Here is a 144,179-nt window from a genome sequence, read left to right on the forward strand (position 1 = left end):
GACTAAAACTGTAGGAGGACTAGGGTTTCGAAAGATTTTCACAAAAAAGTTCGTAACTATGGCAATAAATTTCATCAAAATCAAAACCGATAATCAGAATTATATATCTAAGTGTAGTCTTCTTGTGTACCAAGATATATTGAAATCGGTCTAAAACTCTAGAAGGAGTAGAGTTTTGAAAGAATTTCACAAAAGTTCTATTTTTTGTAATCCTGACAGCACCGATCATCGAAATCAAGAACCAAGTATGCAGTACTATGTATCTTAGTGTTGTCTACTAATATGCAAATTAAAGATATATTGAAATTAGTCCTAAACTGTGGGAGTAGTAGCATTTTGAAGGATTGTTTACAAACAGACGGACGGACAGACGGCGGACACCTTCCTCTGGAAACGATCAAATGTTTGATAAGATCATATCTTCGGATACTAATATTTTCAACAGAAGTGAGAAAAGCCACAATGTCTCATATGGATAGCAATCTTTTTAAAAGATGAATTTCAGTTTATCAGATTTAATTAATTTAATTAATTACACAGGTGCGTTAAGGCTAGGTATAGGCATTTCTATGCAAATAATCTGATTAAAATGCCTAAGGACTATATCTATTATACGGAGAAAGTTGAAACTTATTGTCTAATACATACTTGGTACCCACGACATGAGATAGCCAGTACACATTATGACGTCATATTATGACGTCATTGTTCTTTACTACATAAGATTATAATGGATATCAACAAAAATGCTTCGGCGCAAGGGCATGCTCTATTTTATCTAGCTGAAACAGGGTATATTTAGAAGCAAAATATTCCAAAGTTTGCTGGTATTGCTGCACAAATATCAACAGCTCAGTTGCTTAATTTCTATTTGCAAAGTTTAAAGTTCAATAGAGGTAAAAATGTACAATCCGGTATGTTTCCTCAAATTCTGGTGGAACGAGAAAATGCCTAGGATTTGTGTAGCAGTTTTAATTATCTATAGAATATTCTTCTTAGCATTATACAATTTTTATGTAAAAATAAATAGGGTAATCCCTTGCACCGAAGCTGTTTTGTTGATGTGTTTTATTACCTCCAGTAGGTAAGATCTGTGACTTCATAACATGACGTCAAAATGTGTACTAGCCATAACATATCGTGGGTAGTAAGTATGCATAAGAAAATAAATCAACACTTTCTCTGAATAATAAATATACCTATAATGTGTTGTTATTAGCTCATTTGCATAGAAACGCCTATACCTTGCCTTAACTCACATGCATTGAGGGATTAATTCTGCCTGAAATCTTTTCATATCTAAATAGAATAAAGTTTGTGATCAAAGAGCATACTTCACTTTTATCCTTTCTTATTTTATTTTTAAAAAATAAAGCTTAGTTTAAGAAACACCTATTAGTGAAACAGGAAAGATATTTTAAAAATATATAGAATATAATAGTAGAAACTGTGACAGATACTGAATATACATTGACTTTGATTTAAAATAATAGAAATTTTCAGCCTTAAACATGTAATTATCTTTATTCATAACTAGGATTCTTATATTTTATGATGATGAAAATGTTTTAATTATATTCACTATATAACTTATAAAATGAAACTTCATTGAAAATGCTAAAAGATATCAGTAGAGTTGAAAATTAAGTTCTTGGTTGAACTAACAGAGTCAGTATGTCAAGTGTGCTAACTTGTTATTCGTAAGAATGTGAACTGTATACATGTATGAAATCCCTAAGGCATATATTTGAAATGACAGTTTCAGTACAGTTTGACAAATTAAAAAAGATAAAATATGTCATAGCCTTTAGATTTAATATATGATGGATAAAAAAAAATATCTCAAAGCTATTAAATGTATCAAATTTCTCATCTTCTAGATCAATTGCCATTTTTGAACAGATAAAATATACGAAATTGTGCTCATTGCATCGAAAATACTGTATGTGTAACCAAAGTTCTCTAAGTATTGAATTTGAAAATAACGAACAACTATCATGCTCAAATGTCTATTGAAACAATACAGATTTGGAACAGAGCAAACGCGAACCTATAGAAAACATCAGAAGGGGGATCAGGTTCCAAGGAGAATTAAACATCCCCTGTCTACCGGTTACACCCACCTTGTGTTCCTTGTCATGATCAGGCAAACGGAAAATTCCGTACACAATTCAGTTTGAAAATAATGGCCTAATATTTTCTATGAAAAAAGTCAGTACATACTCGCCTTAAAGCTGAACACGATTCGTAAAAGGAATTTGTCCGCCCTATTCTTTTATTCAGTCGTAACCTTACAACAAAACTTTATGGGAAACGTGATGAATTTTGGAGTAATATATCCTAATCACCTGCATATGGGGTTTATGTCTCCTAGTTGATTCGATAAAAAATAATCGTCTCTAAACATACTAGGGGCAGATCCTGAGTAAAAAAAAACCCAGGGAGATATAAAGGGGATGGAATAACATTCTAAAGTTGTTTCTTACACAGAGTAGAATAAATATAATATAGTAAAACACGCTTATAACGAAGTGCCAGAGACGGACGATTTTGCTTCGTTATACACGTCATTTATGACGAAATATAAGTTAAGAATATATTTTTAAGCTACGAGGAATGAAAATCACTTTGCTGTAAACTTCACTTCATTATAAGTGTGTTTTACTGTAGTCTCTTGACTCTCCTTCTTGAAACTTTGGTGAGAATTTTTACTCACTTAATAAAATATGGAGATAAAGCACAGTATTCAAGCTCAAAGTCCATTTAAACAATACAAATCGGGAGCAAAGCAAACACGGACTTCCAAAAAATCAGAGGTTGGATCAGATACCATGGAGAAGTGAGCATACCCTGCCGACCGCTCACACCCGCCGTGCGCTCCTTGTCATAATCGGGGAATAACGGAAAAATCCGTCGACAATTCAGTGTGTAAATAATGAATAATAACAATTAGTATGAAAAACGTCAGTCAGCATTTGACTTATTGATAAATTGTATTTGCTGACAAGGTCATTGTATCGACTATAGAGCTTACGAAATGACGACTTTATACGAGACTGCTGATATTCTTGTTTCATCAACTTGTTTGTCAATTACTTACCTCGGTTTAGAAATTGTTCATACGGTCAGCATGTTCTTGCTTATCAAATCAACTGAGAGATATAAACCACGTATGAAGGTGATGAAGGTATATTGCTGCATAAGTAAAGTCATCACGTTTATCATACAGCTTGGTTGTTAGATGTTAACATGGGAGTTGTGCTCTCAATATGTTCTATTCATATCGAAAAGTTTCCATAAAAATAGAAAGGTGATCAATTGAAAATGATTTCTTTTTCTTATCGACCTGTCTGTCTACAGAGATATAAATTCCTTCTTACATTAGCCTTTGAACTTTGAAAAATAGAACATTTTATGAAAACTAGCCAGTATTCTTGTCTGATTATTTTTTTTTTCAATTTTACGCCCATTTCATACATTAATTTCATTACCAATGTCGGTCTCATATTGACAGTGGTAACTCAGGTATTAAGATTTTGTATATATCAATTTAAGGAACAACTTATTTCTATCATTTACTTTAAGATGCTGGAGCACGTGTCATATCCTGATTTGTACAATCCTTCTTTCACATTTATTTATCGATCGATTTGATCTCCTTTTAAACCGCAGTTAGCAGTCAGAATTACCAGTGGTACTTTGAGCGTTTAGCTGCTAACATGGTGAATTCAACATTTTTGTGTGACAACTGCACTGTTGGGGACGCTACAAACAATCCTGGTGATGTATATCTCTGGGTAGGCTTTGTTGTCGTTTTGGCAGCTTTTGTCAGCAACTTGATACCATTGATAGTATTGGTCAGAAATTCAAAACTTAGAAAGCATCGCTTTTTTAGATTCTTAATTAGTCTTAGTATAAATGCCATATTGACAAGCCCTTTTCTTCTCACGGCTACAATCTTAAGGAAAATTACACCAGTGGACGATTTTTCTAAAATAAGAGTTTACTATGATTGCTTGCTGTTACAGTCATATTTGCATCAAGGAATAATTGCCACAGAACGATTCATTGCAACCGGACGAAACTTTGATACTTATAGAAGATGTTTTACGACACAGAGACAGATTGTTTACTTAATTCTAAGTTATTTCATAGTTGGTGCCTTTGCATCAATTGTTGTGGGAGTAAATTACGAATTTGATGCAAGATATCCACAATATTTGTATGGAAAAAGGCACAGTTACATACTTTTTATATACGGCTGTACAGTTCTGTTGCTGTTGACAATTATAATATTTCTGTCTTCTGTCTCCACCTACCGTGTGATAAAATCTTACTTAAATAAAAGACGGACTGTCGAGACGACGAATGTAGGGGATCCACAATTACCAACACTGAAAGTGCAAACTTTGAAAACTTGGAGCTACCAACGACGCAATCAGGTTGCGCCTGCAAAAGAACCATGCTCATCAACCTCGACTGTCCCTCTTTCAACATTGAATACCGCAGTATGGACAACTCATAATTTAGCATCGAATTCAAACGAGACTGTGCAAGTTGATCCACTTCCACAACAAACTGGTCAGCAATTAAGAAATAAGCATTCATCTCTTTCGACAAAGAAAACGATCTCAGTTTCGTTAATAAGGTCGAAGTGCAAGCGTGAAATTGAAGTTATTAAGACATTTTTACTGATACTCCTTGTTGTTTTGTGTTTTAACGTTCCCTATTGGTTAATTAGAGTTCTGATGTATATAGACAGAAGCATTGTTCCGCTATCTATGAAGCATGTGTGTTTTATTATTTCCGGTGCACAGTATGTAGCGAATCCTATCATATACTTTTTTAGAATAGAAATCTTTCGAAAAGCTCTTTCATGTGCCAATCATTGATAACTGAAACATTTTTATTGGAAACATCTCAGTGTGAAATGTAGGCCGTGGAAGGAAAGCCACCTGTACATGTACTGAAGCAAAATCTTAAAGTTGTACTTATTTTTTGTAAGGTTGAAGTCTTTTATAATTTTCATAAACAATTTTTTAATTAATCTCTTTAATAAAGAAATCACTGTGGAATTGTATGTTGTTTTTAAAAGATTATCAAGCAACAAGAACTGTATTGAACAGTAGGTATAAAATTGTTGTTTTTTTCAATTCTGGTTCAATTTTTCTGTCTTATTTCAGAATTGTTTCCGATGTTTTTTTTTTTTTTTTTTTTTTTTTTTTTTTGCATACATTTGGAAATTCAAATAGGAATATGGAGCCATGTCCATTTGAAGTCAAATTACGAACCCGAATTAATCTTATACACTGCGCAGTATACGTTTCGCCCAAAATTAACTATAGTTTCCAAAGTATTTTTAAACTTGAATGAAATATTCCGTAATTGACTGAAAAAGACTGCTTTTAAAATATGGGTGAAAAATGACTCTGTGTTTTAGACGCATAAAACTGATAAAGAGGTTTCAATCTGTGTAAAAGTAATGTCCTTGGCAAGCCTTCATTTTGTTAAGAAAGTTGACAAATGATTTTGAAATTCATTATTTTAAAAAATTAATTCTATTTTTATGCTTTGATACGGAGATTCTTTCAAACATTGACTCTTATTGCAAAAAGACCAAAGTTCTATAATTTAGATGTCAAAAGACACATACCTTTAAAATCAATACGATTTCATGGTTTTTTTGTTTTGTTTTTTTTTTTTTTTTTTTTGTAATTTGAAATAAAGATAAAATTTAATACCATATTTTGCCAACTTGAATTTTCTGAGAGATTTATTCAAATATTTTAAATTAAACATTGAAATGTTAATGAAGTGCATATGACTCGCATATTTTTTTTTTCTATTTTCTTTTCAAAGAAAAAAAAAACTCATTTGTGCAAATACATCATTTGAATAATATCAATACTACACTATCCTTCTTTTCTTTATTTTATATATATATATATATATATATATATATATATATATATATATATATATATATATATATATATATATATATATATATATATATATATATATATATATATATATATATATATACCGGAGGAAGCAGGGAATATGTCAAAAGTGAGTCGTATAGGTGTGCAAATTGCACTGGCGTTATATGAATGATAGAAACTCTGTATCAGATGAGTACGATCTTTGAGGACACAGATTATCTGTAGAAATCTGATCAAAATCTTTAAAATATTAGTAAGACATGAAAAGAGATAGCAGCTTCACAATTGCTGATCTTGTGAAAGCACATTTACGCAATGAAAATATACAACATTGTCAAACAAAATTATGATACTGGAACAATTGTTAGTAAATAAATTTTAAGCAATAGAGAAACGTTTTAATGAGTAATTATTGGGCCATATTATATGAAATGTATAGGGGAGGGTTTTTGTAAACCTTATGTTTTTGACGTTACAACGTTGTTGAGGTTGTTCCTTGGTTACAAAACATGTTGATTTTAAAGTTTAGTAAGTTGATTTCTATTAAATCACACGGATTGAAATTTCACACATCAACAAACTAAATATTTTTACATATATTAATGTGCTCATTTTAAATTTCTTCAAAAAACAGTGTAACGAAGATTGACATGGTCCATAAACGTTCCGAACAACCCTCGTATATTGACTACAGTAATAACTTTTTGGACTTATTTGGCTTTTCAACTCTTTCGGCTCTGTAGGCTAATAACAAATTATCCGCTTTTACAAGAAATAAATAGACTTGCAAGGGGGAAAAATATTTGCAAAAATACAGAGGTTAAGTTTCACGTCATGCGTACGGGTGATTCATCAATTACTATGTTATTACGCGTGCTATACTTGTAGCTACACATCGGGATTTGACACCATGTGTTCTTTGACAACATGACGTCAAATCCCGACATGTAGCTACAAGTATTGAACGCGTAATATGCTGTCTACACGTACGGCATTTACGAATAAGGATATCGATAAAATTTTCTATTTTTGTTTTAATTGATCGATTTTATAAAGTGATAAAACAAGAGAACAATCCCAACTTGCTGGTGAATAATGATTCCAACAAAGTCCATGTAGTTTTAGCAATGAGAACTGATAGGAAGAAGTATGTTTATTTCGCCCGAAAGATTCGTTTGAGCGAGACCCAACCCATGCACCTTACAGACACCCTTGGTGCCTATGAATGTTAATTTTTTATAATTATTTTAAATATCATTCTTACACCTCAATATTCTTTAATTTTTTTTCCAAATATCGTCTATGAAATATTTAAAGGTACATTTTTTTCTCTAAATAAATGCTAGAAACAGTAAAAGACCATCAATCACACAGGCATCCACCATTTTTTTTTTTTTAAAGAATTTAACATTTAATATTCCAAACTACATGTATATCTACATCATATCATCAACCCACCTAAAGAACACAGTGTTTCCGTTTCAGCTGATTCCTTATACATGTAGTTTGGCGAAGTCCTTTTACACACTTTACGTCTCCGCATTTCAGGAAGAAAAAAGCGATACTTCCTCCTCACTTACTCACTTCCTATCATTTAGGGCTGTATAATCGAGCCCTCCCATTTGATTGTACTCTTAATGTTTTCTGCTGGGAATACCCCCCCCCCTTTTGAGGAATTTTGTGAAATGCTCTTTTTGTGGTATTAGTTGATCTTTTTTTTATTTTACGAATTATTTTCATGGCTGTCTCCACCTTTTAAAGCGATGCTGAAATGCTTGTACTGTAAAGAAACAAAATATCTAAAGCCGCTTCAATGCAATGTGAAATTACAATGTATGTAATATTGATTTATTGTACATGATATATCTGGTATTTGGAACGAATTTCCATTAAGCTTCGATTTTTCTTCAGAAATTATAATAAAATGCCGTACCATGGATCTGCCGAACTCACTTCTAACGAAAATTTGCATACGTACTTGCGTGTAACTAAACCATAATATTTCCGTTTACGTCAAATATTACGTATACACGACAAATATTACGTATACACGAAAGTAACGCGTACCCGTTGTTACCTCACTTGTAACTTAACCTCTCTTGTGTCGTCACAACGTGTACGCGCAATTTTGACCTACATGTAACAAATGACGTCAACGTAAGTATTATATTTTAGTTACACGTACGCACATGATTATGCAAATTATCGCTAAAAGTGAGTATAGTAGATTCATGGTAAAGCGTTTTATGTCTAATTTCTCGTGAAAAATAGAACGTTAATGTAAATTTTAAAACACCAAATACTCAGTACTAGAGATGCTCAGTACAATAAATTATTTTTATTCATTAATCGACTTTATTTCAGAAAACATTTATTTAAAAAAAAATCAATGTATACGAAGTGAAAGTCTTAGAAAGAGTTTGAAAAAAAAAATATAATGAAAAATAAACATTCAGTGCACAAAAGATGTTTATAGGTGGCATGCAAAGGGGTCTCTCTTTCGCAGGAACCCTGTAGGCAGAATTAACATGATGCTTGATATCAGGTTAAATTGTTGAAAGTACATAGATTTTGTCGGAATCATCATTCATTAGCAAGTTAAGATAGTTTTATCACTTTTAAATAAAATCGATCATTTGAAACAAGAAAAAAAGAATTTTTATCGATTACTTAACCCGTATATGTTGTACGTGTAGCCAACATATTACACGTTTCTACACTTGTAGCTACTTCAGGATTTGACGTTATGATGTCAGAAAACACAATAATTGTGAAAATATTTGAAGATGTCAAAGCAAAAAATGCCTTGGGTTTACACTGGGGAACGTTCAAGATGACATGAGAGATTTATTTGGTCTAATTTTAATGTGGGTTGCCATTATTAAGTTTTTTTAGTATTATTTAGAGAACGAGACAGGTACTGTATCATAGATACAAATTTGGGGGTGGACGAGTGCGTAGCACGAGTCTCCACCCCCAAATTTGTATCTACGATACAGAACCTGTCGAGTTCTCTAAATGATTTGTGACACGATCAATAAAAATAAAAGCACCGCCCACTTCATACCTGAGCAGCATCCAAATTTCCGCCAGAGTTCGTTTGTTCTTTCTGTAGATGAGGCCTCGACGGGTAATATTCATCCGCAGTATATATATTTCCACGAAGAGTGGAAAATGGGGGGGGGGGGACTGCGAATTTCACGTAATGTATGCTGCATCCGCGAACCCATTGGCTTTACTATTTTGAAGGGGACACAAAAAGCAGGGAAAGCAAACAGGTTTTCAGGAATTTCTCCAACATTGGATGTTTTCCATAATTGCGAATTTTCCTTTTCGTTTGGATCGAAATAACGTGTAGATTCTGTGTGGAATAATTTTTTTAAAAGTGCTTGAGAAATTTTGACATTTTACATTCCTAAGGAAATATTTCTTCTAATTTATAATAGGAAAAAAATCAGCATTTACTATTTTACGTGCTTTTGATAAATTGAATCAGATTTATTTTTAGACCGTGCTGTATTTTAGATACAGAACACGTTGGCTAATACAAGACAGTATACAGGGCTAATACAGAGCGGAAAGTAGCTCCGCCCACTGTATTTCCGTTCTGTATTGCTAATAAAGAACAGCAAACTTCAAAGAAAAACACCGCAATCGTGTCACAATATTATTCCATGTGACCACCTTACAGATCTAGATTTCTGACTGAAATAATTCGAAAATAACTTTAATTTTGCATCTACAGTTTTATTTGGAACCTCGAACAAAGCTTGGCGAAGAGCTAGATAAGAGGAATATTGGCAGAGAAACATTCTTCACCTTCCGTCATGGTTTGGTGCACACAGTCGGACAAGATATGCCTGAACATATCTAACCATGTCTTTCAGCATTAAATTAACCATGATCTACAATCCCACACCATAAATCTTCTTCATCTTTTCACCAACCTTTTGCTTTTTAATATGTAAAGATAATAATGAGAATGAAATTTCATTTCTTATTAATTATCACTTATTTATATCTTACATATGACCTGTATATTAGTAGTATTACAGAGTTTGTTGTTTTATTTTGACATTTTTTTTTTATGAATTAATGCTGTTTCATAGTGTCTTTAAAATATATGTGTCCACACTTTTCAGGATGAATAATTTTCTACTATTTAGATAGTTTTATTTGGGGTTTATTCCTTTTCATTACATAAGAAAAATAGTTATCCTATTATTGAGGAAACCAAAAGGGAAACACTTAACAAATTCCATTCAAATTATAATGACAATTATGAATATCCAAAAATAGTATGTAATTTCAGTGTTTTGTATTATATCAAGTAGAACTTTACATCATGATATGAATTTATTGGATATATATATCAGAGAGAGAGAGAGAGAGAGAGAGAGAGAGTTTGAGAGAGAGTTTTCAACAAAGGTAACACATTGAATGTTTGATACCAAAGATTTAATCTTCATACATATCAATTAATGTTATGGTTGCAGGAACAATGTTGTAATAAGTCCTTTATAAAGAAATATGGAGATAACGAACAGTTTTCAAGCTCAAAGTCCATTTAAAAATACAAACTGGGAGCAGAGCATACACAGACCTCCAAAACATCAGAGGCGGGATCAGATGCCATGGAGGAATGAGCATCCCATGCCAACCGGTCACACCCGCCGTGTGCTCCTTGTTATGATCGAGAAAAAGGGAAAACAGAAAAATCCGTAGACAATTCAGTGTGTAAATAATGGCCTAACGATTTGATGGCCAAACGTCATTTGACTTAATGATAAGTTGTAAACATTTATTTCATCTTTAAAGCACTCTGACAACTTTAAAAGTAATTTTTCTGTAAATCAACAGTACTGAGAACCCGATGTGCTCTGTCACAAATAAAAACTCAAGTCCGAAATTTGAATGCTTAATTATTTATAAATGACGAAACAATAAAAATATGCCAACACATAGTATGATTGACAATACCTTACGATCATACATCTTAGGTTTAAAATATAATGCAAATGAGCTCACGCACAAAAAATGCATCGTAAAGAGAATGCGTATTTCAAATCTAAACAGTGTCATAAATGGTGTAAACATGGTATTAATTATATTGTCTGTCTTTACAAGAGTTTCCTGACAAGATTGTTTTAGTAGAATTAAATTGTTAGTTGTGCACTCATAAAAGACCTCACAGTGTAAATAGGTGTTTCTCCATAAACAGTATACCCATCAAAACTGAGTAGGATGTCAAAACAAGATTTTCATGTTATTAGGATATTTACTTCGAATTTTTGTCACGGTAGCTCAGTCGGTAGAGCGCTCGCTCCGTGATCGGAAGTTCGTGAATTCGAATCTCGGCCGCGACTGACCTAAATCGATAAAAATAGGTAGCAACTGTTCCTTCGCCAAGCGCTCGGCACTTTGAAGTGAAAGTTGCGACCTTAAAAACCGAGGCCCATGTCACGACAGGCGTTGGCACGATAAAGATCCCTCACTGCTCAATGGTCCTGAGTGTCGATTAAAGGTCTAAGTTTGAAGCCCAGTATATGGTGACGTCTCTATATTAGTGAAACAACATACAACATACAATCAAATCAATCAATCCAATCTTTGTTCATTTCTTTAGAAAACTCTCTTTTTAGTAGAACCGAGATGCCAAGTGTTACTGAAAATGATACAAAACAAGTTCTACAATTACATTGCTTGAGGATATTTTTGTGTTTTTTAAAAAAGTAATTCAGAACCCATATTACATATATATGAGAACCGTTTTGTTTTGTTAAAATAGTCTAAGTAAAAAGAATTAAGTATGTAAAGCCCTGTGTAGATTCTGCAACACATAAGAATTTTGAATTTGTAATCATAATCATGCAAAATTGAGATTAAAGATTTTTCACAGATATATTCTACAATTTTTATGGCCTCAACCCAGCCTCCAGGGATCAGGATGGATAAAAACCCTTGAATGTAAATTACACGAATATGATTGCAGGCAAATTTGCTTTAATGAAAAAGGTGAGAAAACTAACAGCGGTTGATCTCAAATAATCTACAAGCAATTCAAATCTGTGAATAGGGCAAACAGGGAAATCAAGAGGTGGGATCAGGTGTCTAAGAGGAGTAAACGTCCTCTGTTCTATGTATTAATTAGGTAGACGGAATATTAAATTCCCATTTAAAAATTTTTCCACATATTTTCCACAAAACTTTACTTTCATGTGGACCTTTTTTTGCCCAAGTGTCCATGAACGTAAATTATACAAAGATGCTATAATATAAATCTGATAGCTTGTATCTTTATAGTTTTCTATGGAAGTATGAAAACATTTAACTTTTAAATATTTAACTTTGATGTTCCGTTGTTACCCTTCACTCCAGGGGACATGGTTTGAAAAACGTTCACTATATGAGGATGTTGCATACTGTGGAATCATTTAAATTCGTGGGGGCCAATTTTCGTGGATTGCTAAAATATTACAGGTTTGTGGGGACGTAATTTCGTGTTTTCTCTTATACCTACAAGAGGAAATATGACTTTGTAACCCTAATTTATTAATTCGTGGAGAATGTCAATTCGTTAATGTAAGGTATTCCAATTGAGCCACCATGAAATCTAATGATTCCACAGTATGTGTTGGCCAAGTTGAGACCTAGTAGCTCTTGAAAGGAATTGTTTGAATCAAAATCTTACACCTATTATTTTGAAACAATTAGTATCACATTTTTGCCACAGTTAAGCCTCCGGGTCCATGCTTTATTAGATGAAATATCTTTGACGTAAAACCTACGATGTCCTTAAATTGACCTTGATTACAAAAGTAAAAGTTTTCTTTGTGAAAATATAAATTAACATATTTCCCGGTGGTTTAGAAAAGATGTCGAAAATATATATTAAAAAAAATACTTTTATGCATGGGTACTGATGAAAATTGATAGCAATACACCACCTCATAGACTACAGTGATCAAATAATACAAGTTAATAAGCATAGGGGTATATACATTATGATATTAATCCCTTATTACAATCGAACATTGATTATTTTACCACAGTGGAAAAATTTATGCATGTAAATATTGAGGAAAAAACCCTCTCCAATATTTCCAAATCAATATGTAAGAAAGATCGATTTATTTCATTCATCATTGAAATTAACAATGGGTATCCACAAGAGATAGTACTTCAGGTATGCTTATAAGATTAACAAGGTGAAGATAATGAACAGGAACAGTGGGCAATCTCAGAAGTCATTTAAAGAATTCCAATTTGTGAAAAGGAAATTAACACAATCTGAAGATTTCATGCCTAGGAGGATTTAACATTTCTTTTGAACATCACATCCGCCGTGAGCACTGTGTATTGATCAAGTAGACGAAATACATGTAATCTGTAGTCAAAACAAGTATAAATTCAAAACAATGGCCTAAATTAATGTGAAACATTTCCGTTAAAATACGACTCAATGATAGGTTGTATTTCTAAACAAGGTCATTTTAACGACCTAAGAGTTGTTGACTTTAAACGTGGTTATTGAAATTCACGTAATATCAACTTATTTTTCAGTAGACTGTCTCGGTTTAAAATCTTATATATGAGCATGTTTTTGCGTATCGAATAAGCTGGTAAGCATAAACACCATATGCATATAGAATTATTTCTGCTGATATACTCGTAATTTGCAAGGTTTATTCTGTTTGCTCCTCTTCAAGTCTGTATTCTTTCAATGGATTTTTGAGCTTCATAACAGTTCTTGATATTCATATTTTTTCATATTTCAATACAAACAAATTGTAAAAATAACATAATTTTGATTCTTTTTTATAATGTTTAAATAAATTCTTTAGAAAAATTAAAGTCCAGTACTGTTGCCATGAAATATGAAGATAACGATAACTAATTATGCTCAAAAGTCCAATTAAACAATACAAATCAGGAGCAGAGAAAACACAGACCTCTAAAAGCTTAAGATCTGGTACCATGGAGAAGTAAGTATCCCCTGTTGTCCGGTTACACCCGCCGTGTGCTCCTTGTCATGATCGGGAAAAAACAGAAAAACAATTAACAGCTGCTTTTTCCATAAAATTAACCTTGTCTTTGGTCATTTGCAAAAATATTTTGTAAAACAACATTCTGTTTGTACACACAAGTACTCCAGAGTTAATATTTGAAAGAGAGATGCTTGAGTTTCTGATTGATAATATCTTTGTAGTTTTTTGGAGATCAAGTCTTCCAACAATTTTTTGGAATTTCCGTGGGTACCAATTACCCCCCCCCCCCCCTCTTTTTAGCAGACCAATTTTTGTAATCATATGAAACAGATTTATTCAACACCTTATACATAAAAAAAGAAGTACCTTGCTGTGGCTTTCAATCCAACATTTAGATATATCGACGACGTTTTATCAATTATCAAGATTCATGTTCATTCCTACATTGATTCGTTATATCCATTTGATCTCAAAATAAAAGATACCACAGAGTCTGTTTCATTTTTTGGGTATTGTACTAGGAAAAACGTTAATGGTAACCTAACAACAAAGCTTTAAGATAAATATGATGACTCCTACTTTTCTTCTTTCAGCTCCCCTTATTTATGTACCAGTATAACCTTATAAGCTCCCTGTGGAGTTCATGTCTCCCAGTTGATTCGATACACAAGAGCATGCTCTACGTATGAAGAATTTCTAAAACGAGGCAAGCTTAGACAAACAAGTTGATGAAACAAAAATATCAACAGTCTCGTTAACCATCAACATTTAGCAAATTCTATGGTCAATACAATGGCATTGACTGCAAATATAATCTATCATAAAGTCGAATGTGAATGATATTTTTCATATGAATTGTTAGGCCATTATTTACACACTGAATTGCCTACAGATTTTTCCGATCATGAAAAGGAGCACAGGGCGTGAGTGTCGATATGGGTGCTTACTCCTCTATGACACCTGATCTTACCTCTGATGATTAAAGTGTCGTATTTGCTCTGCTCCCGGATTGTATTCTTTCAATGGACTTTTGAGCTTGATTAATGTTCGTTTACTTCATTTTATTTTTTTTTACCATTCTATTCCTGTTGTTTTTTATCAATCATCGTTTAATTAAAACAAGTTTTTTTTAATAAAACTGAGACAATATGGTCACTATGTTACGCAAGACATGATGTCAGATTCCTAAAGAGTCCCTATTTAAGTTATCTTCATAATCTTAAAAGCACTACCTCTCCAATTAAACGAACGGAAATTCAGATACCCTTATGATCAAGGTATAACCCACTCTTGACCATTATTCAAATAAAGAAGACAACAAAACAAGAAATCTTCAAAGATTATTGAAATATGTGCACTTTTTCTTGCTTTACAATGGAAAGCTACCTTTCATTTTTGTGATTCATGTAATTTTTTTCATTTATTCGTTTAAAATAGAAGTTTACTATTAGTTGCCTTATTTTAATTAATTAAGTGTATGAACTTGATGCTTGTGATAAACCTCATTACAGTCCCATAAAAATCATCTTGATTAATTTGAAATAAAACTTATCTGCATCTCAAATCAAATGCTGGAATACAATAAAAACTTATAAATCCAATCTTTGATCAAACCCATGTCATCATTTAAATTTTCCTTGTATATTGTTCTGAAAATTTTAAAAATAATTATGCCGCATTCCATTTTCTTTACCATGATGAGCAGTCTATTCTTAAATCTTTGGTTACTGAATGAAAAAGGGTAAAAAACGAAAAGAGATCGATCTCAAAAAATCTGCAAACAATATACATCTGTAAACAGGGCATAAAGTATGGATTCCCGGAAATACCAGAGGTAGGATCAGGTGTCTAGGAGAAGTAAGCATCCTCTTTTGATCTCTAACACCCCCTTGAGCCCTATGTTTTGATCAGGTAGACGGAACATATACATAGTCAAATTTAGTATAAAAGCAAAGTCCTAACATTTGTTTTGAAACACGTCTGCAGCCAAAACAAGCCTTAATTATAAGCTGAAGGCAAAATGAAATCAACAGTCCAATACACACTTTGCAAAAGTAATTACCCTTTGCAGCGTCAACAAAGACGTCACAAAAGGGAAAAACAACGTTTTTCTTCTAAATAATACATTACCATAGTAATGAGCTTGCTGTGAGAAATTCACCGTGCATGCTTAATTTCTTTTTTTTAATGTATTGCTTGCTTCATCCTAGAGCAATAAAAGTGTAAGATTCAATGATCATTTATATGTCAAATGACAAAGTTACAAAATTTAAAGTTTCAAAGGCCATTGAGAGAATTCTTCGGTTTTTCTCCAAAAGATGGTGGCTAAAAGATAAAACCTTTGAAAAGTGTGGTATAACAATTGGTGATCTATACCAATGTTGTATGGAGTTCTGATTGTCTTAATGACCGTGTCACCATAAAAGTACTATCATGAAATCTGATTTCACAATCCTTTGTATATCATCAAAACAACCCTGATAACCTGCTTTGTCAAAAAATAGTACAACTGTCCTGAGTTTCTCATAAGAGTCTCTCGATAAGATCACCTTAGTAAAGTTCGTTCTTACAACAAAAATGTAAGTAACTTTTTCGTAAGGAAATAATTCTTAGTAATGTACAAAGCCGTAGCAAATAGCTAACAAACATCGCCGATATAAATTGTTAAGTTAATACTGTTGCTGGTAACATCATTTATCTTAATTCATGTCCTCAAAGGTGCTTTTTGAGTGGATAAATATGAGACACACTTCTATTTTCAAATCCGATGAATTTTCTTCTGTCCCCGGATCTTAGACTAATGGTGGCATATTTATGCCGAAATAGTAATTAGTGTATCTCGACAAAACCAGTAAGTTGTCTTGACTTGACAAAATAGTTATCTTGATTTGACGCGATATCTTAGGTTGACAAAAAAATTCTGTGGATGGCATAGATATAACACCATAGGGACTTAATTTTAAAAAGTAAAAATGCAAAAAAAAAAAAGTTAATGTAAATAAGACTCATTGTTGAGATTGGCTAACTTGAGCACATTGGCTAGGAAAAAGCAGAAAGAAATCAGTTGAGTATTGAAGAATTTATGGGGGGGGGGGGGACTTAAATTTACACTACCTCAGGATGGTTCCATATCAATTTTACTAATCATGGCTCTGCTGTTCTTCAGCAGAAGAATATTTAAAGATTTTTTCCATACCCACCCAAAATTTGAATAAATCTGATTCTAAACTACCTGAGGATGTTTTTATAATAATATGACTAATCACGGTTTTACTATTCTTGAGCAGAAGATTTTTCCTATATATTATTATGTAAAACTTTGACCCTCTGTTGTGCCCCCAAACCCTGGGGGTCATAATTTGAAGAAACTTGATTTTACAATACCTAAGATTCCTTCTGTATAAATATAACAAGTAATGGCTTAGTTGTTCTTGATAAGAAGATTTTTCAAAGATATTTCCTATGTAACTTGTATGATCAAGTTCTTACAAGGGATATATAGGTTTTCCTTTTACTCTTTCTAAGTTAATGATTGGAATGATTATTAAGACTGCTCTGTCTGGGGGTAAATCACACAGTACTAAAATTGTTCTCTTATCTAGAGACGGAGAGTTGGTAACGTACAACTTGCACAGTGTTTCTCCTCCAGATTTCTATTGATAGATAAGAACCGGGTGTCTCAATCTTCTTCAGATTTACTACTTCAAGAACTAAACATCAATTCCCTAGGATACTTGCCACTGGTGCTCATAACTTTTATTTTGCTCTTACCCTTAACTTCTTTATTGCTGATTTAACTTCTTTTCCTAGCTTCTGAATACCTGGCTTTCCCGAAGCTTTGCCTTTTATAGCCTTTGAATAGTCCATTCCAAGGGTCGTCAGGTCATTCCAATATTTGAAGTCTTCAATGTGTTTTACTCAAATGCCCCTTAACTATTACACCTATATATTTCTATGCAAAACTTTGATGCACTGTTGTAGTCCTGCCCTATGCTTGGGGGTCATGATTTTAATAATCTTGAATCTACACTACCTGAGGATACATCTGTATTAATATTACTAATAAAGGCTTAGCAGTTCTTGAGAAAAAATTCTAAAGTATATTTCCTATATGTTCCTAAGTAAAACATTGCCCCCATGTTGTGTCTGTGCCGAACCCCCAGGGTCATGGTTTGACCAACTTGAACAAACTTGAATCTACATTACCTGAGGATACTTCTATATTAATATGTCTAATAATGGCTTAGCAGTTCTTGAGAAGAAGATTTTTAAAGATATTTACTATATATTCCTATGGTAAACTTTGACTCCCTGTTGTGGCCCTGCCCTACCCCTAGGGGTCATGATTGGAACAAATTTGAATCTACACTACCTAAGGATATTTCTCTGATAATAAGACTAACCATGGCTTTGCTGTTCTCGAGGAAATGATTTTTAAAGACATTTTTTATATATTTCTATGTAAAACTTTGACCCCCTCTTAAGGCCCCGCCTTATCCCCGGGGATTATGATGTCAACAAACTTGAATCTAGAATATGTAATGAAGCTTTCACATAGATTTTATTCTATTTTGCCCAGTGGTTCTTGAGAAGAAGATTTTTAAGTGATGCCACCAAATTTTCATTTATTCTTAATATTATCTCTCCCTGAAAGAGGGCGTAGCACTTCCTGTGAACAAATTTAAATTCCCTTCACCCAAGAATACTTTGTGGCAAGTTTGGTTGAAATTGGCCTTGTGGTTCTTGAGAAGAAGTCGAAAATGTGAAAAGTTTACAGACGACAGGCGACGAACGACAGACGACATACGGACTCATGCATATGACACTCTTTGATCAGAAAAGCTCACTTGAGCCTTCGATTCAGGAAAGTTTAAAACGATTCACGTAGGAGGATCAAAAAACGATTCATTAGCGATTAATTATTGTTAAGTTTATAAATTATTTCAGAGCCTTCTTTCCATGTTTGATCACTATATTACCATGCATTCTCTGAATGAGCCAAGATCACATGACATTAATATAAAAATAAAGTTGGAAGGGGTCTTGATGCTATATATACTGAAATTGGTTGAAAATTGCTCGGTCATTTCAACGGAAAAGCCGAAAATTTTCAAAATGTTATAGTCAAAGACATATAAAAAATAATCCGGATAGTAATATTCACTTGATTGGCTCAAGTAACCTGTAAATGCAAAAGTCTCTGAACTCGTGACCCCAAGATAATCAGTCTTTTCAGAAAATTTCTTTAATTTCATTTTGTTCTTAACATGTTTGATAATTAGTTTAGTATCAAAAACTGGTATGAAATATAAAATTACTTTACATAGTAAAATCTCATAAAAATTCGATCAGCTGATCTGTGTCTTTTCAAGAAATTGCATGATTTTCATTAAATTCTAAGCCTGTTTGATAATTAGCATTTGTTTTGTCAGTAGCAAGATCTATTATAGAATATTAAATTACATGAACTCTGCATTCTAATGTGCACTTGACCTTTACATTCTGAAATCTTCTAAAAATTTGATCCACCCTGTCATTCTTGAAATAATTGAATCAGAACTTTGAAATTAAACCCGTGTATCGAAAATTTTATAAAATACTGGAATTATTGCGTGCATGAAAATGACCTTGAACAGTTTTTAAAAATCTTTCTATCTGTTCTTGAATATTCAGCACGAAAGTTGTATAAAAACTATTTGCATCTAATTTGTATCAAAATTACCCTCCACGTAAGATTGTATGAATTGTCACTTTTCACCACAAATTGAGAGTATTCCTAATAGACATTTTGGTAAATCAAAGATCATGATTCATTAATATAAAAGTTCCACTTTACCGCAAGAAAATGCAGATTTCCAAATTATCAATCATTTATCTTTCTTTTTGTAATTTTGAGACACGTTGCCATGGTAGCCATTCACCCAAGAATTCAATACCCTAGATTTCCCAAAATTATTTCTTGAAGAAAGTCTATATGATATATAATGTTTGGAGGAAGTCTCTGTTCATGCTTGTTGTCAGCTCACATAAATAAAAGTGCAAATCCTCACAGAGAATAAATCTTAAGGATGAATCTCTCTCATTTTTTTAGTATTTAAAAAATAATAATTTTTTTATTGATTCAAGAAGTGATCAATGAAATCGAAAAAAGTTTACCTTTTCTTTTTTTTAAAACTAAAACATGCATCACCTTATTGCATTTCTTTTGCTGTTTCAAAATATGTTGGATCCCAGCTAGGGTACCTAGGTATTAAGCGGATACATGACAAACTGCAGTGCAATCAAATTGTTGTAGGCGGAGCTAGTAACTGTACTTCTTCATATCGTCTATTTATAGCACATTACTATGAAATCTAAATATAGCTTTACAACTCTCTACAGCCCCTAATAAAAACAAGACACGCTCCTACCGAAATAGAAGTGCTTTTAATCGTTGTTGGTAACCTATAATAACTATAATTTTATGTCAGGGACTGTATATGTGAAATTTTCCTTTTAAAATTAATAGTACACAACTTAAAGTCTATTAATATAGCTATACGTACGAGTGTTGTCACTAAAGTTCGTGGACAATGACGTTTTTGTCAAAATGAATTGTCCTATATACATGTATACTTATTGTATACCAAAAAAATCGTACTGCGTGTTTCTATGCTTCTTTGATTTAACTTCGCCTATCAACCAATCACTTTTGAAATGGTTGTCCAATAAGCGAGGTCATTGCTTAAAGGTGCTTGGACACAGATTTGAAGTTAACATTTTCTCAAATTTTCTGCATAATTTCATATCTATATGTTGCTATAGCATTTCATACTAAAATATAATAAAAATCTTATTTCATCTCGAAGTTATTGAAACTTCAAATTTCTGGACGCGTTTGATTGACACATCCTTGCACTTTCACAAATTTTAATTTTATTCTTAATACTTAAGAAAAGTGGCAATTTTGTTGTGTATTAATGAAAAATATTAAAACTATAATCCAGAAAAATTCAGAGTAGAAATGTTCGAAAGCAAAACCCACTCACAGTATTGTCAGTCCGTGCTCAGTGGTGTGTGCAGACTTTAACAATTGAACACACCCGGTGAATCTTAAACATTAACAATAACAGAGCTCGTGCCCTGTTTACAAAAACAGTTTACGTTTCACGGATGTATTCAATTTGTTAAACTCTGTACACAACAATAAGCACGGGCTGACGATATTAGTGAGGGGGTTTGCTTTCGCACATTTCTACTCTGAATTTTCTGGATTATAGATGTAATGTTTTTCATTAATACATAAAAAAAATAGCTTCTTTTCTTAAATATTAAGGATAAAGATAAAATTTGTGAAAGTGCAAGGATGTGTTAATCAAACGCGTTCAGGAATTCGTAGTTCCAATAATTTCCAGATAAAATAATTTTTTAATTATATTTTCGTGTGAAATGCTATTGCAATATATAAGTCGTGATATTATACAGAAAATTTGAGAAAATATTAACTTCAAATCTGTGTCTGAGCACTTTTAAAGAAGATTGGAATGAAGAGCGAAAAGAAGCAGTTAACTGAAATGATTACTACAGTGTATTTCATTTTTTTCTCCGTACTTTCATATCTTTAGAAGGTTTGAGATGACTTCTATTAATCATTTAGAGTTATCGCATATGATAAGATTGTTTTTTAGAAGAAGTCAAGAAAACGGAAGACCTTCTTGTTGCCATGGCAACGAGTTTCTAGTTATATTTTTTTCAGTTGTGAGTAGGAATGATAAATATGATCTTTTAAGCGCCATTGACATCTAATAATAAAGAACGTTAAAGCAAATATACTTTGAATATTAAAGTCAGAAACCAGACATGAAACCTTCCTTATAGTGTACAGTGAATATAACGAACTTAGATTAATTTTTCAGATATACTTTACATATAAAAGTTAAGATAATCAAAATGGAACGATCTCAAAAAATTCTACAAACGATATTAATCTATGAACAGGGGATAAAAAACGGACTCCAGAAATTTCAGAGGTGGGAACAGATGCTTAGGAGAAATAAGAATCCCCTGTTTACCGTTCACATCCGCCGTGAGCCCTATGTATTGATCAGGTAGACGAAACATTTGTAAGTCGAATTTAGTATACAATAGATAAAGAAGGAAATTTGACGATGAAAAATATGAAGTCAACTTGTTCGTCTTACATTTTTTTTGTTAGTTGGCCCTTATCGTCTATGGTCAGTAAAATATTCAAATATGAAACAGCAGTGGCAAACTCTCTGGTGTCTTTTATTTTAAGTTCAATGAGATAAATCGGGTCGACATACTAATGGAAGTAACTATTGTTAATTATTAAAACGTTCTCGATATATCTGAATGTCGAGTTGAAGGCCACGGCAGGTGTTTTCTTCTTCTCATGTAAAAGTTTTTGAATTCTGCTTCATAGGAATATTTAAACAAATCGGCCTAGAAAGGAACACAATTAGTGCTCATTGTAACTCCAACAGTTTGTTGGAAGTCCTGGTCTCCGAAGACTACATAAATGTTGTCAATTTTTGCAGTATCAACTTCAGAGTACTTATGTGTAGAATCTGAGCGATTTTTAATTAAGTATTTTTTGATGATCAATTACAAGATATGAAAAGTTCCGAGTTCCATTTTTATTGAAGGAGCAGGTGACCATGATATTATGTGATATGCTTCTTATATTTGGCCCCAGTTACTCCGTTTGGAGAAACCAAAATAACTTTAAATAACTGTCATATACCACACCTCCTCCCCCGGTGACTCTTCCCCTGTCAATATACCTATTGTGTGGAAATAAACTTCATAAAAAATTGTGTTTTATTAGCAGATTCCCTTTTGAAAAACTCGAGAGAGGAAGAAGAGAAGAAGAACATGGGTATATTTTCGTCAACGATTCAATGTGATATTTCATTGTGGGGGATTGTTGTGATTTTAATACAAGGATACTTTCTGCAAGAAGTCAGGGCCGCCGACGTTGCTAGCTTACATGACACGGTACAACGTAGACTAAATACCAGTGGCGCGAACGAGTACACACCACAATTCACTGGAACACCGTACAAAGTTGAAGTGTTAGAGAACATTCCAGTAGGATCCGCAATCTTCCAGGTTTCCGCTGTAGACGGCGATAGGGGAGAAAACGGAAGAGTTAGCTACGTGCTGCTACAGGGAACCCAAAACTTTGAAGTTGATGAGAATACTGGGCTCATTAAAACACGTTCGTTCCTGGACCGCGAAATGGCAGATCATGAAATGCTTTTGGTGGAGGCTCATGACCACGGCACTCCTCATAAGTCTACTGTGGTTAAGGTGCCTGTAAGTAGAATTTTTATTTTCAATATTTTAAGATTTTTTTAGTTTGTGATTGATTGATTGTATGTTGTTTTTCGTCTTATTTGAGAATTTTTAACTCATACAGAGACGTCACCATATACCGGTGAAGGACTTCAAATTTAGACTTTTACTCGGCACTCAGGGCCATTGCACATTGAGGAACTTTATCGTGCCAACGCCTGCCGTGACAAGGGGCCTCGAATTTTAAGGTTTCATTGGAAGGACCTGCAACTTTCACTTCAAAGTGCAGTGCGCTTAGCGAAGGAACTGTTGCTAAGTATTTATTTATCGACTTAGGTCAGTCGCGGCCGAGGTTCGAACCCACGATCTTCCGATCACGGAGAGCGCTCTACACGATGCAGTAGCACGTTTAATTTTCAGAATATGTGTGATGGATTTTGCAAATCAAAAGCTTTTTAAACCGTCACCTTTTACGGAAGAAAATACTGCCCAAACAAACGGTTTGTTCTTTAAAACTTAATATGCCAACGAAGGAATTGATGCAGTTAATATACTAGTAAGTCACATCCTAGTAAGTCATATATCCTTAATCACGAAAGAATCCAGTCTTTTCTTCCACCATAGTTCAAAGTGCCGTCCTTTCCTTGTGTTTCGTAGAAATGTACATCGACTACTGCTTCTCAACTTTTTAAGTACAAAAATACTCTACAGTGCCTTGATATCGAACATTAAAAACATGATCCTCCAACGTGTTTATGTTCTTCTTCACCCTAGGCCTACAACTTTAGTCCAAAATGAGGACCTTAAATCATTAATTTATTTAAGGAACTCCCATCTTTCAACTGGCATCCTAATTTCATAAATATTATAAATTCTTACGCTGGAACATGTGCCAAACATGAGAAAGAAGACCTTGACACTTTGTCAAAAGGGATTAAAAGTATCAGATCGTTGTTGAAATCTCGCATTAAGCGATTGATATGTAATATGAAAACCGTCTGCCCTTCTGTCTTCAATAAGAGAATTAAATAGATTACACGATCAGTATGTACTTTTCCCATCTGAAGGTAATAACATTGTCTTTGTTTGTTTGTTTGTTTGTATGTTGTTTAACGTCCCTCTCGAGAATTTTTCACTCATATGCAGACGCCACCACTTGCCGGTGGAGAGCTGCAAATTTTGTCCTATACTCGACACTTACGGCCATTGAACAGTGAGAGATCTTTTTCGTGCCAGCACTTACTGCGACACGGGACCTCGGTTTATACGGTCTCATCCGAAGGACCAGTCTCCACGTCCCACAGTGGGATTCGAACCCGCGAAGTAAGGATCAACTCCTTACTCCGCGACTCTAGAGCAGACGCTCTAACCACTGCGCCACGCGGGCGACTGTCTTCGTTTGTAAGGCTCATTATTTTTATTGTATTTTAGAGAAATTTGGATTTAATCTGCAAGTGGTACTCCAATTTATATCCAAAGCACCATTTCTAAGGAGGAAATTTTTCAAAATCATATGTCGGTTTTAAATATTTTTAATTTTCCCAACAATCAAAATGAATTTGAATTACCATTCATATACTGGATTCCTTAACTTCATAAAAATCCTTACAAGCAGAGATACATAGCAGATTCCAATACATGTTCTACAAAGCCTCTTTCTTTACTCCTCACTAAAATATTAACAGCAGTGCAGGAGAAATTTCAGGAGTACTGCATAACAAAGTGGTGTAAATCAGATGTGGATACTAAAAAACTCCAAGGAACTTTTAGAAAGTTCGAAATCAGAAAATTTTACCAAAATCAATAACACTAAAACGTACTACTTTTCAACACTTTTTACAACCATTCCTTAGGATAAATTAAAAACTGGGCTTTTTGATGTCATAGGCAACTGCTTCTATAATAAAAAAGGGAACTCGGAAATTTTCACACCTTGTGATTAGTCATCAACAAAATTACTTAGTTAAAAATCACTTTGATTCTATCCACAAGTACTTTGAAATTGATATTAAAAGGATACTGGAGTTCCTCATTTTTATATTCCTGTGAAGCAGAATTTATTCAAAAGCTTCTACATGCCGTGGCCATCAACTCGACATCCATATAAATCGACGACGTTTAATTAATTAACAATAGTAACTTCCTATCATGTGTCGACTTGATATATCCCAGTGAACTGAAAATAAAATACACCACAGAGTCTACCACATTTGTTTAAATATTCTGATGTTTTACTGACTATAGACGACAAAGGCCAATTAATAATTAAATTGTATGACAAACGATCCTTCAGCTTTTTCCGTCGTCAACTTTCTTATTAATATGTAGTAATATTCCGCTATCACCTTTCTATGGTGTTTAACTTATTCGCTACTCAAGAGCATTCTCTGAATATGGTCAATTTTTAAACAGGCGCAGGCTTCTCACATATAACAACCTCGTTTAAAGTCAGCATTTCGTAAATTCTATGGTCGTTATAATGACCTTCTTGGCAAATTTAACCTATTACTGATCATATTATGGCTGACTTGTTTCATACCAATTCTTAGACCTTTGTTTTTGTACTAAATTTGACTACGGAGTGTTCCGTCTTCTTGATCAATACTTTTACAAAGAGCTCACGGCGTGCCTGAACGATCGACAGGACAGGGGATGTTTACTCCTCCAGGACACCTGATGCAACCTCTGGAATTTCCAGGGTCCGTGTTTTATGCCTTGTTTACAGATTTGTATTTTTTAAAAAAGTTTTTATGAGATTGATCACGGTTAGTTAACTTCACTTTTTTTTTATTAGTTTAGATACTGTAATTTGCAGTAATAAAACAATATTACTCATTAATTGTGGCAAGGCTTCACCGTCAGGCCATCCACCAAGTATTGCGAGATTATGAGTGGTAAGCCTCAATATTAGGCCATCCTTCAAACTAACCTTACCTCCATATTACTATTATGTCTTTATATTATGTGTTATTATATTATGTCGTTAGATTAAATGAACCCCTAGCTTAGCTGCACTCGCTTATATACCTTCATTTTAGTCCACGTGATTTTCTACTTGTAGTCTCTAGATCCCCAGAGATCGACTTGCATATTCTGAATAATTGAAGTAAATAATCGTTATATTTCTGTCAAATCGTTATTAGCTTCACTTATGAGAAGTAAACGTGGAATCCTTTCAATGTAAAGCCACAGAAAGGGTTCAAAATTTCAACAGATGATAGATATTCAGTTAAATTATCCTTTATATACATTGTATATCCTAACATTACTTTTTGCAGTTGACATGCGGCATCGGTTTATAATGTAGTGATTGAAATTGTTGAGAGGAAGATTTTTTTTCTCATTGCGGACTGGGATTTTTATGATACATGTAACCATATTGTCAGAAAGAAAATTGTAAGCCAGGTTGCCGTCTACAGCTCTCTTTTATTTATCCTGTATTTTTTGTGCTTTTCAGGTGCACATTTTGGATGTAAATGACAATGCACCTGTATTCTCAAAGGACATATACAGAAGCGGTATATGGGATGGTAGTAGAGTTGGACAGGTTGCGATGCGCCAGATCAACGCATTTGACGCTGATGTAGGGAGTAACGCTGAATTATCTTACAGCCTTGTCCACTCAAATAACCCGACCTGCCATAATTTATCCATTGATCCTAAATCGGGTGTGATCAGGGTCGCTCATCAGCTTAATGAAGAAGGGGCTTTCCACATATCGCCATGCAAAGCAAGTGTTATTGCTACTGATGGAGGTGTACCCCCATTATCGTCGACAGCAAAAGTCATAATTGAGATTGTAACCATAAATGATATTATATAGTTGAATTAAATCAATGATTATGTTGTTTGTATATGTAGTATCCTTACTGACATACCTACAACCGGGTTTTCGGGTCTTTCTGTTGTGCAAGCAAGGCATGGACACGATTACTTAAAAATGAAATCGATTAATAATCGTTTACTTAAAGGAATTTTGTGCAATCGATTATTAATCGATTACAGTCACTTTTTCTTGCAATTGATTAAATCGATTGATAATCTATTACTTCCAAGTTTTCTTTCCCTCAAATATCAATTGAAAGCAGAAAAATATTAAAATATCATGTGGAAATGTCGATGTGTGAGTGTGTTCATTTTGTTCAGTTTCAGAGATTTTCTGGTGTAATTTCATACTTTAGACCCAACATGCTCATTGAATATTTGAATGAGGGATTCTTTACCATGCAATATGGAGACAATGTTCCCGCAGTTAAACGCAGCAAGGATTTAATTATTCATTCGATTTTGGATCTGATCCTCCATGTTCATTGACTTTCGTAGCTGAAATTATTTAATATTTTGCTGTCAGAAGAATTTGGAAAGCGCGCATGTTTGCAGTTCAAATAATTACATTTTCTTTTCAAAAGTAATCAAATTAGAAATCTTAGTAATAAACATGTGAATTGAATGTGCCTTTAACTAAAACTATAATTATGTTTCTCAATCGAAGTTTGGGAACATTTTGTTTTTACTCTGTTTCTTATTCTTATTATACTCTTTTTAAGGTCTTCAGTCTTCAGCGGAAGACCTTCATGTTTCTTTTCCACTGTTTTTGTTATTTTTTCTTACCGATTTTGTGCACGCAGTTTCTCGAAAACGGCTCCCTCGACTTTCGTGAAACTTTCAGGCCTGATAGAACATCAGAAAATCTAGGCATCTAATTTTTTTTTGTTTTGATGACGTCACTTCCGGTGACGAGATTTCAGCATTTTAGTGAATTTTAGAGGGTTAGTTTGTCTGGGCGTTTTCTCAGAAACGGCTTAAGATAGAAACTCCAGATTTTCAGTGATGATAGGCAACATATGTAGATGTGACAAACGTATTTCGTTTTCATCGGAAATGTTGCGCACCGACGCTCGCTATGGCCCGGAAAAAGTCCTATCGGGAATGTCAAAATTTCTAACACTTTTTCTACAATATCTTTTTACCTGTAAATACTTTATTAAAACATATTAAATAGAAGTTGTGCAGAATGTCACGGTCTTCCAAAGGATATCAACAATAAGGGTCTGGCCCCTAAAAATTGGGGAGCTAGAGGGGCCAAAAGTGTTTTTCTGATATCTCAAAAAGTACTGACAATTTGTAAAGCATCATAACAGGAAAGTTGTTCGGAATATGTACTGGTCCCAGCTGACAAAGTAAGTAACAGCATTGTCTTGCTTTTGTTTGTAAGGCTCATTCTACTGATTGGATATATCCCCTCTGAACTCGAGATAAAAATTACCAAAGAAGTCTGACACATCTGTTTCATACGTGGATATTTACTAGAAAAGAAAGTGAATGGTAACCTACCAACAAAATTTTATGATTAACGTGATGACTTCAACTTTTCTACCGTTAACTTCCTTTTCTATGTAGCAATATACCCTTATCATCTGTATATGGAGTTTATGTCTCCCTGTTGATTCGATTCACATGCTCTAATGACGAACATGTTCTAAACCAGGGCAAGCTTTTGACAAATAAGTTGATGAAACAAGAATATGTAAAGTCTCACTTAAGGTGAAATGTACCTCTGCTCGATTTTTTTTTTAAATTTCCAACATTGATTTTCATCAACAACAATAGCATAAGATTCAAACTGAAAATAGTTTTAAATATGAAGCATTGTTTACGTTTTCAGAAATGAACATTATGTCTAGTCATAATATGAAGAAAATTTGAGACAGTGAATAGAAAGATCAATATTTTTTTTTTTATCTCAACATCAAATTAAAAAATATCAGGTATAAATATGAAAATAATATTTACTGCTATACATATATAATTCATGTAGTAGTTACCGTATAAGTTTTTATTGGTTTTCTCTAGATACCTATAGGGAGGTTAAAAGGTCACGAGAAGGCGCAGCCTTCGAGTGACCTTTTAACCTCTCTATAGGGTATCTAGAGAAAACCAATAAAAAACTTATACGGTAAGTCACATGTACCATAGCACTCTCATATTTCCTAATATGGCAGAGAAATGATGTATAAGTTGCAAAAAAATTTCCTTATATGGTTTGTCACCTGACATAATTATAATGGCACGCGCTATACACTGTACATATATATTACATTTTATTGCGCATTTTGCGCATTTGCAATCAAAAATGGATGAACAGAACGCGACGAGCATGGATCTCGATTTTCTGGAACTGGCGCAACATTTTGAATATAACAATTCTATCGATGATCAAACGCTCTCACAGATAGAACAGTTGATAGAGGATGAAGTAAACGTGTTTGATGGTATTGGGGATTTATCTCTTACTCAAATAGATTTTAATTTGACCCAGGAACCGGTTAAACCCGAGAATGTTATAAAGCAGTTGGACCATTCTGACGATCGATTTGGAAAGTTTTACGATGACGACGATATGGAAAACCTTCTAAAGTCTACCGAGAGTAAAAACACAAGAAAAAACACAAGCTGGAGTGTGAAAACTTTCAAAGAATGGCGATCTGCACGTATCTTCGGTACCGGAAGTGAAATTCCAGAGCTTGAACATTTAATCGAACCTGCACTCATTAACAAATGGCTAGGTAAATTCGTTGTCGAAGCTCGCAGGAAAGATGGCCAGCCATATCCCCCAAAATCACTCTACATGTTATGCATTGGAATACTAAGATACTTTCGGGAATGCGGCATACACGAAAATTTTCTTGACGAAAAAGACTCAAAATTTTATGAATTCCGTCGCATTCTTAGTGCGCGAATGAGTGAATTAACGGTATTAGGAGTCGGAACTCGTCCAAAACAAGCGGAACCCATAAGCAAAGAAACTGAAAATGAACTATGGGAAAAGGGATTACTCGGTGATTGGACTGGAAAAGCGCTTTTGAATACAATGTTTTTCTACATTTGTAAGCTGTTCGGCCTCCGTGGCGTCGATGAACACAGGGGGATGGAGATTGACCAAACAGAGCTAGGAGTCGACCGGTATGGACACTTTGTAAAGTTTAAAGGGAGATCAAACAAGACGTTCAAAGGTAGGACTGCAGTTTATATGTTTTGTGTTATTTATTATTCAATAGTTTTCCTATAATCATGTACAGTTAATAATGAATGAAAAATATAAATTATTCAGTATACACGATAAAGTGCGGGGGGGGGGGGGGGGTTCAATCAAGGAGTATTAAATAATAGAATTACGTTTTGTTTTGAAGGAGGACTAGCACAACGCCACGTACAAGCCAAGGAGATGGTGCATCATTTCCAAAATATGATGTTGTACAACATGTACCAAAAATACATTGAAATTATTACCAAGTGCGGGGAAAGTCGTGCGTTTTACCGCCGAGCCCTAGAAAACGGCCCAAACAATGAATTGCGGTTCAGCCAACAAGCAATCTGTGTGAATAAACTAGCTGTCATTATGAAAACAATTTTTCGGAGGCTGGAATTCCGGGTTATTTTACGAATCATTCTGGAAAGCGCACTCTAGCCACAACCCTCTACCAAGCAGGCGTCCCAGAGCAAGAGATAATGGAAAGAACTGGCCATCGCTCGGTTGAAAGTGTGAGAAAATACAAACGACCGTCCACTGTAATGTTGAAGGATATTTCAAATTTGTTGGAGCCCCAGCAGTCGGAGCAAATGGATATTGTTAACCAAGAGCCGCCCCAAAAAGTTATTAAAAGTGAGGAAAATCGGTGTGATCCTCCAGCTTCCGCCAGTCATTTTTTTTTCAGAACTGTACAGTTTATTTTAATAAACAAAAAGGAAGTTTTTAAAATGGATATCTCGTAAACCAAGATATTAACATTTCTGGTTGAAAGATATCGACCTTTTTTTTCTTGTTTTTTTTTCTTTTTGACAACATATTGTGTATATGTACGTGGAACGTTATTAAAGATTTTAAATAAATTTTAATTGATTTCGTATGCAATGCAAGGCTCCGCCTATAGGTTATGAAGGCTCCGCCCATGCATGGGTTATGGTGTAGATAACCCATAGTTAAAACAAAAGAAAACATGGCGGCCTATGGTACATAATATCATGCCACAGTTTTAGAAAAGTAGATAATTCTTTGGTTTGTTCTCCTTAGACTTAAAGAATGAAATACTTTCCATATTTCCACCAAAAAGGACAACTAGGGTAATCGTGGTAAAATTGTTTAATCTTCATTCATTTACCCTCTTTTTTCCCTTCAAAAATGTTTCTAAAGGATCACATAGTGAACTGATATTACATTTACTCAATAACCTGATGTTTTTTCTTACATAAAAGAAATGACACTTGGAAAATATTAGTTGATATTTTAATAAAATTACAAATATGGAAAAACTCAGTAAAGGTTTACAGATGAAAATAAATTTCAGAATATGTTGGTTTGGTGCTAAAAGTGTAATATAAACTTTTTAAAAATATACCAAGTGAATTTTATGAGGAAAAGCAAAATGGTAAAAATCACACTTTTCTAAAACTGTGGCATGATATTAAGTCTCCTCCAAAGAAAAAAAATTGTTTGTATCATCTGTCCTTAATATAAGTAATATGCCTAAGCACAAAAGGGTCCAGTCTTGTATTCCACCATATTTCAAGTTGAAGACTACACCTTTTATTTCCTACAAATATATACATGGACTATTGCTTAGAAACTTTTTAATTACAAGAAAACTTTACAGAGCCTGGATATTGAGCTTCTGATACATAATACTCCTTCCTGTTCATGCTCTTCTTCACCCTACAACTATAGTCCTGCTGGATACATTATTAATTTAGTTAATAATGAGGACCTTAGATTTTAAAAGGGCCAAAATTTAGGGAGCTCCGATCTTTTAACTGGCGTCAAAATTTCATAAATATGATGGATTCTGTGGAAGAGTACACCAGGCGATTTACAAGACATGAAAAAGATCTTGACACATTGTCAGAATGGATTAAATGTATCAGATGTATGTTAAAATCTCGCATTAAGCGATTGAGGGGCAAAATGAAAACCAACTATCCTTCTGTGTTCAATAAATCAGAAATGAAAAAAGAATTGAATAGATTACACAATCAATATGCACAGGTCCCTGCTGACAAAGCAGGTAATAACATTGTCTTTGTTTGTAAGGTTCATTATTTAAATTGTATTTTAGAGGAACTGGGATTTAATTCAACAAGTGGTAATCCAACTTATACCCATAGCTCCCTTTCTAAGGAGGAAATTCTTCAAAATCATACGTCAGTTCTGAATAATTTTAATATTCCCAACAACCAATATGAATTTGAATTACCATATCTATATTGGATTCCGAAACTTCATAAAAATCCTTACAAACAAAGATACATATATAGCGGGTTCCAGTAAATGTTCTACCAAGCCTCTTTCTTTACTCCTCACTAAAATATTAACAGTAGTGAAGGAGAAAGTTCAGGAGTACTGTGCAACAATATATTCGATAAGTGGTGTAAATCAGACGTGGATACTTAAATTCCAAGGAACTTTTGGAAAATTTCAAATCACAAATTTTTACCAAAACCAACAACATAAAAACTTACTACTTTTCAACGTTATATACAACCATTCCCCACGATAAATTAAAGTCCAGGCTTTTTGATATCACTGACAGCTACTTTTTGAATAAAAATGGAACTCATAAATTTACTTACCTTGTCATTGGTCATTTGCAAAATTATTTTGTTAAAAAAATTCTGATTGTACACACAAGTTCTCTAAAGTTGATATTAAAAACATGCTTGAGTTTCTGATTGACAATATCTATGTGGTTTTTGGAGAACAGGTCTTCCAACAATCTATTGGAATTTCCATGGGTACCAATTGCGTCCCGTTATTGGCATATCTATTTTTGTATTCATATGAAGCAGAATTTGTTCAAAATCTTATACGGGAAAAAAAGAAAACACTTGCTGTGTTCTTCTTGTCAACTTCAACTCGAAATTTCGATATATCGACGACGTATTAACAATTAACAATGGTTATTTCCTTTCTTATGTCGATACGATATATCCCAGTGAGCTTGAAATAAAAGATTCCGCAGAGTCTGCATGATACATCTGTTTCATATTTGGATATTTTAATAGAAAAAGACGTTAATGTTAATCTAACAACCAAACTTTATGATAAACGTGATGGCTTTAACTTTTCAATCGTCAACTTCCCTTACTTTTGCAGCAATATACCTTCATCACCTGCATATATACGGGGTTTATATCTCTCAGTTGATTCGATACGCAAGAGCATGCTCTACATATGAGCAATTTCTAAAACGAGGTAAGTTACTGACAAACAAGTTGATGAAACAAGAATATCAGCAGTCTCGTTTAAAGTTGTCATTTCGTAAGTTCTATGGTCGATACAATGACCTTGTCAGCAAATACAATTTATCATTAAGTCAAATGCTGACTGACGTTTTTCATACTAATTGTTAAGCCATTATTTACACACTGTATTGTCGACGGATTTTTCCGTTATTTCCCGATCATGACTCCTCTATGGCACCTGATCCCACCTCTGATGTTTTAGAGGTCCGTGTTTGCTCTGCTCCATAATTTGTATGTTGTTTAATGGACTTTTGAGCTTGAATACTGTTCGTTATCTCCATATATTTCATGCATCAAAATTAAGGGACATCCATTTATTTCGTATTGATTAATTAATACCTTATGCTTAAATCAGCGTACACATATGTATATAACAGATTTAAAAATTTATCATATACTTTCCAGTTAAGCTGAATTAAAATAAAATGCTCGTGTTGTAGCATTTATGGCAATTTCTTTTAAACCTTGCATTTGTAATAACAAGTTCAATAATAATATATATCGTGTCTAGTAATTTCTAAAAAGTTTAATCGTTTGTTTGTTTGTTTTGAATTTCATTTCAAACTTTTATCTTTGGTTCTTTTCTTTTTGTTCTCATTTTTTTCCCTTTGTTTTTCGTTATGTCCCTTTTTTGTCAGTTTTTCCCAATTTCTTCTTGGTTCCTTACTACTAATTCGTTTTTCTTAAATTTTATTATTATTTTTTTTTTTTTTTTTTTTAGTGTTTAACGGTACCTTAATAACTGTATATCATACAATGTTAAAATACATCTTATTATGTCTTAATTGCTGTCTATGTAAGCCATACTTCAGAGAACAAGAGAACACACTTGTTTAGTCTTTGGTTTTGACACGAGTTTTCTCCCTTTTTACGGAGTCAAAACCACGTAAGAACAATAAATGCATTTACATTTATTTGTTGTGTAAGTTGTTTTTCTGCTGTTTACTTAAAAGAAGATTTTTTTCTTCGCTTGTGTGGTAAATATTTATATATATTTGTTCTTGTTTAGACTCTCACCTGTGTACAGGTAAGAAATCAACACAATAAAAGCCTTCAAAAAATCATATCGATTTGGTGGCTGTTGTCTTTGCCTCCCTAATTGTGGGATATCCATAAATTAACTATGTTTAATAAAACGTAAGTTTATTGTAACACTTACTCTATGTTAAGTAGAGGAAATACCACGATTGGATACGACAGTTATGGCCAAGATACGTTTTTTCTACCTAAATACGTGTAGTAATCCTCTTACGAGGGAGGTGCATAGACGCGCATGTCACCCTCATTGAAATCAAAGCACTTCGCCGAAGGATAAGCGATACTTAGATTTGTCTATGTCCAGCATGTTAAGAAAATGGTAACTTAAGAATTATCGTCAGAATATCGACAAGGATGGAACACTTTTAATGTATGAGATTTTGACAGTGTGTAATGATTCGAAAATGTGTTAAATTTAGAGATTCACCTGTGTCGCATTTCTTGAATAGAATTCAAGAGAAAGAAAAATGGGTGTCGATGCGTCAGCGACCCGACCTATAATTTGGTTGTGGGGATTTTCTGTGATTATGGTGCACATTCCCGAAGTGACGAGTTTGAGTGTAAGTGTTCAATGGAATGATATTCCGCTAGGAGGAAAGGACATTTTTAATGTGTCGAGCGCCGACAGAAATTGGAATTACAAACATGATAAAATATATAATTCCAAATACAGAAGTGAAGAATCGGGTGTAGTAATAAGAAATGGTGCTGTTATTATGAAATCTAGTGTTCCTTGTGATAAAATAGAAAATCCTTCAGAAATCCAGATTTTATCCTCAAGAGACAATAACAATGCAAATATCGTGTCATTGTTTCCATTGGAAATCAGCATACAAGGCAAAAACTGTCTCATACCAAAACATAGGAAAACCCATAGAAGGAGGCAAAGGGATAAAAAATATCGTATCATTGTAAAAAGCAAAAATTTTCATTTTAATTGGTGCTTTCGAAAACATGACACTGTGCTCAATTTTGGGGCATTATTGCCAGTAACGCTGCACAAATGTGAGAAAGTTAATTTTCATCCTAAAGAACCAATATCATTGATCAGTTTTGATCAGAAAGACAGGTCATTGTATGCACTTCAAAAATTTTGTACGCCATCATCACGTTTTTCAGTATTTGGTCATTTGAGTGTTAAATGCTCTAAATTATCCCAAGTCGTAGAAATCCCAGTAAAAATAATATTCAAAAACCTGCTTGAGTTTCAACAAAAATCTTTACCATCACCCAGTCAAAATCATCATTTACGGATTCGTAGACAAGTAATAAACAATGCTCCGAAATTTCCACAACTCACCTACTCTGCCAGTGTACAGGAGAAACAAAATCCTGGATACCATGTGATAACCGTCACAGCAACAGATAGTGATAGCGGGGACAATAGTGTGATCACCTATAGCATGACTGCCCAAAATGACCAACGGAGCAAGGACATGTTTGCCATTAACCCTGTGACCGGTCTTGTCAACACCACAGTGATGCTAGATCGAGAACTGATTCCAAAGCATACATTTGCAATATATGCTACAGATAACGGATATCCTCAGTTGTCTGCTATGGCCTTGCTCACCATCACAGTTTTGGATATTAACGACAATGATCCAAAGTTTGAACAAAGTGTATATTATCAGGAAGTAGCTGAAAATCTGCCGGTTTCTTCTACTATCATGACAATAAAGGCCACTGATTCTGATGAAGGAAGAAATGCTGAGATACGGTATCGCATAATAGAAAATCAGCAATCCTCAGCTTTCATGATAGAGCCTATCACAGGTACAATAACAACTCGGGCTGTACTAGATCGAGAGAGTAACGCCTCTTACCAGATTCTAGTTCAAGCTACAGATCAAGGTGACGTAGCAAACAGGCGATCATCGACAGCCACTGTAAACATTGCTGTGTTGGACGAAAATGACAATTACCCACAATTCTCACAGAAAACTTATTTAGTGAATGTATCAGAGGACTATAACTTCAACATGAACCTTGCCATTGCCAAAGTGAGTGCCACAGACAGAGACCTAGACAAAAATGGCCAGATAACCTACAACATTTTTGGGGGTAATACTTTCGATACCTTCAGGATTGATGCTGTGACTGGTGAGATCTCGGTTCAGAAGCAGTTGGATTACGAGACGACTAAAGAATACAGGTTATCCATTCAAGCTCAGGACCAGGGTGAACCACCCAAAACCAACACCACTGATGTCATCATTAAGGTCATTGACGTAAATGACAATTCACCAATATTCCATGCAGCGCCCTATCGTGGTAATGTTCCCGAAGATGCCCCCATAAATAGCACAGCTGTAGCTGTACAGGCTCAAGACAGAGATGACGGGCTGAATTCCCTGTTAGTATATTCCATTGTTAACCCTGATGAGAATTTGCCATTTTGGATTGATTCTGCTACAGGAGATGTCAAGGTCAAATCAAAATTAGACCACGAAAAGCATGAGAGTTATAATTTTGTGGTGATGGCAAAAGATCAAGGAACACCAGTGAAGTCTGATACCACAAGTGTGTTTGTGACCGTAAGAGATATAAATGACAATGCTCCTGTATTTTCTCAGAAGATTTACAACCAGACTGTTTCAGAATCTACTGCTACAACAACTCGGATCATCAGTGTCTCTGCGTCAGACGAAGATAGCAATGATAATGCATACATCACATATTCCATCGTCAGTGGAAATGTGGGTAACACCTTTCAGATAAGCACTATAAATGGAGAGGGTATGATCTCTTTGCAAAGAAAACTGAATTATAAGGAACAAGCCCAATATCTGCTGGAGGTCAGAGGTACTGACCTTGGTGGCTTGTACGATACAGCACAGGTCAGAATATATGTCCTTGACACAAACAAATACAGACCACAGTTTCAACACACACCATATAAAATTGAGGTCAGGGAAAATGTTCCGGTTGGATCTTCAATTTACAGAGTTTTGGCCGTGGATCAGGATGTTGGAGAGAATGGAAGAGTTGCATACCGGCTTGGGCAGGGAACCAGTGGCTTTGAAATTGATGAGAATACTGGAGACATTAAAACTCGTGTGAAGTTGGACAGAGAGACAACCCCTAGTATGTCTTTTGCTGTGGAGGCCCATGACCATGGTCAACCCTCAATGTCAACTGTTGTCATGGTGCATGTAAGTTAAACTCCTAAAATTGTTTCTTTCAAAAGTTCTTTTTGATTTTTGATGTAAGGTACAAATCTTTTTATGTAATTTTATGGTAAATTATGATTGGTGACGATACCTCTTTTCTTATTCATTTTCAAATTCAAATGTTTCATAAATTTACTTTTAATGGTAAATTTCATTGAATTAAATTGACAGTGTTAGACAAATGAGTTTCATAGTACTTAATTCTTTAATTTATGCATGTGAATTGTGTGTTTATACATTTCTTGTATTTGCAGGTTATAATTTTAGACGAAAATGACAATGTCCCTCGTTTTACCCACGACAATTTCACTGGCAGTATAGTGGAGAATGCTGAAGTTGACAGAAGTGTGATGCAGATCTCCGCAACAGACGAGGACAAAGGGAACAATGCTAAAATATCCTATAGTCTAGTTCACTCTACAATTCCACCCAGTGACCACTTCTCCATTGACCCTGTGTCGGGTGTGATCAGGGTTGCCCAGAAGCTTGATCGTGAGACAGTGGCAGTGTACAACCTGAAAGCTGTCGCAACTGATGGAGGTGTTCCTCCAAGGTCATCAACTGTGGGTGTCAGGATAAATATCATAGACATCAACGACAATCCTCCAAAGTTTCCATCAAAAGAATTAGAAATCAGGGTTCCAGAGAATACTCCGGTTGGCTCTGTGTTGATGAAGGTTTCAGCTACTGATCCGGATGAAGGTGAAAATGCACAAGTGGAGTATGAAAAGATACCTGGTCTGGATGCAGATAAATTTGATCTGAGCTATAGACCGGGTGAACCCGCAATTTTGAAAAATCGTGTGGATTTTGATTATGAACAAGGACCTAGGATATTCTATGTCAAAATTTATGCAAGATCAAACCCCTTTTTTGAGGATGCGACCCTTGTGATAATGATTCAAGATGTGAATGATAACAAACCAGAGCTGAAGGACTTTTCTATTATTTTTAACAATTTTGAGGAACACTTTGTTACCGGCCCGATTGGTCGAATTCCTGCCACTGACCCTGATGAGATTGACCAAAACAAACTGAGATACGAGATTCTAGGAGGAAACGAAGCACATTTCCTTGACCTGAACACATCAACAGGGGAACTAACTCTAGACTATCGCTTAAACTCTGATGTGCCCAGAAATGGTACCCTCCAAGTCAAAGTTTCAGGTAAGAACATGAAGAGAGGCTGTTAAATTTTCCTTCATATCTTTTAATTTACTGGCATATATGTTAATTTTACTCACTGTCAATTCTTAAAATTACTGAGAAAACATGCATTTACTATTAAATCACAAGTCCTTTATACAGTGTGTGCTCATAAGAAAGCTAAATAGAATTATTCAGCAGGTAACTTTTGGATATAATTTGAGGAAATTATCCATTTGCATAAATGACATTGTAGTTGGTGCTGAATCATGTGGAGAAGTTTGTAGTTTTCAATAGAGAAAGCTGAGAAGAAGGATTTTAATTTCAGGGTACACTTCACATTCCTTATGTTGGATAATCCTTTGTATATCACGTTTAGCAGATCGTAAAATCCCGTTAAAGCAGACACCTGCACTGTCTTCTTCATTTTGCACAAGTGGAAAAATTTCTTCAGTTTTGTCACATTGTTCGGTGTTTGTTCAGGATATTCCGAAATATTACCCAAGAATGTTTACATGGGTGTATGTATCAGTTATAACTGTTGATATTTACAATAATGGTCAAATTCATAGATTTAATATGTACAATCTTGTATAGGTAATATTTCCATGTTGAAATGTTTTATAAAGTTTTGTAAATATATAAAAATGTCATTTAGCGAAAGATATTGAAAAGGTTCTTCTCTCTTTATGGTCTTATTCAGAGCTCTACTATAAATACTTTTAATGTCTTTTATCCTTCTGAATATACGTCTTTGGATATTTTTACATAATTCCACATCTTGGATTGTTATCATCATGATCATGTTTGTTTCTCGATCCAACAACATGAACAAGCTCTGTGCATGTGCAGTCATTTATACCTACATATGTACTAAAACATGCAAAATGTAGAAAAAAAGTATTTTTCCACTCATAAAAGTTATATATAGTATGTATTTCCATAGTCCAATAATTGTATATTTGAACTATGCTTGGTGCATGAGAAGCAATGTAGTACCCACTGAGAAACATTATATGGCATTGTGTGCATTACTCCAAACATATGATTCAGCCTGATCAATGTACACCCCGGCATGGATATTACCCACGTCTAGCTTTTTTAAAAAGGCCCTATATACAAAATCAATACCATGTGTAAGCCAGTTTATTGGAATGCTCGGTAAATATTTGTGCACGGCTCTATGCTGCTTTTTTAATACTATAAGGAAATTGGGTAAAGTTTACAGGGCAAATTATCCTGAAAAAGATTTTTAAAAGTGTATATTTGCCCCCAGGTAGTAATTATCCATCTGTCCATTGGTACAATCTGTTGGTTTAAAATGGTTTATATGTTTCCTTTGTTGTTGAATAATTAAACAATTAATCATTAAGTGGCTTAATGTAATTAAGGCTGTCAAAAATGTCCATGCGGTTAATTAACTCTTTAAGTATATATATGTTAAATTAAGTGCTTATAAAAATTTTAATTTCATAGCTTACTGAAAATGAAGATTATGGGGTTTTGGACTAAAATCAGTGTAGATCTGAGCAAATATTTGTTTTATCAGTTCCACATGTTCCAGTAAAAGTTATATGTCAAATATATATGTTTCATTTCATTTTGAAAAAATTAGATGGAAATATAATTTTGAAAGTACCATGCTAACTATATGATGGGTTTTGATGGTTACTTCAAAGATGTGCCCATAGTATATTATTATACTGATATATTATGAACACTACATGAAATTCATGTGAATATTGATAATTAGAAAATCCTCTCTCTAGCATTGCCTACTAAATTTAATACCAATAACCTCACTGGACATTATTGAGGATTATAGAGCTGAGCTGATCTATAAAGCTGACCAGGCCACTCTGTGTCAGTAATTGATTGTCCATCTTGTCTGTGGTCAGTGTATACTTTATTGGAAATTGACCTCCAGGATCTGGTCAGCAGAAAGTAATCAATGGGGAAAGTGTGAAGTTTTCTTAATCTCGTTATCACTCTAATTATGAGAATGCAGGTCTCCAATCAATAGTGATTCATTTCCTATATAGCCCATCATACTACCGAGTTTTAACGATGTACTCAGAATTATTTCAGGTAGATATATGTGTGTTTGCACTGTAAAATAAATTAGCATACAATCATATTGATGTATTTAACTTGGCCAGCCCTCTTTAGAAACCTGTCTCTCTGGAGTTATCTGAAACAAATCTGATTAAAATATATCTTAACACTGTACAAAACTGATTCAGACTGTGTTTCTGTATCATATGAATATAATCTGACACAATCTGGGATTATATGATCATGTTTGTGAATAATTTGAAACATCCGTTATGATGCAGAGCAATTCCGATTTCTTAATTTGCATTTTATCATTGTGAACCTGTTTGTGTCGTCAGAATACCAGTAACCTGTTCAAATTTAAACGTAATCGGTTAATCTGGATATTTTCTGTCATGGATCGAATTACTTTTTTTCTTAGGGAACTCAAATTACTTGAACAGAGATTTTTGAAGAGAATTGTCAATCAATTTACGACAATTACATGAGTGGTAAATGGCTGTGAATTAAAGCAAAAAACTAGCATAGAATACAGCAATTTTGGAATTTTAAAGGAGTCATTAACAAACTGTACAGACTGATCTATTATGCAGACCCTCTGAATGGTCCAGAGAGGAAGTTCTTTTGACAGACTTCTTTACACACCTTTCAGTAACTTTTATTGAGAAACCACATTCACAAAGCATTTTATTAGACACCATAAAAATTTTGGAAGCCATTTTTAAATCTATATATCAGAAGTTTGTACAGACTTAAGATTGGAAATAAACAGTTTCTGCCATGTTCACCAAAATGCTGCTCTACAGTTTATTAATATTGACCTGTTTTATATAGTTGAGTTTATGCAGTACATGTATATTAATAGTCCTTTGTATGATGAATTTATTTTGTTGCAAATAAGGATACAATATCTTTGTTGACATTTGTATAGATTGCTCTTGTAAGCATGCAGCATGAAATATACATGTAAATGGGGATTAAATAGTGTAAATATTTTGAAAACTTAGATCTCTTCTTATTAAATTATTTTAATGAGGTTGGGGAGTTAAAAAGTAAGAGGTCGATCAGTCTAATTGTACCATAATCCATGTGATTGACATAATGTCCATTTAGAACTTGAAGATTTGTATACGTATGTATAAGGTAAACTTCATTCACAGTTATGTCTTGATACCCTGATTTGGTAAGATTTTGTCCCTGCTTAGTGAGGATAATCTATACAACTTAATCCCCTGTTTGTTATTTTTTCTCCTACACTGAACATTACTTAGGACTTAGGGCAGGTGGTTGTAGAGGATTAAGGTGAGACCAACTGTTCCTTTATAACAGTACATACAGGTATAACTCCCAGTAATACTACGATCCTAACAGTTTATAATCATAAGTTTAGGTGTAAAGTTGGCATGTATTGGTAGGATAAGACCAATATAAAGGGATCATGCTGTGATTTGGACAAATATTTACTCTAGTACAGAGTGACATTTCATGTTCTAAGATTCTTGAAATGCCATGATAGTTTTATAATGAAAACAATTTTTTTTTTCAAAAATGTGGACATTCTCTTTAAACCATTTTTCACCAATTGTACATAATTAATTTTTTTTCTAATCAAGTAATTCTGATCATCTCTAACTTCTAATTCTCAGTACTTACTACAAGTTTATAATCTTCATTTTTAGGCTATATGTTCAAGCTGGATGCATATTTATATATATTATACAAATATTTCATGCATTCATTCTTCCAAAGAATCTGGATATCATAGAATGCTTTGTTCATCAGACCTTTTTGTTGTCAACAAATATGCTATTTATTTCATGAACCACTAATACCAATACCCTCCCCATGGTCTTGTCCTTCTCGAATAACCCCCATTATCCAGGCCTAATGCACTATTCCATGTTAAATACCCCAAAACAGCATGAAGTACCCCACAGTGCGAGCAAGGGACTTTCCAAAGACAAACAACAAAAGTCCTTAATCCAAACACAGGACATGGTGTGTCAATTCCAAGATCAACACTACCTATGATTTATTAGGTAGAGGTTAAGTCCCGTGTTTATAGGTGTATACCCCAGGTATCTGTGGTGGTTTATAGGCTTGGGTAGAAAAGTCTGGACATGGTTTGCTCTTCCTCTTTATCTCTGGAGAATTTCCACCATATTCTCCGATTATTGATTCCAGTGTGAATCATTGTTTCACATACAGCTCCTGATTTACGATCCTCTGTTTAAACTGATCAGATGTTTTTTGAGGGCTGATATTGTGAGATACTGTTTGGGGTAGTTTTAAAAATTGATGATTGAATTCTAGGCTGAAGCATATAATTTATGATTTAATATTATGTGTTTATGGATGAACACAGTACTAAATTTACAGTCAGACCTCATTACATGTATCTTGAACCCAATGGGACAGAGCAAAAAACTTTGAAATATTAATTATTGAATGATTTGAGATATCAAGGTTAGAAAAAAAAAAGTGGTTGGGACTTTTAACTCACTTGAACATATCCATGATATTCAAGATATCAAAGTTCAATATAACAGATTTTAACTGTATTTTAGTCATCATGTTTCATGTCAGAGGTTTAACAAATACCAACTTTTATTTATACCCCTTGCTAAAATGTTCATAGCTGTGTAACTTTTCAGGGGAATATGTAACTAATCTGAGGGGGATCAATTAACTGAATGATGATACACATGTACCAGGTACGTGTAGTGGTTTGGGCTACATAGACTGGACATCAGTCTGGAAAGCTCAGTGGATAGAACACCAGATTAGTAATGCTTGAGTCCCAGGTTTGATTCCTGGTCTAGCAGTGAGCAATAAATTTTCTGTTATACAGTTGAACTTCGGTATCTCGAACACTGATATCTCGAATACCATGGATAAACATGTCAAAGTGATTTGGAAGTCCCAACCCCTAATTCTTTTAAGTATTTTACCCTGGATATCTTGAATCCTCGGATATCTCAAAGTTTTTTGTTGGTTCCATTCAGTTTGAGATAACGAGGTTTGACTGTATTTGATGCCATTGACCACCCTAATGGACTTGCAGGTGAAAGTTTTGCCAGGGGCTAAAGAATCAAATTTGTGTGTCTTTGAGGCCAAAGACAGTTTAAGGAAGAAGGAGTGTAGTGGTAGGGCTATATGGACCATGGATATTGGCCTGGATAGCTCAGTGGATAGAGCAACTGACTGGAGTAATGAAGGTGTCCTGGGTTCGATATCCAGTCCAGCCATAAATTTTCTAATTTCCTTTTACAATTATTAAGGAAAACTGTAAAGTGTAGACTGGCAAGAAAAGATCTTCATATATTTTTTGTCATGTATTTTTTCTTCTGATGGCTAGAAACTCAGGTATTTAGTTAACAGAGTCTGGAATGAGAATATTCTATAACAGCAAGTAGTCCCTGTGGTGCGGTTGAAGTGAAGACCTTAACAGTAATAAAGATTACAGCACTCTATATTGTCTGGACATAAATACCTGATACCTGATTTAAATGCCCTGTATTAAGTAATGGTCAGTGATTGATATTGGCACACACCCTACCTATCTTTTACATACACTGTGTCTTGTATAACAAACAATTCTGTTAGAGGTGTCAGCTTAGTCTGTATTTGAATAGTTGTTTGGACATTGTTAAAGAGGACAAAGTGAGATCCAGTTTAGTTGATACTTGTACAAGTTCAAGCAAGCTTTACTGTGAAGTCATAAAGAGTACCCACAACTTGATTTATTGAAGAATTTATATCAACTTTCATCTTGAGAGAATCTAAGGTGACTATAAGTACCAAAGTTCTTTCCCCTGGTCAGACTATTAGATGGTCTGTTGTTTTACTGTATGTATTTTGGAATTGTCAGACTCAACTCTGGTTCCAAGATTTTCTAGCACTAATTCAGTTTGTCATTTGGACTCACTTGTAGGTAATGAGTATACATATATCTTTTACACAGATGACTGTGCTTTTGTAAAGTGGACAAGATGGTTAAACTGTATACAGAGTTCCATTCTGTTCACTTTCATGGTCCTGAGACATCACCCACAGAATTTTTAGTTCCGTAAATGTACACTAGCTGAATCAACAATCTAAATAAATATGTTTAGGTCAAATCCACAAATAGTAATTCTTCACCACACTCTAACTATACAATGGACAGACAATTAGTCTGTGTGAGAAAGTTTGTTTTAAAGTACAAGAAATGCAAGGTCCAAGCCTGGTTTCATGCATCGGCCATATTGTTCATTTCAATGAATTTTTTCTTTTCTTATTCATATTTGCTCAGTCTACATTTCTATAATGGCTAGAATTGAAATGTTTCTATGGTGTACCAATAACATCCTTCATGGAAGATTTGTCAAGAATAAGTATATTGTGGTCCTTAACAAAATAGGGAGAATTATTTAAGCTCTTATACCAATTATTCTAAACAGTATCTCTCCAAGACTTCTTTCCAGCTTTTATGTGCATCATTTGATTTTGTTTATTAATTTAAGGCATTGATATTTAAAAGACTACTAACAGAAATCAATCTGATTATACACTGAGAGAAAAGTGGATGGTTACAGCTACATGTATTTGACCCAAAACCAAATTTTAATATAGATCCCTTTTCTTACAAGGTTTTACATTTTGCAATCAAATAAAGCAGAAATTGAATATGAAGTTCAATACAACTTGTATTTTTCAAACAAATATTTTGATACACACACATTGTAAATCAATGTAGTCTATAAAATAGTTATTAGTTTGATAGGTAACTGCATTAATATCTTTATAGACAGCACAATAAGTTTTTGTAAAATCTTTGTAGATGGTATGAATGAGAAGAGAGCAACATGTCGCCTTTACGTTCGCCTTGTCACCAAAGAGATGTTGGAAAAGAGCGTCACAATTCGCCTCAACAACATTACCCAGAATACATTTCTCTCCCCTCTCTACAAGTTCTTTGTTGATGCTCTGGCTTCAGTTCTAAAGACGGAAGAGAAGAATATCTACGTCATCAACGTAGAGAATGATACAGATGTATCCACCACGGTTCTCAACGTCAGTGTCGCCGTACGGAAGGCGGACGGGTCGTTCTATGATGCAGAGGTTCTTAAAGAACAGATTTATCTCCAGAGGATCAGATTGGCTGAGCTTTCTACTCTACAGGTTTGTGTTGTGCTTGTCTTCAGCTCTAAAAAGGCAAAAAAACCATAAACCTTATTACAGTTGAACTTTGGTTTCTTGAACATTGATATCTTGAATATCATGGATATGTAGAAGTGAAGTGGAAGTCCCCAACCACTTTTTCTTTAAGTATTTTACCCTTGATGTCTTGAATTGTTGGATAACCTGAAGTTTTTTCTCAGTACCGTCAAGTTCAAGATAATGAAGTTTGAATGTAGCTAAATGGTATCAAATGGCATAGTATTATTCTTTTCTCTTACCATTTGGTTATAACTTCAAATGATTCCATTAGATGAGGTACAAATCTGCCGCGATGTACCTAGCGTTTCTCTTAATTTAAAAGTGGGTCCTTATCTAGAAGAGTTCCTATCCAATGCAAAGAAAAAAAATTTCTGTCTAGCCCTGGAGTAGATTCTGTATGTCCTGGGGACAAACAATAATTTAAATTGGCATATTACCGTGTGCAGGGGTTTAATTTGTTCACCTTGTAGAAAAAGGAATGCTGATGAATTCAATGTTCTATATCATATGTAATTTAAATCCCCAAACCTTTACAAGATAGTTGGTGATTTAATGCTTTCAATAAATTTGATAAAAATCAGGAGTGAAAACATGAGCACTAAGTGTGCCTCAGAAGTGAAAACGGATAAATCATAAAACTTAAAAGCCATGAAAGCGTGGATCAAAATATTTTGTCGCATTAATAACCTTAGATAAGAATTAAAATCAGTTTTGAGGACTGCAGTATGTTTACATTTAATTTTGTATTTAACTCTCCATTATCAAGTGAAATCTGAAAAGAATTTTTTTTTTAATTGTTAAGTTCAAATGCTTTAACATTTAAGCAAGTATTAATGGGCACTTTAAGTACAGGATGGAAATGTTTGTTTAGGCTGGTCTAAATGACGTCCAATATTTATGGATGTGAGGTTAAAAAAAGGGAATTTTTGTACACACTTTACAAAAGAGAATTTTAATTTGATAAAACCCATTGTAAAATGTTTTGTTGGTATATGACATAGATCTTTGACAGACATAATGTACCTTTATATATTATTAGCATGTAATTATATTTCCATACTTGGGCCTGGGTTTTGTGGATTTTTTCGTATGTAAATTTAATGTTTGTATTAGCATAACCCTTCATAACAGTTCTTGATTTAATATTAATTAAAGAACATTCAATATGATTACAATTTTGTTAATTAAACTGTATACATGTACACATACTAATGACTCCTTTTGAACTCCCTGCAACTGTTGTCTGAGTTTTGGGTTCCTTCTCAAGTTTTATAAAGTGCATTTAAAAGGATGCTTAAATTTTTCATGTGTGATTTTAATTCTGTATTCCAGGTTCTACCCTTTGAAGACAATATCTGTATCCGGGAATTCTGTGCAAACTTTGAGCACTGCATTTTCTATGTGAAGTTTGGTCGCCCTCGGCCTTTCATTCACTCCGACATGATGCTGTTTCGTCCCATTCACCCAGTGAACAGTTTTAGGTGTGAATGCCCCTCTGGATATGCCAGTAAGTGCACAGAAAATAATTTCACTGCTGCTAATTCTACTACAATAAATATATGCTAAATTAATTCCATAACAGTTAGAAAAGTTGAAAATTGTGTCTTCTTTCAGGAGAAAATGATACATGAAATTTTCTGTATTATCATAAGATAGGATACTCAAAATACTAACCATTTTTGTATCAAGAATCCTCACAAAATGATTTATAAATAAAGTTTTTATGAATAAAATGTGACTTGTACCAAGTTGTACAAAGCTGTCCTGTTGTGTGCCGTTGTATGATGATAATGAAGATGCTGATGATTTTACAGTGACTACTGGGGATTACTGTAACATGGAGATAGATGCCTGCTACAGCAGTCCCTGTAAAAATGGGGGACAGTGTAAACGAAAGGAGGGAGGATACACTTGTCTTTGTGCACCTAACTTTACAGGTAAAATATATTAATTTTTACCTGCAGTCAGTCATCCTGAGTAAAGTTAAAACAAGTGACTTAAAGTATTTACAAAAAGGGCTGTTATTTTCCTGATGTGGCTTAAGTGGGCACAGAAAATTGCATTTTATTTAAAGTCACCTGTATCTTTTTCTATTCTAGGTCAAATTTAATGAAGGAATACTGCACGTTTAAAACAAGATCAAATTTAATCTACCTTTTTACGCTAACTTTAATGTGTGATATGACTCTTTTCCTTAAATTAAAACCGGAGCAAATCTTGAGTTACATGAAATAGCGTGATCTTATGAAAAAATCCTGTTTTGGAGCACATTTTCCTGTAATAATATCTTAATGTGTAAGATATGTAAAAGATATGCTCAGATGTGATACAGGACTTAATCCCCCCTCCCCCCCTTTTATGTTATTAACTAGTACATGTACTACCAAGCCATTATAAGTTACAATACTAAATATCACAAAATCTGCTCTTTATCATCATGTGAACTTTTGCGGAACTATTTCTAAGCTAACACATACATATGGAATTTCTTTGTTTTCTCTGCATGAAACGAATCCTCTAAAAAACACTAATTCACGCAATCTAGTGTTTCTATAAATGCTTTCACACTATCTGAACTATAATAGCTACCATTATGTGGAGTAATTCTGGGAGTTCATCGAGACTAAAGGATTGTAGCTTGATCTATTGATTATCTGAAATCTGATACTCCATAACGATCCGCCCAACGAGGCAGAAAAAGTTCACTAGACTGCGTAATCTAGGTACGTTGGGTGAGAGGGCACAGCTATTACACAGAATCTGATCTCTTCTGGACTCACTTGAGCCCCATTATGTCGCAGAAAGCACTGGCGGTGAAACTTCTCTTTCTTGTTTGGCTAAAACTTGATCCTCGACTGAGATATCACTATGGTGAAGGGGAATCGAATGTTTTTATGACTGCTAAAAACTCAGTAGGCTTTAAAAAGTTATTAATACTCTCTCTTGTTTAAATGGCCTGAAGAAGACGTAGAGAAATTTGCTGATTGTGAAACTATTAACTGATAGCCACTTTTTGTCTGCAATACCCAGTTAGATGATGATCTATGTATTTAGTTGTTACATTTGTAATAAAATAGCTTGTCTTACATTCTCTCTATATGATTTACAATATATTGATTAGGACCTTACAAAGGCACTCATTTCATACAAAATAGGTTTTTTTGGTACAGAGAAAACGATATTTTATTGAGCATATAACAGTGAACTCTAGCTATACATGCCAATCATAAATCAATTCATTGATTTACATGAGCTAACAAATATAGCAATTTAAAAACTCACTATTGTATGTCTTCCTTCAGGAGTATAATACTGGTAATGATTATAAAAAATTGATGAACATTTGTAGAACAGTTCACTAGGGAGATACATTTATAGACATTGTCTGTGTGTTGTGACACTGAACCAGACATTTGTTATGACATAAATATTACCACTCCAGATTCAGTATAACATACACCTGGTCACTGTTTCACATGTCAGGTATACAGTTTAGAATCAGGTCATCATATGAACTCGGTGATCAGTGGTGATGAATTAAGAGTGATTTATTCATTTATGTAAACCATTTTTTTCCAAAAGAAAGCACATTACCTTATTAGTAAAACAGAGGGTAACTATAAGCTCTAGTTCATGTTATTTTATTGATTTATAAACAGAAAAGTTCCATTTATTATAATTTCATGCTTTAGTGAACTTTTGATAAGTCAGTCTGATACATAACACTGCTGCATGTCGATTGAAAATAATCTATAAGGTCATTTCAGGAGGTTCTTAATCATGTTAATAATTTGGGCATTTATATCCTTTATTGTATTTTTAGGAAAAAAAATGAAATTCAAATATTGTTTTCTATGTTTGTAGGGGAGACATGTGAAATTAACACAAGGAAGCAGTTTGACATCTTGACATGCCCCCAGAATGTATGTCAGTCTCCCTCAGAGTGTGAGGCCAATCAAAACCAGGGAGGGTTTCAGTGTAAAGGCTGTCCTGCTGAGCCTCATTATGATAAATACTGTCAGCTGACCACAAGGAGCTTTGCCATTGGCTCCTACCTCACCTTCCCAGCATTCAAGAGGAGATTCAGATTTAATATTCAGCTCAAGTATGACATTTTTATGATTATATAAATATTATAACAATCTTAAAGAAAGATTACATTGAATAGATTTATGCTATAGTTAGCATTTCCTAGATTGATTCTTGGATTGAGAAGTGCATAACAGTTCAATCAATCTATAGATGTATTTTAATTTTATAAGATATATGTTTAAACAAAAGTATGAAATATATATTTGATTAGAAAGAAAAATATACTGTAGATGTACTTTTCTCCAGAGGGTCATAATTTTGCAGAATCACAATTTCTGTTGGGTAGAAAATTAGGGGAACTTCTTAGATTGGTCTATATATGACTTACATACATGTACTCTAAGTACTCTGGGACAAATTTCTGTGAAAATTTTTTGACCGTTTACATTCTAAATTAATACAAAGTACTTCTACAGTATATGAAATACTTTCCAAAGGGTAGTAACTTGTATTAATGATTGGAATTAATTAAAATGATTGTTGTAAATACTTAATCTTGTTTCGAATTAACAAATTGACTTCCCGTAGGAAAAGTTTACAGAGAGGATTATTTTAAGGGATTAATTTGATAATCCCTGATTAGATAGGTAGGCTGTGATATCATTCAGTCAACTTAAAAGTCTTGATTTTAACCCAGTTTAATCCCATAGTCAACGTTGACTTAATAAATATCTTACGGTAGGTGAGATACGTTTATAAAAACATCAGGCTGATCTGAATAAACAGTGTTTATTTTAGAAATAGATGATGGTGGACGAAAGATATGGTGAATTAGCTTTGTCCTATTCCTTGTGTAGAGGATTGGAAAATGTAATAGAAAAGGATGTCCATTAAAGAAAACATAAAATGAAGATATTTGATGTTTTTGTGATAAAATTTTTTTCTAGCAATGGTATTTTGTTAGACGTATCACTAAATTAGTGTTTATATTTTGAACGAAAACAAACCTTTGAATATGTATATATACATGTAGATATATAGCTGTTGGCTCAGATTAAAGTAATATATGTGTAATATATACCGGTATGTGTAATTCAAAGTTTCAATTCATTTCATATAAAAATAATTTAGAAGTACTTCATTTAACTGAGGTGGGAATTTAAGTGTGTGTGTGTGTTGGGGGGGGGGGGGGGGGGTGTTAAGCATAATATTTTTCAACATCCATCTCTTTGCATGAACTTTATTGATACTTCTCTATAAATAATAATGGAAATATCCTTATTATACACATGATAAAAATGATTAAATTTCAGAGGTACAAGACATTTACTCTTAGATAGATTAACTTTTCTGTTTGTTGTTATAGATTTGCCACCCAGATGAAGGATGGCCTTCTGTTTTACAATGGCCGATTTAATGACAGAAATGATTTTATGGCTCTCGAAATCGTAGATGGTCAACTACAATTCTCCTTCAGTACAGGAACAAATAAAACATCTGTAAGGTCAAAGGTCGAGGGAGGCGTGTCCAACGGGGAGTGGCAGTTTGTACAAGTGGATTACATTAACAGGGTAAGGGGAGATAAATCAATCTTAAGGTCAGGATCGCCCATCTGAAGTATGTTACTGTAGCCCCTTGACATGAAATTTTTGTAGAGGCATGGAAAAATGCCTGATAGAAATCACATGACTTAAGTTATACCTTGCCAAGGGTTCAAAATTAAGTGGAAATATTGAATTTGACCATAAAATACATTTTAGCTAGTGTGTTATATTATAAGCAAAATTTATTGATAAGTTCCAGTTCTGGTTTTTTAATTTACAAAATAAAAAGTGTTCGAATGAATGACTGCATTTCATTGGTTTTTACAGCCATAGAGGCACTTTTCTTTTTTTTTTTTTGGTCAGTCATTTTGGATTCATACCATGATTGTTCCTGATGTAAGTTATTAGATGTTTTTGTTTGATAACGTAAAAGTGTCTAAAGTTAGGTTTAGTTTCTTTTTTTGGAAAAAAATATGTTGGATAAGCCCCACTTAAATTTGGGATTTCCACTAATGACACACCTGAGTTCCCCTTTATTCCTCCATAAACAGATGAGGGACCAATCTCACACATACGTGGGGCCATCTGAAGATTAGTATTAGTAAGTAATGGACAGTACTCCCGCTACATTCTACTAAATAGGCAATCTTTTTTTCGGCGATGTACAGTAATCATGTTAATAGAATCTTTCGCCATACTGCTAGTCCGCCAATCTGTATGTTTTGTTCTACTCTGTGACTAGATGAAAAAGCTTCGATCCACTTAAAAAATGCCCATTCTACATGTCCACTAAAGATCTAGTGATAATTTTATTAGGTCACCTGAGTCACTCAGGTGACCTATTGCTATCCGTTTTTGTCTGTCGTCGTGCGTCGTGCGTTAACATTTAAACATTTTCAGTTTCTTCTCTGAAACCGCTCAACCAATTTCAACCAATTTTGGCATATAGCATCTGTGGGTGAAGGGGGACAAAAATTGTGAATTTCATGGTCCCTGCCCCCCTGGGGCCTGAGGGGTGGGGCTAAAACCACCAAAATTAATGCAATCTTTAAAAATCTTCTTCTTTACTCCTGGACATCAAGCAGTCAAACTGTTGGCATGATTGTAATAAGCATTGGGCCCTCTACCAAAATTGTGAAATTCATGTCCCCAGGGTCAGGGGTTCTGGTGCTAGGGTGGGGCTATATAGATCATATAGTGAAAGTGCATTATTTCTTTGAAAATCTTCTTCTCTGCTCCTGGGTATTAAATAACGTAACTAAGTACATAGTTATGATAAACAAGAGTGCCTCTTCCAAAATTGTGAATTTCATGGCCCCTGGGTCAGGGGTTCTAGTATTAGGGTGGGGCTCTATTGATTATATAGTGAAAATGCATTAATTCTTTGAATATCTTCTTCTCTGCTTCTGGGTATTAAATAAAGTAACTAAGTACATAGTTATGATAAGCAAGAGTGCCTCTTCCAAAATTGTGAATTTCATGGCCCCTGGATCAGGGGTTCTGGTGTTAGGGTGGGGCTCTATTGATTGTATAGTGAAAATGCATTAAATATTTGAAAATCTTCTCTTCTGCTCCTGGGTATGAAATAAAGTAACTAAGTACATAGTTATGATAAGAAAGAGTGCCTCTTCCAAAATTGTGAATTTCATGGCCCCTGGGTCAGGGGTTCTGGTATTAGGGTGGGGCTCTATTGATTATATAGTGAAAATGCATTATATCTTTGAAAATCTTCTTCTCTACTCCTGGGTATGAAATAAAGTAACTAAGTACATAGTAATAATGAGCATGGCTGCCTCTTCCAAAATTTTGAATTTTATGGCCCCTGGGTCAGGGGTTCTAGTGTTAGGGCGGGGCTCTATTGATTATATAGTGAAAATGCATTATATCTTTGAAAATCTTCTTCTCTGTTCATGAGTAATAAATAAATTAACTAAGTACATTGTTATAATCAACATAGCTGCTTCTTCCAAAATTGTGAATTTCATGGCCCCTGGGTCAGGGGTTCTGGTGAAGGGGGGGGGGACTCTATTGATTATATAGTGAAAATTCATAATTTCTTTCAAAATATTTTTTTCTACTCCTGGTTATAAAACAAAGTGTATAGTTATGATGAGCAAGGATGCTTTTACAAAATTTTTAAAACTTGTGGTCCCAGGGGTTCTGTTGTTTCTCTGAAGGGGGGGGGGGGGTTCTTTTTGATAATATAGTGAAAATGTGTGAATTCTTCAACTAATTGCATAGTTATGATGATGAGGGTACCTCTTCCAAATTTGTAAATTTTCAACATCTTGACCATTTAGTCAAGTGTTCTGGTCCTGGCCAGGGCTCTATTAATTTGTATTCTATTGAGTGAAGTTATTCCCCTTTGCTATTCACTTTTGATAATTAATCACTGTAGATAATGTATTTGAAAGGTTAACAGAATAAGAGAATTATGCAAGAACATTTATTGTATAATATAAAAAGTACTTTTATAGTTTTTAATAATCAGGTAGACTTGGAAATAATAGATAAATAAAAATGAAACAAAAATAACTTATCTTCTTAAGTGTTCTTCAAAGGCCAAGTGAGGCCAATTTGAGGGGTAATAATATAGACATTTTGTTAAAAGTCTGCATAGTAATAGTGATAAATGGGGGACAGATAGAAAGATATCAGACCAATTATTTTGTTGATCTTAATCATACTAATTTTCTTGCTATTGGGCAACAATTAAAGCTTCATTTCAATCTCTCACCAGAGGGCGTATTACGCTTCGCTACAACACCTCTGTTAACGTCTAAATGCCAAGATTCTTGGCAAAACTTACCCTGACTTATTGCATAACAAATTATAAATTTTAAAGTTAAATATTTTAGCTTTAAAATTTAAAGAAAAGTTTATGTATGAAAATTAGAAAGAGATATATCTGTATCCCCGTATCTTACAAGGGATTATTTCTCGGCGGGATATTGCATCACTCATGTAGACAGAATATGAAGAACGTGGAAAATTTAAAACGCATTGCCGACAAATATCAACATGGTTTAGTTTTTAAAGACAAACAACTTGCAGCATTGACACATATACAGAAAAGTGAAGGTTATACGCTTGTTAATCTTCCTGTGATAGAGGCCACGCGTCTCCGCCTTCCATACTACCTTTTAGACGTTGACAGAGGTATAAGTGGAGCGTAGCGGGAACGATAACTCTGGATAGAGATTGGCTTCATTTATCAGTTTATGGATCCTCTAAATTGTTGTACTCAGGTGACCGTTAAGGCCCTTGGGCCTCTTGTATTCTTTTTATCTTCTGTTGTCATTTAAAGTCTGTAAAGGTGTCATTACTAAATCTTCATAAAACTGAACTGATTTGTGGTGCACCATAACATCATCTAATGTCGCTATTTTTTATGTTTTATGTGTACGGGCCACTTTCCATTTTCAAATGCTTGGGAAACTGCTGAAAATTAAACAAATTTGTTGAAATTTTCAAAATGATGAATGTCTTATTAGTCATGTTAGTTAGTGACTTAAAAATATGACAATTTTTATGTAAACTTTATCTATTTGATATTTTTATTTCAAAATAATACTTGACGTGTATTCTTTGATAAAACCCTGATTTTTTTTGTCGTGCGCCATAGGACCATACCCTGCATGTGCATATTCATGTATAATAAAATCCTTATTTTTGTCTATCGTTTATAAAAAAAATTAAGATGTACTTATTTATGATAAAAAACATTTGCCTAAAATTTCAGGCATCATTTTTCAATAAAATACCTTGTCCATGATTTTACTGGACAATTAACCCTTGTAGCTTTTTATATGCAGATGGTACATGCATGTATTGTGTTACGTACATACTGCAAATTCACTGGAATGTTTTTAGAAATTAAAATATCTGGTCCACTTTGCAGTTTAGATCACACCAATACCGTTATTATTAAAAATGCATGCAAAATGGAGAAAGGAGTAGAAAGACATGGATGTAAGAGAGCTATTTTATATTAGCCATTTTCACAGTATTTGTGTTTTTTCAAACTCACTTATGTTATAATGCACTCTGCATCAAAATATATGATTAAACCCTTAACAATTATGACCAAATTATGACAAAATGGTACCCCTAACAAGTTAAATGATATATAACACTCCCATGTTCTAGACAATAAAAATATTAAAGATTTACTACCTAAAATATGGGGTATATTTTGCGTTATGCTGTTGCAGCTGAAAAATGGCTTTGTTTTCCAGTTTTTGTTTCAGGAGATTTACAATAGAAACTCTTAGTTATAGATGTCAAATCATTGTGAAATTATCCCTCTTTTATATGCAATTTACTGTGTGTAAATCAACAAAATATTAGCAAAATTATGTGTAAATATGTGAAAATGCAGATACGTTATGAAATTTAATAAAATTCTACTGTTTGAACTTGCAGTTTAAAAAAAATATATGTTAATGCGTTACTCTTACTTTAGGTTCATTTTAAAATTAGAGTTAAATGATAAATGAAACAATAAAGAAAAGTTTGAGTGGATTCTTCGAAACTTTAGAAAATGACAAATTTTCTTCTTACTGGCATAAAAATGTCCCAAAATTCTGTAGTGTCCGCAACATGTGCTTATTCTGGAATGCATTATGAATTATATTTCTTTTATTTTACATGTAAGAGGCCAGTACAGCTACTAATCTATCTACCAAAAAATATCAGACTTTAGCTCAGTGTTGATTGGAATTCTGGCAAATATATTATGTTTTGTAGAGTCCGCAACACTGTAGAGTCCGCAACAGCTTTTTAAATTCACAGTTTCTTCAAAGAAATGTAACATGATTTCAATTGATCATCACTATAATTGTCCAAATATTCAATACAAATATGTAAGGTTACAAAACTTAGTGGAACTATAACTTCATACTTTGAATAACACCCATAATGACTTGTTTATACATAATATTCAAAATCTTTCAATTGTCAGTCTTATGTTATATATTGAAAGTTAATTTTCATGTGGTATTTAAAACTGAATAAGTGGAAACTAAAGAATATATCAAGATGTTAATTGTTAATTAATAAGTCTAGTTCTAATTAATACAGTTGTGTTGCGGACACTACAGTAATAACTATATACCACATTCATTTATTATTTTCACTTTTTATTTCATTACATATTTTTGAAATGTAAAACACTTCTTTGATATTTTGCTCCTTTGATAATACAATTAGTTATAAACTGGATTAAGATAACAAATGGTGATTTTTGTACAAGATAACACTTCAAACTTACTGGTATATATATGGGTTTTAATTTCCAGGCCGGATAGCCATTTTTGACTAGCCTTTTTTATTTCCCTATAATATAACACCATTTACTGTACATATAGAACTAGTTAGAGATTAAGATTTTCAGTTTACTCCATTAAAACCAAATATGGTGTCATATAGCAATATTTCAATATATTGTCGTGTCCGCAACAATTTCAATACTGAAAAAAATTGTGGATGCCTCAGTAAATTCTTTAATTCATTGAATTTATCTATAAAACTATTTGTTATAACTTCTTTAATTGTATTAAAATAAATAAAATCATAGACATTTTTTAAAAAGTGCAAAACAATTATACATCAAGAAATAATTAATGCTCCTAGTTATGTGGTTATTTTCATCTCAATAAACCACATTCTGCAGCTTTTTATATGGTACATTTTCAAGAGTTGATCCTGTGGTATATAATTCAGCCTAGAAATGAACATTTATCAACAATTATTTTTATAAAAATGACAAAAGATTATTCTTATGGTTACTTGTAGTGTCCGCAACAAAAATGCTATGCATTTTCATAGCTAGACAAGATACAAATGAAGATATCCAGGATGTTATGACAAATGTATTTGAAATTTAGAAGTATTCAATTTAATTTTCACATGATAATTATATAGGTCTTATGTGTGATTGTAAAGGTAGATAAACTTAAGGAAGGGAGATAAATTAGGCCAAAAAATTAGCAAGTCATTAATGTGAATAAAATTTTTGTTTTCAAAGAGAACCATAAGATTTTTCTTTTATTTCACTGCAATTAGGTACATAATCGAAACCCGCAAGAAGTTTGGAATGAATAAATATCTTTAATATTTTATTTTAGACATAACAGGTGTAATGTAGTGTCCGCAACACAAGGTCTCACCCAAAATTTGACTTCGCATAACTTTTTTCGTAAGAATGCTTATATAAAAAAATTTGGGACTCATTTGCATAGGTATTGTACTTTCTAGAAAACATGTCAATAATGTGCTGTTTGACTTTTTATTTTTTGGTCCAAGTGCAACACAATTAGCACAAATACTGTGAAAATGGCAATTATATCTAAGGTTTTATTGTGTGTCAGGTATGGTCTGTGTACCATTTGTGTAAAGTTTGATAATGGTAGGTCTATGTGATGATGACTGCTGTGAGGAATCAATGAGGCTTGCATACACAGAGTCATTCCATTATCTCAGACTGTCAAGCATTTTCTGTGTCTATATAAATAAAAAGATATATATATGGAGGGGGAAACATTTATTCACCTGACATTTTAGAAAGAGAGACCTGGGTTAAATGCCTTGTGGATTTTGAATTTGCTAATAATGGGTACAGAATTAGGAAATTATACATAGCATTTTTGTGTTTTAATGCATTTTGTGAATTGTACCCTCACCAGTAACTAAAGAAGTTCAAATTTGCATAATTCAAAATGTTTTTTTAGGCAAATGGAATAAAATATTGATTTATTAGGCTATTTTCACACCCTATTTACATGATATATATGCTGATTAATGAAAAATGTTAATATTTTTTATCTTTATTGTCACACAATTGCAAGAAATACCTGTATAATATAAATAGGAAATTTAAAAATAGGAAAGGAGTTGGGGTATTTGTCCTGTTGAAAAGGAAAAAGTGAATTAAAATTCACTAAGCATTCATAAGGTTCCAATAGTTTGCACTGAGAGCAATTGATTACTTGCCTAACTATTTGTAAGGTAATTAACTACAGAACAAAACTGATACCGTATCTGATGCAGTGAAGGTATTTTATTGATTTTATGACAAATTTTTCCTTGCACATTCTGTAATCTGAAAATCAGAAAATGAATTGCCAGTGCATTAGTTAACTAGATTTTTTTTTGTTGAGGCTGCCTGATATTGTGTTCAGGGTGTCACTTGAAGTAAATTTATTCAGATGCCAATTTTAACAAAAGAAATATTCAGCAATATGATTCTTGTTTGGAAAACCTAGTTATGCATGCATTCATTCCATTCTTAAAAGTTCGCATTGAAGAAGAAAATGTTTAATAACTGTACATGTTGTAGGTAGAGAGTATTAGATGAAAATAGTGCATATCAATGTCTACATTGTAAATGTAATAAAATCATACAGACTGGAATGTGGTCATTTCTTCATAAATTTGAAACTTAATTTATACGTTGTATATAGACTGTATGTTTTATTAATATCTTTCCACCAACAAGATTGAAGGATTGATTTTGTTGTTTGAATGCCACATATTAATATATATCTGGACATGTCTCTGGCCCCTTGATAGGAATGAACTTCATGTTTATGCCCATAGCCCAAATGAAAGTGCAAAATCAAGGTCATATCTCAAAGTTCAAGGTCACTGGCTAATTAGTTGTTGCAAAATTCTGTGGACTATAACTTTAGAACTCTTTATTGGAATGGTGTTAATCAAGCATGTTGTGTATGGCAAAAATAGGTGTCAGGATCTAGCTCAAGGTCAGTTCTCTGTAGTCAAGGTCAATGAATGGCTTATTAGAAGTTGAATTTATGTTTAATATCTTGTAAATTCAGTAGCTTTCAATCCTTTGCTCAACATTTCACCACAAAATCTTGGTATGTTGTGAATCTTCTTTATATTATATGAAAGGATATTTGTCCATACTTAATGTGCAGAGCAAGAAATGTCCCTCAAAGTGATATTTTAGTATTGCTGTTGGTTTGTAATGAACACAGTATGGGTACTCAGACTGTACATGTAGCACTTGGATTGCATAAAAAAAAAACCTAGAGTGTGATATATTGCATTACCAGAATAATTTAAAAGTGTTTAATTTATTGCATAGTTGCCCTATTTGAAATTGTACATTTTTATGTAATTGTTATTTGTTAGAATTTTTCTGGATTTTAAACGTTTATGCAAAGACAAGAAAAATAAAAATTGTGCCCTATTGAAATATGAATATATATCTTTTTGGCAGCAAACTTTTGAAAAATAGTTATAACTCTAGAATTTATAAATAATTTCTTGCTTTGATACTGATCCTGGTAGCTCTAGGGATTTTAATTGTATGAGGGTTTGACATAACCCATCTGTCACAGCTTCCATTGACCAATATTAACAGATTTCTGTCTTTCTTAGTCATTGGTAGAAGTTTATGGTCTTTGTTACATAACACCTGACATAGAATTTCTGTAATAGCATTCTTCAGAAGGCATTGTTCTATATGGTTTATGAGGGTGTCACAACATTAAGTTACTTTTAGGGGGTGGGGCCTAGGAAGTGATATATTGACTAAGGGTCATAAAAGAAGAGATTCCTGGGGTGCACTATGGGGGTATCTGAGGATATGAATAGTATATAGCACAGGTGTCTGTGCATAATTAAATACCTGTACAATGTATGTATTATATAATGTCACATGTATAAAATACACCTATCTGTATATGCAATAAATATTGATTTAGGATTCAATTACTTTAGTGCACATGGTACATGCTGATTTATATGTTTTGCAGTTTTGAAAAACAAATATTGATTGCATGTACAGATAATGCATTTTGCTTCTTTGTCAATCACTGGGACTTTGATACCAATATCTTTCATTAATGGCACATCTTAAAGACAACTTTTTTGCATTTTTTCAGAACCCAGTTATTTTACCTTACTTAATTTTTCAGACTGTTACATTATCTGTTGGGGAGGAATGTGATACACAGATAGGGGTTAAGTATGGACACCTGATATCAGATCATCCCTGTGCTGTGCAGACCACCTTTGAAATCCCGGACATGTAAGATTACTGGGACATAATTAATGTTGCACTGAATTGATTTTGATGACAGAAAGCTTCCATCATTGATGATTAACTATAATCTAGTGACAAAGATTAAATGATTAAACCTTGAATCTTAGACTGTTAGAATGCAAATCTTTTATTAAGGCAATTTGTGTATTGATATTTGTATGAGAGAGATAAAATATGGATATATTCTGGAATGTTTTATTGTGCACAATATGATTGAGTTTCTAATCTTAGAGATAATAAAATCAATTAAATTCAATGAATAAAATATTAAGATCTTTTGCTATGAGACTCTTTTAAATGAGATATCATCTTTAAAAATTTAATGATAAAAGCAAATATAAATCTCTCTGATTCCCCCCACATCCCTCCTCCCCCTCAATTTGAATTCATTTACCATAAGTATAATGACCAGTATTTGTCTCTTGTAGATGTTACACCAATGTGGTACCTCAAGTACAGTGTCCAAAGTTCCTAGACCTGAATGGACCCCTACAAATTGGGGGTCTCCCAAATCTTCAGACTCAGTTCCAGACAGAGAATCGTAACTATAAAGGCTGTATCAAGGACTTCTACATAGACCACAAGCTTCTGGATCTGAACAAATTTGTTCTGAACCAGGGAACTGTAGCTGGCTGTGCAGAGAAAACCAACCAGTGTATATCTGCTCCTTGTAAACATGGAGGTATGTGCACTGAAAGACTTGTTTTTGAGCAGAATATTATGGCTATTTTTTCCTTGTTTTATTTCATTTTTTAAAAGTTTTGGGATATTTTATGGAAGAATCCTATAGAATTTAGAATCACTTGTTCAAGAGTTGAGATGATACTGTATACAGGGAAAATTTGCCCCCATATTATATTCGCCCTCTTTGCCCTTGCTGTATGGGCAAATTCAAAATGAAGCATACTCAATTGAGACATAGTTTTATTCTTGCTGAGCACAAGTGTGACTGGGTGAAAGTAAAATAGAGCAAAATTGTTGTTCCGTAGGTGTGATAGTTTGAAAATAACCTGGGACAAAAATAAAATTGCAAACAGTATGAGCATCTTTTTCGGTAAGAATCATTGTACTTTCTGTCCACCTGATTGCAACCTATATTTCCTGTCTCCACAGGAACCTGTCATGACCGATGGGGGACTTACTTCTGTGAGTGCCCAGACCGAGCTGGGGGTAAGGACTGCAGCCAGGTGATTGACCAGCCAACTCGACTCGAGGGCAATGGCTTCTTGCTGTACACAGAAAACTCACTGACCAGTAAAACCATCCTTTATGCCTGGTATAATGGCATATCCTTTAGGACACGGGCCAGTTCAGGTGTACTGATGTATATAGTGATCAGTGAGGGTTACACCATCACATTAGAGGTATGATGGATCATTCTGACATGAGAAAATATGGGGCTTTAGTTTTACCTATTTTCCAAAAAATAGTAAATTATACACTTAATATAGGGAGAGGATTAAAGCTTTATAGGTAACTTGCATATACATAGTTTAAAGTATAGTCTTTATAAAAAAATTCACATCTGCTTATTTTAAGTTCCTTTGAAACTTGATTGAATGACTTTTAATCTGTCTTGTGAAGTTGAAACCCCAAATTAAAACAATACATCATGATCAATGATTAGGCCATTCCAAGTTTTTTCTATGTTTAGCGTCCACCCATCTTTCAAAAACCTACCTACCTATTCGCAAAAAACGCAAATAATAAACACAGACTATATAATCTTTAAAATGACGTCACTCAAAGCATTTGATTTCTTAAATCTATTATTCTCGTAGAAAGATCTATTCTTTAGCAAAAACAAGGTATTAAATGCTTAAAATATACCTAATATGACATATTGTAGACAGATAATTCGAGAAATTGATAGAATTTAAAGATTTTGACCAGAATAATCAATTTCAGGACTCCTGATTTTGTTTGTTTTTTCTGATATGGGGTGTTAAAAACCAAGGCGCACGCGGACGCTAAACATAGAAAAAACTTTGAATGGCCTTACCTTGAGTTGGAGATATTTTGTAACAAGGTATGTAGAGTTGTGTCCCTTTTGTTCCAGCTGGTTGAAGGATATGCTCAGTACCATGTGAGTGGAGCCAACAGAACATTTGTGTTTGATTATCTCCCTGTAAATGATGGAAAGTGGCATTATCTGGAGGTTAGATGGCCCAGAAATTGGGAGATCATTCTGGTTATGGATTATGGTCATTGGCAGGTAAACTTAATGCACAAAAATTAAACACAAATTCCCCCTCCCACCAAAAAAGTAATATTTTTTTCCTTTAAAGCATCATGTGTATCCAAAATATCCATCCAATTTTTTTTTGCCATACTCTAGTACCGGGATAATTGTCAAATTTTACCCCCTTTTAACCTAGTGTACATGTAATGTTTCTGATGTAAGTCACTGAGTTTTTTTCCTTTTCAGAAGAAGGAAAATATCACAGTCCTCCTGAGTAACAAGATTGTAGATAGAGTGTATGTAGGAGCAAAGAGGGAAAATGATGGCCCAATATCCAAAGGTTTTGTAGGATGTGTGGAGGTAAGGAGTAACCTGTTTTATCTTTGATATAAAAAAAAAAGGTCCACATATATCATGTTTGGCATTGATAAAACCTGTAGATTTATTTGCTGAAAAGAAGGATTATTACATGGTTGTGTTTTACAGAATATAATTGTTGGTAACACCAATACGGCACTTCTTTCACGGCCGTCACACAGCAACACTTACCCAGGATGCACCATTCCAAGTGCCTGTATGGATAACCCATGTTCAGCTGGGGCTACATGTGTGGACCAGTGGGGAAAACATGAATGTGTCTGCCCTAAAGGTCAGTACTACAGAATATTCAGTATTGTGTTAAGGTGGATTCCTATTAATATGATGAATGAAAAGTCAATATTCCTGAAAATTTTGTAGTATGGAAAACGCTCATGTAGCTAAGATTTACATGAGATGTATCTGAGATTCTAAAGTTAGATTACTTAAATCTGAAGAAATCTTTAGTATTTCAATGATGATAAAGACAATACTATTATGGATGGTTTGTGTAAAACTACAGGTACGCTTGGGCCGCAGTGTAAGGACATCTGTAGGAACTATAATCCCTGTCATTACGCAGCCATTTGTCATGGTCCGACCTTTAACCCCAGCTCACAGGCCGGCTATACTTGTCAGTGTGGTCAGCTCCAGAGTGGACGTTACTGTGAATACGTGTCCACTCAGCCATGTGACGATGGCTGGTATGGGTTCCCTGTCTGTGGCCCCTGTAACTGTTCTTACGAACTGGGATTTGACACAAAGTGCAACAAAACCGACGGAACATGCTTTTGTCAGGAGAACTACTATCGACCAATAGGAAGTGACCGTTGTTTCCCATGTGACTGTTATAAGTATGGGTCGACATCAATTTACTGTGACAAGGTCACTGGTCAGTGTCCTTGTAAGAAGAATGTCATCGGAAGAAAGTGTGACCAATGTGAGAACAAATATGCACATATATCATGGAATCCAAATGATGACATTGGATGTTTAGGTAAAAATACATCATGAAATTTAAATCCTCTCTTAAAATCAGTTCTTTTTATTTCTTTGAGCACTACTACTATCTTTGTTAATGATGTATTATCAGCTTGTTTAACGTTTTGAAAAAATGAAGATAAACTTTTATGAAAGAAGTTCTATGTGCTTATCTAATTGAATCTGAAAAAAGAGAAATCTAAGAAAATGCACCTAAGCCTATTACTAATATAAAAGGAAAATTTTACATTGTTTTAGATTGTTTTAGTTATACCATCTTATTCTCTCTTTCAGTCACAAACAGTATGTGTCCTCGTCAGTTCTACAAGATTATGTGGTGGGAGGCGAAGACCTTCACAGAGAGCGGCTATGTCACAGCTGTACAGGATTGTCCATTCGGAGCTGTTGGTAAGTGTCACTTCTAGTCATTGTCTTACTAGTCAAGAAGGGTATAGTGCTATGTACATGTAATTTGATTTAAGTAACACAATTTTTTTAAACATTTGTAACATTGACAAATCTTTGTTTTATGTAGGTGATGCCAAAAGAAACTGCTCTAAGACTGAGCTTTGGTCTGAGCCGGATCTCTTTAATTGTACCAACAAGGACTTTGTCAGCTTAGAAACTCAGGTATATATATAACATAATGGATAAAAAAAATCCCTCATATTGACAGATCTTATTCATTTTTTAAATTTCTGTGTAAGTTTTATTTGGCTATTTATTTGTTTAAAAAAATATATTGCTGGGATTCCATCAGCGGGATTTATATTGATGAAAGAGTTTTGGAGAACACATTTCAAAATGGATATCAGAATTTTGTAATCCTTATCTTAGGGACAGTATTGTATATTATAGAAGACATTCATACACTTTACTACAGGTTAGCCAGATGGAGAACAGAACACTGAACATAACAACATACGTGGCCAAAACTATGGCTGCAAAACTAGCCAGCGCCACGTCTTCTGTCAGGGTCTTGTTTGGGAATGACATCAACATTACATACAGAATCATCAATCAACTGCTGAAGTATGAAAACAAACAGTCTGGACTTGGCTTAACTTTAGAGCAAGACAGTAACTACCTACAGGTGATTAGCAAAAATTAATTTGATTATTGTTTATGTGGTTTCGATGCCATTAAATTTTGCAGTTTTTACAATTGGCAGCTCAATATGAGTTACTATGCAGACTGACATACCAAAGTGTTGCAATGACGCCTGATGGCTTTGTGGTCACTGGTACATGTACTTGGGATTGACAACATGTAACATGTTGGTGATCTTACATGTACATTGCCTTTGTCAACATTTTATTGCATTTTTAGTGCATTTGTGTTTGTTTGTATTGCACTGACCTGTGCAATTGATATCATATTTCTTTGATACTTTTCCTCTTGACATGGCAGAAGCATTCTGTATAATTATTTTTGTTGCTGCAAAATATATCACTTTGGCATTGTAATATATGTCTGCACAGGTTAAATCTGAAAAGCATATTACACAATCATTGAACTGTAGATAAGTGAAAAACATATTTTAGGGGATTTAGAAATAAAGTCGGATGGAGAGAAATATGGCAGACAAAGATAATTCTCTTCCTTTTAGGAGTCGTGTTCAGCTTTAACTGTTATTTGTACATGGCAGTTAAATTTATTGCACTTATTAAACTTTTTGCTGTAGAGTTGAAATGCATTTTGTAATTAAATTGTAAATTTAATTACAAAATGAATTTCAACTCTACAGCAAAAAGTACAATATTGATTTATTTGTTACCTGAGTATTCAAATTAGTTGTCTTCAGTACAATTAACACAACGGTATTGAAATTTAAAATTTCATTTAAAATGAATCCCGTAATCAATGAAAGTTATTGAATTTCAATGAATATTTAAAGAATTAATTAAGCAGCATATATCGACGTGCAGCATATATCGACGTGCAGTCTGCAAGATAGAAATTACCTCACAATCAGTGTTGCTACAGAGTTTTATTATTTCATTTTTTATATGAAAGTTTTGAGCTGTAACAGTTATATTCTTTTTTAAACTGGAGAAAAGATAAACCATACATTAGAAATAAAAAATAAAGTTGCAGACCACACAGTTAATATCTTAAGGATCACACAATGTGGAATTTTATCGATAAATATTCAATTTGAAGTTGAAATAAAATCAACATGCATTCTTGGAAAAACCACAGGACAGAAGAAGAAAAAAAATTGCCAAATTTTTCTGTTAACAGTGAAAATAAACAGTACAGAGAGGAAGAAATTCTGAGATCATTCAATTTATTCTGATACATGTATATATAATTTCAGCACTTGCTAGATGCATTAAGTACAGCTCTGGATCCACAGTATGTATACGAGTGGAATAAAATAAATCGGAGGTCTGGAGGGATAGGAGAGATATTTTATCGTCTAGAGAATTATTTGGATCTCCTGACCCGGAATCTGGACAGAATGCAGAAAAATCCATACAGAGTTGTCTCCAAGCACATTGGTAAGGCAAACATTTTAAACTTGGTAACATGAGAAGGGGATTTTTTTTATTTGTAGTTGTACAAATAAAGAACTAAGAACTTAAAAGTCATGTTGTACCTCATGTAAATAAGATTTTTTTCCCAGAATTCATGATATTGTATGTACATACAATGTATAACATGTACAAGGGAGATATTTGTGTCAGATCAAACTTCAACATGATGTATTTTCTATTTCAGTTTTAAGTGTGGATACCTTGACATCTCGTAACACAACAGGACTGAAGATCCCAAAGTTCGACAACATTGTAGCTGAGTCAACATTTGACGACCAGACCCACGTAGTTTTGCCGCCATCCATCAGCCAATCATCTGTGGCCGAGTACATCCAGCGAGTGATGTCACGTGGATCAGATAAATTCTATGTGTCCTACATGTTATTTAATACTCTAGGTTCCCTATTACCATCTGGTCCTGGGAGTCTACATACCAGCATTGTGTATGTATATATTGCGTTATAAAGTTAAAGTTGATGAATAAGAAGATACTGTAAGTGTATTGTATTGTAAGTGCAGAAATACGAATTAGGGCATATCTGAAAGTGCAAGATATAAATATATGTACTCCAGACATTTAGTGATGTACTTGATTTAATTAGCAGAAGCTGTTTCCACCAATGGCACTAAAAAGAATACAATTGCCAAATGTATACGTTTACAGTATATCAGACACAAATATCTCATCTAAAACAAGAGCTTTGAAAGCAAATATAATATCACTGAGAATTTACATTTTGTGTATATCTGGTTTTATTGTTTAAAATAATTTAGCCTTGTACCTTTAACATTAAAGGTTGAAATGTTGATTTTCATGTTTGTTTTTCTGAAACAATTTTAGTCAGAACCCAGGAAGGGAGCTAGCTGTGAATAGTCCAGTGTTTAGCCTGCTTTTAAGGGATCAAGACTGTGCCATCAATAAAGGATTCTCAGAACCACTGAAATTCCACTTTAAACAGAAGGTCAAGGACAATCGCACAAGTCCACAGTGTGTGTACTGGAAAACCCCCAACAGCGATGCATGTAATCACACAGACACCACTGGTGGCACCAGGTGTGTGTTAAAGAGGACTTGGTTCTTCAAGGCCAGAATTCTGGTCATTTTTGGAATCTTCTTGATGTGCAAAGATACAATTCAGTAAATTGAGCACAATAATATCTGAAGAGGAAATTTTAAGCAAAACATTTTGCAAACAAAACAATGTGGAAAAAACTTGTAATATTAAAGTAAAATAACATTGAACAACTTAATACATGTATCTTAGATTTTAATTTTCAGTTGAAACATTTTCATTGGGTTTTGGACAGATCTATCAATTTTATTAATTATTTTTTTCAGCTACCTTGGTCAGTGGTCAAGTGAGGGCTGCACTGTAGACAGAAGATATGAAATTGAAATCTCAGGTCAAGGGTCACAGGTCACTAAAGACATGTACGTGGTCTGCTCCTGCAATCATTTGACATCTTTCTCAATTCTCATGGAAGTAGCAGATTCTGAGGTATATTCATTTAATTTTGTCTCTTCAAAGTAAAATTTGCTTGATTATCTATGACTTTGTGAATAAATTTTTGAAATAAAAAAATATATAAAGGTTTTTTAGATTTAAAAATAGCAATAATATTATTACAAATTCTATATTTATTTACAGTACACAGCTAGAGCAGTTATTTCCCTGGCCATCTTCAGCTTTGTGGGGATTGGTATATCGCTGGTCTGTCTGTTTGTGTCCTTTGTCATTTTCTGTTCCTTCAAGCGCCTCCAGTGTAACTCTAACAGTATTCTGATAAACATTGTGTTCACACTGTTTGTGGCAGAGCTCGCCTTCATTGCAGGAGTCTACAGAGTCTCCAGTAAGGTAGGAAGTAATTTTGTCTTCACACATTAAAAAAAAAATCTCCATTTTCAAATGGTAGTATACTGTTAGTCAAAGCATCAGTGATAATGTTCTTTATATGTAGATGAACATATACTTTCAATTGTCAGTATTCTGAGTTGGAAGGTGTAGGTATAGGACAAATGACTCTTGACACTTTAACATTCCTGGTGTTAAAATTATCAATAAGTTATTGAAGATCAAATGTATCTGCCTTAGTGAATAAAAAATTCTTTCTCAGGTATATGCTTGAATAGGGAACTCTCTTAAACTAAAGATATCTATCTCACAATAGAAAAGGTTTTTTAAAGCATTAATTTTTGTGGTTATCTGAATATTTTTACAGCTTATTTGTCGATTGGTTGCGATTTGCCTCCATTACTTCTACCTGGCAGCATTCAGTTGGCTGTTTGTTGAGATGTTACATTTATACAGACGACTCATTGAAATCAGGGACATAAACTACGGCACCATGAAGTTCTACTATCTCCTCGGATACGGTGAGTTATTAACAGAAATCATTCTCCTAAAATATTATACATCTAGCGATAACCTTTACCCATTCATGAAGAAGTTGATGAGAAAATGGAAATTGAATGAACTGGTTTGCACTAGAGGTACCCTTGTAAAAAAGTTACTTAGCCATGTTTATGAGGGAATATTCCACCTTTCAGCATTCATGTTAAAAAAGCATGTATTTGGATTTTGATATGCTTACATTTTATGTTGTTAATTAATTTTGATAATATTTAATTAAAAAAAAAAGAATTAATGTGATCACTGTATATCTTGACAATTTTTTAGACTCTGATGAGTCTTTAAATGTATAAGTACAGATGCATGTTCGAGCTTTTTGAAAAAAAAATTTTATTTTCTGTTTCAGTCATACCAGGTATCATCGTTGGTTTGTCTGTTGGACTCTACACTGATGGCTATGGAAATACCTCCTTGTACGTATTGAAAATCATTTGATCCATCCATTTTATGAATTTTCTTTTGTAAATTAAATAAAATCTCACTCTCTTCAAATAAAATAACCTTTTATGTTGCAGAGAATTTTCTATGGTAAAATCATTTTGTTTGCATTAGTTACTTCTAAGAATTTATTTCTGTTACTGGTTCTAGATTTTATTTGGTATTTATGTGATGTAAATTTAATTGTATTTGAATTCACTTAGAAGAAAATAGAGTCTGGTATTAAATCTGAAGTATGGCCTAGAGGGAATAGAATAATAAAATTCTAATTATCATATGAATTAGGTGATGATAAAATACAAACAAATGTATTATTTGTAAGTGTCAGAAGATGTTTGCTTTTTGGAGAAAACTTACCATGTAAATAACATATTTAGTTTATTAAAGTATCAAGGAGATGATTTCTATATAAATTATATAGATGGAGATAAACATGTATATTTATACAAAATACTGAAAAAAAAGTAAATTTGGTTGTTTTTTTTTAATGTAAATGTTAATGGATGGACTGACTGCTTTGTTTCAGCTGTTGGATGGATATTTCTGAGACCTTCATCTGGAGCTTTGCCGGCCCAGTGGCTGTGGTCATCCCTGTAAGTAAAACAAACCAACACACTTACAATGTATTCATCTCATTTTCATCATGTAAAAAGTGCTGCATATTTACTGATTTGTACTGTGTTATTTAATTCCTTTCTTGTAAACTTTATATAATCCTTAGCTTTTAACAATCACTGGCAAAGTATTTTGATTATTGTTTATAAATTTCCTTATTTCAGGCCATCATCTTCATGTTCACACTGGCACTACATTCTAGTTGTAAGGAGAAAGTCAATGTTTCGGACATCACAGCTTTCAGGTAGGGAATATTGGATATTCTTTTGACCTGCTCTGAGTTGTCTTAGTTGTGTATTATAGTACCAGGGAGGTTGGTTTATCAATGGTTTTCATTTATTGTAAAAGGTTTTGAGCTATAGTTATAAAATAATGTGTGGTACCATTAATTTATAATATTTATGCATGCAGTTCATACATGTACCTATCTTCTGTTAAAAAAAAGATTGAAGTTTAAATTTTTATCACATTGATATGGAAAAGCAAACTGTTGTTGCAAATTTTGTTATAGTTAATAAATAAAAAAAAATACTGAAAATGTTCTCAAATAAAGGGTATTTTATTTTACGTATAATACAGTCCCTGAAACGTTCTACTTTCCCATTTTTCCGTTCGCTCACCGTTCGTTCACCGTTCGTTCAGCGTGTGTTTACCGTTCGCTCTCCGTTCACAGTTTTGGGTTCACCGTTCACCGTGTGCTCGCGTTCACCGTTCACAAAGCGTTCAGCGTTCGCTCTTCGTTCCGTTCACTTTGCGTTCACCTTGCGTTCAGCGTTCACCTATCGTTCAGTTTTGATTGTCATTCGGAACTCTGAAGTGAAAGGACTTATCTTTTTGTAGGTAAGGAGTTACAGGTTTTTTTTAATTTAATAACTAACATAATTATAGTGTTTGAAGAATCATTATTTCATGGGGAAAAATATCTACGATATATATATTTATTATTCTAACTAAGCTGTTAGGTTATTTTTTAAATTACTCTGGAAAATAATGTTGTTATAAGCACATTCTGTACCTATGTAGACCGATGCTGAAATATTAAATTTAACTAAGGGCAATGTGCAAATACTTCAAGCACTGCAACAATTTGTTGTTTTGTTAAAGACGACAAATCGTTAATGGTGATATAATTATCCAAGTAAAATAATTACGCAGCAAAATTACGAAAATATTTATTTCTAACACTTTTTTTTTCAATTACTACAGAAAATATGATAGAACTAGTTCTGAGAGTTATACATAGTACTGCGGATATCCTGTTAATTTATTATCTTTGGAGCGAATTAAATTGATAGTGTGGTAAAGGAAATATTTATTGAAAATGTAATACACTACAGAATTTACTCTAATATGTTAAGTTTATATATAGTTATAGAGAAAAAAATTCTTTCTTCACCGTAACTTTATATGTTTGCCATTCGATATGATTAATACCCCCCCACCCCTTTCCCCCTAAATCGGTTACTTAGTCAGTACTGTATTTCCAGAATATTTTAATTAACATTTAAAAAAAATGTTAAGGTCTTTTTTAGAACAAAAATTTCAGTCTCAAAACAAACATGCATCTAAAAAAGTCACAAAACAATAGTAGTTCAAAATGTACACGTGTCGGCGGTGGTACATATTTGAAATTGGCAGAGAGTATGTTTCAAAGTCAAGTGCTAATGCCCAATGTATTTTATTCATTTATTATTCAAATGTTGGAATCAAATCTAGAAATGATAAAAATAAATGTTATAACTTGTTGGAAATACTTGCACTTCGCCTTCGATGTAACGAAACTTTCACACCTGCACAGTGTCGAATGATTTTGATTGACAGGACAAGCACGTGGACTTCGTGTGAACTTGAAGCAGGAAAATAAAAAAGAGGATGACTGTCAAACAAATGGATATGATTTGTTGATAAAAAAAAAAAGTTACTTTCACTGTCTGATATATTTAGAAAAGAAAAAAAATTCAGGGGGGGGGGGGCTAAAATGGAATATTTTTCTCTCTCTCTCTCTCATTTGTCTGTTTAATAAACACTATAACAGCATATTACTTAAATATAAAGTTCTGAAAATTGAATTTATAACAAATAATATGAATATGCATCTTTGTATTATCTTGTCCGAGTATAATCACGGCCATCTACAGATACATGTAGAAGTCTGCTCAATAAATCATCATGAAAAAGTAGAAATGACACACAATATATTATTGTATTAAACATTTAAATACGAGCGTATAAATGCAAAACGTCCACTGACCTTTGTAATTAATTTTTTTTTCATTACTTTACACGAAATCGCCTTGACACGGAGATATATGAATGGATGTTACAACCGCTTTAATTCATTCTGTAAGTCAGAAGTTTTCTCTGATTTGTTATCAAATAAGAATAAACATTCTTTTTTTCCAACTAAAAAAACATCTTTTATACTTCAGCGTTCGGCAACAATTACAATGTTATAATGCGATAAATATCGTGTGATTAAAAACTTATTGTGCATGCATCGTCTTTCTTAGGACAATTTTGGAGAATTTATTTTATTGACATATTTATTCATTCATTTATTGGTTTACTTATTCATTATTTATTTATTTTTTGGCACCTGACATTATAATACAATAAAATAGTTTCAATGCAAGGAAAAGATCAGAGGCATTCCGAATATATCGTTCATCTTGCGTTCACCGTTCGTTCACCGTTCACTTTGCGTTCGCGTTTGTGCTCCGTTCGCGTTCTGCGTTTGCTCACCGTTCACCGTTCACACATCGTTCACCAAGTTGCGTTCAGCGTTCACACATCGTTCACTCACCGTTCGCTCTGCGTTCGTTCAGCGTTCGTTCACCGTTCGTTCAGCATTCGCTCACCGTTCAAGTGGGAAAGTAGAACGTTTCAGGGACTGTATGATGAATATTAAAATTTGCAGGGCGCGAATTTTCTCTGGTGTGATATTACTACTACTGTTGGGAATCTCCTGGATTCTGGGACTACTTTCTGTGAACTATGACCTTCAGCCATTACATTATGTCTACGCAGCATTTACATTCCTACAGGGAGCTTTTGTGTTTCTAGCCTATGTTGTTGGTGACAAGAAGGTATGCCTGTCTTAAAAGTTCAAAATGGGAACAAGAAAAATTCTGAAAATTTCCATATTTGAAAATGTGCAATAACCCAATCTTTTTCCTACATTTTTTTTCTCATTTTGATAAATACTTTGTTAATATTCATTATCAATTATATTCGAAAGAAGACTTTTATATCTTTGAGCAATGATATATGTATGTTGTAAAAAATACTCGTCATCATCAACAAAATGAAAGTCAATCAAAGAAAATAGGATGATGTACAATATATAGTCATGCACTGAGATGGATATCTGGTTAGGTTCTGTCAGCTGTAGATGAAATACAACAGAAAATATATGCTATTTACTGACTATGTTGAAGGTGAAACACTGTATCTGAGGCCTTAATTGTGATTATGCTAATGGTTAAATGTACATTTAATTCTTATTTCTTGTTAGGTGCGTTATAACTTGAAAAAGCAATGGTACAAAATGCAAGGAAAGAAACTGGATCCAGATGACTCAGTGGTGGGAAGTAGGCCCTCTATTTCAGTAAGTCATCTGAAGGATTTACTGCACCTTTACTCTTTTAAAAGACTGTGAATAAAAAGTAAAAGTTAAAGAGTTTATACTTACATTTCCAAAATTTTTCCTTAAGATTCTTTGCAAAATAGAAAACAGTTCATTTTCTCATGAACTTCTATCAAGACCATGGATGAGCAAGAATATCTCCTTTGTGACATCACAGCTATAGTGCAAACTGTTTTGTTTCAAAAATGACAGTTGAATGACATAAATCTGTGGCAAGTCAACAGACAAATAATGTAAATGTACTTTGTAAGATATGAGTTTATTTTTTTAGAATTCATGAGGCACTTGTACTACAATGCTTCATTCCTGCATATTTATCATGGAGCATTAACGCACTTCATGAAATAAGCCAGCGTGAAGCATCGTAGTTCATGTCGTCGTGAATTCTCCAAAATAAAATTTATTTTGTAATTAAATTTATTTATATACATTGACATGTTTACAGTGTTTAAGCTCTTTGATAGCTTATCATGGGTTTTGTGTTTGGGCTTATAATTAAATGAATATTAAAAGCTCAGGAATTTGTGGGAGCCTTTAAAAAAGACAAAGTTGTTCTAGTGACATTGAGGACACCAATATATTTCTTTACAGAGATCAGCCTTGGCTTATAGACGAGACTCTTCCATTGATGGCTACATTAACAGGACAAATGTGGGGATCTCTACGACCTCCACAACTTCTAGATCCACTAGTAAAAGCAGTGGGGGCCTGTATAAAGGGGAGGACTACCTACGCAGCACAGACACCTCCACTTCTGGACATGCCCCCTCCTACGCTTATGATAACTCTTACCACCAGAAATCAGGAGAGGGTTAGTACATTGTATCGTAATATTAGACAAAGTAGATTAATAACTCAAGGTATTTTTAGCTCTACTGGCCAGAAACCAGAAGAGCTTATGCGATAGTAAGGTGTCTGTCTGTCCGTCTGTAAACAATTTTTCAAAACGCTACTCCTCCTACAGTTTTGGTCTGATTTCAATATAACTTGGTACACAAGTAGACCTCACTAAGATACATAATTCTTTGTATCGGTTTTTGATTTCAATGAATGGTATTGCCGTGGTTACTAAAAATAGAAATTTCCTTGAAATACATTCAGAATGCTACTCCTCCTACATTTTTGTTCTCATTTCATTATAAATTGGCATACAAGTAGACTACACAAAGATACATAATTCTGTGTTTGATTTTGATGAACGGTGTTGCCATGGTTACTAAAACTAGAAATTTCCTTGAAATACTTTCAAAATGACTACTCCTCCTACAGTTTTGGTCTGATTTTAGTCTAACTTGACACACAAGTAGACTGCACTAATATACATAATTCTCTATACCAGTTTTGGATTTTGATGAGCAGTTTTGCAATGGTTACTAAAAATAGAAATTTGAAAAACTTTCAAAATGTACTCCTCCTACATGTTTTGTCTGATTTCAGTATAACTTGGCATACAAGTAGACTACACTAAGATACATAATTGTCATTATTGCTTTTTGATTTTGTTGAATGATGTTGGCATGGTTACTTAAATCGAAATTTCTGTAAAATTATTTTAAAAGACTACTCCTCCTACAGTTTTATTCTGATTGCAATAAATCTTGCCACAAAAACAGACTAAACCAAGGATCACTATTTTATTTATTGCTGTTGCAAAGTTTCAAGTCCAAGTGCTACTTTTATCTTCCTTTATAAGTACAACCAGTAGAGCTACAGTCTCATCAGAGACCTCTGGTTTTGCTATGATATACATTTACATATGCATTGTCTTTTCATTTCCTTGATGTACTGTTCTAATTTAGTAAGTTTTTATAATATTAAGAGAGAGGATCACTTTGTGGGATTAAACAAGATTCATGACTGTGATTTGCCTTGCATTGTCATGCTCAGTGAGTGCCAAAATATTGTAGTTTTATTCTTATTACTTAAACCTTCCTTTGTTACAGATGAAGTACCAGAAAGAAGAAGCCACCGTAAACACAGAAATCATGACTCCGATTCCGAGAGTGATGTCTCTGTTGGTCAGGCCAGTATAGAACTGGCCTCCAGTCACTCATCAGATGAGGATGACGATTTTGATATTGGACCATCATGGGAGAAACAACTGCCAAAAAATCAGAAAATTGGTTAGTTGGACTGAATAAAAATAAACTTCAGAATTTATGTTTTATAAATTAACAAAAACAAAACTTTTCAGTTCATAACTTATGATAACTTGCTGTACAGTTATCTATGCTTTAACTCAAGAGTTTGTAATTTTATTGCAATTATTCTGTCTTTGCAGAAGAAGCCAAAGAACAGATGAAGAGAAAGCAGCAGCAGGAGCAAAGTCAACATCAGGACTCGGAACAACAACAAAACCAGCAGAATTTAAAGCACTTACACTCAGGTCAGTCACAGCAATAATACTCAGGTCAGTTAAAACAATAACACTCAGGTCAGTCAAAACAATAACACTCAGGTCAGTTAAAACAATAACACTCAGGTCAGTCAAAACTATAACACTCAGGTCAGTCAGAACAATAACACTTAGGTCAGTCAAAACAATAACACTCAGGTCAGTCAAAACAATAGCACTCCATCAAAACAATAACACTCAGGTCAGTCAAAACAATAGCACTCAGTCAAAACAATAACACTCAGGTCAGTCAAAACAATAACACTCAGGTCAGTCAAATGAGTAACAAAGCAGTGACACCCAGGTCAATAAAAACAATAACAAAACAGTAACATTCAGGTCAGTCAAAACAATAACACTCAGGTCAGTCAAAACAATAACACTCAGGTCAATCACAGCAATAACACTAAAGTCAGTCAAAAAAATACCAGTCAGGTCAGTCAAAACAATAACACTCAGGTCAGTCAAAACAATAACAGTCAGGTCAGTCACAGCAATAACACTTAAGTCAGTCAAAACAATAACAGTCAGGTCAGTCAAAACAATAACAATCAGGTCAGTCAGAACAATTACACTCAGATCAGTCAGATAAATAACCCTCCAGTCTGTCAGATAAATAACAGTCAGGTCAGTCAAAGCAATAACAATCAGGTCAGTCAGAACAATTACACTCAGATCAGTCAGATAAATAACACTCCAGTCAGTCAGATAAATAACAGTCAGGTCAGTCAATACAATAACACTCAGGTCAGTTAAAACAATAACAACCCACACTTGGCATTATCATATCTCTCAGGTGAAAACAATTTTGTTTTACATCAGACTAGAATGAGCGCTGTCATTGGATAATGGATATCACGTGCCTGCAGTCAATATTTCTTTGGACAGCAAGTTGCAAAATTTGGATGGCAACAGGGCAGATTATATCATCCAGATTTACAGAAAAAAATCATGCCAATGTTATTTTTGTTTTTAAAAGAAAGTAAAAATTTACATCCTTACCAATTGCACAATGCTGCAGTAAAATTTAGAGTATTGTCCATTTTACTGATTGTCCACACAGGTTTATGTCAGGTTGTTCAAGTCAGTCCAAGGCCCAAATTCACCTCTAATCACCTTCAATGGACTTGAACAACCTGACATATTTCTGTGGACAGTCAGTAACAAACTCATATTATAATAAATCATTCAAAGAACAAGAAAATTGCAGGCAATTTTAAATGCATTACTGTATCAATATCAACATGTAAAGATTATTTATTTTAGGTCCCCATTTGTACACCACACTTCCCAACTATGGACACTGGCCCGGTGACCCAAATCTGTCGGGGTTTCACATGAGTGAATCTGATTATCAGCAGACTGTATCCAGCAATCCACCGGATGTTACACTTCCTGCTCAGCAAGACTTACAAGGTATCCGTCGGCAGAGGAACATTCTGCTCGGCACATATGGAATCTATCGCTAAACATGCTTGGAAATTTTTAAGTTGAGCAAACTCCTATAACATATAATGAATGAATATGTGAATTTTATCATGATAAGATAAAGATTTCTTCAAAAATTGAAAAAGAGGGGTAATCAGAAAGATTTAACCCTTGTTGTGATTTTAAAAATGGCATATAACTGACAATCAAATGCTAGAGTGGTGTTCATTAAATTCCATAAATTACTTGCCATCAACTTCATAGTTCTTTCACATCTCATCTTGTACATAAAACATATATTTTGTTATTCCTGTTACTTTATACCTATTTCAGAAGTGCGATGTATATCTTTTGTGTTGTAAATATTTATTGTGTTATATTTTGGGCTTTACATGTTGTTTACCTAATGAATGTTTTGTACAGATAAATGTGTAAATATTAAAGCTAAAGTGCTTTATCAGCTTACCGTGCCATTAAAATTTCAGAATTTTTGGTGACAACTATTGCTCTCTAGGATCGTAGACTGTTATGCAGGCTGTTATTATTGCTTGTTGTATGTGTTGTACTCTATGTTGTAGGACACAGAGATTACATTATACCCCCCAGCCGTAAGGACAGCCTTGTAGCTGATCCAACAACCTCCCCCCGGAGTCCTTATATTCTACCCCCTCCCCCACCTGAAACTCGGATGAAGGTTCAGGTGTTAACTCACAATGGCAGTATTTCTTCTGAATCAGAGTAAGTTCCCCTGATAATAGAAGTGCTCTGTTGTCTAGCTGTTATAAAAATGAATTTTGATAGTGATGACCATTTTATATTGGATAATGGAAATGAAATGCAAGCAATTTTAAGATATGTGTACTATACAGGCCAAAATCTGAGAAAAAAATCATTACTAAAGACAAACATTTTGTAAAGGAAATTGTGATTTTATCAATTTTATGGGTATGCTTACTCTCATAGCAGAAGGTCATTCATTTGCTCCGACCAAAACTTTAACAGGATTGAACTTTTAGGTAGAAAAATAAATAAAACATGTAGTATAAAAAAGACATTGAAAATGATATTTATATAAAATGAAAAAGAAATAGAATATTTTTGGTAGTCTTTTTCAGAATGATAGTAGACTTTTACTAATTTATTTAACAATAGCACAATGTTCTTTTAATATCTTTTGACAGTTATGAAATCCTTCTGCCCGTCTTTGTTGTACTTGTATCAGTTTTGTTCAGTTGTTAATTGTTCTGAGATGCTGTTTGCATGAGGTATATATAATAACCTTTGAATCTGCATGAGGTTGCATGAGTTTAGATATTTTTTATTTTCTGTATTTCAGATGCAGTGATGAGACTACAGTCTGACACCCCAGCGGGATCCTCCCCTCATTCCATCCATCATTAATCATCTAATCAACATCACATGTTCTGATTAATCAAAGCATAATATCAAAGCATGACTTTTAGTTTTATCACAAATATTAGTTACTCCATTCCAATTTTTCATTCCACATTTATTATTACTTGTTTTATATTATAATGTTTACAACCAGTTATTCTTCATGAACATTATTGCTTGATATTTTTTTTGGTATGTGAATCTTCAATGCAATGATTATTATTTTTCATTTTATATCTCAGGACATGAGATTTGTTTTATTACAATAGTTTTGACCTGATCTACAACATATGTTTCTTCCAATCACAAAACATTCCAAAAATTCCAGTTTATGCATAATAAAAATAGCTTTAATGTCACCAGCATTGGTCTTAGACAACCAATGGTATTTTACAGTGTAAATCTGAATATCAATTTTTGTAAGCACGTGCAGGTTAGACGACAGATGCTTGCTTGATCAATGATTTATTTTATTTGCAAACAGTACACAAATTTTAACGTTAAATGCCTTGTTGTGCCAATATTGTGAGATAATTTTTGTTTAGCATTTACATGTATGAATGAAAGCACAAAAGGTTTTATTACAATCACTAACATCTGAAACAGAATTCAGTTCTACAATAGGCTAGCCATAATATGTACATGTCCTGGTTAATAATTCACAAACATTATCTGATACTTAGTGCCATATAACACAGATTCATCTTTGTGGATGTTTTTAAAATTTAGAGATATACAGATGTTGACCAGTCCCTTTTTAGACTCCTTTTAGTGCACTGGCTCATTGTAAAAGTTATCACTATTTTGTTTTATATGAGAATTATAAAGCCCTTAATTTTGTTATTTCGTCCTATAATCATTAGATCTGTGAATATATTTGATCTCAGTGAGGGGATAGGGTGTAATGTCTCCGGTTGAGAATACATATATTGCAAGTGTACCATGAAATTTTAGTCAGATCTGTGCTTAGTGTGATTTGTAAGGCAATGTTCATGCTGTATGTTGGTTTTCAAATGTATCATTTTAACGAAGTTTGTACTCTTTAAAAGATGCAGTCAATATTATGTACATCAAAATTGTATTGATCTTGTCATTACACATTCATTGTTTTTGAAAGAAAAAAAATCAGTATTTAGAAAATTTCTTAAGCAGAAAGGTAAATGCATTTTTTTTCTTATAATACATGTATTTGACAGATCATTGAATTCCAAATTAGCCAGTATTCCAGAGAGCTGGAAATGTGTAAATGAATTAAACATTCAAAAAACATGAATTTCATGTCTGATTGCTTTTTCTATGTGTCTTAAATGAACCCAGTTGGACAAAAAATATCAAGAGAACTTTACAAAAGCATCAAATGTTTATTCATACAAAATTTATTGCAATATTTCAGACTTGCTGTTGCTCATAGAGTACGTACATGTAGGTTCACTACTTGTAATTGTTATATTCAAACATACATTGTATGGTCAGCAATATTTAATATTTGAGATGTTTTGCTACAAAGCTTTAACATTCCTTTTGTAATGGAATATCTTTTTATCTACACAAAGTAAGCCTGCCTTGATGAATGTCTGTGATTTTATATGTACAGAGTGTGAGAGGTAACTGTATATTGTCACCTAAAGAATTTCTATGTGTATACAGTTTCTTTAAATATAAAATAATTATGGAACTTCTGCAATGGTGGCGATATTGATATCAAGTAAATTTTCAATCATTACATCGTGGGACTTTAGAGAGATTTACAATTTATCATTGCAGGTGAAAATTTTGTAAAGAAAACAAAACACTCATTTTTCAAGCACCTTTTTTGAAAGGAAGGGGGGGGGGGTGTATAATGAAGCTCTAAACACCAGTCAAAAATGCTTTTTGGACTTTGAGAAAAATATTTCATATAAAGGTGCACTTATTCAGTGTATCTAGTTCATTTTCAACATAGGGTACCTGCCCTATTTCTGCAGGGAAAAATGTTCAAAGACAATGAACTATCTGTGAACAGAAATCACTGTTGTTTATACTTACATCGGGAAAATTAATGGAAATGATGTATTCAATTACTTAATCTTGGTCTAACATAACATTACAATACTTTGATTCATAACAAATTGTGTCATTTACTGTAGATTCGCATTTATTCTATTTTTCTTCTAAGGGCACATCACTCTAACTCAATAAAACTATCCTACAAATAGTACCCTTTAGTGTGCAGTGTTTAGAGCTTCCTTAAATGAATTTTGCTACTAGCAGAAAATGACATGAATGTATTCGTTTGAAGTCAAAAAATCGAACTGAGGTTTATCAATGAATTAAGTTCATTTGTACATATCGATATGTATCTACACACTTTTGAACTTCAGAGTGACAGTGACAGCTGTTTGAGTGACAGCTTAAAAATAGATTCTTTGGCTTGAAAGAATAATTAACAGTGGTAGTGTAAATGCTGAAAGAATTGAAGAGTCGAGGACTGACGACAAGAGATGACTCGTACTCGGCTCTTCATATCAGACAGCATTTACAGGTAGTCTAATCAAGACATCTTTATTCCAATAGGAATCTAGATGTTATTTAGTCCTTTAAATGCATTGTCCAAAAGGATGTACTGAGTTGTCAGCCATTTTTAAGGAACATCTCTGGTTTTATCCACCTAAATAAGCATACTATATTGAACTCCCTGTTATCTATTCACATTTTGATTCTTTTTGATTTTGATAGTCTTCTTAAAAATATATAGAGAATATTAGTTCCAGAACAAGTTTTCAGAGAAAGAAATTTTTCGATCGTACGTGGTTTCCCGCTATATTTTCAACGCTTTGTTCAGTGTATCTCGGAAATATGCTTATATAATTTATACTAACTCATTTTTTCGTCGTATTTGTTTCAAATAATCATTAAATCAAATTACAGTGCCGAAATTTAAAAGATCTCAACATAATACATCCTTAAGAATGTTTCATATTTTTTAAAAAATCTAGAACGTGAAACTCTATACATGCAACTTACAATTGAATTAAAACAACAAATTCCTTGTTTGTAATTTATACATTTTACAATCGTCGTATTTTGTCTGACATCTTTTGCACCATTTGTTAGGTCATTGCTTTTATACTGAATTTGACTACGAAGTACTCCGTCTATCTGATCAAAACATAGGGATCACAGCGGATGTGACCGTTCAACAGGGGATGCTTTCTCCTCCTACACACCTGATCCCATTTCTAGTGTTTCCTTGTGTCCGTGTTTTTGCCCTGGGGGTCCGTGTTTTTGCCCTGTTCAAAATTCATTTTGTTTACTAGGTTTATGAGATTTATCACTGTTCGTTATGTTTACATTTTACACTGCAATAAGAATAACCCGAACGGGAAAAATCACTACATATATAATATGCTCCGTGCTTTTCAAACTATTGCTGACATTTTATTTAGCGCATAATGTCGACTAACGTATGTCAGATGATACATGCAATTACAGGCAAAACTCTGCGGGAATATGCATACATTTACATTCTCACTACATGTCAAAATGTATTCTATTATTAAAAACAATATAATTATACTGTTTTCAGCAATTTTTTCATTTGTTTAACTTCTGTCAGCCATAAACTATATAAATTATAACATTAAAACTCCAATGCTTTCAGATAAAAACCGCAGTTCTGACTGTAATCAGAAAAAAATATTTGGAGATATTAAAGCTTTATACATTTGTCAAGTAAAGTGAAGGAAATCTTTTTTATGATCAAAAATGTCACCAGGACGAACATTTTGCACAATAAAAGAAAAGCAAATACAACGTCAGATCCAGACTCTACCATACAAAGTGAACGTGACGCACATAATAGTTTGACGTCACAATAATGTGAAGTAAATTCAATTATGATGACGTCACAGTTAATGAAGCTCTGTCGCAAAATCAATGTGTTACTGTCAGTAATGTAGTTGAACTGTCCGTATTATGTCACTGCGGAGACGAGTACCCGTTTCCGCACGCCATTTTGATGAAGAGAAGCAGGAAATTTGGTCACAGAGGAGGAGGGACAGACAAGGGGCAAATGTGGAATGGCAGGATCCTTATTTAGAAGGCTGTGATGAAGAAGGGGGCCATATATGTAAGATTCCGCCCAATGAAAACATGTGTAAAAGTGCTGGCTGCTCCAAAACAAATACATTTACTTCAGGAAATCGTCACGTTCACTTTGATAAGAACATTCCAGACAAAATATTAATGAGTGAGTTTTATCCTTGGAAGGAGATGTATTACGAAGAAAAAATGCAAAAGCTAAAACATTCGCCTGATAAAGTTCAAATCAGGGCTGGTTACTCTAATGTTTCTATGTCATCGAGGGGTAAGTAGTAAAAGCGAATGTAAAATAAGGTTTGAAAATTTATAATGTGAGAAATGGAGCATTCCGAATCATTGCAACAACGGAGAAAGAGTTTTTAAAGTGAATTAAATGTTTAAATTAAAAAAAAGGTTACATGAATCTATTTCAAAGAAACGGATAAGTGAAAATAAAATCCAATCTACGATCTAAAGACAATCTGTACAGCAGCTTCAAAGTAATAAACTTTTCACAATAAAATATCCAGCAAAATTGTATCCATTCGTAGTTGAGGTGTGAACACGTTCATGACTATTTATAAATGGATATGACTATGTAGGTGTACCTTAAAGACAGATGACACAAGCACGTTTTTCAAAAAATTATGAAAATAACTATTAGTAAGTCGTGTTCATATAAGTAAAATGAAGTTTAATTGCATATTTTTTCATTTAAATTTTCACAATTATATTCTATAAAGTTGTATAGTTGCAGAAAGGTAGAATTTTGAACATCATGCGAGAAAATTTACAATTTGTTGAAATTTCAGAAATTTGATATTTGCATCATTTACAACCAAAATAGGTCCAAAATACTTATCAATCAAGGTATCCATTTTGAGCTCACCTCATCAAAGTTGAGGGAGCTAATATAATACTCTCGGTGTCTATGTCAGCGTCGGCGACACAGGTTAAATTTTTTGGAGCAGTTTACTTTCTAAAATACAGCTATGCTCTATATTGATCTAGTTGAATGGATGATGCATCCTAGTTTGTTTCAATGTACCATTCGTGTTTCAGATGCTGCATTTGCAGCCATGTGTGGCAACGCACTTTGAAAAATTTTTCAAAGTGCGTTAAAATTGGGACAAAACGCACTTTGAAAAAAAAAATCAAAGTGCGTTAAATTTGGGTCAAAATCAACGCACTTAGGAATTTTTTTTCAAAGTGCATTAAGGGTGTACATCAACATTTTTACCATGTAGACACTTAACGCACTTTGAAAAAATATGTATAACAAAAATTCTGGACTTAGAATTTAGTAATAAAGAGCATAATTTGTTTTATTTCTTTCGAAAAACTGATGAATTGATCTACCCTCATTGAGAAGGAGGAGAAGACAGGTAGAAGGCCCCTCAGCCGAACTCTTTATCTTTCCTACATGCAAACTTGCATGGATGTTGTAGGTCCTGAAAATTTGTTTGAGAATTTGCCATACTTAAAGACATTCGTTGAGATGAGCTTTGTAATGTTTGATTACCTATATTTTTGTTTGTATCATCTGTTTTAGCCACTATCTTTCTAGTCGGTTTATTAAATAATTTTAACGAAAAAAAAAACAGATTTTCCTCAAGCATGTTTGTATTATTACATGTAATGCTTATTGTGTCATAGATGATTTCAATGAAAACCACCCTCCCGGAGGAGGTCCCCCACTCTCTTACTGTGATACAGATGATTTCAATCAGAACCACCCTCCTCCACCACTCTCTGGAAGTGCAATGAGAACCAATCTCCTCGGTGCCATTCAGCTGAAACGCAGGTCTAGCGAACCAACAGAGGAAAAATTCGACCCGACAAAAAGCATCCCTAACCTAGTGTTTGAGGGCCCAAGAGAAGAACCAGAACCTACTGAAAGCTTTGCCAGCCCCCCACCCGCAGTCCCCTCTGAACAGCCGACGGCTTCAGGTGGAGATCCAATGAAAAATCTTTTGGGAGCCATTCAACTTCAAAAACCAGAAACAGATTTCGTAGAGGAAAAATTTGACCCCACAAAGAGTATTCCAAATCTAGCCTACGAAGGTCCAGTGGAGGAACCAATCGAAGAGGCGACAACTGAAGAACCAGTGGAGGAAAAGCTAAGAGCTTCGTCGTATGACTCTGGTTTTGTGACATCAAGGACCGTAAGGATAGCCAATAATCAAAGTCCAAAAGAATTCACCGCACCTTCAAAATCTCAGACCAAGTCAAAACTGTCGAAAAGTAGTCATACTCAGACTAAAGGGCCTCCTAGTCTGACGAGCGTTTTAAGTGCTGCACAACCAGAAAGACAACCGAGCACTCGACTGAGTTCAAACGCTGGCGTGGATAACAGTGTGAAACTAGTACGACCAAGTCTGGTAAGATTTAGTCAGACAGGTGAACGTCCCAGCGAAGGAGTGAGAGACCAGAGATCCAGAGAGAACACTGAAGGTAATGGGGGACACGAAGATGAAACTCTTATATCTTCCCATAATATCTATCCCCCTGAACCGATTGATCACATTTTCGGCCGTGATAGAGAAACTTCTGACCATCTTCTAGGTCATGTTAGACAGCAGGCCCGGCCACTTATTATGGTCAACGAGGACAACACTATCAGAGCAGTCAAACATAAACACGAGCTAAACGATATATTGAGAGCTACTACTGGAGATCACATGCCCGAATTACCGCGCGAAATACAAAACTACGTCGATAAATTCCACGATGTTCCGCTGAATAAATTGATGCATTATGCTGAAACAGGATCTTATCTGCGAGAGAGCTACCTTGACAGCAACATATGCGACATTCGTGTCCATGTAGGTAAAGATACCTACCCCGCCCACAGGATCGTGCTGGCCTGCTTCAGTCCATACCTAGCTTCAGTTTTAGAACACGAGAACCCGCTAAAACATAAAAAGCCGAAAGATATTCGAATATCGGGGGTTTCCGAACGGTCTGTTAAAGTTCTATTAAATTATGTTTACACCGGAGACCTAAGAATGGAAACTGTCCTTATTCCAGATTTCATTAAATTGGCCGATAAGTTTGATGTTGCAGCCGTTAGACAAAAATGTTTCGATCAAGTTGAATCAATATCTGATGATGAACTCCTAGCTTTGCTCTCCGTCATGAAAGACACGCACGATGTGGAATACTGCGATCGCATTATGAAAAGCATTGCCTCTAAATTCATGCGCGTGAGAGACTGCAAGACATTCTTTCAGCTCGATATCAACACACTTTGTATGGTATTATCATATGATGCATTGATTCTGCGCAGTGAGATGGATATTTTTTATTCGGGTTTGAATTGGCTCCAGAATGGTGATGCCAAGGAACGCTGTAAGTACCTAGACCGAGTAATGGACTGTGTTCGATTTCCTCTGATGAACCAAGCCGAACTATATGAGTGTGTGGAGCGCTGTAGCTTATTGAAATCGAGTGCGACCTGCATACAAAGAATCCACGAAGCTAACTGGTAAACCATTTTTTTTTCTTATCTTCCTAATATATATTCGGTCTTTCCGTCTATCTTAAGATGTACATGAGCGATATTTTCTCTTTGAAGTTGTCCTTTTTCGCGTAGATGACATTTTGTATTTATCAGCTATTCTAAAAGGCATTTTATTTTACATAATTAATCATGCTTTATTTCCTGTAGTTTATAACAAGATTTCCATTATAACTTCTTTCCACAGGCTGATGACAATGTCTATGCTACATAAACAGGATCCCCTCCGTCTATACGTCCCTCCACACCGTAATAACATCAACTCTAGCGCCAGCGTCAGCGATTACATCACGGTTAGTCTTATATGAAAAAGATACAAATGAAAAGTATGAAGTATGGTTAAAGCTGAACACGACTCGTAAAGAGGTATACGCCATATTAGTTTCACTATCTTCGATATCAGCACTGGGATACTAGTATACCCTTTGCATTCGTTACATCTGACTGCTTTATTGTCACGGGTACCAGCGTGGAATGGACTACACGTGTTCATGCTGGTTATCTTACATTACCTTTGTTTACATTTTATAGCAGTTGACGTGTATTTGTGTTTGTTTGTATACTGCACTGACCTGTGCAACAATTGTAAGTTTTCTTTCTCTCTGCCGTTGAAGAAATAAACAATTAATTTTGTCGCTACCGAGTGTTTTACAATAGCTTTTAGCATACACAACTGATTACACTGAACGGTGACTAAGTGAACAGCTTACATTGGGACCCTCAGATATAACGAATCGAATATAAGAATATGACAGACAATTTCCTTATACGAATCGTGTTTAACTTTAAGGTTGTAATCATGAGCAAAGAAAACCATTCGAACAGTTCCTATCCCTAAAAAAAAGTTATCTCAGAATTTAAGTGTGTTTTGGCTCATACTAGGTATAGAGAACAAGATTTGTGTGTGTGTGTGTGTGTGGTTGCTGTGATATGTGTAAAGAATTTTGCATATTACTTTAAATGAAATGCATGTGTGTTTTCAGCGTACATGTAGTAGAGTGAAGACTGACGTCACAGTGGAAGTAGCAAGAGAGAGTTCTCCCAAAAACTACAACAGCGAGCCGGGAATGTCAAGGGCAAAATACTCCCCCACAAACTCACAAGGGGGTCCTCGTAACAACAACTCCCACGTTAGGACCCACAATAACAACGCTGGGGGCACTGGGGAAGAAAGTTGTGACACGGAGCAGGTTACTTATGTGCATAACGAGTCACATGACCAAAGGAAGCTATGTGAATCCCCTTTATTTAAAATGGGGCATTCAACATCCAAAGGTATTAAGTTCTCTAAGAACCAAATATTATTTGATAATTTTATTTTATTTCATTTTTATTTTTTGTGAATCATCATGTAAAAATTTGACTGCAACCACTGAATGCCATCCTTGTGAACTCGTGCAGTGATTAACAAGTTAAATTAACAAATATTTTCGCAAACTTGAATCAAGCGTACGTCATATACAGATATTTCTCGCATAAAAATCGTACTAGTTGGTTTGAATTTTTAACATGTAGCTATCAGCTAATAAAGACTGGATCTTTGGTTTTAATTTTTAAAAAGTAAAAACATTACGACTATAAATGTTGTATTTGAAGTCTTTTTTTGTTCACATTACAGATGTAGCAGATGAAGGATTGAATATGGATCCGAGTCGAAATCACACTATTGTTTTCACCAACAAACGCATGTACATGATAGGTAATTCTTCCGTCCACCCAGATCGTTGTTTAAACAATTGAAGAAAGAAGGACATTCGGCTCGTTAGAATATCTTTTTTCTAGTTTAATTTTTTAAATATACTGATATAGGATGGGGATTTAAAAAGAGAAATTAAAGAAAATTCAGTATGCATTACAAGGCAAAATTTTAACACATTACTGAAAAGTAAAGATGAAATATTTATGAAGGAACCATGGTGTTAGTATCTTTTTGAGAGTTATCTGTCTTAGCGAGGGTCATTCCACCTTAACAAAAAGACCTGGCAAAATGTCGTTGAAAAACAAAAAGCAAAACAAAATTCAACAAACCATTTAAAAAAAAAACCAAGCATGTAAACAAATATAACTAAATGCAAACAAAAGAAAACTAGTAAACAAAATTAACAACTGCAACAAATAATTAAAAATTGAAATAAATTACATTTCAGGTGGCTGTGTAACTAAACAAGGGGTGCCAACTCCACGAAGAGATGTTTTGATGTATGATAAGAGTTGTTGGACTTGGAATCCTGTGGCCCCCCTCCTGACTGCAAGAATGTATCACTGCTTATGTGTGGTCAACGGTCAGATTTATGCGCTGGGTGGAATAGGAGAAGACAATAGGTTTGATCCCTAGTCTGTCATTTTTGACCACGAGTTAACAGGGAAAAGGAAAAATTTATCTTCAGTGTCTTTCGCTACATTATGAAACACTAGTTTAATATTATTACAGTTTGATATTATTACGTGTCCTATAGTTTCATACATAGTATCATACAAACCAATGTTAATGTTATTGAAATTTTAATTTAAGATCGTGGTTGATCTTGACCGGTTCAAAGTTTGTAAGTTGGAACCAGTAAAACAGTAAACAGAACATTCTTATATTCTGTTTCATTTAAATACCCTACATAGGCTTTTAGATCGACATTTAATTCGACTGGCAAAACGGGGGATATAAAAATACTTCATTTTCTTTTATACACTCAATTTTGTCAGTCGGATTAAAGCGATCTAAAGAAGGCCTGGGAAATACACACTATTCCTGTAATAAGTGGCTAATTGATAGTTAGAAAATTTAAGATTTCGGAGAAGCTTGTTCAAAAGATAAAATATCTAAACTCAACTCGATGAATTTCTTCCGTTTTTCCTGTAAATTTTGTGGTGTTATAACAAAATTGATATTCTCCTTTGTTTACTGATCCTTTTTTGTTTGATTTTGTTGTTACTTGTTTTTAATTGGTATTTTTTCTTTCCTGTAAATATATGTATATTATCTGACTAATTTCTCAAAAGCCTGCTTGTTGGCTAAAAAGACTTTCTGTTGGTTAAAAAGAAAGAAAAAAATTGTCAAATGTTCAATGTTCAGATTTCAAATGGAATAAATTTTAACTAAAACCTTCATGTCCAATCTCAACTAAAAAGTTCTTTCCATTGATAAAACATTGATTTATGTGGAAATGTTTATTTTTAGTATTCTCCACTCAGTGGAATGTTACAATCCATCCACCAACTGTTGGTACTTTGTCAAGGCAATGTCGGAAGGAAGAATGGGCGCATGCGCTGCAGAATATGGCGGACAACTTTATGTCGCTGGCGGTTATGGCGATTCTGTGAAAGAATCTGAACAATTCCCGATTTTGGACAGTATAGAATGTTTTAATCCCCATTCGAACAAGTACGAATCTTTTCTTGTAATCTTCATGTTTGATTTTTTTTCTTTCTAAGTCATGTCACACAAGAAGGAAACAAAAACATCATTTCTTTCCATTTTTTCAGGTGGACGTCGAAACTCAATATGCGCTACGGTCGTTGCTTTGCTAGTCTTGTGTCTGTAGGTCAATCGCTATACTTATGTGGAGGTTTTGCTATAAACAGGGGATCACATGACCACTATCTTTCAAGTGTGAGCGATGTAGATGAGTACGACATCCTTAATGATACATGGATTTACAAGAATCGTTTGTGCATAGGTCGACATGATGCTGCGTGTTTCATGTCAGGTACGTCTACAAAGTCATGTTTTAAGTAGATAAGAGAATTTTATTTCATATATTTGAAGAATTTTGATGCCATAATGTAATGTATGCAAACTGCTTATGAATCTGCTGAAGATGACGTTTATGTATGTTATAACTGTGTAAAGTTTATCGATTGTTTAGTGTTCTAACCTGTTGATTTATTCTCGGGGATTACCGATTGAACACTTATAACAGAAGACTGGTTTCAGGAGAGAGAAAACAGTTTACATACTAAATAAATAATGGTAAAAAAAATCTAATTAAAAGTAAACAAACACAATAAATGAAGAATCAAACTTGAGTCTAAAGATTGTTGAAGATGACTTGGAGGTATGTCATGATTTGAAATATATTCACATCTGTATAAAGTCAACATCACTTAGCAATTAGAGAATTAAATGATGTCCGGTAACTTATCATTGATTGGAGTTAGTTCAATTTTAATTTGACGATGTTGCTGCCAGTTGGTTTCAAAAAGTTGAGTCCAGGTCAAAGGTCAAGGTTTTGAAGCACTGAGATGTTAATGATAAAAATCTGTTGTCAGTAACTGCACAGTAGATTGATTCATATTCAATCTGTTGCACTTTGTTAAACATTGCATAAGGATAAGATAGCCTGATTTATACTAAATCAAGACATACTAAAATCGTCAAGGTTGTATAATCAAGGTCAGGGATCTAACTTGCGAATGTGGAAAACAAAAATAAATTCTACAACTTCAATTGAGATAAAATATTTGACATGAAATATAAAATGATTTGTTTATTGTAGATGACAAGATATACCTAATAGGCGGAATATCCTCACAGCTAGAGCACGCCCTCTGTGACGTAGAATGTTTTGATCCACAAAGAAATGTCATCTATAAGGCAGAGGATACACCTTACCAAATTCACTGGATCAAATGTGCAGTTTCCAAAAACTGAAGTTAATTCTGCCAAACTCGATGTATTATCTGAAGAAAAAAAGTTAATATTTATCAATATCCAATAGTTTTGTGAATGCTATAATTTGAATGTTCATTCTTATGAAATAAAGGTTGTTAATGTTTTAAATTCAATATTTTGATAATTATATATTTGAAATTTTTATACCCGCACTTTCTAAAGAAAGTTTTCGGATGTATTGTTATCCTGGTCCGTCCGTCTGTCATACTTTCTTCTTCCTGTAATTCCCTTTTCAATTTAAGCAGTAACCAATTCACGTATTGGAATATGCTACGTATTGGAATATGCTAGGTGGTGTTCTGTATATGTGCCATATCGTTTCAGAGTTTTCATTTTCATCCTGGGGGCCAAGTGGGAGTTGAAAAAAACCCTTTTTTTTCCTACAAAAAACTGGTAACCAAAACTCCTCTTACATTTTATGCAGAAGCCACATCTCCTTTTCAAAATGATCAGTGGTTTTCTGTAAGATGTGCAATAAGGTTTCGGAAATCTCTTTCACCTATACTCAGAGTTCCCTTTCCAAAAATGAAATTCTTCAAAATCACCCTATTTTTAAAGACTTAACATTCCAGTTAATGGAAAGAGGTAGATTTTCCGTACCAATACTGGATTCCAAAACTTCAAAAAAAATTCATTACAAAGATTGCAGTGCCAAATAAATGTTTAATCAAGCCCCTGTCCTTACTACTCACCAAAATATTAAATGCCAATGAAGGAGTAACTTCAAACGTATTATGTAGCAACATATTCAAGAAGTGGTATAAATCAAACGTTGAAATTAGAATAATCCAAAGAACTTTTGGAAAACTTAAATCTCAGAACATTTCAAACATCAAAAGCATCAAAACATGTGACTTTTCTACCTTAAGGTATGTCACTCGTCAGCCTTTTAGAAAATTTCAGTCAGAACCTCTTACTTAAAAACTATTTATTACAATTCAATCTTTATAACATATTTAAATTAAACAATGTAAAATGTTCAACATTCAATTAAAAAACTGCTCAAAAATTCACAAAGAAGCAAGATTTATAAGGGACTATTTCTTGTGGCGGAAGGATATTTAGCAGAAAATTCTGCAAATATACACATTTATTAAATTTATTATCTTGGAACTTTAGCCTCACATACTTTTACTGAGAGAATATTTTCCGTTATGATATGCCTGGAATATTAAATATAGGTCTCAATTTATATTTTTATAACAAAATTTACACCTTCGCTCAACAAACATTGCCAAGAAATGAAGATATATTAAGGAAGTCGAGAAGAAATTTACACAGTTTTTGCCTGAAAATTGCATATTTTGACCAATTTTTCAAAATTTACATCACTGACCCAAACCTTTTCTTTCATTATTTTAAACTACTCGATACTTTTGGCCGATCAGCAAATAAGTCGTAAAAAGTTTGATACAAAAAAATATTATATTGCCTAGTTAGATTTTTAATACCCCAAATATGAGACTTTTTTAGTGCAAAAAGGTCACACAATAATTTACGCACATTAATTTGCATGATCTGTTCAATGATAAATATTATTCAAACTATTTTACGTAAAATAAGTTTATATTTATTGCCAAAATTACATCTGATAAAATATGATAAAGATTAAAGTGATTGACCAAAGAGTTACAATTTAAGTGCAAAAAGGTCAACTTAATTGTACCCTAGCTCGGTAGGATGCACACTGACCCCCCATTTTCTCTGCGATTTTGAGTCATACTATATGAGTACTTATCCAAAATATACTTCTCAAAAAATCCTTGATATAACAAATTTCACGAGTGACATACCTTAATACAACCATTCCTCAGGAAAAAATAAAGACCAAGCTTTTTGACATAATAGAAAGCTGTTTCCTAAATAAAAATGGAACTCACAAATGTTCCTATCTTGTGATTGGTCATCTACAAAATTACTTTTTAAAAGTCATTCTGATTCCACATGCAAATACAATGAAGTTGATATTAAATGTCTAAGGACACTTGCTACAATAAAAAAATTGGACGCATGGCATTGATTATATTTTACGATTTATTTTGTTTGTTAATGATACAAATATTCAATTCCTAAAATCTTTGAAAAATTGTTAATTTTCTACGATGTTGAAAATTCTCATTTTCTGCCATTCCCCTTATTAATCTATACAAGTTTTCACTACTTTATGGGACGCTACGTAAAAATCTTGATTAAAAGTTAAACTTTTTGTAGTTAAATTTATTTACAACGTGTCTTACTCATAAAAATATAGATGTATGGTAACTGTTATCATGAAGATTAATAAAAAGTGTAGCAAGTGACCTTAAGCAGCAAATTGTCCTCTAATAACAGAAGGAGATGTTTTGGTTTTTTTCCATGCTCTCTATCTATAGACAAAATCATGTCAGGCCCATAATTCTCCAATCAAACTAGAAGGGCCTGGTTCAAAGCTTTTACTCTGGAGTCCAAGTCTGAGAAGTATGATGTTGCTGATATGCCACAAATCTAGATACCCAATAGTTATCATATTCAAAAGTCCAATTAAATAAGCAGAACAAAAACGGGTCCCTGGAAACATCAGAGGTGAGATCAGGTGGCAAGAGGAATAAGCACTCCCTGTCGAGCGGTCAAAACCTCCGTGAGCCCCTTGTCATGAGAGAGTAAGAAGATTGTAATATATAGACAATTCAATATGAAATAATAATTTGTATGAAAAACTTCAATGTTTATTGATTGAGACTCATGTTTATCAAATCTTCCTAAACCTTCTTAGATCTACTTGAATGCGAGGTATTTTCTAACTTCCTTGTATACTGCATTCGTCTTGTTGTTATAAGTCGCTCAGTCTTATTCAATGTATTTCTTAGTCACAATATACTCATTTAATTTCAGAAATCTATGAAAAAACAGCAGATGTTCTTAAATAATCTTTGCTTATTTGTAGGAGAATTTACAGAACTTGAAGAATTTTGAAGTCGTTTTAAAAAAGTCTTTGAAGTAAACTTCCCTCCCGGAATCCAGAGTAAAACGTTTCTTAGTTTGAAATTCTATCATTGAAAGTATTGAATACTGCTTTTTGTGCTTCTCTCTCGTTTCAATTTGACAGTAGCAAATTGTGAGAGTAATCTGTTTCTAAGTAGTCCTACTCAATCAAGAAGTTAACTTTTCTTTCGCACACACACACGTCTTGGGCTTCTATTTCTCGTCCTGATCAGTACTTAGCTAGATGTACAAAGAAAATGTTAAGACGTAAAGATTAAATATCCAGTAAATTTCTCAATAGATACAAAATCACTATACATCAATGTTAAATCAATGAAGCTTCATAGATCAGATTTAACCCAGGTTTCACACCCTTTGTGTGGCCTTCATCATTATCTCCTTTGTTGTACTCAATGATCAACTATAATTATGATTTCTTCCCTCTACGAGATCCTTAAATTTTCTTCATTTGGTATATTACTACTCTCTGGCATAGTAAATAAGTAAGTTTATCCTGATCTTTTTTTCGTCCATTTGTATTCTTATACTGATATAAATGATACTATTTGAAAAATTTACTGAAAAAAAATATTCTTGAAATTTAAATTTCTAATTCTAGGTCGAACATCATCGTCTTGTTGTTCTGCTAACAATACTTGATACTGATTTCATTATGCATGACAAATTGGGGAATGGAATCCAATTGTCAGGACAGCCATCACTGACAATTTTTGAATGAGAGAGTAATTTGACAAGAATAAGTTTTGCCTTAAGGGTGTCCGCACCTTAGCCAGGAACAATAACTCTTGAAATTTCATTTACCAGTATTAGTACAAGCCTTAAAATGAAACTGGAAATTGAAAGTTTTTTGTGCAACAATTAAAATTTTGTGTGTTTTTTATATGCTACAAGGTACTTTGAAGTCTTTAGAAGGGTCTTGTGAAAAGTTGATATTTGCACTGTATAAAAGGAAACATATAATTAGATTTTCTTTTTAAATAAAAATCAAATTTCCTTAAAATTTTCCCTACATTAAATGACTAAATAAGTATAATGTTCAACTTAGGAAGATACAACTTAGAAAGGTACGCATAATTTACTCAAGGCTTTCAATGAAATATTGTGTGCATTTCCAGTTACTTAATCTCTGATTTTAGGAACCCAAGGAATAGGCTATGTTAGTTCCTTTCTTATTTGGCATAAATTGATGACTAAATAATATTCAGTACACTCATATATAAGAGGATATTATTACAACTGTCTCAAATTCACAAGTTTTAATAAGTCCCTGCTTCTTTGTTTGCAGAGAATGGGGAACCATTGCGCTCGTGACCGTTTATCTTACACTGCTATCATTATAAATTCACGGAAGTTCCTTGATTAAAATGAACAAGTACAAAGTAAAGGGGAGGGAAACACGCGCAGATGTCAGTTTACCTTAAGTGCTATCAACTTTTCTTCACGGAAATTCCCTGTTCAACATACAATGTATAGAAGTACTCCACTTTTCACCAGAAATCTATGTACAGAAAAAAAGGGGAAGAATATATTGATTGAAGTAGCTTTCAAATTTTACGATTATAAAAAACTACTGAACTTAAAATTATCCAGGGTGGTTTTAAATTATACTTCCGGGATTGACAAAAATGAATTAGCACTGTTTTCCCTCCGTAATATATCTTGCCGTTTGACATTTATTAATTTAATTTCAAGGTTCAATAGTTTCGAAAACGGGGTAATTATCACGGATATGACTAATGTCAACTGTATACAGTTAAATTATATCATTTAGGGAGTCAGCAAGATTCCAGTTCCCCTGAAAACATCAAAGGTGTGGTTAGGTGGCAAGAGGAATAAGCACTCCCTATTAACCAGTCAAAACCGCCGTTGGCCCCTTGTCATGATGACCTAAGCATACTAATCCGTAGACAACGCAGCATAAAAATAATGAGCTGACAATTTGTACCAAATATATTGAGATCCAATGCTTAATCTTCTTACACTTACTTGAATGCGAGGTATTTTCCACTTCCTTGAACTCTCCCTTCTTCTTGTTGCAACAACTTACTCAGTCTTAATCAATGGGTTATATAAGGAATGAATTTAATAGCTACCCAAGATATACTGGTATAACCTGGGTTGGGGCAGTTTACGCTTTATAATCCACAAAGCAGTTTATAAAAAAGTTTAAACTGTTCCAATCCAGGTTATACCAGTATAACTGGGGTAGCTATCAAATTCATTCCTTATAATTTAATTTTCCATCATTAAGTGTTTTTTGAAAAAAAGACAATTTCTCCTTCAAAAATGCCTTCAAAATGTACATATTTTGAATGTAACGTCAAGCGGATTGATACTTTTTTGACGTAAGTCAGTGTGACGTAGGCAACCCAGGTTATACAATATAGTCTAATTTTTCATCCAATCAAATGACGCCTTACAACCAAAATTAAATTATTTGTACATAACCTACCCAATGAATTTCAGAAAATTAGGAAAATACAGGAGATGTTCTTCAATAGCCTTTGCTTAGTTGTAGGAGAGGTTTTACATGTACGTCCCAAAGGCAATCGACGAAGAATTCTAAAGTTCTTAAAATTTTAAAGTTCTTAAAGAAAACTTTCTAGTCCCAGAATCCCAGAGTAAAAGAGTTCTAAAGTTAAAAACACTTAAACTGAAAGTTTTCTTATTCTTTTGGTTTTTAAGTGATCTAAGTTTTCTAAATGATCAACTATATAATATCTTCCTTCTACGAGTTCCATAAATTTTCTTCATTTATTTTATAGTAAATAATTAAGTTTATCCTGAACTTCTTTTCGTCCATTTGTATTTTTATACTGATGTACATGATACAGTTTGGAAAACTTGACTGAAATAATAACTTATATTTGTAACTTAATTGTCTAATTTTAAGCCGAACATCATCATTTTGGTATACTCTGTTTACAATTATACTTAATAATGATTTCCTGATGTATGACAAATTCGGGAAGGGAATCATATTGTCATTACAGTTACCAATGACAGTTTTGGATGAGAAAGTAATTTACAAGCCAGGAACAATAATTCTCGAAATTTCATTTACTACAAGTCTCAAATCAAAATGAAACTTGAAATTGAAAGTTTTACGTGCAACAATTAAAATTGTGTGCTTTTTAATATGCTCCAAGGTACTTTGAAGCCTTTAAAAGGTCTTGTGAAAAGTAGATATTTGCACTCTATAAAAGAAAACTTATAATTAGGTTTTCTTTTTTTTTTTTTTTAAATCAAAGGACTATATTCTGTAGTGGCCAGTATCTGCCCCCAAAATAAAACTTTGATGGAGAAGTCTTTAATTATGTTCTAAACCAGGTGGATATTTGCAGATTTCAAAGCATTAAATATTTTTATCAATTATGACATCATTAGTTAGATATGACGTCAATAAAATGACGTAAATTCCAAATTGCAATGATTTTGAGAGAAAATAGTGTATTTTACGTCGGTATTTTGATTGGAAATTATCGAGCGCAGGTCTGCTCAGACTAGATCTTTTGATATAATGTGTAGAATGATAATATCAATGAAATATGTGAATATGGTACCTGAGCAAGCTAGCGCTCTATAAATACTATAGTCAAAATTGAACAAACTCTGTGCATTTTGGCCTCTATTTTAAAAATAACGGAAATCCAAATAGTTTGTGACGTCACAGAAACAAGAAAAGCCAATTATTTTTTCCAATTTCATAATATATTGTCTTAATTTGGATTATTTTATACAATATATGCACTTTTGCTCATTTCAAGAGATTTTCAAAATTTGACTATTATGGGGGCAGGAATACGCCCTTACCGTATATAGTTCTTTCCTTAATTAATGTTTTCCCTACATTACATGTATATGACTATTTAAGTATAATGTTCAACTTAAGAAGATACATCTTGGAAAGGTACACATAATTTACTCATTGATTTCAATGAATTTTTTGTGAACATTTCCATTTACTTAACCGCTGATTTTTAGAACCCGAGGAAAAGGCTATCTTAGTTCCTTTCTTATTTGGCATAAATTGATGGCTAAATAATATTCAGTAAATATATGAGAGGATATTATTACAACCGTCTCAAATTCACATCTTTTAATCTCTCCCTACTCCTTTGTTTCCAGAGAATGGGGAACCCTTGCGCCGATGACCATTTATCTTACACTGCTATCAATATCAATTCACGGAAATTTCCTATTCAAAATGAACTTGTACAATATAGAGGGTAGGGAACCCTGCGCCGGTGTAAAGACGAATAATGACCCCCCATAGAATAATGACCAGGGAGTCATATTTCAACGACAAAAAATGACCCCCCAGCCGTAGAAAAAAATATTTTTTTGTAGAAAAAGAGACCTAGGGGTCATTATTTTATGTGTGCGTCCTATAAAATATTGACCCCCGTTGAAAAATGACCCCCTTTCCAACAGAGTGCATGATACAAAATTCATAACGGGTGATTGATGCCAATGTTCAAACCTCAATGTTTGATATTCTTCTTTATGTTCTTTTTGACCAACACTGGACGAACGCGCAATTAAAATGCAATAAAACCGCATTACGTTTACCTGCATATTTCTATCTTTTAAGCCTATTGTGTTCTCAGCACATATTGAAAATCGCAAAATGTCTACTATTGGTTATAACTGTTAACGTAATTTCCCTTTATGCCTGTCTTCCATTTGTTTCATATTTGGATATTTGACTAATTATAGACATTCATAGCTAAATAACAGACAAGCGGGATGTTCTGGTTTTTCATTGGTAAACATGTCTCCCAAAGTAATCAGAATGCTTTGAGTAGGATCAACTTTTTAAAAAAAAATGAAGGAAAAAAAAGGAATGAGATACGTTTTCAGAAATAAATACGGAAAGTTATGCAATGTAATATATATGTATATTTTGAATGACATAAAAAGTCGTGCAAATGAGGTAGAATGTATCGAAAATGACGTAATAACTCGTGCGAACGACATACTGTGGATATATATATATATATATATATATATATATATATATATATATATATATATATATATATATATATATATATATATATATATTTCTTAATGACAAAATGATGAAGATAACGAACATTGATGATTTAAAAATATCCACAAGCAGTGCAATTTTGTTTGGGGCATAAAAAAGGACCCCCGAAAATTGCAGAGGTGGAATCAGGTGCCTAGACAGAGTAAGCATCTCCTGTTGTCCCGTCACACCCGCCGTGAGCGCTATGAATAAATCAGGTATACGGGACATTCCGTTGTCGAATTTAGTATAAAAACAAGGGCCAAACAATTGACCCAATTATAGGTTATTTTTGTTGACAGGGTCATTGATACGACCATTGAATCTACGAAATGCTGACTTTAAACGAGGTTGTTGAAACCCCTGTAACATTAACTTACATGTATCTGTCAGTAGCCTGTCTCGATTTAAAAATTAATCGTGCTCTTGGGTATCGAATTAATTGGTAGACGTAAAAGTATGCAAATGATTGCAGAATATTACTTCATAAATAAGGAAAATTGACAATAGAAAAGGCTGAAGTCATCCCGTTTGTCAGACAATTTAGTTGTTAGTTGGTCTTTATCGTCTATAGTCAGTAGAACGTCCAAATATGAAGCAGACGTGACAAACATAAGAAGGACATAAAATTTCTGCATGTTTGAAATATATACAATCTTATAATGTGCATTCAATTTTATTTATAAACAGTGGTCTACTCTATGGGAATTTCTTTTCAAGTATATAGAAGTAATACAGGAGAATCCTAGTATAATGTACATTCAAGTCTGTTAACATGGTCGTCTGAGAATAGGATACATACATGTATGAGGAATATTTTTTAATCCACTTTAAAACAGTGATGCATTTGTCAAATCAATATGTAAACATTTTCAATACAGTGTATATTGAAGTAGATTAATGTTTTCAATTTATAATTAAAGACAGACTATTTTATTGACCTTCAAGGTGAATACATGTATAAGGATTTATTTTTCCTACATTGAACTAAAAATAGATTGAAAACAATTCTGAAGTGTTATTTCACCTGCATCTGAATTCTACTCAAGTGAACATAATATTCAAGCACAAAGAATCGGAGAAGAGAAGGGTATTGTTTCCCCTTTTCTGAATGTAACTTTTAGCAATTTCTAATTTGAAAATGTTCATTGAAAGTCTTCTAACCACCCCTCTTTCTTATACAATATAGTTACAAATCTCTCCTACCTGAGTGAACAAGATGAACATAACATTCAGGCCCATAGAATCAGGGATGTGGTGTCCAACCCCTTCCATTTCCATGAACGTAATTTTTTTTTCGCTTGAAAATGGTCATTGCAGGTCTGGTGTCCTTCCCCCAACTTTGCGATACAGTAGAGTAAAAGAAAATCCCACTTACATCAATAAACGTTTTGAGGGGTTCATCAAAGATATTTTAACTAAAAGTATTTTTTGCCTCTTATAATGCACCATTTCCCCTTTCGATGCTATGCCTGAAATTTATTTTTCTGTCAGGACGATCAGTGATTTTCCACCATCGGAAAACAATGCTCTCCTCGCCCTTTGGACTCGATAAATCTTTAACTCCACTAGATTCTGAATCATTGAATTGACCTTAAAAACAGCAATGATATTATAATGTAATGAGATCAATATAACATCGATTTATTCCCAAAGAAGCTCAAGTGAACATTTTGGCCAACAGGTCTCTTGATTTATTATTTTTATTTTGCCCCCTAAAAGTTTCAACTTTAATCTGCTTTAATTCACAAGGGGTCATTATTCTACGGGAGTCATTTTTCTTCACGTGGGGTATGCGTGTTTTTAGGGTGATGACACTTTTTCTACGGGCAAAAGGGTCATTTTTCGACGTCGAATAATGACCGGGGGTCATTTTTCGCCGTTGAATAATGACCCCCGGTCATTATTCGACGTCGAAAAATGACCCCCGGTCATTATTCTATGGGGGTCATTATTCGTCTTTACACCGGTAACAGTTTACCTTAACTGCTGTCAACATTGCTTCACGGAAATTCCTTGTACAATACGTACAATGGTTAGAAGTACCCCACTTTGCACCAGCGTTTTGTGTATAGAAAAACGTGTAGAAAATATTGATTGAAGAAGTTTTCAAATTTTACGATTGTATAAAACAGCTGAACTTAAATCGTTTTAATCGATTTTTATTAATACTTCCGGGATTATTGAAACTGAATAAGCACTATTTTCCCTCTGTTATACACCTTCCAAGGTAAAAATGGTTTCGGACAACGGGGTAATTAAATATCACGGATATGCCTTATGTAAACACTTCACAATAACATGTGATTGAAAGATTACTTTATAAATAGAATTTTAGGTAAATCCCAGTTTTTAAGACTTATCTGAGTTTTTCATACACCGGCCAGGATCAAGTGATACACAACTACACAACTGTACACTGTAGCAGAACATTCAGAACATTCTACAAAAGGTATTGTACATTATATACTACATTATATTTACTGAAGGTAGTTTTCATATGTTCAGATGCTCACAAGAAAAGTCATTGAATTCACAAATAATGTGAATGTAAATAATGTACCTATAGTTAGGCCCCTTATTTTTTTCAAAAATGTATCATTAATAAATATTTTCAGGAAACGTGCAAAAAAGCATCAATTATGCATTCCCTAACTGAAAATAGATCAAGAAATATTAAGGATGAAATACTATATGTACGAAAGCCCGATAGGCTCATTTTTGACAAGATAAAAACATATTTAAATCCTTATAACGAGATTACATATATATTAAAAGTGAATATGTGAAGTGAACTCTGTGCTTTTTATTTTAATATTTCTTCACTGAGGGCAGTAATGTTAGTTTAAGAGTTGTTGTAAATTCATGTGCCTTATATATATATATATATATATATATATATATATATATATATATATATATATATATATATATATATATATATATATATATATATATATATATATATATATATATAAGGCACATATATATATATATATATATATATATATATATATATATATATATATATATATATATATATATATAGTTAATTATTATATATAGTTAATGTAAGGAAGTGTGTTTATATCTGAAAAGGTTTAAATCGACCAATTAAATGATTCGCAAGGCACGTGACAACAAATCTCCCTAATTTATAGTCTTAATACTAATTAATTACATTTCCCTGTTTAAAAAAAATTACCACGTTTTGTTTCGTCAAAAAAAAACCCCTAATTTTTCTACACAGAAATGTTTTCCAGTTTCACTTTTTCGCGACTCTACACAGCTTTTCTGCGAAAAAATCTTGCCTTTCCGCGACAAGTTACATGTATACTGCTTTTCCGCGATTATACTTTTCAGGCCCGTAGGGAGCAAATTTAGTTGGGAGGGATGCACAGCCATACATTTTCAGTTGAGAGTTGAGGGGGCGCTACCAAAAATTTCCTGACAAGCAAAGAAAAAAAAAGGAAAAAAAGGGTCATCAGACTTTTTATTGAGGGGGCGCCAGCATATAGTATCTATGTTTACTATAGTAATCTATATATCTGCAAAATTATTGGGGGGGGGGGGATACGGCCGGCGCCCCCGTGCCCCCCCCCCCCGTTCCTAAGGCCATGCTTTTGATTTCCGCGACTTATTTTGCATGTACCTCCTTCCGTTACCACATACATAAAAAACCTGTTTTCTGTTTACCATAGTCTTCAGCCATTTTCTCTTTACTCTTGCTTTTATCTTCCACAAAGGGCCAATCTCTAAAACTTAACAAAAGCGAAAAATTATATCAAATATCGGAACACAGGCTAGGAATTCATGTATTTTTGGTAAGTTTTTGTGTCTAATAAAAATAAACAGAAGTTGGGGAGGGGTACACCATCCATTCGAAAAGGTTCATTTGATATTTGCACAATTTCCTTAACTTTAAATTTAAGATGGAAATAAATTTATTAAAAATCAAAAGAAAAACACAAAACTTCATAAGGAAATTACGAACAAGGTTCGGTTAACCGTTAACCGTTTACTCTGTCGGAAATTTCAGTTGTCCACTACGTTATGTCAAAAGTCAAATTCTGACTACAACTTTACAAAAAAATGATGAAGGTTACGAACAATGGTCGATCAAAGAAAAACTACAAACAATATAAATCTGTAAACAGGGCATACAACACGCAAACCCGTGGTATACCAGGTATATGGTATTGGTATGACAGTCAAAAACGACTCAGTGATAGGATATATTTGCTAACAGGGACATTATAACGACCATGGAATTAATTTACGAAATGCTGACTTTAAATCCTGTAACATCAACTTATTTGTCAGTAGCCTGTATCAGTTTAAGAATTCATTGTACTCAAAGCATTCATAGTTTGGAATAAGTTGGTAGAAATAAATGCAATATGTAGGTGATTTTGGAATATTTATTTACTACATAAACAAGGAAAATTGACGACGGAAAAGTCATCTCGTTTGTCATAGAGTGTAGTTGTTAGTTGGCCACCACCATCTATAGTCAGTTAAACACAGAAACATGAAATAAAAAAGGTGAAGAAATGGTTGTAGCAGACTCTGAGGTGTCTTTAATTCCAAGTTCAGTGGGATTTAACGAGTCAACATATGAATGGAAGTAACTAGTGTTAATGTTTCTTTTGACATCGAGACCCTGCTATTTGGAGTTGTGATTATAATTGACGCATTTATACATCGAAACATAAAACGGTTTAAATGTCAAGAGATAGAGAAATAATGATTTTTTCTTAAAACTGATATTTTTATTTATATTTCTCTGCATATTCCAGAAAACACATATTTGAAGTAGATATAATATCCCTTGTTTTCTTTTTTTGGGTTGTATACAATTTGTTTTCTTCTTCTTTTTTGTTTATTTCTTGTTCTTTTCTTTAAAGTTATTCATCATTATTTTTGCCTGCTGACCAATCCCTTTCTTTTTTTGGAAAAATATACTGTTAAAAGTGACATAAAAATAAAAATTAAAGTTCATGAAATTGAAACGAGCTTTTCCCATGCAATTTGAAAAAAAAAAAAAAAACAAATGTTAAAAAGAAATATTGCTGTAACGAACAGTATTCAAGCAGCTCAAAAGTCCATTGAAACAATACAAATCGGGAGCAGAGCAAACACGGACCTCTGAAAACATCAGATGTAGGATCAGGTGCTATGGAGGAGCAAACATTCCCTGTCGACCGGTCACACCCGCCGTGTGTTCATAGTCATGATCGTGCAAACGGAAAAACCCGTAGACAATTCAGTGTTTAAATAATGGCTAAAAATTAGTATGAAATGCTTCGGTCAGCGTTCGACGTAATGAGAGATTGTATTTGCTGACAAGGTCATTATTTCGACCATAGAACTTGCGAAATGATGACTTTAATCTCGATTGTTGATATTCTTGTTTCATCAACCTGTTCGTTAGTAGATTACCCCGTTTTAGAAATTGTTCGTACGTGGAGCATACTCTTGTGTATCGAATCAACTGGGATATATACACCCCATATGCAGTTGATAAGGGCTTATTGCTGGATAAGTGAGGAAAGTTGACGCTAGAAAAGTTGAAGTCATCATATTTATCATAAAGTTTTGTTGTAAGGTTACCATTATTGTCTTTATCTAGTAAATGTTCAAATATGACACAGATGTGTCAGCGACTGTGGTATCTTTCACTTATATTTTAGCTCACAAACTGAATTTGCCTTTAATACATTTCAAACTATAGGCATTTTGCATGCCTTGTTCGTCCATCTTCTTTGGAACAATAGTACGTGTAACAATACATTTTACAAATGGTTTTGTTTTGCTAAAAAAAATTCAGGGAAGATAGGGTACGCATGAATACATGAATAAAAGTCCAATTAAACTACAAACCAGGAAGAGGGAAAAAGTGGTCATTGAAATATACAAAAAGTTCATGTACAAATTTAAATAATGAAATCTGTTCATATCAAGAACGATCATAGACAGCGTTTGCGCTGCTCTCAGTTCGTATTGTTCGATTCGACTTTTGACAATACTAGTAATTTCTGTTCCTTATTTTCACATTTCATACATTTTGCACTGTTTTTAATTAATCATAGATTTAATCATTTAATTAAGAACTTTCAAAGATATTTATGAAGCATCTATTTTGTGGTAGAACAAAATACTAAGGAAATACACAAAAAGTTAAATAAATATTTATTTCAAGGAGTGTCCGGATTCAGGTTGTACAAAGCAGAAAGAAACTAATTTTCACAATGGCGGCAGGGCTGTTTTCTCAGTTTTTCTTATTAACATGGAAAAATATTCTGCAACAGAGACGTGAGATTATGTGTGACGATATATTTTGAAGAAATTAAGATGCATATTATTATCATGTTTAGTAGTTTCTTCAATTGACTGATACACGACACGATCCTGGACCTCTCAATGCTTGCCACGAGATCACATCTAGTTTATTATTATTTTTTCCTGCTTACCACCCCCTTTCCTTTTCTGGAAATAAACTGTTAAATTGAAACTAAAATTCATAAATATGATATAGAGTTTTCCCCAGTGCAATTTGAAAAAAAAATTATCAAATGCTAAAAAGTGTTCATTTTTTTCCTGCGTGTTCTATAACAATTGGGTCCATTTTTAAAGTTAATTTTGGACAGTAAGAGTTAAAGACAAAGAGATGGGCGAGCAAGCCGAAAAAATTGCCTATGGGTCGACAAATAAGAAAATGAAAATAAACTTTCAATTATAGCACAAATTTCCTTGGTATTCAAATTTACATTTATATATACATATACCTTTTGTAAAATCTCCAAAATTGGCACACAAATGTTAAAAATCATTCTTCTATAAAAAGCATGCGCACATCAATAAGGGCTAAAATGATCATTTCTTCATACTATAACACATATTTTCTATATGGGTGTGTTCATATTTGCTCCATATTTGAAAGTATATCGTCAATTTATGTTAAAAAAATGTACATTTTTTGCCTAAAAACTGAGCAAGAAACAACACGATCTTTAAAAAAAACTTTCATAACAAAAAAGGTTATTCAAGGGTCATATAATAAACGAGATTTCAATGACGTAACCAGTTATAAGCTGTGTGATGTAGTGGAAAAATGATTCTTACAGGATACTTACGCTTGAATTCCCCCCCCCCCCCCCCCGTCTCCAAAAAAAGTATAGTAATTTTTTAGAACATTTTTCTGCAGGAACGGTTTTCAATAATTAGAACTCTCCTCTTAATACTTAGTTTACAAACCAAATTTGCCTTTAATATATTTGAAACTATAGGAATTTTGCATGCTCTGTTCGTCCATCTTCTCTGGAACGATTATCATAGAACGTGTAACAATACATTTTACAAAAGGTTTTGCTTTGCTAAAGAATATTTCAGGGAAGATAGGGTATGTATAAATACATGAATATAAGTACAAATAAACTACACACCAGGAAGGGGGAAATAGTGGTCATGGAAATATTAAAGAAGTACAAGTTTAAATGATGAACTCTGCTCATGTCAAGAACGATCATAGATAGCGTTTCCGCTGCTCTAATTTGTATTGTTTAAATGGACTTTTGACAATAATTTCTCTTCGTTATCTTTACATTTCATACATTTCTGTACTGTTTTTAATTAATTAACTATTGATTTAATCATTTAATCAAGAACTTTCAAAGATGTTTTTGAAGTTTCAATTTTGCTGTAGAACAAAATACAAAGGAAATAATTAAAATGTTAAATAAATATCTATTCTAAGGAACGTCCGGATTCATGGTGTACAAAGCAGAAAGAAACTAATTTTCACAATGGCGGCAGGGCTGTTTTCTCAGTTTTTCTTATTAACATGGAAAAATATTCTGCTACAGAGACGTAAGATATGTGTGACGGTCTTTGAAATTATACTTCCACTGGTTTTCCCGGTATTTCTGATAATTATCAGAAATATTGCGGACTATAAACCAGAGACCATGAACGCCACAACGTTCAACGAAGAAAGCATCTATAGTGTTTATATGGACAAGGTTCTATACGTCCCCAATACCACGGTGATAGAAGGCCTCATGAACAACACGAAAAAAGTTGTGAAAGGTAATTCATTTTCGTGATTTTTATGTACAGTGTAATAGGCATGTCCATTATATCTTGAGAATCCCCAAATCACACAGTATTTTGTAATGCGAGTCCCCAGAGTTGTTAGAACCGCCTAATTCGCGTTTATTTTGAATAATTTCCTTTTTTATTTAAGTTTTGTTTTATTTTCTAACCATCTGTTTCAACTGATCAATCAGTATACACATAGCAAATATCCAAAAGCTTCAATATTGTCAAAATCACTTTAAAAAATTAAGATAGTATTATGTAACAATTTTTTTTTAAAAAAGAAGTATGCAAAGAGAGTATGACTATTGTTACCTTGAGTACAAAAGTTCAGCCTGACCCTTAATACGGATCTTTAGGACCAGACATGCTATATATTGAAAAATCGGTAACGATAAATAATATCAATCAAAAACAAATTGTTTTCAAAATTTTCAACATCTGAAATCACAGCATTTGCCAAACAATGTCTCTCTTTTTTATCTTGAGCAAAAGACCTCTGCTTAATTAAACAGTACCAAATGCTTAGTTTGTAATATGTCATATTTGTTTATATTTCAGAAAAATACAAATATGCGTCTTTTTCCCTTAAAGGTAATAGGAATGCTCATGACATTCAACATGAACAATTGAAAAAAAAGAAAATAAGTAACAATCCAATATAACATTTATAAAATTATACTTAATTTGTTTACTCATAATCGATAATATTCAGTATGCTTCATGAAATATTTTCAAATGTTATGATATACTGAGTACCATGATCATAGATTAATCTAACAGAGTATTCTTGATTCTTGGTTTATGATTCTAATGTTCATAATGTGTATTTGCTTTCAGGATTTGCAAACGAAGAAGATCTTATGAATTATCTACAACAGTCTAACAAGGACAACACCGACTACTGGGATACGGGAATTGTATTTGATCCGCCCCCGTCGTACGTATCGGACCTCCCAGAGGACATTACATACACTATACGTATGAGAGGACAATGGGACACAGAGGATCAGTACGCGGACAAATCCTTTAATCCTGGACCGGCGTATGACTGGCGCAATGGTAAGCCAATGAAATACTACCAATTGAACATACATTGTAATATCAGCAGTTCATATAAAGCTCTCCGGAGCCATGGTTGGTACCTTCAACTTATGCTCCTTTGGAAAGATGTTTTTAAATTTAGTTGCTTTTTTTTTTTTTTTTTTTTTTTTTACAAATTTGGTACATCTGACCAAGGGATTCACGAAAAGAACTCAAACCCCCGATTACTCATTGCACCTCTTATGTCTCAGTTTACCTTAACAAAGGATACCGACTTTTTTCACAAGTATCCTCAATTAAAAATATTCTACTCAATACAGTTATATTTACATAAATATTATCTAATACTCTGATGTATCTTTTTTTTTCAGACTACAAAGTGGGCTTTCTTTTCATAAAATATTGTCTAGATACTGCTATCATGGAATATTTCAATTCCTCTGTCAGTCTACCAGACATAAAATTACAACGAATGCCTTATCCTCCATACGTAAGAAACCCTGCGGCAAATTTCATAAGACTCTCTATTGCTATCACCACCGTAATTGGACTTATTCTACCTGCACTGCAACTGACGAAGGAAATAGTCTATGACCGAGAGAAGAAACTTAAAGTGAGAAAGAAATATGTATATATATAAGTAATTATCCGTTTTGTCTTTACATTTTATATGGCACATGTAGTCACAGCCGTTCTTCAAATTCACTGTGAAGAAAGAAATGGATACGATAAACTCAAATCATAGCACAAAACCAATGGTTTAGACCACTGCTATGTTGTCTTGAGATTACTGTACTAAAATTACTTCAAAATTTCCTTTATGGTTACTGTGTCACAAGGTCGTAAAGATATTTGACAATGATGATTCTACATATCTTCCCATACAGTTTTAACCAAAATAAGCTTAAGGAAGCTCTAAACACTAACAAAAAGTGCTTTTTGGACTTAGAGAAAAATATATCATATCAAGATATGGATATTTAGACTATTTAGTTCATTTTCAACATAGGGTACATGCCTTATTTCCACAAGAAAAATGTTCAAAGACAATGGACTATTCGTGAACAGAAATAACTGCAGTTTACTAGCTTACATTGGGAAAATTAATGGAAATAATGAATGCAATTACTTATTCTTGGTCTAATATAAGGCTAAGAATATTTTAATCTATTACAAACTGTGTAATAAACTGTAAATAACCATTTTTTTTATGTTACGTCTAAGGACAGTTCACTCTAACTGCATAAAACTACCCTACAAGTAGAACTCTTTAGTGTGCAGTGTTTAGAGCTTCCTTAAGTTTGGTCATGGTTTTCGTAATTATATATATATATATATATATATATATATATATATATATATATATATATATATATATATATATATATATATATATAAAGTTTACATTTTTTAAAAATGAGCACTTAATGAAGAAAATATACTAGAAGGACATTGAAATGAAGCCAAAAAATGAAATTCATTTTATTCTGTTTTTACAGGAAACGATGAGGATGATGGGACTGAGTTCCTTTGTTTACTGGTTCTCCTGGTTTTTTAAAGGATTTATATATCTGATCATCACCTTTGCTATCGTCGTTCTTATCTTGCAAGCCGGGCCCAACAAGATGTTTGAATTTTCTGATTCCTCTTTGCTTTTCTTTTTCTACTTGTCCTATGCAGTATCCGTAGTGTCATACTGTTTTTTGTTCAGCACATTTTTTAACAAAGGTGATTTGCTAAAAATGATATTTTAACAAGCTGATTATTTAATATTCCTAGAAAACATTTTCTTTGAATTATGTTTTTCAAAATAGCATCACTTTGAACTCCATATGAAAAATGTGTGGAAGATTTGTTTCGGTGCGAGGACTTGATATTCCCTAGTCTAATTAAAGTTAGCCCCTACGTTTTATTATATGTTAAGCCGCGAGGACGCATGGCTTAACAAATAATAACACCTAAGGGCTAGTTTTAATTAGACTAGGATACTTCCTTGAATATCAGGAAGGAAGTTCACAATCAAAAAGCAATTTAATTTTTATTGTTCGCACATTAAAATACAGAGAAAATAATAATATATTACATGTATGATGAATATTACTATTTTTAGCAACAGAGTTTTGGCTTTCAAATGCATATTTATCAATTTGAGTATCTTTGAGGAGTAATGCAAGGGGAAGAATATGGTATGCTTTGTCCAACTGACTTTTTCGGAGCATTGCTTAATCAACTTGTATTTCCATAATGAGTTATAGTTGTGGCCTGAACATTTAAGTACCTATGTGCTTTCAAAATGCAATAGGGTTTAGTAGTCGTGTTTTTTACAAAGGGACATAAATCAAACGGTTTCCGTTATAAAAAGACCCAAATTTTTTTTTAGGGGAAGGAGAGGGGTAAGATCCATGGCCCCAGGGAGGGGTTTAATAAAAAATGCACAGTCTTTAAAATCGTCTCCCAATGTGTATATTTTCCAGACAAATTAAGTGTATGGTTATTCTGAGCAAATGTACCATTGCCTAAATTGTGAAATCCATGGCCCCTGGGTCCGGGGTTCTAGTGTTAGAGCGGGGATATCTTGAACATATAGTGTAAATGCATAAAGTCTTAAAAACTTCTCTTTTCTCCTCCTGTGTGGTTAGAAGGAAAATAAGTGCACGATTATGATGAACAAGAGTGCTTGTGCTTATATTGTGAAATTCATAACCCCAGTGTCAGGGTTCTAGTGTTATGTGATATGATGTTATGCAAAGAAATCTAGTACTGTAACTTAAATTAATTCAGCTTATATCGTAAGTAATGTCCGATTCATTTTATTTTCTTTTAGCAAATACATCCTCTTATTTTGCCGGATTTTTCTTTTTTGTTACAATTATACCAAATTTTGCACTGGATTCAAAGTTTTCGGACATGACGAAGTCCACAAAGATGGCAATATGCTTGTTAAACAATATGGCTATGGCATTTGGTTTTACATCAGCATCAGAATATGAAACGAAAGGTATTTATATACTCAAGCATGTTACAAATACCTGATTTACATTAATGTCCCCTTACATTCATGGACACATATTGATTAAAATTGATTTACATTTAACTATTTCTAAAGAGTATATGTTCTTGTATGTCTTGAATAATAAAATTTTCAAATCTCAAATTTATTTTACTGTAGCAAATTGATTATAAGATGTCACCTCTAAAGCATATCCTGGATTAAATTTACAAAAAGAAATACCACATCATTATAGAAGAAAATGTATCTAATTGCAAGGTACTAATACAACATTTTCCAGGAACGGGGGTTAGATGGAATACTTTCACCAAACCACCAACAGTGGATGGAGATTTTTCCTTTGGTGACACCATCTTGATGCTCTGGGTCGATAGTGCAATTTACCTTTTGATCACGTGGTACATAGATGGTGTCAGGCCTGGAGAATATGGAGTTCCTCAACCATTTTATTTTCCATTTACGGTTTGATTGCATTTTTGTGGAGAGAGAGAGAGAGAGAGAGAGAGAGAGAGAGAGAGAGAGAGGGAGATTATGAATTATCTCTGTTACTGTTGCTCTTTCTACTATATAGAGCTGAATAATGCAGAATAAAATTGTTTCCCTTATTTGATGTCGAGTAAACGACATGAAAATTTATTTCTTGCAGTGTCCTTATAATTTATTCATTTTTTTATGTAACATAATTGAATAAAAACGTTAAAAAACTACTAAGTGTGAATTTTACAATGAATATTGTATTATATATTGACAAGTTTCTCATAAAGTTAAATAATTAATTTTTTTAACAATCAAAGAAAATAGAAAAATACATTGAATCAATTATTTATCTCCTATACAGAAGACATACTGGTTCGGTGGCAAGCAGATTCGTACGACCTCACATCAAGATGTTGAACACAGTCCAAAATATTTTGAAAAAGAACCGTCGGGTCTCGAAATTGGTATAAGTATGAGGCATTTACGTAAGGTAAAACTATTGTCAGTTCTGTGTGAGGCATATTAGGAATGATTAATTAGCAATATATTTATAATTATACAGTTAAAGTATATCATTGAGGGAGTTAGCAAGATTCCAGTTCCCCAAGGCCAGGACTATTTCCCGAGGCGAAGCCGAGGGAAATAGTCCTGCTCGAGGGGAACTGGAATCTTGCTAACTCCTGCAATGATATACTTTTAACTGTTTTATTATACCGATACAAACGTAAAATTTTGAGGATTCAGACAGCCTAATTTCAAAGCAGGGATTAACATACGGGGATTACTGAACTAACATACGGGGATTAGTCCATTCACATATCATATCAACGTAAAATTAAAATCTAGAGGATTACGGATAACCGGGAATTAGTTTTCGAAGCAGGGATTAGCTCACTTGACTAACGTACGGGGATTAGTCCATTCATAACGATTTCTAGGGAATAAGTCACATCTAACGATCTAATGTTATATAGGGAAAAATCAGTAGAGGTATAATAAATACATGTATATCAAAGGTTTTGAATATTCTCACCAATTTATCCAAAGTTTTATAAAAAGCCATAATGGAATGAAAACTTTAAAAACTTTGTATCACATAATATCAGGACTGTGGATAACTTGCAGTTTTCAAGATATAAAAATCCCAATTATCAACAGGTGTACACAGCTGGTCTTAAAGAAACTGTTGCTGTGAAAGATATGTCACTTAATATCTTTCAAGGGCAGATAACTGCACTGCTAGGACATAATGGTGCAGGAAAAACTACAACTATGTCTATGTTAACCGGTGAGACCTACATGTGTCCATGTCAGAGTACTGCCAAAAAATTTCATCTGACTGTTATTTTCTTTTCCCATTTTGCAATTGTATGTTATTTTAATTTTTTTAATAAGGTTTTATACCATCAACTTCCGGTTCTGCGAGGGTAAACGGATATGACATAAATGATGACATCAGTAGTGTGCGGGAAAGTCTTGGCATGTGTCCACAACATGATATTTTGTTTGACAGTCTGACTGTGAAGGAACACCTCGAATTTTATTACAAAGTAATATCAAATACCCGTTATAGTTTTTTTTTAAAAGAATATGGATTGCTGTAGATACATGAATAAATTCATTTAAAGTAAAGACTCCGTAGCAATTTTTTGTAATTCCGATCTTGAAAAATAGCTGTATTCTGTTTCATGATTGATACACCACTGAAGTGCAAGTTATGCTTTCTGTTATAGCTTAAGGGATGCAATAAAGCCAAAATGAAGGAGGATATAAAGAACACACTACGCATTTTCAAGATTGAAGAAAAACAAAATGATCTTGCAAGAAACTTATCAGGCGGACAAAAACGGAAGTTGTCGGTAGCCATATCACTGGTTGGAGGTTCAAAGGTATCATAGTATTTTTCCTATGAAAATGATTTATACTTATATTTAGGTACTAGGAATTTTGTTTTACTTGCATTTTCTATCAATATCAGTCATAAACGTCTGGTGTTCTCGTTGACTTTCCATTTGCTTCGTAAATAAAAACCAAAAAATAAATAAATAAACGTTGGTGATAAAATATCTCTGCATTTATCATGTTGACCGCGTTAGTTAGCCTCCAATCCATGCCTTAAGACTATTCAGGTCGGAGTAAAACGTAACTTTTCAAATGAAAAAAGTGATTTATATGGATTTTGATTCCATTTTTAGCTCACCTGAGCCAAAGGCTCAAGTGAGCTTTTCTGATCAAAATTTGTCCGTTGTCTGTCGTCGTTGTCGTCGTTGTCGTTGTCGTCGTTGTCGTTGTTGTTGTTGTAAACTTTTCACATTTTCATCTTCTTCTCAAGAACCAGTGGGCCAATTTCAACCAAACTTGCCATAAAGTATCCTTAGGTGAAGGGGATTCAGGTTTGTTCAAATGAAGGGCCATGTCCTCTTTCAAGGGGAGATAATTTAGGAATTAGTGAAAGATGACTCATAGTGAAGTATCCTCAGGTGGTGTAGATTCAAGTTTGTTCAAATCATGACCCCCAGGGGTAGAGTGGGGCCACAATGGGGGAACAAATTTTAAAATAGAAATACATAGGAAAAATCTTTAAAAATCTTCTTCTCAAGAACAGCAAAGCTTTGATGAGTCATATTAATATAGGAAGCATCCTCAGGTAGTGTAGATTCAAGTTTGTTCAAATCATGACCCCCAGGGGTAGGGTGGGGCCACAATGGAGGATCAAAGTTTTACATAGAAATATATAGGAAAAATCTGTAAAAATCTTCATCTCAAGAACAGCAAAGCCATGATAAGTCATATTGATGTGGAAGCATTCTCAGGTAGTGTAGATTCAACTTTGTTCAAATCATGACCCTCGGGGGTAGGGCGGGGCCACAATGGAGGATCAAAGTTTTACATAGAAATATATAGGAAAAATCTTTAAAAATCTTCTTCTCAAGAACAGCAAAGCCATGATGAGTCATATTTATATGGAAGCATCCTCAGGTAGTGTAGATTCAAGTTTGTTCAAATCATGACCCCCAGGGGTAAGGTGGGGCCACAATGCGGGATCAAAAGTTTTACATAAGAACATATAGAAAAAATATTTCTTCTCAAGAACAGAAAAGCTATAATTAGTCATATTGATATGGAAGCATCCTCAGGTAGTGTAGATTCAAATTTGTTCAAATGATGACCCCTGGGATAGGGAGGAGCCACAATGGGGGATCAAATTTTTACAAAGGAATATATGGGAATTTTTTTTTAAAAATCTTCTCAAGTACAATAAAGCCATTTGTTATAATGACATGGAAGCATCATCAGGTAGTTTAAAATTCAAGCCCCCCCCCCCCCCGGAATCATTTCAATACTGAACTGATTTGTGCTTTTGCCTAGCTATTGTGCTCAGGTGAGTGATGTGGCCCATGGGCCTCTTGTTAACTTTATAATATTTTCTTTTATAAATATTAATAATTGAACAAGTAGAAAGAAAAAAATCCTTGCCAAGAATTTTTCCGAAAATCACAACTTAAAAAAATGTACGATGATATACAGTATGCCTTCTTTTGATTATTAATCTTGCGGGAGTCAACGTCTATAGACAATGTTTTATCGATCTGATGATTTAGTATTTTTTTTCTCAGTTGCATGAGATCTAATCCCTGAGCTTTTCACTCTTTCCTTTAATAATATTTAATACTTTTTTAACAATGAAAAAAAAAAACACTCTCTTTACTTGTCACATTTAAATTAAGATTTTTCATCCTTTAAAATGAATATCAATATCACTTTGAATTTGAGTAATTTGTGCCCTTTTACTTATGTATCAAGCATACCATTCTTAATGGTAATTTGATATTATATACAGGTAATTATACTAGATGAACCTACATCAGGCATGGATCCTGGGGCACGGCGCCAAATGTGGGATATTCTTCAGAAGTTTAAAGAGGATCGAACTATAGTACTCTCTACTCACTTTATGGATGAAGCTGATGTTCTTGGAGACCGTATTGTTATCATGGCTGACGGAGTGGTTAAATGCTGTGGATCTTCTTTGTTTCTGAAAAAACTTTATGGTAAATCCAATTTTTGAATTTATAAATTCAAACCAACTATTGCACTGTGTAGAAACGGACTAGGGTAAAGTGCGTTACCCTAGTCCAAGATGGCGACAGGCAAATACGCTTCGATTATTTTGCACTCAGTTTACGCATTATACAGGCTTACATTATGTAATGGATGGCTTTATTTAAATTATTTTAAACAGAAGTACGTACCTACTGGAAAAAAAATTGCATGATCTGTGCTGGTTAAAACCAAATTACGGGTAAAAAATTTGATCAAGATTAGGGTAACGCAAAATAACTAGGGTAAAGATTTTGTAACCTCTTTGAGTGGTTAGGGTAAAGCATGTATAAAATGTCATTTTGCTTGTTTCAGGGTTTAAAAAATGCTATTTCAGCAAACTCAAAAAGCACTGTGCCAGTAAATTCATAATTCATTGCACCAAAAACTATGTAATTGAAAAATTCTCAGTGCGCTGACAATTTTTGGAAAAGCAAAGTGGCCTAATTTTGTTCCAACCAGTATCTGATTATAAAACAAACTGAGTATTGAAAACAGTGTTCTGTTGATTTAGATACGGCGAAAACATTTCAAATATCTACAGATCATTTAAAGTATCATCAATGGCATGTGAAAAAAAAAAACGAACAGAAACCATACCCAAAATCTAATTTAAACAATACAAATTATGAGCAGAGCAAACATGGAGCTCTGAAAAGTGAAAACAGAGGTGGGATAAGGTGCCATGGAGGAGTAAACATACTCTGTCCACCGGTAAAACTGCCGTGTTCTCGTTTTTCATCAGGTAAATGAAGAAAGTCAGTAAACATTTGACTTAACGATAGATTGTGTTAATTTTGCAAACAAGGTCATTGTATCCTAAATGGAATTTGCGAACACGAAAATTTAAACGAAATGGTTGATATCTTGTGTCATCATCTTATATGTATACTCTCTCTCTCTCTCTCTCTCTCTCTCTCTCTCTTTTAATTTAGATTTGCATATTATACAGAAAATCTTATTTTACTAGCACTTTTACACCTTATCCTAGAAAAACGGGCAAAATAAACTTTGTTGTTCCCATTGAGAAAACTTTGGGAAAGCATTTGTCAAGAGTAAGATAAATGCAAATTAAACTGAGCTTAGATTCAGAAAACTTGTGCAAGTTTTTTCATAAAAATTGCACCTAAGTACTTAAAATATTCTTAACTCAGAAAAAAAAACATTTATTTTTCAGGCATTCAATAAATTATTCTTAGAAAATTAGAACACTTAAGTTCAATTTTTCAGCAACGCATTGAAAGTCTTTCCGAACAAAAAGTGCACTCTTTTGTGATGGGGGTGTTTCGTTCGACTACTATATTACATCATATTCGTCAAAATCATTTTGTAAATAGATACTGATACTCATCATTGCACATTTGTCAATACATCTACATGTATATGTTTCGTATTGTTTACAGATTTATGAGATTTATCAATGTTTGATATCTTCACAATTTACATTATTATACTTTAAAACAAAATCCGACACTTGTTTCCATGTTTGCGATATAGTGTAAAAAAAGTCTCTTGCTGTGACCTCCAGTTTAACATTTAGATATATTGATGACGTTTTGTCAATAAACATTCAAACGTTGATTTGTTATGTCCCATTAAACTCAAAAAAAGACACCACATATTCTCACACATTACATATTTGGATGTTTTACTCAAAAAAGACATTGAGGTAAACTAAAACCAAAGCTTAACAGTTTATGATAAACTGATGACTCCAACTCTTCTTTCATCAACTTCCCTTATTTATGTAGCAATGTACCATTTTTTCCTGCATATAGGGTTTATTTTGTCAGTGGGTTCGATGAGCAAGAACATGTTTTCTTAGGAACAATATCTAAACGAGGCAGACTGCTGACTAATAAGTTGATGACACAATGGTATCGACAATTTCCTTTTAAAAGCCAACATTTCGCAAATTCTGTGGTCAATGCAATGATCTTGTTAGCAAATATATTATGTTGTCACATTTTTCGTTTATATGATTACAACGAACGATACATAGCGGTGACCTATATCGAAAGATGACGCCTACTCCCCATGACACCTGATCTCACGTCTGATGTTTTCAGAGGTCCTTGTTTGCTCAGTTAACAATTTGTAGTGTTTAAACTTTGATCATGAATACTGTTGTTATTTTTGCATTTCAGTTGATAAAAGTTTATTTCAATTGCCCGTAATGCGGATATAACTCGGTCAACATTCCGTCATTGTCGAGTACCAACAAATGCAAATTAGACATAGGTTGATGAGTCATTTTCGATGATTTCGCTAAAAGCAGGGATTAAAGGATGCAACGTAGATTTAGATTTATACAGGAAACAATACTTAAAGTTAAATCTGATAAATTAATTACATGATTTATACTGTATTTTGTATGAAAATTGTATCAAAAAAAAAAAAAAAAGAAAAAAAAAAAGAGCAACCAGTATGATATCTTTGGAAGCAACAGTTCTTGAACACGTTTGAGAAAGCCTTTCCAACTATATTAATTGTTCATGTATAATGCAGTAAAAAAATCAAAATCGTGCACTATCGGGTTGTAGAATGAATAACTTTACCATAGTCTCGAAAAAAAACTTTACCCTAATCGTAAATGAATAGTTCAGAAACTTTACCCTAATCTGCAGCAAAACTTTGACGCGCATTTTCTTTTTTATTACGCTAAAGTTGAATACAATCTCCATGCAAGCATGTAAAACTAAAGCTGCCCGACAGATTGGTGCAAAATAAAGTAAAACTTTAATCTAGAAATCCCCAATATTTGTATGAGAAAATTTGAAGCGTTTTTGCCTATCGCCATCTTGGACTAGGGTAACGCACTTTACCCTAGTCCGTTTCTACACAGGGTATTGATTGAATGGCAAGGAAGACATCCTTTCCTCTTAACAAAGTTTTTATTTTATGCAATGTTTTCCCAGTAGGCACAAAATGAAAGTTGACGTCTGTAACTGAAAACATACATGCATGGTTACTTATCTGCAATTTTAATTGCTTTTGTGATTTATATTGGACGATCAATTGATTTTATATATCGTTAACCAGTAACGATTATTTTTGAATCATTTTGAGAGATCACTTGCTCCACGAGAAATGTTAAATGTAAATTCAGTAAGGTATTTCGGAACTTTCAGTTGTTATGACCTAAAGGACTTGAGATTTTCATTTGCTATGTACCAACCGTTGGTACAGAATAACTCACTATTTATTCATTTTAAAGTTTCTGTTTTAAATTCATGTATTTAGCTTCATATATCCAAGGAGTTTCTATGACGATAACGATAATGAAGTTTATAAAATACATGAATAATATTAATCACATCTTTGATCTTTTTTTAGAGCGGCATTAGCTGCAAGATATATGTGATGTTTAGGAAAAAAACTTAATCTTGCCATGCTTTATATACATTTTACTATATCAAGGCATGTGCCAAATATTGGCTCTTTCTAGAAAGGACAGCAAGCTAACATATGAGATAAATACTGCTTCAGCAGCAATTAATATGACACTTTTAATTCTGATTAGACATTTTTGTTATAGAACTGTTTTGTGCAAATTTAAATTGAATTCATACAATGTCCTTTTCTGGAGATGGTGTTGTATTTAACTCTTTTTAGCTTTAGCACTTTTTCCTCATATTATATATCATTTATGAAATAAATCTTAAATTATAGGAGCCGGATATCACTTAGTAATGGTTAAAGAACCACGATGCGATGTAACCAAGTTATTAGAAACAATAAAAAGCCATCTTTCGTCAGCCTCTTTAGAAAGCAATGTTGGGGCGGAGTTGTCTTTTCTTCTTCCTACAGAAGGGTCACCCTCCTTTGAAGACCTGTTCAAGGATATAGAGGAAAATGCACCAAAGCTTGGGATTAGTAGCTTTGGGATTTCTGCTACGACGATGGAAGAAGTTTTTTTGAAGTGAGCTATTGTTATTATCTGGCTTTTCATCTGCTGTGTAGAAATAAGCAGCTATATATATATATATATATATATATATATATATATATATATATATATATATATATATATATATATATATATATATATATATCGATTTATCTCTGGTTGTAACGTGTGTTTTTGATTGGAAACAAAAAGATCATTTATATAGTATAAACCGTGTTGCATACATCATAATGATTCGCGTTAAAAACGTATTAAGAGCCATTCTCTGTAATGAATTGAACTCTTGTATAGAAGGTGTGCCAAGCATTGTCCCAGAATCTCTACAAATTCTCTATGATAAAACTCTTTGATGCCATAAACTTATATCAGGCAAAAAAATCGGCTGGTGTATGGCAACATGCCATAAAGATAAAACAAATAGCATTAAAAAATAGCATTCTTTTTGACATGTTCAGATTCTCATAATGAACTGAAAAAAGGTGAGAATGACTGTTTCCAAAAGTTTAAGACCTGATGTCCTACATCCATGATAATCATATGTGGGAAACCAAATATATTGATTTACTATGGAAACAATGTATTAAAAAGCAATAATTTATTCATTCATTCTGTTAAAGTCATACACTCAAAATGAATAAATAAATAAAAGCAATTAAAGGTTGAAATTCAACTAAACAAGAAAAGAAGCGTTTTGAACATATTCTAACATATTAGTAGGAAAATCTGAGATATTTCTTATTGGTTGGAAATGGTTACTTTGTTTTGTTTGAATATAGCAAAGGAATTTCAAATTTACGCTTTATATCTTTTTAACCAAAGTTTCTTTCTCGGTGTACTGATTTCTTCCACATTTCCTTCACGTGGAATATTACTCCCAGTCTAGAGGCATTTATTCTAGTTATCAATTTTTAAGAAATATGACATCAGCCATTTCCTGTCTAGAGATAATTTATTTTCTTTTTGAATAATAAATATATACATTATGAAAATGTTTGAGTTTTGCAGCAATCGTATATAAAGCTTTCAAGCACATGGCAGTAATATTATTCTGAATATCATACATTATCCTACCTTATCCTTCCACCAGAAATACCAAACCAAATACAGATTAAGAACTTATTGAAAATATCTATTATTCCTTAAATGTACCATGTTCGCTTGTCCTTTTTGTAATTCCCTATTTTCTTCTTGCTTACTTAAGATATGAATCGTTACGACAAATTGTCTATTTTTTGTTTTGTGGGGAAAACATAAAAATATTTATTTTTCTATCATTCTGATCATTTCAGAGTAAAGGAAAATACGGGAGAAGTTAACTCAGCCTATAAAGACGATGTCACTGACGATCGTCATGAGCTTCTACACGCACCTGAGGGTTTGTCCTCTCAGCAACACAATACGGAAATTAGCGATGTCCTAGGTATGGAGGCTCAATTGATATAGTACATGAGTAATTAATGCAGGTGACCCAAAGCAATACATGTTCATCTGTTGTATTTCCTTGACACATTGTCAGAATGGATTAAAACTATAAGGTGGATGTTTTATATACGGTTGAAGGACAGCATGAAAACCATCTTTCCTTCTGTCTTCAGTAAGTGCAAAAAGTACATGATCAATATGTACAAGTCCCAGCTGACAAACCAAACTTTCTAATTACAAAAAACTCTACAGTGCCTAGATTTCGAACATCTGAAACATAATCCTTCTACGTGTTCATGTTCTTCTTCACCATACAACTATAGCCCTGCTAGACACGTCATTACTGGTGACGTAAATATAATCAATTATGAGGACCTTTTAATTGTATTTTAGAGGTATTTGGATTTAATTCTGCAATTGGTAATCCAACTTATACTCATAGTTCCCTTTCAAGGAGGAATTTCTTAAAAATCATATGTCAGTTTCCAGTAAATGTTCTACCAGGCTTCTTTCTTTACTCTGCACTAAAATACTAACAGCAGTGAAGGAGAAAATTCAGAAGAACTGTACAACAATATATTCGAGAAGTAGTGTAAATTAAGTGTGGATACTTAAAAACTCCGATTAATCTTTAGAAACTTTTAAATCAGAAAATTTTAACGAAATCAATAACATCAAAATATACAACTTTTCAACACTTTATACAACCATTTCCCACCATACACTAAAGTCCAGGATTTTTGACATCATAGACAGCTGCTTTTTTACAATTAAAGTGGAACTCGTAAATTTTACTTACCTTGTCACTGGTCATTTGCAAAATCATTTTGTTAAAAAACAATCTGATTGTACACACAAGTGCTCTGATGCTTGACTCTCTGATTGATAATATCTATCGGAATCTGTTGGAATTCCCATGGGTACAAAATAATAGCGTCCCGTTATTAACAGGTCTATTTTTGTATTCAAATGAAGCAGAATTTATTTAAAATCCTACGTGAAAAGAAGAAGTCCCTTGCTGTAGTCTTCAACTCAACATTTAGATATATCAACGACTTATTATCAATGAACAATATTTATACATTTATTTTTATTCCTACTTTAATTCGATATATCCCTTTGAACTCGGAATAAATATACCACAGAGTCTGATACATCTGTTTCATATTTAGATAGTTTGCTAGAATAAACGTTAATGGTTATCTAACAAAACTTTATGATGAACGTGATTTCTTCAACATTTCAATCGTCAACTTCCCTTATTTATGTAGCAATAAACCATTATCACCTACATGTGGAGTTTATGTCTCCCACTTGATTCGATACGCAAGAGCATACTCTACATGTACGTACGAACAACTTCTAAAACGAGGCTAGCTATTGATAAATAAGTTGATGATACATTGTACAAGGATATCAATAATATTAATCTTTTGTTTAAAGTCAACATTTCTCAAAGTCTATGATCAAAGTAATGACTTTGTTTGCAAATACCATTATTTTCACACTGAACTGTTTACGGCATTTTCCGTTTGCCCAATCCGCACAAGAGGCACTCGGCGAGAGTGATCGGTCAACAGGGGATGTTTTCTCCTTGGCATCTGATTCCACCTCTGTTTTAGAGGTCCTTTTAGCTCTGCTCAAATTTGTATTGTTTATAGGACTTTTGAGCATGTTCACTGTTCAATATATTCACATTTCCTTGTAAATTGATTGTTTTTAAATTCCTTTATGTTATCAGTTTTTTTTAATTTTAAATTTTAGTAGAAACACTATTCTATATAATATAAAATATACAAAATAATCAGCTTGTCAAAATAATCAGCTTGTTGATTGTGGGCATTACCTGGCAGAAGTATATTACTTATTTTTTTCTATATTGAGCATAATACAGCTCATTATTTCAACTGGAAGCTAATCTTCTACATCTATGCGGTATTTATTACATTTTCAACAATGAAATACTGTAATTATTTACTGAATACAAGTGATAAAGTGATATTCTGACACAGTGAGAAAGGATATCAAAATATGGTATTCTCAAAGTGAGAATATCAGAAGTACGGCAAAACTCACGATTTTCCTTTCCTTCACGAAGAGATTTTTAAAAAGAAAAATCCCTGGCCTGTTATAAGATAGAGTTAATGAACCATCTTGATAGAGACTTATAGTTATACTGCCAAGTTTTTTCCAAATATGTCGTTAAAAATCCATGTTTACAACGTTTTTCAATCTCGCAATCGCTTAGCTATGACGTCTCAAACGCTCAACTATGACGTCACAGCCTATGACACTGAGTAAAGAAAAGACAGAGGCAAAGGGAAAAACTAAGAAAATGTAATAAACAGAAAATTCAATGTTTTGTAGATGAATATGGAATTTATTTCACTCGTGAAAATATCAAAAAATCCTGTCCCACTCGTGAAATAAATTCCATATTCATCTACAAAACATTGAATATCCTCTATTTATTAAATCTAAAAAAAAAAGATCATAAAAGGTAAAAAATCATAAAAGAATGAAGTAGTTCGACACAGGTTGAAAAAGACAGTGTGCATTTTACAGGTCGAGACCACTAGATTTTCTGACGTCCGCATAAAGGATGACTGCACTTAACGCCTGTTTTTGGGTCTTTTTCGGTTTGCTTCTGTTGCTTTTATATCTAAACCTTATCTCACTTTTGTATGTTTATGAAAGAATACTGTCAATTTGGAACCACATTTAAATCTTAAAATGATTTTAGACTGTGATACAATAAAATGATTCAATGTTTTTTGTCCTTACTGCTTTCCAAATATAGTGAATTTACACTTACCTGCCCTTGATTGAACATTAGATATGCATGAGAGGTGGAGCTAACATTGTAAGAATGGGTCTAAAATTATACTTGATAAATAACAATGACATGTTTGGAAAAGCGAACGTGATCACTCTTCCCAATCTCCCTCTCCATTCTGAATGGCACAAATACACTTCTGACAAAGGTTTCAAAACGAAATTAACAATAGGAGCACGTCAATGTAATTAAAACAGATTTTATATCAATGCCAGATGAATTAATGTGTTCGAACAGTGTCCTAGTTAGCACAAAACATGCTATCTTACAAGTCACGTGACGAAATTTAGTATTCACAAAGTTACCTGAGGTAAGAAATCACGTGGTGAGTTATAATATTCAACATGTCACAGTCCTTGGTTACAACACGGAGAGCGAATGTAAGAAGAAGCAGTTTTTTCTCTTTTTAACCATGAGCGCATGTTTGTCTATTAATCTCCTTTTGACACATTATTATTTATGCAAATATACAACTACTGTTAAACGTAGAACAATAGACAAACATGCGCTGACTATGTATTAAGTCAGTAAAAAAGTGGGCGTCCTCATTATCGAATGGAGATTCAAGAAATTGTGAGGACCCCTGCCTTTGAAAACAGATTCAAACTTCGTAAATACACACTTTTATTAAACGTAATTACATAAAATTGTAGATTGGATGTTGATCATCCTTGCAATTAAAAGAAAAATGCTTGTTTTGAAAGTTTATTTTGTCGCAAATTCCGCATGTCCTTATTAATAAGTGCAGTCATCCTTTGCATGTAAATTAGCTATCTGTTTACTTCACCGACTGTTGAATGAGCCGCAATGCATTATGGGCTACTTAAATTATCAATACGAACTCACTTGTGTTGAAAATAAAGGGCAACTTGAATTGTCTCTTGGAAACTCATTTTTAATTCTTTTTTGATATTTCTGAAAGAAATATTGAAAATGATGTATTATCTTTCATTTCTATGCTCACATTTACAAAATCTGCTTTACGAAGCCTTATAGATTTGGGATGGTGACCCGAAGCACGTTTTAATTAAAAAGTTACTTATCACATTATACATTTCATTTGTATTTTGTAAAATTCCTCCGAAATTTGGATGACTTTCACATAATGACGTTGATAAAAATTTTAACATTCAAAGTTTTGAAATGGCAGGGAAATCGAGGTTAGAATCTGTTAAGACAGGATCGTCATTGTTCGAAAAAGGGACGTTTTTGGAAAAGATGGAGCAGGTTGAAGCGACATAAGAAATATATTGATTAAACAGTGACTACGTTTAGAAAAGTTCAATGTGTTTAATTTTGACGTCGGGTAACGTCAAGGATTTTCACTTTAGTCTGGGTATGAGTGTGTCCTTTTTGGTATCTGATAAAAATATCACTATTTGTGCTTTGTTTGTAATGAAAACTTGCATATTTATGAAATGAAACATGAATTTAAAGAAAATAATGGGTTCATATATTTTATCAATGTTTGTCAGTTATTATCAAGGTTATCCACAAACTTTACGGACAACCCTCGTATCAACTTGTAATCCATTTTTCACAGAGACGTAGGTGCTATTGTGCATTGGGTGTGTTTTTTTTCACGTGATATACATGTACATAGTTTTAGACAGCAGTACAAGGTGTGGAATTATTATTTAACTCCTCCATATCATCAAAAAAATTTAATATACACTCAAACATCAAAGCGTTTGTACGGTATTTGAAGCAACTATTAATCATCTAAAAGAACTCAAAAATTAAATGTGAGCATGGAACAGTGTCTTTGGAATATAATCTTTCAATTTCAGCCTTTTAAAGTAAAAAAGAAGTTTTACGTTTTTTCCGGTGATCAAGTAAATATTTTGCACTAAACCGACGAAAACCACATGTCGCTATTGAATCGTAACCACGTAGTGGACTCTCATGCTTTGCGACTCATTCAATTGATTGGAGGATGGGTTTGACGAAAACATCGTCACGTGTTGAAAAGTGCCTTCCATAAACAGGTCGGGTACACTACCTTTTATGGAAGGCACTTCTCAACACGTGACGATGTTTTCGTCAAACCCATTCTCCAATCAATTGAATGAGTCGCAAAGCATGACGGTCTACTACATGTTTATGATTCAATAGCGACATGTGGTTTTCGTTGGTTTACTGCATAATATTTACTTGGTCACTGAAAAAACCGTACTGCTTCTTTTTTACTTTATAAGGCTGAAATTGAAAGATTTTATTCCAAAGACATTGTTCCATGCTCACATTTGATATTTGAGTTGTTTTAGATGATTAATAGTTGCCTCAAATACCGTACAAACGCTTTGACGTTTGCATGAACATAAAAACATTTTGATGATATTGTGGAGTAAAATAATAATTGCGCACTTTATACTGCTGTCTAAAACTATGTTCATGTATATCACGTGAAAAAACACACTCAATGCTTTATCTACACAATAGCACCTATCTCTTTGAACAATGGTTTACTCCGATGTATTACAAGTTAATATAAGGCTTCACAAAGCAAATTTTATAAATGTGAGCATAGAAATGAAAGATTATACATCATTTTCAATATTTCTTTCATGAATGTCAAAAAAGAATTGAAAATGAGTTTCCAAGGAACAATTCAAGTTGCCCTTCATTTTCAACACAACTGAGTTTGTATTGATACTTGTAGTAGCCCATAATGCACTGCGACTCATTCAACAATCGGTAAAGTAAATAGATAGCTAATTTACATGCAAATTTATGCTGACGTCAGAAAATCTAGTGGTCTCGACCTGATAAAAGGTAGTGTACCCGACCTGTTATAGACTGTGAAGTAGTATTTACCTCTGTTTGAAAAATACTTATCATTGGCAGATTATTGAATTTTCTTACCATAACATTATATCTCTAAGTACAGAAAATGAAAACAAAATTTCCAGATTAAATTTTTGTTTCAACTTGGATATAAGAAAATACCAGTAACTTTAGATATTTGGAAAATTTTACTTTATAAAAAAAGGTTTTACTCGAATACCTTAAAACATTAAAATATGCAATAGATACATTCATAGTATTGTAAAGTTGTATACATCAAAGGGGAATCAAGATACTTGTTTTGAATACAGAGATTTGAAGAATGGTGACACTCCCTTTTTTAATTTCAGGTGCACTTTTTAGAGTAACATTCGAAAGTAATGAATCTTAAGTTGAGTCAGACTGTAGTTTTGGTTAATTTTAGGATTTTCCTTTATTTAGACTTTTAATGTGCATGTTATATTTTGTTTAGATTTTAACATGGGATTTAAAAAGAACACTGGAATATCAGCCATTTTTCAACAATTCCGAGGACTAATGATGAAGAAAGCTTTGCATACATGGCGAAGCCGATTTATGATGATAATTCAACTTGCTGTTCCTATTTTACTAGCGATATTCGGACTCATGGCTGACCATTTTCTAAACAATCTAATACAGCGTCCACAGCCTCCTCTTAAATTAGATTTAGAATATTTTCCAAGCGCCATAACCACTGTAACTCGAGGACCTAACTCGACATATATTTCAGAAAATATGACGAAAGAGTATGAAAAGTATTTCAGACAAAGAGGTTTGCAGGTAGTTGAGTATAAAGCGAACCCGTCCTCAGAGTTTAACATTAACAAGTTTTGGCTGGACATTGATCACCAGATTGGACAAAGACCTTTTAATTCACGATATGTCATTGGATTTGGATTCAGCGGAGATGATATTATCAGTTATTATAACGGGGAAGATAGTCATGCTATTGGAATTAGTTTGTCTTACACGATGGATTTCCTTTTTAAATTTTACTTTGGCAATTCAAGAAGTATACAAACTATAAATCACCCATTTCCACCGATAGAGGATAGATATTATTCAGATCAGGGGTCTGGATTGGCAGCTTTTAAAGGTCTTACCATTGCTTTGTGTGTTTTATTCGGACTGTCTTGTTTAGTGGCGTCTTTCAGCGTCTTTCACATCAGGGAAAAGTCTTCTGGAGCCAAACACTTACAAAAGGTCAGCGGAGTAGGCTCTACGGTCTTCTGGTTGGCCAATCTTACCTGGGATTTCATCCATTACCTGATCCCAATTTTTCTTATCCTAATTTGCTTTGCTGGATTCCAAATTCCGCCATACACAGAAGAGAATAGACTGGGAATTGTGTTTCTGAGTTTGTTTCTGTTTGGTTTAGCATCCATTACATGGACATATCTTTTACATTTCATCTTCCGATCACCTGCAGGTGGAACGGTAGCTATGATAATAATTAACACTGTCGCAGGTGAGTTACTCCTCAGTATTTATATTAAAGATATAATTTTTTTCTTGATAAGACAGGTTAACACTAAACAAAGTATATATAATGCCATTCACAGTCCTTCTAAAGTATACCAAAGCACATTCATATAATTACTGATTTCTTTGTGTCACTAAATTAGGATATGAATATTCTTTAACACTTGTATAATTTTTACTGGGGATATTTTTTCAAAGACTGCAATCTTAAGATATGTCTCATATATAAAATACATGTACATTGGTGTATTTTGATGTTTTTATGTGAACGTCATTGACTCGCGTGTTGAAAGTAATGCGCCTCTTGTACTTTCAGGTTTATTTACCTTATTAATGGTCACCTTCTTGTATCCAAGTCCAGATACCAGAAGTGCTTCTGAAACAATGGATAAAGTCTTTATGATAGTTTTGCCTCATTTCTGTTTGGGAAAAACATTTACGAACATCTATGTGCGATATGCTCTTCGATTTCAATGCCGTAAATCTTTAGGTCCGAATGTTACACAAATGTTCTTGACTAAAGGTATACATAAATCAAAGTGATACCCCGGTATTATTTCCACATCTAAATTTATGAAATAAATTTAAAAATCTAAAAATAAAAATAAATTATGATGTAAAAATTATCTCGTTCCTTTATCGTTGTAAAGTGTCATTATTAGTATTAATGAATTTTATAATTCGATATATACTTAATCGTTATTTTCATTTTAATTTTTTGTGCTGAATTATCAAATAACCTTTTACTAAATTTTAATTTAAAAGAGCAGTGCCCCACCGACAACTATCTGGAGTGGGATTATCCAGGGTGTGGTCGTTACCTGTGTATGATGTCAATACAGTGGGTTGTTTTTATGATTTTCGTGCATCTCTTGGACAGCGGAGTAATACATCGTTTTGTCAACCGAACTCTGTGTAGTACAAGCAGTGGAACTGCAGACTCGGATAATGATTCCAGCATTAATCCGGATTCGGACGTATTAGAAGAAGCAATGAGAGTACACCTGGCTCAATTGGACGACCTTATGAAAACCGACAAACTTATTATTAAAAACCTTAAGAAAACATATGGCGTCGTCGATCCGTTTCATGCAGTAAAGGGAATAAGTGTAGGAATAACTGAGCAAGAGTGCTTTGGACTGTTAGGTCAAAATGGTGCAGGGAAAACGACAACATTTAAGATGTTGACTGGTGATGTGATGAGTTCTAGTGGAAACGCCTTTATCAACAGTTTTAGTGTTGATAGTCAGTTGCAACAGGTACGCATTTGAATTGCTATATTTTAAAGCTGTAAGGTTATTTTATATAGTAACAATTTTAACGGAATTTTAACGGAAACGGGAAATCAAACCCTTTCCTATACGATTCCAGTTCTTATGTTTTGTGTATAAATGTCAGAATATGAAACCTGGCCTGGATAAGTTACGAATAATTTAACAAAAAAAAGTTCTTTAACGCTCCAGGTCCATCATTTTTTGTTGATGATTAACTTGTAAAATCTTCTATACCACAGGTCCATCGATGTCTTGGATACTGCCCCCAGTTTGACGCATTGATTGACACTTTAACAGGAAGGGAGATTTTGACACTTTACGCGAGAATGAGGGGGATAAAGGATAGGGAAATCAAGCGGGTCATTAATGATCTACTGGACGCAGTCACCCTCACAAAATATGCCGACAAACTGTGCGGTGCTTACAGGTACATACACTTTATGTCTGTGTTCTTCCTACGTGTTATTTGAATTTTTTGCGGTAGGAGTAACTCTTTGATTTGATATAAATTTTATCTGTTTAACAGAAAAGATTTGAAACTAAAATATCTACATTTACTACGTGTACATTCGAAAAGTTTTCATTTCTGTGTACCATTTTTCCACAATAGAATTATATTTCATTTATTTTTTCCTGCTTTATTTAGAAAATATAATAAAGATATATTAATTTGCGATCAATTTGTCATTTTCCTTAAGTGGTGGAAACAAAAGAAAATTGAGCACGGCCATTGCACTGATTGGAGATCCCCCATTCTTAATGTTGGATGAACCAACAACAGGCGTGGATCCGGCGGCAAGGAGACAAATGTGGAACGTACTTTCTAAGGTCCGGACAAGTGGAAGAACGCTTGTCTTAACCTCTCACAGGTGGTTTTTAATTTTCATTATACATACAGGCCCCTTGTTTTCAACATTGACTACCTTTGGAAAACTTCTGTACATATCAAACGATATTGATCATTATGTCGAAAAGTTTATGATAAATCTTTCTGTACTTGACCTAACACACACTTAGTTGTCAGAATTTCACCATTTCAATTATTACTTAGTAGCAATAGGAAATAATAAAAAAATGAATTTTATTGTTAATAAGTACGTGTAATAAGTATAATTTTATATATAAAACATGGTGAAGAATGGTTTCGTTATGATGCATTAATCATTTTAAAATGGTATGAATTTATTTCTAACACGCTGCTCCTTTCCTACAGATAAGAATATTACACATTACCATTTTCAGAAAGAAATGAAGTTGAATAAGACATATTAAAAGTCTGACTGAACTTGTTTTTGCCTATCATATTTACATAAAAAAAGGAAAAAGATTATCAGAGGCTTGTTCATGAAAAAAACCATTATTCTCTCTAATAATTATAATGTTATGGTTAAGTATATTTTGAAAGATCTGTCAGCGTTTCATGAACATTTTTCACTTGCCTTTAGTATGGAGGAGTGTGATGCCCTTTGTACTAAGATAGTCATCATGGTAAATGGAAGATTTGTCTGCTTTGGGAGTCCTCAACACTTAAAGAACAAATTTGCACAGGGCTATACCTTGACAGTGAGACTAGCACGTGACAATAACGGAAACGCAGTTGATTCTCATTCATTATGTAATCATATAGGTAAAGAATTCCCAGGAACCGAAGTTTTTGATGATCAGCAGGGCTATCTTGATATCCAAATTCCGCATCAAAGTTTATCGTTGGCAAAACTTTTCAAAGAAATGGAGAAAACAAAATCTGAATATAATGTAGAAGATTATTCAGTACATCAGACGTCCTTGGAGCAGGTTTTTCTTGGGTTCACGAGGATGCAGGTGCCACCTGCAGACAAAAAACGGGTGTGTCCTTGTTGTTTCTGTTGTCGATCAAAACCAGTTGTTCAATGACGTTATCAGAGTTCATAGGTGACAAAATGTTGATGTCATTCTTCTGTTTAAATTCGACTCAACTGAGGTTTTTTTTTGTGCTTTTAGCTTTTTTAACTTTTAAGCTTACAACACAAGAAGTTATTTTTTTTGTTAACTTTGATGATTCAGTCAAGTTTGAAGTAAATGTGAAGTTGCCACATTTATAATAAACAATCTATGCAATGGCAGATTCAGGAATATTTTTTACTAGGATACTTTCAAAAGAAATATTACTGACTAAAGAATAACAAAATACGAAACATTGACAAGAACAATAAAACAAGACAAAACAAGCGAAAGCGTCTGTAAACTTTTTACATTTTGACCTCCTGAACCATTCCCTAACAAAAAATATACTATAGTAAACTATAGTCTACTATAGTTAACTATGGTTAACTATAGTATCAAAGTTTTTATTTTAGTAAATTAAAGTTTTTAACTATAGAGAATCAAAGTATTTTTACTATGGCTTTAAGATTGTTATATTTTATGTTCTATAGTTCATACATGCATATTTGTTATATTAAATGGAAATATCACTTGAATATTTACATATTATTTACACATTTTATATTATTGGCATTGAATTCAAGAAATTTAAACATTAAAATCTCATAAAAGTTCTACAGTAAAGTTTCATAGTAAATCAAAGTATCAAAGTATTTACTATAGTAAACTATATTAATTTTTGTTAGGGTTGGGTCAATTAAAACCAAACTTGTTACAAAGCACCTTTGGGTAAAATGGATTAAAGTTTGTTGAAAAAAGAGCACACCCCCTTCAAGAGAGAGACTTCGTAAATATGAGAATTAATGCGCCAGAAAATTCTTAACTTTTTTGAATGCTTCCTGATAAAGTGTTGATAGCAGAGCAGAACAATACACGAGGATAAGCTTGCCTGACGTCTGTCTGTATGTCTGTCCGTCGGCATGTCTGTAAACCTCACAACCTGAAAACTATAAAATGTAGGGATTTGATGTTTTGCTCATACATTGCTTTGCACAAAGCCTTTTGTTTAATACGAGGATATATGACTTCGTGACCTTGAACTTTGACCCCAATTCAAAATTGTTCATAATTCTGATATGAATTATATTCGTTGGACAAAGAAATGTTTAGCCGGCGTTCTTTTTGTCATAATTTATACTTATTTATTAATTAATATTACATATAAACTCCGAATATCGGCACAAAAATTCATAGTTCCTCTGCACTGGCCTAAGACGATGCCTGTCAACTATATTAAGATATCACTCGCACAGTGTATATCGTACATTCAATTAAAAGTCTACTTTAGTTTTTGATAAACAATTGTGAAATAGCAAAAAAAAAAAAAAAAAAAAAAAAAAAAAAAAAAAGTACGGTGGTGGACACGGTTGGTGGAGTCATTTTCAAATTATAATGAAACAGATACCAAGCAGTCTTTTAATATTTGATAAAACGTCATTAATGAATTACTCAATCAAATCTTAGTTTAAGTGATTAAGAATACATAAGTTGTGATAACTGATTAAAAAGTAAAATCCATAAATCGTTTTTGTCAGCCCCAATCTTAGTATTGATGGAAATATCTAGAGCGTCATGGCATGGAACCCAGTGTTTAAAAGAAATCATTACATGAATGTAAAATAAGCTATGATGCGAATGGTCATGGAAATTGGTAACACTATAAGTAGTAAATATATTTAAGGAATCACTGTCTAGTTAGTAGAGTATGCCAGGGCATCAACGATAGTTGGAAACGTGGGATAATTTGCATAACGGGCTTCGCCCGTTATGCATAAATTATCCCACGTTTCCAACTATCGTTGATGTCCCTGGCATACTCTACTAACTTGACAGTGATTCCTTATATTTCCATTTCATTGTGAAATAAAATTGTAAATTTAAAATTGTAGACTAATAGATTTAAATTACACGAGGCCTCACATGTCAATTTCAATAGTCCCCGCCCACTGACGTCAAACACGAAGATATCCGCACGAGAATTACATGCATATTAGGTCTTCTTAGCTCCAGACCTTTCGCTTGGCGAAATTTGCATTCCTTTATAATGATCAAGAAATCAACTCTCCTAACTTTCAAAGAGTTATCACAGAGAAAACAAATAGAAATGGAAATATTTATGTATCAAAAGACTATAAGTAAGTTGTGTTAATAAATGCCTGAGTTAAATGTGCATAATCACCTCTTTTATCTAAACAGAGCGTCAGGACAAGGAAATTGAAGTACAAAATGTAAATACACAACAGGTACCAATAATAGACTTGCTTACATGTTGGGGAATGAAAATGGTATTGTTCAAATACGTGAAGTAAAAGTGAGACATTCTGTATTCATGTTTCACTAAACTGTTAATTCTTTTGCTTTAATCACTGACAATTACATTGCAGTGGATTTTTCAGAACATAATTTACCATTCGTTTCAAATATAGGCCTTTAAATACCACCACCACCCTAAATTGTGATTGTGCTAGTAATTTATCAATACAGTTTGCATATTTCCTTCTTTTATCCTTGATGGAAATGAAAACAAAGCAACCGAAGTACAATAAGTATATATATATATATATATATATATATATATATATATATATATATATATATATATATATATATATATATATATATATATATATATATGTATATATATATATATGTATATATATATATATATATATATATATATATATATATATATATATATATATATATATATATATATATATATATATATATATATATATATATATATATATATGTTTTTGATTTATTTCCATATTGCTTATAATTAAATAGTTTATAACGTTTCAATATTTAAAAAAGATAACAACCATGTTACTCTGTGATAAATTCTTATATTTATTGATTTCGATGTGGTATGGGCAAACCCTATTCATCAAAGTTTTTCTCTTAGAAAAATACATTACTTTTTCTCTTCGAAAATGTGTAAATTGAAATATGTGATTTACATTTGATTTTTCAGAGCGATACCATTTCCTACGGAAGCACAATAGTGCAAACCAAAAAAATAAAAAATAAAAAAACGAAATTATTATATAAAGAAAACGAAATTATTAAATAAAAAACGAAATTATTGAATTTAAAAAAAACGAAATTATTAAATAAAAAACGAAATATTAAATAAAGAAAACTCTTACGTTAATTTCCTATGTGTCTAATTTTAGACATTTGTACTATTTATAGAAATGAGATCTTATCCTCAATATTGTGTGAATTATTGTATTATCCCTTGTTCTAATTAAGGAAATATTAGTGAGAGCAGCATGTTTATCACTTATGTTTTAGTGGAGCTTCAAAATGATAGAAAATAGTCATTTTTCCACATATTACGAGACATGTCTATTTTTAGGCATTTGAAGCTATTAATAGAAAACGGAACTCCCTTCAAATAATATGCACAGTTGTTATTGGTGTCCAGTTTCTGTCATTAGCATAGTGACTTTTACAGTATATTTCCTAAATACCTAGCAATGGCATCTTAAACTCTGCCCAAATTTGGCTTCTTAGATTTTTCTGAAATATCTGTCTATTTATAGAAATTTGGTATTTTTTTAAGAACTTGTAGGTTAAATAAAAAAAAAATTGTCTACGGAAATTTCCCAAATCTTATGTGTGTTTTCATACTTCTGTATCATCTCATAAAAAAAAAATGGAGTGCGATCTCAATACTATTTTTAGTAAAATGTAATAGAAAAGAATTTTTAAGAACCGATGGCCGATGAAGTATACTTTCATTCGTGCATTGAGTGTGTTTACTTGCTTCCTTTTCTCCCTTCGAGAATATTTTTTTTTCATATTGGAATGCCACCAATTGCCAAGGGATGGCTAAGAATTTAGGTCTGCACTAAACACTTATGGGTATTGAGCAATGAGGGATTTGTTTTGTGCTAGCACCGACAGCGACACAGGACCTTGTTTACATTGTTTCATACAAAAGACCAATCATTACATGTACCTCCCTGATTGGATCCGTCTCCTTCGCAACCGGGTGCACGTGTGAAATTTCTAACACCATATTTCCTAGTTTTGTACCAAGACGCACCTGTGTTACAAATTTCATCAAAATCGGAGAGATGTCGTTTCCAAGCCCTATAGTAAATTTTTTGGTGCTTACAGAGAATGCATGTTAAAATACCTGAAGAAGTCATCATTTAGATGTGGCACTAGTTCTGAGAGCTCACAGGACAGACAATTTTATCAAAAGGAGCAATCATCACAGTTACAATCTTCATCACACGTAACACCAGTACCAAAGTTCTACAAACTGCTGTAAGACCATTTTGCATCAAAGAAGAGCAGCGTTGGATATATAATCGAGAATCAGGTAACAATATAATGTCTTTGGCGTCAGCTGAAAACCAGCTCAAACTTGGTATGTCGGAGAAGTGTCAGAGTATGGAAAAACTGAAAGAGGAACACATACATGTATAAGAATGAAATATAAGGAGAAATAAAGGGGCTACAGAACAAAATAGGTTTACAGGAAGAAGAGATACGTAATCCTCGGGCAGAAATGATGCTGTATAAGAGATCCAAACTAGAAAACACTTTTGATATAGAAGTGAGGATGGTCTTTAACAAGGTAATTGGAGGATGCGGGTGCGAACTATTGGTAACTATATTAAATTTCTGTTAGGGACAACCCCTATGTATAGTGCAAGGAAACAAAATGTAAATAAAATTTTAAATCTTTAAAAAGAATGCATGCATATTTGGAATAAATTCTGCGAAAGTGACTCAGGCAAGTGTTGTTCCCCATTAGCCTCTTGTTTCATGTACAACAGAGTTCGATTCCAGATTAAAATCTTTTATAATTTGAAGTTTCAATCAATGATAAAAATTAGAAAACAATATATAAATACTCGAACTTGGAATTTATTTATTAAAAAAAAACTTTGCATATCATCAATTTTACATACTACATGTAGTAGTATTGGCCAGAATTAGCACTTGAATATACCAGACTAAAAATCTATTGACGTTCTTTATTTTGAAATTCAAAAACAGCTCTACAAATCAATGTCGAACTCGTACACTTCTCAATCTCCATTAAAAAACACAAAGCCTATTACTCGAGACATAATTGTGTGCCTCAGATGTTTATAATGATATGAGGAGATCTTCAAAAATTGCATTGTACATTTGAAACTAATTGAAAGGTGCAAAAACGATTAATAAAGAGATTAAGCTTTCTTTTAATGTACATCCTCGTGAACAAATCGCTCTATTATTTCAGCATCAATGAGGCATTAGATATTTGCCTTGTAACCCATCTTAAATTAAGCAATAAGTTCTTTTTACAGGAATTGATGTCTTATTCATTTATCCAATGCTTATGTTCATGATTTCTACACGCAATATGTGATGTAACACAATAGTCACTTTAATGTTTTTGATAAAATAAAATAAAATTTGCTGTATTTGTGTGGCCTTTGGAGCTCTTTGCAGAACACGATAAGGATTACACTGTTCGTTACGTGCTGACGCTTTCTGAGTCTAAAGTTTAAGGGTAAATACGTTTAAATAAGAAGTTTAAATACTATGTCACATTTTCATCACATCAAAATAAGTAACCAGTTAGCTTCATTCCCACGCTTAAGTGGTCAGTGAACTGCAAAACGCAATAGGTTCATATAAGTGGACAGGCAGTGCAGCAGTCCATTTATCCAATTGTTTTCCCTCACAACATTGTTCACAACTGAAATAGTGCATTTTTATGCATTCGTTTTTAGAGTCCATGATAAATCAAAGTTGAAGTAATTACATGTATTTCATTCCATAGCATATTTGCCTTTAAAAAATATTTAAAAAGCAGTGCATGATTCATTGATTGCCAGATTTTTTAAGTATCAATCTGGATCATTATTGTATATAATCTATATAGTTTTGTTTTTTAAATCAATGCTGAAAAAAAAACAGAATTATATATTAAGATATTAAAGACGGGACATGGGGGGAATGCACGTGTAAAAAGTTCATTTGAATTGTGGAATTAAGAACAAATTTTATTGGCTCTAATATTTAATGCCTTTTATGCAAAAGATTAAGTCATTTTTTTTAATACAGGCCCGTCGGAAGCAAGTACAGTTTGATTTTTTTGGGTGGGGGTGGGGGTGGGGAGGGGGGAGTAAAACTTAATAACGTACAGAAATGCCTTGACAAGTCAATATAGTCACTACTTACTATTTAGAAACACAAACGTATATAAGCTTTGTTTACTACATGTATTTAACTATCTAAAGAATACTATTTTTTGTATTTTGGCAAAATTATTTAGAAGGGGTTGAGGTGAGCCTTAACCCTGGTTTCTGTAGTACGCTACTGTAATTATAATACACAAGGCAGTGATAACACAATGTCATTAACAAACAACCAAAACTGCACATAAAACACCATTTTAACATGAGTTATATTGCAGGGTTTTTTGGTAGTTTCATTTTCTGTTGCTAAACTCTGATGCCCCCCTATGGCAGGTCAGGAGAAAATTAAAGTTTCTCAATTGCAAGTCAAACTCCAAAATCAAGACTTAAAAAATTTTGGTACACAAAGAAAGGTCTTGTCTCAAGGAATATACATGTACCTTTTAAAAAGAAATCCTTAGCACCAACTGTTGAAACGTTATGGCGAAGGCTAAACTTTTCCAAATGTGGGTCAAATCAAGGTCAAGGTTAAATGGTCAAAATTAATGGTGCCCAAGGAAGGTCTTGTCACAAAAAATACACATGTGAAATATGAAAGCCCTAATACCAACCATTAAAAGTTATTAAAAGGGTAAAAGTTCTACAAAAGTAGGTCAGAATCCATGGTCAAGGATAAAAGGTAAAAAATGTTGGCTTCCAGTAGAAGGTCATGTCATAAGAAATACACACGTAATAGCACGAACTGTTCAAAAGTTATTGCCAAGGATAAAGTTTTTTTTAAAAAAGTAGGTCAAACTCCAAGGTCATGATCAAAGGGTCAAAATTGTTGGTATACCAAAGGGAAGTTCTTGTCACAAGGAATATATCTGTGTAATATGAAGCCCTAGCACTAACCGTTCAAAGGATTTTGCCAAGATTTAAGTTTATTTTAACTCCAAGTCAAAAGGTTTGAAATATGATCTTCTTGGTCTATATTTTACGCTTTTTAAAGTCTTGATTTGTTTTGGACTTTTGTTCTTTGGCTTCTAGTCAAACATGCTCATGATGACAAGTACTGCTGTAACAGAAGTGTATTTTCTTCTTAAAATTTTCGTGACATTTTTAAGTTCACAGTTGCAAAAAACTGATTCCATTTTTAGTTTAACTAATATACACCAGTATAAGTAGATGTTTAGTTATCCTATCTTCAGACAAAAAAATGGATTGAAATGGGAACATTCCCTCCCCGTACACATTTTGCCATCAAGTTATCAGTTAAAGCTGTATTAGCACAAAATAAATGTAGAGAGATATAAATGATTTTATAATTAGATTTCCTCAATACAAAATGAACTTTCAATTTCAAGGATGAATCAGTGATAAATATCCAGGAAGCAGTTTTCTCTAGTTGAAGCATATGCAGTAAGAGAACCTATTAGCATTTAAAGTCATATACATGTATGGCGTATTTTTTCTAAGTACAGATTAACTTAATTTTAAAAAGATCTTTCTGTTTGTTTTATTACTTTATATAAAGGTAGGACTTTCCTGCAAATTACACAATTTAAATCAATCACGTTTCAAAGATAGTAGAAATTTTAAAGAAAAAATGATTGATTTACCGACTCAACATTTAAATAACAGACACAGTTTAAAGTCAATTTAACTATGGAAGCATGAGGTTTTTCAAGTTCAAAATCGGTGAAAATTTTAATTTAAACGTAAATAATATAACATATATCATGTTTAACTACACTCAATTTCGTATTTTTTTTAGCTCGATATGCCATATATAGCTTTAAAAAAACATTGCACAGACAATAATATATTTGCATTTAAATATGATAATTTCCTCCCGCAGGTGCAGAAATCGCACATATTTTCTTCTTAATATCCATCCAAGAGATAGGGGGCATATTTGTAATCTCCTGTAAAAACTGCGGACAACAAATATAAGCAGAGATATTTACACGTACATTACATTTTGATATTTATGTTGATAATTATGAATGCAATTTTCCCTTTATTATTTCACGAAGGAAAGTTAGTCTGGGGGTATAAATCTACATGTATGTACTTTCTTAAGTCTTTCGGGTTTTAATACATTTACTGAATAGTATACTTCTTTGAAGAATTAAAAACATCTTATCTTACACTCATTTTTATCGATATTTATTCCATAACATTTTGAATGCCTTTAAATCTATATTTTAGTATCTTTTGCAGTCGTCAGCTTTTGTTAGATTACGTTGTACAGTGCAGGGAACTAATTTTGTTACAGCATCGATATTGATTTGAATGCTTCCTTTGCTTGCTGATGTATTTTTAAATCCACTGAATATTTTTTCCTTTATTTCTTATAAAAGCCATAGCCGTTAATCAGTCAGTAAACAACACTAAGCAAGCCACCTGCACAGGTTTCTTAAGCAACGGCTCTTCCATCAATTATGCATACAATGACATACACATCCATAATACAATATTTAACATATTTAATTTACTTCGAACGTTTTTTTTTATAAACATATACATATAAACAATAAAATGTCTTTCTTTGTTTGTTAGTACAGGAATTAACGTGGCATCTATTGCAGAAAAAAATTCACATAACCCGCTTACGCGGGTTATGTATTTTTTTCTGCAACAGCTGCGAAATTAATTCCTGTACTAACAACAAAGAGATCATTTTATTGTTAAAGATGCTTCCTTTGCTTGCTGATTTAATGCTAATAATCCTTATCCTGATGCTGTTTTATAATTAGGTCAATGCTACCGGAAGCACCATCATGCTACCGGAAGTAGATAACTGAATTTCAGCGTTGTCGTTTAAAGCAATAAAAGTGCCTTATATAATCATTTGATCATAATATTGTATTATGTATAAATAATTAAACCAATTTTCTTTCTCTATTTTCAATTTTTTAATAAATAAAACCTCATTGATATTCTGATGCTTGTAGGTCAAACCTGATTTTAAGTAGGTCAATGCTAGTTTTATCCTTTGCTTGTTGATGCTGATCCTGGCAATGCTGGTTTTTTAATGCTGATCCTGATGCTAGCTGGATGCTGATGCTTATTTTGCTGATGCTGATTTATGTAACAAAATTAGTTCCCTGCACTGTATATTACAATTCACCAACTTGAACATAGGAAAGAAACAAACTCAGTTACTTCCTTTTATGTGGTAACGATATGTCTTAATATTTTAACTTCTCGACATAGAAAGTTGTCAGCACGTCACGAACAGTGCAGTGATATCCTTATGGTGATCTGCAAAAAGCTCTAGTTGAATGTGAAATGCAAAGTTTGCTGAACAGATATGTAAGATGAGCGGAGCGACAGGTAAATGTGAAGTACCTTATTTTTCTCGCGAAATTTAGCTTGTTTTTTTTTAATTGAGCGGTAATAAGAGGTAGCTTACTCTTCCACTGCCTCTCATCCAACCCTGTTTTTAGAGGTCTGTGCTTGCTCTGCTCATAATTTGTATCTTTTCAATGTAATATTGTCTTTCTTGTTCATTGACAGTATGCACATTAAGGAAATCATTCGTCTTTATTTTCTCTTATAGATATCATACGTATGTGTGAAATAAAACTCTGAAATAAACCTTGGGGAAAAAACGTAATTTATTTTAAATAAAACACGCCTTTTCTTTATTTTTTTTTAATTTGTAGATGCTTTATAATTTCTATGTCAATTTCTGTTTAGTACATGTAAAGTACCATGCACGTTTTATATATGATACTATTCACTTTGGGCATGGTATTACAAGAAAAATTCATTTATCAAGAATCTAAATTAAAAATGACAAGATTGTGGAATTATGTAAGCTTATATCCGATGATTTGAAGTACCAGTTACACTATACAATACATCCTGCGAAAAGAGATATAAAGTAATGAACATTTTCCTCATACAAATCACATTAGAAATGGGGTCGTACAAATATGTTGTTTGTTGTGCTAAATTCATTTTTGGACTGGATTTATTGTCAAGTATTGCACTAAACATCAATGATTCCAGAGAGCTCGGAGATTGCCCTAAGCAATCAAATTGATTATGCTCAATTTTTTAAAGAATAGTTTTGATTGCTTCTTTTTGAATACAGAAAGATGTTTGTTAGAGTATCAAAAATAGTCTCTTTAAAATCTGAAATAACTTTCATTGCAGAAACGCCTCTTGTTGTTCTAGTTACTACGAAGTAAATGGTGTTTGCGAACGTATACAATGTAATTCTATATCAATAACGAAAAAAAAAATATCATTTGGTTCAAAAGCAATCTTGTTTATATGACAATGTTTTCTATCTTACATCATACCATGAATCCTCAATTCACGTTTTTAACACAATTGACCATAAAGTTAGAAATGAATTTATAACTCCTTTTGAAAGACAAGCAAAAACTTAAACATGATTGTTTTCCATATACGCGACCGTTGCCCCTGGATACGACGTCTTCTAAACTTTCTTGAACATAACACAAAAAAATCTCATAAAAATGTATAGAATTATAATGAATTCTGTATTTTAAATTTTCATGCATGGGTAACTATGAATTATTATGGGTTTTAAGGAATATGCAAATACAGAATATTCCCAATATGTAACAAAGGTCAACCAATATCGAAGTTATGGTTAAAAAAATCATGAAAATAGTATATATTACATCAATGTCAGTTTCTAAACTATTTGATATGATGTCTGTTTACAAGATAGAGGGATATAATTTTAAAAAAGTAGAGAGATATGATTTTAAAAATAATGTGCATTTTGAAAAAAAGAAATAATAATAAGTAATAGAGTTTCCGGTTCAGTGTGTAAATCCAGGTACTTTTTTTCAAATGTAATCCATAGCCATCTTAGATGGACTCTGTATCATGGCTTAATTGTTGTTAGGCAGGCGGAAAAATATCTTTAAAAGTATTTTTAAAATTCATATTCAGTGAAATGGTAAGGCTGAACAATAATCTAATCTCAAATGATACTGAAAAATATTTCTTTTCTTGGAAGAATGTCCACCGGGGTCATTTGGAGTAAACTGTTCGGAGGAATGTCCAGAAGGCTTCTATGGTCATTTTTATGAGGAAAATTGTACTTGTATAGACACTTTTGACAAGCAATATGGATGTGCTGAAACGACTAGTGAGACTGGTATTAAAATACTAGTTTAATGTTAAAAAATAAATGTTTTTCACTGCGTATGTTCATTTCTATCAAAATGTGGATAAAATTGGAAAGGTACTTTTTGGGTTTTCTTAAAGTAGTCATCTATTACGATATAAAATAGAAGCATAATTTTTATCATTACATGTATTTTGTCGCCCGCATGACACATTGGTTAGAGCGTTTGCTTTAAAGCCGCGATGTAAGGAGTTCATTCTTACGTCGCGGGTTCGAATGCCACTGCTGGACGTGGAGACCGGTCCTTCGGGTGAGACCGTATAAACCGAGGTCCCGTGTTGCAATACGTACAGGCACGAAAAAGATCCCTCACTGTTCAATGGATTTACATTGGTTTTCTAAGAAAAGGTTGAGCAATAACATTCACACCTAATTTTTATACTAGATTTGCCTGAGAGTCAAGAAAATACCCAAAACCTTTCTTTCTTTTCCTCAGTACATAATATGTTTTTGGTGATATCAGTGATAGCGATAGCTATCTGCTTCCTGGCCATTTGTAGTACAACTGTTTATTTCGCAAGAAGGTAAAACACCATAAATCCAAAAATCTTAAGATCGCATGTGTTAAATGGATCACTGAAATTATGTAATGTGCGAAACAAATGCTTTCATGCAATCTCATCCAAGAAAACTCACAAGTTGGATTGTCTTAGTTCTGTTTGAAATTTATAGCTACGTTTCTTATTCATTGATATATAACTTCCATAGTGTATTTTACCAGGTCAAAGAAAAGAAGATGGAGTATATGTACTACTGCTGCACAGGAATCGCAACAAGACGACTACACCGAGATGTTAACAAATAGAACACAGCCACCTTAATGTGCAAAAAACGAAAGATATTAAAATCTATCAAGTAGAATTTTAACTTCCGTTGGAACCATAACAGGAGTTAATTGTCAATACAAGGAAAAAATAGTCGATGTATTGTGCATGTATATTAAATTAAAGATCAAATGATGATTTCAGAGAGTTCAAATTTTAGTAAATCATGCACGTTATACAGTACATTGTGGTGTATTTTTTAAAGGTTCAAAGATG

At 33.2% G+C, this 144,179-nt stretch overlaps 4 protein-coding genes across 6 annotated transcripts; all 4 read left to right on the forward strand.

The window, feature by feature from the left end:
- Positions 1-22,807: 22,807 nt before the first annotated feature.
- On the forward strand, positions 22,808-27,053 carry LOC133188068 (protein dachsous-like). The gene is made up of 2 exons (XM_061323457.1): positions 22,808-23,251; positions 26,688-27,053. The coding sequence occupies exons 1-2, from the start codon at positions 22,808-22,810 to the stop codon at positions 27,051-27,053; spliced, it is 810 nt and encodes a 269-aa protein (XP_061179441.1).
- A 2,310-nt stretch (positions 27,054-29,363) lies between these two features.
- On the forward strand, positions 29,364-30,698 carry LOC133188069 (uncharacterized). The gene is made up of 2 exons (XM_061323458.1): positions 29,364-30,243; positions 30,421-30,698. Exons 1-2 carry the CDS (start codon positions 29,364-29,366, stop codon positions 30,696-30,698), a joined length of 1,158 nt encoding a protein of 385 aa, XP_061179442.1.
- A 4,114-nt stretch (positions 30,699-34,812) lies between these two features.
- LOC133187489 (cadherin EGF LAG seven-pass G-type receptor 2-like) lies at positions 34,813-91,530 on the forward strand. 3 transcript variants are annotated; one of them, XM_061322889.1, is made up of 40 exons: positions 34,813-37,719; positions 37,992-38,904; positions 45,761-46,101; positions 47,473-47,647; positions 47,955-48,077; positions 50,005-50,245; positions 51,539-51,743; positions 60,662-60,774; positions 61,218-61,471; positions 61,903-62,153; positions 62,849-63,004; positions 63,218-63,331; positions 63,458-63,620; positions 63,852-64,325; positions 64,604-64,717; positions 64,845-64,939; positions 65,193-65,402; positions 66,630-66,813; positions 67,034-67,292; positions 67,691-67,903; positions 68,189-68,348; positions 68,499-68,705; positions 69,070-69,223; positions 69,607-69,673; positions 70,225-70,291; positions 70,478-70,557; positions 73,231-73,399; positions 73,828-73,920; positions 74,551-74,770; positions 75,903-76,082; positions 76,241-76,345; positions 77,621-77,770; positions 84,893-86,723; positions 86,944-87,049; positions 87,740-88,031; positions 88,375-88,455; positions 88,904-89,078; positions 89,929-90,132; positions 90,234-90,457; positions 91,247-91,530. In XM_061322889.1, exons 1-40 carry the CDS (start codon positions 35,032-35,034, stop codon positions 91,399-91,401), a joined length of 12,006 nt encoding a protein of 4,001 aa, XP_061178873.1. In that variant the 5' UTR covers positions 34,813-35,031; the 3' UTR covers positions 91,402-91,530. The 3 variants fall into 3 exon arrangements, with proteins under 3 accessions (XP_061178873.1, XP_061178870.1, XP_061178872.1); XM_061322886.1 differs by lacking the exons at positions 84,893-86,723; positions 86,944-87,049; positions 87,740-88,031; ... (3 more) ...; positions 90,234-90,457; positions 91,247-91,530 and adding exons at positions 78,361-78,520; positions 79,119-79,231; XM_061322888.1 differs by lacking the exons at positions 84,893-86,723; positions 86,944-87,049; positions 87,740-88,031; ... (3 more) ...; positions 90,234-90,457; positions 91,247-91,530 and adding an exon at positions 79,119-79,385.
- Positions 91,531-107,244: 15,714 nt separating this feature from the next.
- Positions 107,245-131,855, forward strand: LOC133188070 (phospholipid-transporting ATPase ABCA3-like). The gene is made up of 19 exons (XM_061323459.1): positions 107,245-107,527; positions 108,377-108,598; positions 108,952-109,193; positions 110,080-110,308; positions 111,405-111,578; positions 111,871-112,052; positions 112,429-112,557; positions 113,226-113,355; positions 113,463-113,617; positions 113,801-113,956; positions 115,909-116,119; positions 119,841-120,090; positions 121,368-121,498; positions 127,596-128,612; positions 128,943-129,149; positions 129,392-129,885; positions 130,140-130,327; positions 130,599-130,769; positions 131,346-131,855. The coding sequence occupies exons 1-19, from the start codon at positions 107,245-107,247 to the stop codon at positions 131,791-131,793; spliced, it is 5,019 nt and encodes a 1,672-aa protein (XP_061179443.1). The 3' UTR covers positions 131,794-131,855.
- The last annotated feature ends 12,324 nt before the right edge of the window (positions 131,856-144,179 follow it).

Source organism: Saccostrea echinata, unplaced genomic scaffold (genome assembly GCF_033153115.1).
Source record: "Saccostrea echinata isolate AGI-Se365-2 ecotype Australia unplaced genomic scaffold, CSIRO_AGI_Sech_v1 ptg000015l, whole genome shotgun sequence".
Lineage (NCBI taxonomy): Eukaryota > Metazoa > Mollusca > Bivalvia > Ostreida > Ostreidae > Saccostrea > Saccostrea echinata.

Coding starts and splice junctions, on each gene's coding strand:
- LOC133188068 (XM_061323457.1), top strand. CDS start 22,808: ATGGGTATATTTTCGTCAACGATTCAATGTGATATTTCATTGTGGGGG. Junction 23,252..26,687: donor CTACTGTGGTTAAGGTGCCT/GTAAGTAGAATT, acceptor TGTGCTTTTCAG/GTGCACATTTTGGATGTAAA.
- LOC133188069 (XM_061323458.1), top strand. CDS start 29,364: ATGGATGAACAGAACGCGACGAGCATGGATCTCGATTTTCTGGAACTG. Junction 30,244..30,420: donor ATCAAACAAGACGTTCAAAG/GTAGGACTGCAG, acceptor TTTGTTTTGAAG/GAGGACTAGCACAACGCCAC.
- LOC133187489 (XM_061322889.1), top strand. CDS start 35,032: ATGGGTGTCGATGCGTCAGCGACCCGACCTATAATTTGGTTGTGGGGA. Junction 50,246..51,538: donor AGATTTAATATTCAGCTCAA/GTATGACATTTT, acceptor TTGTTGTTATAG/ATTTGCCACCCAGATGAAGG. Junction 76,083..76,240: donor GCCAAAAAATCAGAAAATTG/GTTAGTTGGACT, acceptor CTGTCTTTGCAG/AAGAAGCCAAAGAACAGATG.
- LOC133188070 (XM_061323459.1), top strand. CDS start 107,245: ATGGCGGCAGGGCTGTTTTCTCAGTTTTTCTTATTAACATGGAAAAAT. Junction 121,499..127,595: donor GGAAATTAGCGATGTCCTAG/GTATGGAGGCTC, acceptor TATTTTGTTTAG/ATTTTAACATGGGATTTAAA. Junction 130,328..130,598: donor AAACTGTGCGGTGCTTACAG/GTACATACACTT, acceptor ATTTTCCTTAAG/TGGTGGAAACAAAAGAAAAT.